Genomic DNA, 144,179 nt, shown 5'->3' on the forward strand with positions numbered 1-144,179 from the left:
ATGGACATTTTCCTCCGAATGCAAGTAGTTGCTCGTCTACAGTGCAATATTCGGATGAGACGTATAAATCCTGGCTTCTTGGAAACTATATGATCAAACAGAGCTTTAATAGGGGCTAAGCGATCTACTTTCTTTCTTTCTTCTCTGGTATTCCGATCGTCAAATCTTAAGCAGTTAGTCAGATACTCATATCGGGCTTGAAGCATGGTATTGTGAAAATAACTTATAGTGTCTTTAATTCGATTATGGTAGTATGTTAAGTAAAAGTGGGTCTTATGGCAGTATTATGTCTCCAGAATCTCTCATTGGAATTTCATTTTGACCATCATTTTCCATTTTATCGATGTATTCCATTTCTTTACCATTTTCGTTTTAAATATCTTTATTTTCATTTATATCAAAAGGTTCTATCACTTCATCTTCTTCACTTTCTAAATAACTTTTTGGCTCTTGGTCACTTTCGTCGACAAATTTCTTTATTATTTCTTCCAACTCATCTGTCCTTGGCTCCTAGTAGTACTGCGCTCTGGAGGATCCATAACTTTATTCTATAACAATACAAAATACGTCTAAGTAAGTATGTAAAACATATGAAATAATCCTAGTTATAATAATCCTGATTATTTCAGAATCCTAGTTATATGTTGAAACTTACCGGAAACACTTATTCAAACGTCTAAATAATAATCACGATTAGTTACACTTTCCCTACCCAGGTACAGTAGTACCCAAACACGTCTATGTAACATAGCGTATCGGGAGCAACTGAAAGAATACGAAACATACACTGTGCCGAGCCTAATAGCATTTTAGAACGGTAGATGGACGGCTGGTGCTGAATCTTTAAAATTCCAAGAATCATAATAAAATCAATTTTGCTTGGGGTACTCCACTACCCCGAGTAGGGTTCAAAGGTTAAAGACGTCAATTGGTTTAAATTTGAGATTAGTTATATGTTCTTTCCACCCCTACAGACCCTTGCAATCTCTGTATCAGCAGATCATATTTGACATTACCGAAAGCACGCAGGTACTTGATGAAATATATAAAACACCCTGTCGCTGATTGTAGTACTTTTGAACCAAGAGTTTTAACACGAACGGATTTTTTCTAGTCCCTAACCTTTAATATTGCCGAATTGTGTGTCACCACTCATATCTGCCCACCTTGTTATTCCAGCGTGAATTATGACATTTGTTCCTTTTCAGTAGCTTTAAATTTCGTTGAATTTGAGACTCCAACAGACCCGCTTCCCTGAATTGACCAGAGAAAATACTGAGTATTATTCTGTTATCATAGAAAATATCTTTAGCAGAAATCTTTCATTCTCTGAAATTTATGATCATCTGAAATAATTTTTCCGTCTTGACTTCATTGTTCCGGTTATATGTTTGAGTTTTATGAAAGCTGATACTATAATATGACTTAAGGATATTTCTCGCATCATCCCATTCAAGCGTAATACAGTTCTATTTGTCCATAGGACGTTCCAAATCATCGCCGTGTTAGGATTGAAATCTTCCCTGTCTAGTTTGTCTTCTGTGGAATGTCGAAGAACCTCTACCCAATTCAGAATTCCTCTACCACATAAAATAAAACCGGTATGGATGAAAAGATCACGTCGTAAGAATTACAACACAAGATAGTCAGATAAGAAAACGTACAGATTAAAAGTGACCTTCTTTATTACGAAAAATAGACAAAGAAACAGAAACGACTATTCTTTTGTAGATATCCAATTTTTTTTGTAGTTTATTATGGTTTGTAGATAATTTTAATTGACTGTGAGGTAACAGAAAAACTCGTGATGCAGTACAAGATTGCATAAATTTGTGCTTACAATTCAGAGGTATATTCTCCTAGTGGAATAAAAATGTTTTCGTTATGTATAGTCCTACATTCGACACTTGTGCAGATTTAAACCTATCTGTGTACCAGGTATAGCCCTACAACCTGGGTTATGTGTTCCTATGCATCCATCTCGTAGACAAATGTCCACCTGGAAATATAGGTACTTTAGGCATGTATTTGTGTGTACTCCTCAAAGTTCCCGTAATTCCAGCTTATTGATTTCTTTTCAGCACCTATGGAGACTACCTTAAGCTGCCTGAGAGCCCTATAGTTGTTTAACTATCGGTACATATATTGATCCGCTTAATTACAAAAACTCTCGATATTAGTTTCTCTTGTACAATACAAGATTGCATAAATCTTTGCCTGAAATTTAAATTAGCCTGGCTAATTCTGAGAGGTAAGTACGATCGAGTAAAACTAAAAAACAGGCCTATCCACACGGACCTCGAAAGAGATTGATCGCTTTAACAAACATGTATTTCAAACTTATACAAATTTATTCTATATAATATACTGATTTCATGTTTGAATGATATCTGTATCACGTTGTAGGTGGATGAATTAAAGAGACGATAAGACAGGCATTTTTGCATGTATTGACATTTGGATCAAAATGCATCAATAATATTAAACGGCTGTGCAGTTTTAAACACGGCGTAATATATGTTTACTTTGCATAATGATATTTTCTATAAAAATAAGTATTTTATATCTTTATTACCGAAGATGTTGTTTTGTTATTTGTTTATCTGTTTTTGTAGTGCACTTTCATAAAAACAGGAATAAAAAAACCAACATAATGATAAAATATAATGAGAAAATTTATTGCTTTTCATCTCCGGTTGTATTAAAAATGGTTGGGACCATCTACGTTTACCGATGAGTAATTAATGCCTGACAGAACACATAACTTGGATTTTTCGTCGTTTATAATTTTGAAATATGCAATGGTTTTCTAGAATAGGGTTTTAGACATCAACTTGAATAATATTTTGACTTATTTTTGACGCTTTAACTGAGAAAGCATCGGTAAATTTAAAACGAATTTAAGAAGGCCAGCAATCAACATCGAATGAATCCAATAAACTGCTCTCTTTAACTCCCAACTGCTTTTATTCAACCTACATTTCTCAAATTTCTGATGCTGAACCTTGGTAAACGTTTTCTTAAAATCTATAAAGTTTTAAGCATAAACAGTGGTTGTTTATATCCAAACGTGTGAAGTATAAGATATTTTATTTTTGGCACATAGTTGTTACTTTTAATAAAACGTAAACAAGAACTTTCAACGTCAAAAACATCTTCTCTAGATAAGAGTATATTTTGGTTACTAATATAACGGTTACGTATAGTATGTTATTTCCCGTTAATTATATTTTGTTTTTTGTATAACATTTTTTGAAATAAAACTTGAAAATTATGATAAATTTCTTGTAAATGAACTTTTATATAATTTTTTATAATCTTGAACTTCATAGATTATAAATTTAATAAAAACTTATTAAAATCCTATTGCACATGTTAACCATTTGAAAAGAGTGTGGCCTACCCTACAGGATCGATCATCTTGGCACATTAGCGGTTTGGTTAGTTCCACCTTTCAGAATAATTAGGTACTGATTTTTATGAAAATCTTAACAAACAGACTATCATTATTCCTAAAATGAATCCAAGTGATTTGGAAATTGATTGTAGATAAAAAATAGTTGTTTCCTTAGATATTTGTAGCGTCCGGACCAGTTTTAATGTTTACTTAGACTTAAACCTTTTTCCTAACTACTTTACAACAGGTACCACCAGAATAACTACCCCAGTAGTAGTAATAGTTACTCTGTGATAGTTACTATTTATCTTAAGTAACAATATCCAGTTCTACAGATTCGAATTGACAGAAGTTGCTTTGTTTGTCCCTGATTCAACGAAAACCTAGTTAATAGGAGACTTGGACATTTGACGATAGAGTCTGGTATGCTAGGTAAAGGCTAATGAAATCTGGATGTAACCTGATATCCACACTTTCCTCACATAATCAGTATGAAGGGCTTGTTCATTACAACAAGGTTTCTCGGTCACTAAAACACATTATTACCTATAAACATTTGTATTTAACGCAAAATTTGTCAAAAATTGTTAAAGAAAAAAATATATTAGAAGCAGTTAATTCTTGTTTCATGTACAATTAAGTTTTATCATTAGAAACAAACAAAATCTGAAGAAAAAGAATACATAAGCCGATTGAACAATGGCCCAAAAGATGATACTACTTATCTGGATAATAGGTTTATCCCACAGACCGAGCAGTCTGTAGAGCGCGACACCATCTTTGTTCTCGTTGTGTATCTTACCACCATCTTACATCAAGTAAGTATAGCAGCGTCTCTTTTTGTTCGGGAGAGAGCGAGCGGGGAGTTTCAAGGCGCTTCAAAGAGATAGATCAAACAACCGCAAAAGATGTTGTCGTCACTGTTCATTGCTGGCATGTTCAGTTGTGTTCAATTTCTCTATATAATAAAATAAAAACAAATATTTGTAATTATGAAATTATATTACATAAAAAATTAATCAACTAAGTAACTATTAAAACAGTGTAGAGCAAGGGTGTTTCATCGCCGCTTTTGAAAGGCGTACCCAGCGATTCTTTAAAAGACTACCTATAAATTCATAATATTAACATATAATCACTAAAAATAAAATTGAATTGTATTATTTGTTTGCTTGTTGCTGCTTTTGTCCCAGGTTCAAATTTTGAGCCTGAAAGGCATCTAGGTTTATATATTTTGTTTTTTTTTAATACAGTACACATATTTGAAGCAAATATATATAAGATAAAAATGGCAGATAAATATTGGAAAAATAAACAACTAAAAATAATCGTACAATTAATGGATAAAGTTAAAATCAGTTTCCGGTTAACTTTAACGAAAGTACAAGCTGAATATAGCTGCAAATGTCAACCATGGAATAAAATATTTCGGTTTGTTATTTTTGGCATGTTTTTATAATGTATATGTTGTATGCTTCAAATATAAAGGGAGAAAGCTTTAGTAAACCTTTGATAGATTAGCGAATAGATTTGGCAATAGTCAAACCACCAGTTGCCAGATTGCAATTAATCTCGAAAGAGACAAATATTTACTATTTATTATTGTTTTATATAAATTAAAAATTGCAGAATTCATAAAAAAATATAATTAAAATGTACTTTTTAAAAGCTTTCTCTCTTTATATTTGAAGCATACAACATATGCATTATAAAAAAAAACATCCAAACACTGCTAAGCCGAAATATTTTGTTCCATGTTTGACATTTGCGGCAATATTCAACTCGTACTTTCGTTAAAGTTAACCCAGTTTCCCCACAAACAAAGCGTTGGGTCCGCCTATATCATATTCTTTTATATTCTGATTACATATATCGAAAGAGCGTTCAAAAAGTTACTGACGAATATACTGACAACATATTAACAATATTCAGCAGAAACTACATAAAATTTTGGTATTTAGTATCAGTTGCTTTTTATTTAAATGAAAAATTACAACAAAACAGTATCATGAAAAATCCTCCCTTTGCAACTGATTCTTTTTAATACTGCGGTTAAACATCCAAAACATCTACATCACGTAGAAAGCATGAGCGTAGAATTTACTGAAATAATTCTGATGTTTTAAAACATAAGGGGGTTTCTGATCATGAATTAAGGGATCAATATTATCACTTGAACGGTCTAGAATTGGGCAGGAATGTAATGGTATAGCTTGTTTATTTTAAACTGGTGGTGACGTCATTTTCTAATAACAGTGTACCAAAGTGATAACCTAATTATATTTTTCAAAGTAAATATATACAGAGTGGAACAGCCAAATAGAATAAATTCGATAATTATAACAAATAGAATAAATTCGATAATGGTCAGGAATTGGGGTGATATTTTCTATATGTCGAACTTAACTTTCGTTATACTTTATGGTACCAATGTGTGAACTTGGTTCACTGTTTTTGGTCGACTGTTTCAAACCTAATTCAGATACAATGCATTAATAATATATGCTCCGTTTTATTTTCGGTTAATCTGCATATTAAAACACCTTTAGCCGCTGTGTGCATTTCTTCCTTGCATTTACTCCAGTGTTCTATGCTTAGGTTTTAATAGACTATTTTCAGATTTTAGCAACTCAACTTAAATTTTTTTGTGCCATGGCCTTTTTTAGAAATATATAAACGGGCTCTGAATTTTGCTCTAACAAGGTAGTATCTAGAGTCTATATTAGCTACTTACTACCTACTCTTACACCCAGTGTGTCTGAAAAATGTCGACTATCAATAAGTATATAGTGAACTACTTGATTTTTCCTTGACAGTCTGCTGGTCACCATACAGCTTTGTGGATGTGTTTATGGAGAAAACTAATTTGATTGCTGACCTTATGGAGACTAGTCAGGCAAATGACCAGAGACCACATGTCATAAAGAAATGCGACTAAAACACTTATAAACTGATATGCGTAACTGACTCTTTAGTGTCATGTACTATGCTTATCATTTGTTGTTACAGAGTTCAGCTGTATACACGTCTACGCTCGTTCAAAAATTGCACTGTGATAATTAATTAATTAATTAAGACGTTTCCGCACCCTTTTTAGCTAGTAACCTGTACTGTAAAGCAATCTCTGTAAACAGTCAGTTTATAATAAACGATGTATACAGTGCGTCCATAAAGTAACGCATAACTTCATTATTAGCTAAATTAACAACATGATTAGAAATAGAATAGAAATAGAAATTCCCGAATCAGGCCGATTTTTGATTTTAATTTACTATTTTTTCAAATTATAATCTAATATACAGGGTGAACCCCCTTCGTATGATGACTTCATAACCATTTTTTAAAATGAAACCCCAATTTTTTTCAATTTATAAATTTTCCTTGCTGAGTTGATTCCAAAAATTCCAAAAACACGTTGCTTCAAATTGGTACAAGGTGGCAAAAATTCAAAAATTCGCACATACCTCCATAAAGTTACGAATAAATTCATTATTAGCTAAATAAACAACATTATTAGAAATTCCCGAAACAGAAGGTCGGTTTTTGATTTTAATTTACTATTTTTTAAAATTATATTCTAATATACGGGGAGAACCACCTTAGTATAATGACGTCATCACCATTTTTTTTAATGGAAACGCAATTTATAGATTTCCCTTGCTGAACTGACTCAAAAAATGCATAACACAAGTTACTTACAAAATAATAAACGTTTTAAACATATTAAATGAAATTTCATATTGTTATACAACTACTTTAATAAACAATTTAAAGCACCTTGCACTATTTGTAAAATTGTATCTAACAGCTTTTATTAGTGATCCAAGCTTCTGAATGATAAAAATATTTTCTAGCAGCTTTTATTAGTGATCCAAGCTCCTAAACCATAAAAATATTTTTAATGTTTTACAGTATTTTTTAATTTTTTTTTATTTGACGTTAAAAACTGTCAGAAATATTAAAGTAAAAATCTGTATTTTTAACGCTTTACAGAAGGCACATTTACATGAAAACTATTCAGACAATTTATCATTTGCAACATTTTTTACAAAATGCCTTTAACCGGAAGTGATATGATTAAAATATTAATGATGATTGGTATTGGCGATAAGATGCGGACTCAATAAGAAGTATGCCGATTTTTTCATGAAAGGCGCCCAGATCGTGAAACTATTTCACAATCTACGGTAAGCAGAATAGAACGACAATACAAAGAATTGGGCCTTGTGAGGTATGCAGCAAAGCAAGGTAAACCAAAAATTAATAAAAATTTTCAACAAGACATAATTTTGGCGGCAATAGAAAATCCACGCTGTACAATGTGAGAATTATCTAGGGATTTTGGTGTTGGAAAGTTTTCAGTATCAAACGTTTTTAAAAAGGTAAAATACCATCCCTATAAAGTACGTTTGATCCGTGAATTGGCTGAAGACGTCTTTGACCGAAAAACTGAATTCTGCGAGTATATTATGATGAACCTCCTAACAATATCATTGATAACGTTTTATTGTCAGATTTATTTATGCTGAACGAGGCAACGTTTCATTTAAACGGTCATTTTAACCGGCCAGACACCCTTTATTGGTCTGATAAAAATCCATATTGGATGCAAGTGTCCCATACGCAAAGATCACAAAAAACGAACGTATTGAAATTTTAAGCAACGTGTTATACATTTTTGAAATCAGCTCAGCAAAGGAAATCTATAAATTGAATAAAAATGGGGGTTCCATTTAAAAAAATGGTGGTCACATCATGATACGAAGGTGGTTTTAATCCTCTATATTAGATTATAATTTGATAAAATTTTAAATTAAAATCAAAAATCTACCTGTTTCGGGAATGTGTAATAAAGTTGTTTATTTAGCTAATATTGAATTTATACGTTACTTTATTGATGCACTGTATATGGGTTTATTGTTACCGCAATTCTATTTTCTAAGAAGGTTTTTCCATACCTAATCAATGCTTGCTCTTTTTTAATAGTTCAAAAAATAGCAACATTATCTGCAAGGTTACGTTTACCACATAGCGAAGAAGTTTAGCCATTGATGGGACAGTTTCTAAATTATTTAAAAATTAACGTTGTATATGGCTGTACTTGAGATAAAGTATTAAATATACAATTTGGCAACACCGATAATTCGCTAGATTATCACCTCACACGGGACGGATATTGGATACTCAGTCATCTTTTATTATTTCTATAATAAACGCTAACAAACTCTATCAAGAAAATCACTGCTTTATGGATAACGAGTTTTGTATTAATAAAACTACATTCGAAGAAGAATGAAGTGATTAAGTAAGCATTTGGGATAATCGGACCTTATTTCATTAAAGACCAGAGTAAGGAGTCAGTTATTGCCAACCAACAACTTTACAAAGAAAATATCGGTATATCTTTGTGACTAATTAAATGGTGCATTAAGCTCCAGTGTTGCCTTCTAATAACTGTTAGTCCAAAATATTTGGACCAATACTTTTCATTTCCTGTTTTTTGTAGCATTTGAACTCACATCACAAATGAATACACTTATCTAAGAAATACTGAAGCAGGTACCTGTTACCCAACACAAAAAATATGTTTCTTTATCTACGGGACTGATCTATAAGATTTTTGTCAAAATTAAGGTTCACAGATTTGCAAATATTGATTAGATGTGAAAAGACCTAGGACTATCACCACTTTGAAATACAAAAGTGACTAACTGTTAACACAACATTAATTATCTAAGAAATATATATGTACAAGGTTCTTCTAATAGCTGAGAAATAACCACATGAAAATCTGCATATACAAGATTAAAAAAAATAAGCTTTGATTTGGATAACTAAATAAATACGGATGTTCATGTAAAATATTGTTCTTAATGATAAGTCTATATTAAATAGAATTTTTGGAATTATTTTTTGCGTATTATTCGAGTAACATCATGCTTCATTGTAATTTACTCCTAAGAAAAACTAAGTATTTGAAAAAAATTGATTTCCATTAAGCGAAATACACGATATTAAAGTTCCACAGATATTTCATTAAAAACAATATTTTGGTGCATGCCATATTTTGTAAATGTAAATAGTGACGAACAAAAATGTGTTATTTAAAAACTATGATTAACACTACTAAGATAGCACTCATAAGGCGTTGTAAAACAATAGTTTGTTTTTAGTATCTTCAATGTTTCTTTTATTGCATCCATGTCCAGTTTGCAGAGAAAATTATTAGTTGTATTTTGATATGTAAATCTACGACACAAATATATAGTCTATCCATTGCTAATTGAACCAGCAAATAAAATTTAGTTGTGAATCTTATTTTCATACAGGGTGATTCGTTAGTGTGATAAAGCTCAGTAGATCTGCTATAATAATAGATAGCAATAAAAGTTAACAACAAAAATTGTAGGCAACTTTGAGGTTCACATTACAAAATTGGTTAGAATTTTACAGGGTGTTCGATAACATAATGACAGGCCAAGCTTATGTTTTTTTTTAATGGCAAGCTTAATATTCGAAATCTTCTTTACTTCCCCATAACAACAACATAAAGTTTTGTTATATTATACAGGGTATTTAATAAAGTTAAAACCGATTTTCTATAAAAATCGTAACAAGTTCAACTCCTTGTATAATTAAAAAGATGCACAATAATAACTGTCTGTTGCTGCCATATTTTTCATTGATTGTCAAAATTATCAAAAATGATTGATATTGCTAATTTTCTTTATATAAAATACAGGGTGAGTCAAAATGCAAGAACATTATTTTCGCAGTAATTTTAAATAGAACACCCTGTATTTTATGTCACTATTGAAAAGTACCATTAAACTACTGAATTGTCATAAAGACTTCACCATAATTGTTTTGTGTATAAACTTATTAAATAGTTAATTATTGATATAAAAACTGTTGATGAAATGGTAGATATGATCTAGATATTGGACGAATGCAATAAAAATGTATTTATCACGATAGATCAATAGAATTTATCATGATAGATTTCCTGAGAGGCGACATCGTACAACAGCAAGCTTTGAAAGCTTGAAGGATCGGTTTAACCGCACTGGTTCAGTTATGTATGAAAAACACGGACGACCAAAAAGTACTGTGTCAGAGGAAAACGAAATAAATGTGTTGCTGGCAGTTGAAAATCCACATAAAAGTAGGTACACAGAGTATTTCCAAAGCAAAAGAACTAACTTACTATTCTGTGAAAAGAATTCTTGCCTTATTCAATTGCACTAAGAGTTAATTCATAAGGATTTTGAAAAGAGAATCGTATTTCATGAATGGGCCTTAGATAAAATCAATCAGAGAGATTATTAGAAGCATTAGAAAAATATAAAATGTATTTCGAATTGTTAGTGTACAAATGCTACGTAATCTAAGTGACTCATTCAATGACCGTTTTAAAGTGTGCATAAATGTTTTAGGACGTTATTTTGAACACCCTATACAATTAAATATTAAAAATACTTTATTAAAAGTAGTTTTTAATTTTTCCACACATGCTGTATTTTGTGTTTTATTTGTAAAATATACTAATAATAAATTATTTTTCTTTCTTTATTTGTTATATTATTACACTAATTACCAGATTAATATTCAGTAATGATGAACTGTCAGTTTTAAACAATTCAAACATGCTTACATACAATTTGTAAAAAAATTAGACACCCATTTAATAATTTGCTTTGAAAAATGCAAATATCTCAAGTAATATTAAATAAAAATTGAAGTATGGTATTGGTACCTACTCTTTGACAGTGACATAAAATACAGGGTGTTCTATTTAAAATTACTGAGAAAATAATGTACGTGCCCTTTCACTCACCCTGTATTCGATATAAGGAAAATTAGCAATATCAATCATGTTTAAAAATTTTGACAATCAATAAAAAATGTGGCAGAAATAGATCATTGTTATTATGCTTCTTTATAATTATACAGGAATATGAAACTTAAGAAAATTGGTTATACCTTTGTAAATAACCTATATAACATAATAAAACTTTATATTGTACTAAAGAAGATTTTGAATATAAAATAAATACAGGGTGTTCCATTAAAAAATATATATAAGTTTGGTCTGCATGTTATCGAACACCCTGTAACACTCTAACTAATTTTTGTAATATGAACCTTAAACTTGCCTATAATGTTTGTTAGTAATTTTTATTGTTATCTATTATTATACTATCCATCATTATCACACTAATCAATCACCCTGTATTATAGTTATTTTTTTAACAGATTTATGTCAAATAATGCCTCACTTTTGAATAGGAAAGAACACCTATTAGTCGTTAATTTATTGAATCATTATTTTTAAATGTCGTGTCTTGCTAGTACAAATGGAAACAGATGTACTATGATACCACTTAAAAAATAATACTGATCGAATGCAATCAGAATAAAGTTCATGTTAATATTAGTACCAAATGCAACTAAACTTAGACATATTTTTAATAAAACTGGAGACAGTATATATATATATTGTCATGAGATTAAATTATTCTTAATTTATAAAGTAAAATAATAGCTTATCTGGTAGAGGCACCAGTAATATTTATATCACTATATCACTTTTATCACATTTCCTATTGGTATGGTACATTACCAGAAAATGTATAGATCAAAAACATTATTTATAAAAGTTATTAACATCGAAATGTTTATAAGGTTGATCTATTATTTAACAAATATCTCTATTTATTTGCCTTGTATATATTACTTGAATTCATTCTTCTTCTCTTACTTATTATATTGGCATATTTTAATATTTTTCTGAATACTTAAATAAGTTAATTTGATCTTCAGTATATGAGAAATACCTCTAAGGGTAAAATAGTATAAGGTAATCTAAAAAACTTATAACTTTTCCATATTCCAAACACTTTCAAAAATTTTCGTAGTACCACGAGACAAATCATAATTTGTACTTGATTCTGTACACTATTACTCTTGAAACTTGAAGACATTTAATTATTCTGGATATTTCTGTTTTAATTTCCATACAAAGTTTGTATTTCTGTTTTTTTATGAAACGTTTTGGAGTATTTATAATGAAAATTATTGTTTTATTAATAAAAACCAACATATTATACTTACTCCAAAGTCAATTAAAAATTGAACTTCTACGAGGACGGTCCTCGATATTATTTAACTGATTTGTTTTACTACACAAAGCGCTGTATGCAACGTAACCAAGCTATGTAAGATACCCTCGTATTATATCTGCACGGATTGAGATGTTCCGTCTCTCCTGTTCAAGTGAAACCAAAACACTGCGTTGCCAGATGTTAAATGAATATTAAATTTCTTCATTTTTCACTTCGAGATCTGAGACAAAGACAAAATTTTCAGTTAGAAGTTTTTTATGTTCGAAAACGTCGCCTATGTAATTACAGGCAGTAGGTAATTTTTAAAATGTTTAGTTACTTCAGAGTCGTGCCTGTGGCAAGTTGATGTATCTATTGTTGATTATAAAATGTCGACACTGTGGCGGCCGTTTGTAAGTGATGAATCGCGCGATCTAGGTAATGGTGTGTTTATAAACAATGAAACAACATTTTTTACCTAGTATTAAAAGCATAAATGTAGAAGCGACTGCAAGTAATAATTGGGAGTTTTACAACCAGGATTTGCATGTTCAAGGTCAGAGGCTTGGTTTAAATATGTATGAATGTTTGAGAACAGAAAACGAAAATTCAACCTCACACGAAATTGTCAATAGAATCTGTAAATTAACAAAATTGTCATACAGTACGGTTTATAGGGTTGTTAAAAGGGGAGATGTTACTGATCACAGCTTAAACGCGAAAATGCGTCGAACAAAAATTTCATAAAATTGATGACGCTTCAAGAGATGTAATTCGAAGAACGGTATACGATATTTATAAAGAAAACAAAGTTTCAACATTAGAATGAGTGCACAGTAAATTACAAAGATACAGTTGTTATTCTTATCAATCCTTAGAAACTCTTCGCGAAATTTTTGTTCAATGGATTTACATACAAAAAGCTTAATATGAGAATATTCATAATGGAATCCACCCGTATTGTGAATCTTCGTCAAATTTATTTAGGAAATATTAAACATTATCGCGAATCAGACAGGAACATTGTATACTTAGACGAGACATGGTTTGATACTCATGACGTAGGTGAAGAAATCGGATATTTTAACATTTATGCCGAATAAAAATCTAGAAATACCTCAAAGCGTTCCAACAAAAAACAAATTATTAGAAATAGTAAAATAACAAAATTTTCAGCCAAAGTATGTAAGTGATAATTGGCAGAAGAACGAGAGCATTCAGTTCTTCTGTTACTTTCTTCCTACTGTATTTTCAATCCAATAGAGTTAATTTGCTCATATATAAAACGTAATTTACGGAAAACTCATTACTCTCCATCATTAAACAAGAACAATAATATTTCGTTCTGCCGCCAATTGATCCTGTAGTAATTCAACCTGATTCAACCTTTCCGAAGAAAATGAGTAAAAAGGTTAAGTCGAATATAAAACTTAAAAAAAAAAGGAACAAAAACCCTGAATACATCAGGACATATGTATGTAATAAAGAAAAACACGACACCGAACTGATTAACAAACTGTAACAGAAAACTGAGCTATGAACATTGCGAACTGAATCGGGAGATAAGAGGCTTCTTCTTTTATCGTTTTCTAGTTCATAAAAAATAGCTATTACTACTAAAAAATTAGAAAATACTTTTCTAATACAAATATTATGGTCTATAAAGGATAAAAAATCATTAAAAGAGCAAAAAACCTGCAAGGCACCAAAAAACTTTAAAAACAAAAAAAAATTAAAATGACTCTAAAACTTTAAGTAAAAAAGTATGAAAGTGTTATTTTTAAACTTTATAGTAAATCGAGTAAATTTCTTCATAATATAAGTTTTTTAACTGGCATCTTGCTATATTGGCATATTTTATACAAAATTAAAATAGGTTCCGTTTAATTGACCTGCAAAATTAGAAAATTAAATTTATAAAGATTGGCATGGCACTTCCATCTAGCTCTATCTGTAAGCGAATATTTGAACTATAAATAATAAAAGTCCAGACACTTTGTTCTTTATTTACGTTAAAGGCATTGACACATAAATCACTTTTTCGGTCTTAACAAATTCTCTTAATTTTTGGCACTTACATCCTTTTTTACTTCAAATATTCAATTATTGACTTCTTCACTGTTCCGTAATAGCAGTTTTGTTAATTTATGGTAGATCTACAGGATCTATATGGTAGGCCTACAGGAGATACCACATAAAAAATGTGCCAGAAAATCTCTCATGTTGGTGCAGAAATGAGTTTGTTATTTTTGTTTTATTTCATTTACGCGAAATCATTTCATGTTACAAACCAAATGTAAAGACAAGTTAACTTATATTCATCAAATTAAGTATTCTAGAAAAAACTAAATTTGGTATACCTATGAGTTTCTGAGATATCACTGATAAGCTTGAGACTTCTGTTTTCAGTTGACTTTGGCTAGAGAGTACCTCTTTTTAGATAAAGTGTTTAATTCCAAAAAATGTATAAAACAGGGTTGAATAGCAGGCAAACCATCAAGTCTATGTTTTAATGCTCCAGAAGTACTAATCTAACTAGAAACATGTACCGCTTACTCGTAAATAGTAAATATCTTCAAATATTTTATCTGATAAACAACTTTTGTGAAAATTTATAAAAAATAGTTTTTTATGTTAAGGTTTTAAAACTATCGTTTTCGTCATATTCACATAATCATATGAGACCATAATATTGCACAAACTTGTATTTTTGATCAAAAATTAAAATACTTTACTGGTGCCCATACTCATTTCCAAAATAAAGTGTACTAATAAATGTAATAAGTACTTAAATTAATAAAAATCTGAAATGTCAAGACACTGACAAACAAAATATATAGATATATACCAACCATCCTATAGTTATTCCTTTGCTAATTTATCACAGCCTCCTTTCACACAAACCTTTCACGTCATCTAAAAACAAACAGTTCAGATCACAGTTTTTCACTATTAGCCAAACTGTAGATGTCTTAAACAAGAATACATTATAACACAGGATTATTCATATACAAATGTTAGCTGATTAACTACAATTTTTTTTAATATTTCTTGAAATGGTTAAAGATAACCAGGAATATAAACTTGGAAAATTAAAGTTTCATCTTGGATGTCATAAATTATTTCTATATACAAGTATATACTTGTTTTTTAAAAATGATTATGACATCAAAATCATTACTGAATTCCATCTTTAAACCTGTTAAAAATGGTCAATGAAGCCTAAATATTTGGTGCTTGTAATATAACATTAAAAATTGTTACCAATGTATTCCTATTTAAATGACTTTTGTTCTAGTTCACAGTTTGGCATATTTTTGATGCAAAGGCACTGGCCATCAATTGGTCTCATAAGTAGTGAGCAGGGCAGCATCCACAGGCTCCAAACAACTAGGACAAGTAAGACTTCTCATAAGCCAATCATCAATGCAAGTCATGTGATAAGTGTGCATGCATGGAAGATATCGGAGTGCGTCCCCCACTAAAAATTCACCCATGCAAATAACACATTCTCTAGCCTTTTTGCATCCATCATAGATTCCTGTAGGAAGATGTTGGATTAAACCAATTCTTTTGGCTATTTTCACCTGTTCTTCTTCTGTTAGTTGGGTAACTGAACGAGTTACACTTGGAGATGGATGATATACAGGGGAAGCTGCCTGAATTGGGAGTACCTCCTATATAAACAATATAAACTTTAAATATTTCAACCAAATTTATAACACATGTCATTTTTAAATAGTAGTGTTGGCAAGCAATTTATTAAGGGCAAGTTAAATAGTTTTTGGTTTGGATGGAAAATATAAAGTAAAACTAAGATGAGCATCTAAAAGGTCAAAACTTTTGGTAGATAATAAATTGTGTAACAAAGAATACAATTATACTATATATCACCAAAAACAACTCCTACTGCATTGTTGGAAGTCCTGCTGAATCTACCACCACTTCATATCTTTATACAGGGCGAAGCCAGATCAGTGATGCACAGATTAATCCATAGTCAGTGACATACAAGCCAGATGCATGCTAGTGACAACAGGAAGCTAATCGAGGAGCTAAAAGCTGATATTGTGATGGGGAAACCTATCTATGCAATAGCTACGAGATATAGCTTTAACAATAAGTTCACAATTAAGATACCATGCAGGGAAGACTGGAATAAAGGTGTACTCATACAAGCTGTTGCTATATGGTACATGGATGGCTCAAAAACATCGGATGGTGTGGGAGTCGGCATAGTAGGGACAAATCAAGGGATACATTTCCTAAGGATGTGACAGTTTTCCAGGCAGAAATAACGGCAATAATTCATCACTGCGTGGAAGAAATAGAAAGACAGGAAAGAACATTCTGTTCAGTTGCCATCTTCACAGGCAGCGTTTAAGCCACTCAATTCTGTAGAGGTCAATTCTAAGCTAGTATGGGATTGCATGTGTGCCCTAAATAAACTAGGAAACCGTAGCAAGGTTACAGTAGCCTGGGTACTGGGGCATGTAGGTCATAAGGGCAATGAGAAAGCAGATGAAATGGCCAAACAAGGCTCATCAATGCCATTCATTTGACCGGAACCCTTCTGTGGCAAAGTCAGTAACAAGAACTGCTACAAGAACAAACTCGCAAATCTCTGGAATGGTGGAGGAATTCACCAGGATAAAGACAGGTGAAACCATTCATTACAGAACATTTGCCAAAATTTACTGCAGACCTAATAAGCAAAGACAGGAAAACAGTCAAAGCCATAGTAGGTCTTCCAACAGGACACTGTAAGCTGAATAGGCACTTGAAGCTGATGGGATTATCAGATGATGACCTGTGCAGATTCTGTCACCTCAAAGAAGAAACAGCAGAGCACATTTTATGTCAGTGTGACAGTCTGGCAAATGTGTGGTTCTTTGCATTAGGAGAAGAAAATCCACCGGCAAATAGCTACATGGAAGGTACAGTCTCGAAGCTACTAGACTTTATAAAAAGGGTCAGGTTAGAGAATATTGATGACAAAAACAAAGATTACACACAATATTATACCTCTACTGAATTCAGTTTTCAGAAAAATATATTCATGGTCAGAATAAAAATGAATTTGGACTATTAGATCGTTTGTTGTTTTTAAAATTACCAAAACATACTGTTATTGATCAACACATTTATAGCAAACAGCTGATTGTCACTTACCTGATAAGCTGGGGGACCCAACTGATCAGAAGAGGATTCTCTTACACTATCACTACCCCTTAACAAGGAAATATCATCTGTGGTAGATCTCTTAAAGCAGTTACAATTACCCATGGTAAATACTTGTCATACAATTAAGTCGTATTTATAATAAACATTAATGTCATATTTACCAAAAATTCTACCAAACCATACTTTTCTATACATGTGTAATAGCTAATTTAGAACTAATTATTGCAAACTTATGTTTGTACTGTTTTACCTAAACATAAAATCACAGAAATTGCAAAAAAACACTTTAGTGTTAAAACAATGGAGTATGTATGAGATACTAAAAAGGTGTAGTGTAAAAAGTAATGTAGCATGAGTTCACAATACAATGTCTTTTCTCTTTTTCTTGGAAATGTCACTGTCAAAGTCAAAACATAAACAAATATGACATATGACATTTGTCTAAAATTCCTATTTGTTAATACGTTTTGCTATTCCATTAATTTTTGCAATTATTTACTATTATTTATAATATAGTGATAAATAAAACAGCACAAGATGTCCTAAAAACCAAATATTTTCTAAAGGGATAAAATATAAATAGATAAAGAAACAAATACCGCCCCGACAGCTGCCTGAATGCCTATTAGGAGAAGGGCTACTTTATTTCATAACATGACATAACCTCAAATTAGTGAAATGTCGGAGCTATAAAAATTTTTTATTTTAAACAACTGAAGATACTAGAAATGTAAGTTAAATGTGAAAATATCTATATCATTTTAGTAGTAAATTTATCGAAATATTTTTTAGTTCCTATATTAAATTGGTTTTTAATTTATTTGTACATTTACCAGCAATGGGAACGTTAACAATCTATGTCTACTATTCTGGTTTTAGATCAATGTTTTAAGTATAGTTTGGGCTACCCATTACTAAATTCTGAACTTAGAAAAACTTTTATATCAATTGTGTATAAAATATCCATTCTAGCATTACTAAAACAGGTCTTTATTATTAGTATGTTTACTTAATTCTTTATCATTTATTATTGCAGCATGGGAACTTGGACACTAGAAGTTGCCAAAATGGCACTTTATATAGTTTTTCCTGTGGCTCTTTTTCATTACTTTAACCAACCACAATATTTTGAAGATTGGGTTGTAGAAAAGAAGCGTGAATTGTTTCCCCCAGAAACTGAAGCAAAAAGAGAATTTCAAAGGACACTAGAAGAAATTAAATCTAAGCAAAATCTAAAAGTACTAGAAAACTTAGAAAGTGCAAAAAAATAAAATAGTGTTTTTAAACTTATCTGTATTTTTTACTGTTTTGTGTAATTTTATTTTAATTAAGAAACCTGTTTATCTTAAATGTATATATTTTATTAATATACAAGATATCCCATGATATAGCACTAAAGTTTACATGCCAATATAATGGGAACTGCTTAAAATTAGAAATGTATACTTGAATATTTATATTAATATTAGTTTTTACTTGAATGATATAAATATAAACCAACCTGTGCATATTCCTGTTTAAATTCCTTTCGTTTCTATTTTTCTAGCTCCCTATATTGTTTTTTTGTTGCTTGACTTACAGGGTCATTGGCATAGTACAATTTAAAGTTAGTAAATGTACAATATTTAGTACATTTATGGAATATACCTAAGGTGACAAATTTTTCATATCAGTTCCATCTAGGTCAAGCCTGGCATGTGTTGTAAAAATATTCCTAAAAGTCTGAATTTACGTAGTGGTTAACAGGATTCATAGGATTTGCCTGTATTGTAAGTGCAAGTTGTTTTCTTCATAATTCCAGGAGGAATTTTCCTCACACTGTAAACTTTCAGTAGGTCTAGTATAAAAGGCACCTAGTATGGTTCACCGAGTAGTATTTTGTATTCAATATGGTTTTAGTGAATTGTAAATAATACAAGCGTAAGCGAGTTTGGACCGGATTAATGACATGTACATAAAAGCCAAAGGTTTACTATTTTCTCTCCATGTGTTGTGTGCAACAGTTTTTATAATGTTATGTGCAGATTGACAAGTACTTTGTAGGTATTGAATGTAGTGATTCCAGGACAATCTGTTATCAAATGCATAAATATTTAAATTTTCTCAACATATTTTATTTCTTTATTAAATAGTTTTAATTCTTGAATGATATAACTTCTTTTTTTTTTAATATCAAAACCTTTGATTTTGTTGTTGATAATTGAAACCAGTAGAATTTCTCCATGATTCGAGATTTTCTAGTACTTTCTGTAGATGAACCTGTAGAGTTTTATCATTTATCCCCTTAACAAAAATAATTAAATCATCATCAAAGAGTCTAGCTTTTACTGGTAAGTCAGTAAGTCACAAGTGGAGATATTATTTATTGTAATAAGAAGTAGGGAAACACTTAATTTAGACCCATGGGAATTCTGTTTTTTTTAATTTCTTGTATTAGATAAAGTACCGTTAATTCAAACATTAAAAATTTGATCAGGTAGGAAATTTTTTATAAATTGTGCTATATTACCTTTCATTTCCCATCTAATAAGTGTTTAAATAATGCAATGTCGCCAAACTGTATCATATGCTCAAATTATGTCAAAAAATACTGCGATCAATTTTTGTCCACATGTCATTGCTTCATGAATTTCAGTCTCTAACTAATAAGTTTATCTAGCGTTGAAAATTTTTTCTGAAATCCTCTTTTATCCAGGGCAAGTAATTTTTTATTTTATAAAAACCACATTAATCTGTTGGATATGATTTTTTCGAGGACTTTACACATAATACAATTTAGAGAAATAGGTATATATGAATGTGACACGAGATTTTGGTTGATTTTGTTTATAAATAGGGATGCCAATATATAAACTCTAGATTTTTGGGAATTTGCCATGTCTCCATGTATTATTTTAGATATCCAGCAAGTGTTTCTTTACAAATGAAGGAAGTTTTTGAAGAAATATTGCAGGGATGTTATTATTATATATTATTGGGTGAGTATAGTTCATCCATGGTTATGGGATAATTTAAAGGAGAAAGGTCATCAGGCGGTATATCAATACCTTTGGATTCAGTCATTTCTTTTTTAGTCACGAAATCTGGGGGAAGAACATTAACGCTTGAGAATCTTTCAAAACTATTAGCTATTTCTAGAAGGAAAAAGTATATTTTTTGATTTGAAGTTAATGAGGTTTGGGGTATTTTTCCTGCATGTCTTTTGTAGAAAGCCATACATTTGCCACACTTTATTAGTTGGTGTAGATGAATTTAATTCTAAAATAAATTTTTTCCATGATTCACGTTTCCTTCTTTGAATGATGAATGTAGCTTGAGTCTTTAGTCATTGGAATTCTAATTTATTTTCAAGTGTATTATATTTTCTGAATCGATTTATTGCTGTTTTTGAAAGTTTAATAGCTTCTTAACATTCAGAATTCACCCAACTAACTGACTGATGAATTTAATTGTTTGGGATTCATTTTACCAATAGCTTTTTCAGAGTCATTTAATAATACATTGGAAAACTCTTGAATTTGACTATCAATATTATTTGAAACTAGATTATAATATTGTTGCCAATTTGCATTTTTGATATTCCAGTTTACAACATTGTATTCTGTCAGGGTTTGTTATTACAATCGGAAAGTGTTCACTATCATCAGAAAGTCACTTTGCAAGATAAGGTAGCTGATAATGCTGGATCACATATTGAAAAATCTATAGCAGAGGATTTACCAGTTGTAATGTCAAAATGAGTATTTTTTCATCATTTAGTAGGTTTAAGTGTAAATTGTCCAACACTATTTCGATTCTACGACCTAATAGAGTAATTTTTTATCCCCATACATAATTATGTACATTAAAATCTCCAAATATTAGACGAGGTGAAATATGTTTTATCAAATCTAAGATTTCATTATTGCTTGGGTTTTGTGTAGGTGAAATGTATATATTACATTTTTATAGGCCCTTTAGGTATAGTAATTGCGACCGATTTAAGTTGTGTATTGATTTGAAGTGTTTCTGCATCGATAGATGGATGAGTGTATATCGCTACGCCGCCAGTAGCATTAATCTACATTTTCTCTATTGTATCTTTCATCTGCACATACAATGTGCAGGTGAAATTTTTTAAATTTATGAACTTTACTATTTTTAAAATAAGTCTCCTGTAGACATAGGACTGGAAAGGATTTATTTACTGGGGTATCATTTATTGGAGAGGTTATAATTTCAGAACGATTTCATTTGTTTGAAGGAGGATGGTGTGACATTTGTTGGGAATCAGTGCTTTATGTAACATGAGTAGATGGTAAATTATGGATATCCGGTTTAGTCGATAGAGTAGGAGCAGAGGAAGATACGGTTAGAGTTAGGGGAATTGTATTCATCGTTTATTGGATCAGTTGAAGTAGTTGGAGCAGCATTTCGTGTTCGAGTTCGGACATAGTTCGGAAATTTTCAACCGAATGTCCCGATTGCCTGCAATTAGTATATAGATCCTTGTCCATTACAAGAAATATTATCATTTCATAATTTACAATTATTGAGTCTGGTATTGATAAAACTGGGGTAGAAATAAAAGTTTGCCTTCTGAAACTGAAAATGTGTTTGTAATTAGGATTTGATATACCAATTCTTAAAAAATTAATTAGAGTTACCAAATTTAATCCCAAATTAGAAAGTGCATTTTCAATAATTAAATATGGGATTGAAGGACAAACATTTGATTTTAATGATCTCTAATCATTTGGTGACATTAATTTACGAGCCTGAATTTTTGGTGGTTTAGTTATTATTCCTTAGTTAATTTGTAGAAAATTGTTAATTAAAGCTTCACTTGTTAGGTAAATGCAAATTCGACCATTTCACATTCTAGAGAAAGAATATTTTTAGGATGCATAAATCACCAACTGAAAACAAATAATTTTCCAGCGCAGGAAAACTATTGCTTGTGATTTGGATGGAAATTTAAGTACATTTTGATTTGTGATAGTTGCAAAAGATTGTTTCATATTTGGATTTGGTGAAAGTAGCTCCAGTTCTTGTTCAGGTGTTCCAAAAGGCGGAAAATATCCATTTTTAATTATTACCATCGATAAATTTTAAAAACTTAGTCCGGTCTTGTCCTTTTAATACCAGAACTGACAAACGATAGTAGTAAAAAGCTGTTGCTTTATAACCATAAATTGATTCTTGTTTACGTGGATTTAACTTAAATGTTGATGATCTGGATTAAATAAATATTTGTAAGGAGTTTATACTTGCGGTGACAAAAATCACTTTATACGGTTAGATAGATACGGTTTATAAGTAATACTAATTATTTTGTTACTTTTTAACACCCAAAAACTGGTTTTATGAGGAGCTTGTTTTAAAACCTACATCTTCGTCATTAGCTTGAAGTATATGCTTACGCTTTGAATACTGAATAAATAATAAACTTACACCAAGTATCTAATTTAAAATTATTTTAAAGCATTAATTAAAAAAAAAAGCTTTTTTTAACACAGCAATATAGACAACCAACATTTCATTCGTATGTATTTGTGACTGCTTATCCAATGTCACTTTTAGCCAAGAAAAAAGCAAGACTGTAAAAATAGCACACAGAATATCAGTCATTATAAAGAAACTAAAAATAAGGAAAAATGCAAAACCATTCTTAAAATGTCTTTAAAATAGTTTAAATAATAAAGCATTCAGCATTGAATAAATATGCCATTCACATACTTTATTGTTACTGCAATCTATGCAACCATTATTTCAATTTCGTGTATCTCTAGTTTTATACTATGTCAATAATAATTCAGAAAGGGGTAAATAATAAATGTCATCGACTGCTAATCTAAAAAATAAATAGGAACTTTTATATTACAAAACAACTTTTATTCAATAAAAACAAAAATAAATATTTCCGATATATGGTGATAGTGATTGAGACGGTGTGGTAAATAATATCCGACAATATGTATGAGCGCAAAAATGTACAAATCAAATAACATTTACTGATATACAGTATACACGTGCACAAATATATGTAACATAACAGGGCTGCCACCCTTAAAAACCATTAAACACTACTCTTTAGGAATATAAGTACAGCATAATATCGCAGTAAAACGTGTATACCTAAAAATACTTTTCGCAGTTTAGAGAGGATCGTAGCTGGTTGGAACCGTGCAGATTTTAGTACTTTTAGGATGATTAGTGTTGCATTTCTGCTTTTGTTGTCTTGGCCTGAACAGAAACCTTTGGAAATCGGTTTTTGAATTGAATTTATGCAAAACAGCCCATACATATTTTTAATAAATGAAGCATTTCTCCGACATGTTCTTCCGTGATCGATCGCAAATAAATATTTTCCAGAGAGAAAAAATATATTAAAAGGCTGAAAATCTTCGTTCTATGGTAAAAAATGCAAAATATGTACCAACCAGTCGCGATCTTCTCTATCTTGTTTAATTAAAAGTCCTTCAAGGTATGTATATACGAAAAAAATGTTAACATTTAGAAGTATACTTTCTGGTATTCATTATTACAATAGAAATTGTACAAAAATACGTTTCTTAATAGTATAGAAGAGATCTTAACATAACTTATAGTATTCTTATACAAAATTGTCAATTAGTAATGGGAAATAGACTACTATGTAATTCCTATATAAATTTAATAGTCTAACGTATCTGAAACCAATTTATTGATTTTAAGAACATTATTCTTAGTGGGAGAGTATTTTGTGCAATTAGAAATGGTAAGTAGAGATTTTTTTTTTGCATATCCATTAAAACATAGCAAATATGTTGATAATACATTTTTTTATATATAAATTATATACTCTATTCATTTTAATAAAACTTTATACAATTGATGAAATGATAAAAGTAACTTTAGTTAAGGAATACGTAGCTGCTATATCTCTTTACTAAAAGACTACTGTGTATGACCAGTCGGTAGTTTAACAGACTTTTTTTAATAGTTCATTTATTCAAATATTATCAATTAGTGTCTTTTTAAAATCCTAAATTATTTCTCCAAATAGTTTACTTCTTTATTATATTTCCCAGTCGCGCTTTAGTAACTATACCAGTATTATAGTACATTTGAAAATTATTCATAGCACAAATTTTATTGCACGTGAGATAAAACCCAATATAACATCATAAAACACTGACGAAGATTTTCTAAAATAAAATATTCAACAATTTTCTGAAAATGTTTGTTTTACCTAAAATTTTAAGGATCAATTTATAAGCAGCAGAACGTGTGTTGCAGATTGTGAATCATTTTAGTTAAAATTAACAGTGTTTGTAATGGCTCGTAATTATAACACGCAGAATTGTTAGTTCTCTAATAAAAAGCGACATTAATAAGTGAACTTGTGTAGTAAAAATGCCAGAACAGTGTAATTTTACTCCTGTGAAATTAAAGTGTCAACTAACAGGGCCAATGAAAACTTTAGTGTTAAATGTACATGATGCTCTTGTGCATGAACATTTTACTGTAAAGTTTATAAGTGTTTAGATATGACACGAGTTGGGGAAGCAACTGTTTATAGACTTTTTAAACAACGGAAAAGTGGAAGTATTACAGAAGCACCAAAAACGTCAACAGGGAGAAAACCCATTCATATAGACGATACTGTAAAATAATGGATTCGAAGAAAAATGAAGAGGAATCTTTGCCAAACATTAAAAGAGACAAATTGTGGAAAACTTTACGTGATTTAGGATACCTGAGAATAAAATAGAAAATCTGTGCTCATACAGAAATTATTTGTTGAAGGCAAGTTAAAGGAAAATTGGAAAATTGAGGGGAGAGGCAAAACTATTTTTTATTTAAATGAAACATGGATCAATAAAGGGCATTTTAAAAAAAAAAAGTTTGGCAAGATAAACTGGTTACAAGTGCTCGTCAGGCTTTTATAGAAGGTTTGTCTACGGGCTTAAAATTTCCAAATGGTAAAGGTCGCCGTTTAATTATCACTCATATTGTAGGATTTGATGATGGAATCATATTTCAGTCAAATGATAGATTTATTACCGAGCAATTCTGTAATAGTCATGGACAATGCCAGTTACCATTCAAGATTAAACGAACCGTTACCTAACACTAAATGGAGAAAGCAAGAACTCTCGAATTGGCTGATAACCATAGAAATAGTAGTGCCAGCAGAAGGTTTACTCAAAAAAGGGTTATTGCAGCTTTGCAAACAATATTCATCAAAATTTAAGAAGTATAATGTAGACGAAATAGCAAAATAACATGGAGTTAAGTGTTGCGGTTACCATTTTATCACTGTGAACTTAAACCCAAAGACCTAATTTGGGCTCTAATGAAAGGCTATGCCGCGAGAAATAATACAACAATTAAACTTCAAGATGTTCGTCAACTATTATCTAACTTCATATAAAAAATTTCATCTCACAATTGACAAAAAGCTATAAGATGTGCCATAGCAGAGAAAAAACATTCTGGAAATACCATATGTTATTAGAGGAAACAATAGAACCAATTATTATTTCTGTGGGAAATGAAGAAACTGTTGATGATGCCTCTTTATCGGAAGAAGACATGTATTTAGGTATGTAAGTATATATTTATATTACTAATTATAAGTTTATATGACCCGAAATATACTAATTATTAAATTGTATGGAAAATGTCCTAAACCAATATTTAGTTTTTTTATAAATATTATTGTGTGTACGTAATATTGACATTTTAGTTTTTTTATATTAAAGTAATTTTATGCTCTTTGTCATTGAGGTTATTGTCATCAGTTATTGTTTAATCCCTAAGGTTTGCTCATTGCATTTTATGATGTATTGTATTTGAGGTTTGCCGGGGTGGTCATATTAAAGTCGAGTGAAAATTCAGATAAGAAGGTATCAATTATTACGTTTTTTCTGCATTGACCAACCCTGTATTTAGACCTTCGCTATAAAAACTGTGCTACCAATCATTTTCAAATGTACTATGATAAAATATATTTTTTTGAAATAAATGTATATACACAACAATATAATAAGAATTATAAAACGATTATAACAAGATAAATAAGTTGAAAATAACAATATACAGTAAGGTCTCTTTTTATGCGCATTATCTTTATGCGATTTTAAAGTTGTGCGGTTTGTATTTCATCCAAAAATTTTATTATTAACTATTATAATTAAATATTAAATATTCACATCCAGATGTCAGTAAAATGAGCTTTTGCAATTCGGGGATTCCCTTGTTACATGATGTCCCTATTACATCATTGTGAGTTTAGCATTGATAAATCTATTAGACTGCGTGCTTTAAAAGGCAAAAATTTACTCTACAAGTAAAACAAAAAAAAAACAGTTGATGTTAGAAAATTTATAGAAAAACATTATGATTTAAACTGGAAAAGTATTCAATAATTAAACTATTTTAAACAAGTTTTAGAACGAGACAACGTGTCAATAGTCACAAAAACGAATAGAAATATGGACCAGTTTTTTTTTAGTTTTTGTATGAATTTTTTTCAGATATTCGAAGTAATTTATCATGCAGCCTATTTCTTTTAATTTCTGGAAACTTTTTTGTTTTGACTTGGTTTTATGTAATTTTAGAAGGCTATGAGAGGGATCCCTACTTTTTCAAGGCAAGTAATGTCTTTTTTATGCAATTTTTTTATATGCGCTTTTCTGTGGAACGTATCCACCGTATAAAACGACACCTTACTGTACTCTTCTAGTTGGTGCATTTTAAGTAAAAAAAATTTAGAATACAACTTAAAAATTGTTTTTTCTTTACATGCTGACAAATTTCAAGGAACCTTTTGTGTACATACGTTTTGACATTAAAATCGGGGATGTAGAATAATTTTTAAGTTGTATAATCGCATAAGGAAAACTAATAAAGCTGAAATACTTCTCATGCACTTCTCTTCCAGCGGACATTATTTAAAAATTAATGCTACAATTATGTCTTACTTAAGCCTAGTGGACCTCTGGACCTTCATTATATTGTATATAGCAAGTAAAATATCACGATTGATGACATTCTCACTAACAATACCTTGCAATACATTTCCCATGTTTCTACACAGATATAGTAAAAGTTTTTTTTTACAGAATATTAAAAGGAAACGATAAAACAAATATTAGGATAGATTGCTCATCATATGCCACTGTCAAGTGCAAGAATTTTTTAAGATTTTGCAGCTTATCCATAAGTAACTTTTAAGTAATACTAGTTTAAAAGTACAATGAGAATATTCAGTTTTTAATTAACGAATTAAGAAATTTTCAGTCGCCAATAATGAACCTGTAAATAAAAAACTTCTACTAGATAACAGCTAACTTTACATACATTTAAGGTATATCCTGTATAATACAAATTGGTTATTTAGATTTTTTATGTCTTTAAATTAAGCCTTGCATTTTTTGCATTTTTTTTAGAAATTCAGGTAAATGGCAGCCTTGTTACAAGAATGGCTTAACTTCAACATACCATATTTTCGATAAAGATTATTTCAATAAATAAAAATGCTTATTTGAGGCTAAAAATCGAAAATTGCAATTAACATTGAACATTGTCTTAAGTTTGGCAATATATATATATATATATATATATATATATATATATATATATATATATATATATATATATATATATATATATATATATATATATATATTTCTCAGTTTAATTATAATTATAGTATACATATATATTTGAATCATGGAAACGTTGAAAAGACCTCAAAAGCCTGTCTCACGTATGGTTCAAGTATTAAATTTTATTTAAATTTAACTCAAACTTATGACACTGTTTGGCTATTATATCAAAAATTAGTACACCATAAAGTGTAACAAACGAAAAGAGTATCCGTCATTTCGCAACACGTAGCAAGTAACAAAAATCAAATAAATAATACATAACGAAATCAAATACAATAATAAAAAATGTACATCAGGTATTTGATACAACTGGTATATTGAAGTCTCGCTTGACACATTTAATCTTTGATTCAGGGTTTGACCTCCTGCGCCATACCACCCCAAGTCAGTTTAAATACACGGTTACGCCATTTAATTTCAGGATGACACAGAGCTAGAAGGAACAGGTAAGGACCGGAGAGTTCACGAAACAGCCATCCAATGATGAAGTCGAATCTTTTGAAAGGTAAAGATCCATTCTGAAACAAAAGTATATTTTTATCATAGCCACTCTTATATTGCTTAAGTTTTTTTAAACAAAATTCATCTTTTCCTAAAGAGAAAGTAGTTACTTGATACATTAATTTATTTATAAAATATTGTCACTAAGTGATCCCTGTACAGAAAACGCAATTTCGGCGTAACTCATATGAGTACCATCGACCATGGTGAATACGCCTCCATTTCACTTAACTATTCCAGAACGCCTTATGTGAGTTATAGTACAATGACCGCTAGAATCCAGTATATTCGATCACGCGAATTCAAGTTACCGCATATCACCACCGAATATTCCGGAACCTTGCAACATCAATTGCGACGTACTAGAACAGCAAATTCAGCAAGTATAATTATTATAAATAAAACATTGTAAAACCACCTTTCTCAGTCTGAATATTATATTTTGAATTTTAACTAAAATCTTTGCTAGTGTAAATAAAAGTTTATTTTGAATGTTTGTGCTTTTTAAAAAAGTCTTTTTCAAAAGAACATTCATAATTGACGCAGAGTCAGTAAGGAAGTGGAAGACTCTTGAAAGCTCCTTGTCACTTTTAAGAGTTTGTCCAGCGTTCTCCAGCGTTCAGATCTCAGAACCAGTCAAATCTATGGGCACCAAACCGGGACAATCACACGGACATGGACCGATACCTATGAGTGGAATACCAGGTACCACAAATAAGGGCTGCCAAAATTTCACAGGATTATCCTGACGATGGGAGAGGAAGTGAAGATCAACGACCTGAAAGACAACTCAGGAATAATTTCCCTCAACCTGGGACAAACAAAGATACACAATAGCACACACGACATTATACACTTCTTCGGACTACTACCAATAAAGGAAAAACTAGACAGAATTTAAACCCAGTACAACGCAGTTACTACAGCAATTCAAAATGGACCCAGGTATCCGTATTTCAGTAGTTTACATAACAATTTAACCCATATAGTAGAACAAGAAGAGGGCTAATAAATGGATTAGGAAGCATTATCAAAGCCATTTCTGGCAATTTAATATCTAATAATTCATCTTAACCATCACATTAGCCTAAATAAGAAGATCATAAAAGAGTTTAACGAAACTATTACATTACTAACACACAACGAAGAAATAATAACTGAAGAAGTAAATAATATCAACGTGAACCTCAATAAATTTATTTTTGACTTACCATTATTTACAAGCAAAGAATGTTCTGGACCAATTAAATTTAACTCTTCAAATTATCCTTTAGCAAATAAATGACCTAGCTATTACATTTTCTCGTGTAAGTACTCTCCACAACAGTGTGATCAAGAAACAAGAAATAAAATGGGTCATCAATAAAATTTTATAAAACCATAAGGCAGAGCAGATTATGTACATCGAAGACATCCTAAAATACTCCGTATCCATACTCCTTGATTTTTTAACTATTTACCTGAACAATCTCGAACCTATTACTTACCTTTCTAAAAACCGAATATTGTGATGGAGAATTTAGTTCTCTACCATAGTTTAGGTTTTGTAAAGTTACGATTTATATTATGATGAAAAATTGTCCAAAAAATTGTTCATCATTGTTGTTACTTTCAACATCGAAAAGATGTTATCAACAACAATACATAGGCTGACAGGGCCATTATTACACTAGAGATCCTGGCCTGTACAAAAATATATAAACGAATAAAAAGTAGTATTACTCTTTAAATTAAAACTGAATTAAAACCATCTATAAAGACATGGAGGAAGCAAAACACAAGTAGGGCCAACCAGGCTAGAATTGGTCTATTACGTTTAGGTCATACATAAATAACACATGCATATTTAAGATAGAAAGAATAAAAAAAAAATATGAGAAATGTAATTCTCAAAACAATTGTATTACCCTGTGTGTTGAAGAGCCACAATAAAAATTTAAAATTTACCTTTAATTTATTTTAATATTAATTAGCCGAATGGCCCATTAAACATTTCGCTTTGAATAATAGATGATAAAAACAATATCAGTATAAAACCTTATCAATGTATTTGGTGGGCGATAAAATTTCCATTAATAGTTCAGTTTTATGTATAAAAAATTAATAATATTATTATATACGTAGTATTAAACACCATAAATATCATATATAAACATAATATAATAAATATTATTGAAGTCACGTAGTGATTTGCACCTCTGTATTCTTTTTTGAGCAATGATTCTTGAAAAAAGTACTAGAGTCTTTAAACTTGGTACATAGGTTCTTCTAGGTCTAAGAAAGAACCTAATTTAGGGTTCATAAGTCCAAGGTCAACAATAAAATTGGTACATAGTTCCTATAAGATTTAAATACCGTCCTAAATCTTCGAAATGCACCAGATCTACACATATATAAATTGCTAGTATTCTTCTCGTTAAAACAAGTTAGCTTGTACTCAATTGAATCAATTTCGAAGTTCAAGATTTCTATTACGCCCTTCAATACTTCGTTGCGTCAGTTTACTAAACTATAAACTAAATACTAAAGAGAGTACGTTACGTTAATACTTTTGCTTGTAGATTCTTCGGAAACAGCGACACTCTAATATGAGCCTACATATTTATCGTACGATCCTGGTAACTTTGATTTTGTTCCTTTTATTTAAACAACTTTAATAGGTGGTCAAACTAACTATCCATATATTTCAGATATCATTTGATTGTCACCTGCCAAGATATTAGCAATGTTCATTGTACACGCTCTGATAAATATGGTCGCATAATAGATTTCATTATACCCTTATAAGTTCATTAGTAACGGCCTAAATTTAATAAAGCTGGTAGGTATAAAGGGTTTGCAGGTACATTCAAGGTGTCACTCGGTATTGTGGTCCTTTTGAATCATTATTTTAATGTAATATATTACGATCGAGATGGTGCAACCCTTACAATTTAGGCTAACAAAAGGCAAATTAGTTTCCGAGACGTTATATGAGAACAGAAACAAGTGTAGTGTTTTAAAAGAAAATCTTGAAAACTACACTTTAAAAGTTTTATCTATCATTATTAAATTGTATATTTGAATATAAATCAGACATGAGCAAAGTATTGGAACTACATTTTCACGTCTATTAAGGATAAAAAATATGTGCGCCTTATTTGCATTAAAACTGTAGCCGTATTCAAGAAATTCAACTTTTTACGATATGATAGAACATAACCTATAATTGGTTTCAAATGAGTGTAGAGTAATAAATCATGAAGTGTCATAAAATTTGCCTGAATTTCGGTGTCATCATGGGCGTAGGCAAATGGACGGATGTCAACTTCGTCGTCAAAAATTGATGTACCTCAAAATATCATATTTTGGATATTTTGTGATAACCAATTTTATTTAATTTTTCGATTAACTTATTCTTCAAACTCGTATTCCATTATATGGTCATTAAAGCTAATTACATTTTTATTTATAAAAACAAATTCACTTCCTTACTGAATTTGTTTTTATAAATAAAATGCGAATAAAAGCATTAGAAGAAACTGATAAGGGTATGACGCACCTCCTAATATTACTAAGAACTAAAATAAATCAACATGAAGACTAATAACGCGTAATGAGGTTTTACTTACACTTTCATTATAATCCCTCTTTTATTTTATTATTATCATTCGACATTCGACATTCGAGTTAGTAATTGTTACTACACCAATTAAACGTACAGTAATATTGTGATATAGAAATAGTGAAAAAGTTATAAAATGGCGACATTTACTCCAAAGAAAAGAGGTGTAAAAAATTCTCCGCTATCTGTTAGTGAAAAAGTTATAATTTTAAATGTATATGATTGCATAAAACACGATCACCCTAGTTTGTCTGTGCAAGAAAGTGTTGAGCGATGTGCCCGAATGACTGGAATTGGACAGTCCACGATTTTTAAATTATTGCGAGAAAGAAAGATATCAGGCCAGTTAAGTCCATGCAAGAGAAAATCAGGAAGACCAATAAAAATCTTAGGTGAAGACACCAAACGTGACATTCGAAGAAAAGTTCATTCGTTTTATTTTAAAAAGGAAATACCCACCCTTGACAAAATACTAATGGAGATAAGCCAAGATAACGATATTCCTTTGATATCCAGAAAACTTTTATGGAAAACTTTAAAAAGTATGAATTTTTCCTGGGAAAAGCACAATCGAAAGGCACTATTACTGGAAAGTGATGAAATCATTTGCTGGAGACGAAAATATTTGAGAACTATAAAACAGTACCGCAGAGAGCACAAGAAAATTTTTTATCTTGATGAGACGTGGATAAACGAAGGTTATATAGTCCAAAAAATGTGGCAAGATAAAAATGTAACAAGTGCTCGCCAAGCTTTCATAGAAGGCCTTTCGACGGGTATTAAAGTGCCTTCGGGAAAAGGGAAGATGCTTATAATTGCTCACATTGGAAGCGAAGAAGGATTTTTAAAAGAAGGTTTGTTAAGCTTTGAGTCGTGTCGGACGGGAGATTATCATGAGGACATGAATTCGGATGTCTTCGAAGACTACTTCGGGGAAATGTTAAAATTTCTTCCAGCTGATTCGGTCGTGGTTATGGATAATGCAAGCTACCATTCAAGGCGCATAGAGAAGGTACCAACTTCAGCTTAGAGAAAGCAAGAAATTATTAACTGGCTGTGAAATAAAGGTATTCAGTTCGAGACGAATTCAATAAAGAAGGAACTACTAGCCGTAGTAAAACAACATAAATCTCGCTTCATAAAATATGCCGTAGAAGATGTAGCAGAAAAGTATAAAGTAACTGTGCTACGCCTACCGCCATATCATTGCGAATTAAATAGAACTTATATGGGCACAAGTTAAAGGATATGTTGCAAGGCACAATACCACATTTTAAATGAAAGATGTCAAGGTATTGTTTGATCAAGCCATTATGGAAATCACATCAGAAAACTGGCAAAAAGCAATCCAGCATGTTTTAAAAGAGGAAGATAAAATGTGGGAACTGGACAACTTGGTCGATCAGGTGGTTGACCCTATAATTATAACACCAGGGGATGATGACAGTTCTTCGGATGAAGACTATAGTGATGTAGAATTGTAATAACGTATCCAGTAAAGTTTTTGTAGTTTTTGTGAATAAATTGATTTAAACTCCCCACAAGTGTTTCAATATGTAAAGTTCATTCGTGTGTGTTTGTGAGTATTTCCCGATTTCGGTTCGTATATATTTTATTGTTACATTTTATATTTTTTTAATAACACTGTTCTGCTGTATTACATTTTTATTTCCTTTAATATGATTTTTAAGAATGCATATTCTTTTGTCAATTAACCCACTAGCGCGCCTCTGGCTCAGTGTTTATCTGTCGATAACAATGGACTAATCCCTTAAAACAGGGTGATACCTACCTGCTCTTTATGAAACGACAGAATTTTGCAATGCGGACGGAATTTATTGACGGATTATTGACGGATTACCCTGTAGCGCTTTTGAATACTTCATGAGATTTTATTACTCTACACTCATTAGAAATAGATTATAGTCAGATATGGAACTATGACCGAAGAAGAACGGAAAAATAGCAGGATTCTACGTAAAAAACTATCAGGTCAGCAAAACATTTTTAAAAACAACAAAAGTGTTATAAAAAACTACCAGTTTCTTTGTAGCTGACAATATTGCAAAAAGTAACAAATCATTGTCTGATGGTGAATTTGTTAGAACTCCAAGTGTGAAACATTTTGTGTCCTGAAGTTAACATCCGAAAAAAAAGTGGATTTTGAGACAAAGCAGAACGTGCACTGAATCGACAAGGCTCGACTCGACACCGTTCTTCCCGGTTCGATACAGTCGATTAACCGAGCATTAGCTCAATGCTCAATACGTCTACGGCAGTCGAGTAGTGCGGAAACAGTGACGTTTTTAAAAATGCATTCTTCATCAGATTCTGAAGAAAATGTCATAATATCGTTGGTATGTAATAAAATAGCAAAAAGAAAACCAAGGTTATGAATTCATGAAATAAATCTAAAAAGGGAAACATACGGAGAATTTTACATTTTAAAATAATGAGATCAAATGAAACTAATCAAATAAACCACGTCTTAACACAAGATACGTTTCTCACAAGTACTTTTCATTGATTACAAAGCCGCTTACGATACAATAGACAGAAACAAATTAATAGACATGTTAAAAGAGTTCCAAGTGCCAGAAAATATAGTAAGATTGGTAAAAATGACAATTAGAAAAACCATTTGTGCTGTGAAATACAACGATGAAGTCTCAGAATTCGAAGTGAAAATAGGTGTTCGCCAAGGAGACTCGTTGTCTACCTTGGTAATCAATATAGTTCTAGAAAAAATTGTAAGAGTTAGTGGGATAAATAGGCCCGGCACTCTTTTATACAAAGAGCACCAATACTTAGCATAGGCTGATAATGTGGTTCTCGTTGCAAGAAATGAAAAAGAACTGGCAAGTATAGCAAAAAGACTGATTCTGGAAAGCCTAAAATGGGACTGAAAGTTAATGTTAATAAATCCAAGTACATGGAAATCTCGAGCAAAAAAGGAATAAACACCAGGGGCTCCTTTAAATTAGAGGTGGACGATGGATCGTTCAGTTGTAGAATTCGAGAAGGTGGATCAATATATGTACTTAGGTACCCTTATTAATCAGACATGTAAGGAAGAAACTGAGATCAACCTGATACTGACCAAGAGCAGAAGATGTGCTTCTTCTGATCTTTATTAGTGTTTTTCTAAAGAACTCATAATTTGTGGGACTGTAAACCGGATTCGGAGAAATGATGTACTCCTTGATTTTTTGACTATTTACCTGAACAATCTCGAACATATTACTTACCTTTATAAAAACCGAATATTGTGATAGAGAAGAGCAGCAGATGTGCTGGGGCCCCGAACAAAATAATTAAGGTCAAAGTATTATCTCGTAATACAAAAATAAGAGTATACAAAAACTATAATTGGAGCCACAATACTATACGTTGCCGAGACATGGACTATGCACAAAACGATACAGAATAGATTGGAAGCATGGGAGAGAAAGATACTTTGCAGAATGTTTGGTGGAAAAGTAGTAGAGGGAGAATGAAGAAGACGAACTAATGTAGAAGTGTACCAATTGTATGTACCATTAGAATCATCTACATCTAGAAATAATACAAGGTAATAGACAAGTCAAGAATATTGAGAGTACCGGAGGCCAAAAAAAAATGTGGAAGACCAAGAAAGAAATGAAGATATTATCCATCCAGCAATGGGCATAAAAGACCTGTTAACGCTATACATACATATTTCTCAACGTTTTTAAAGTTGAATTCTACAAAGCACTATCACAATCAAGTTTTCCAAATCTGAACTGTCACGCTCAGAAAATAATTATTGCGATGCTTGCATCTTCCTTTAGAAACCGATTAACTGACCACAATTTAGCTTCACTGCTGCTAATTCAGCGCGTCCCGGCTTCTACCAGATTATGAACAACTTTTAGTAGCTCAGTCACAGTTTCATCAATAATAAAAATTGTTTTGTTACTGTTATTATCAATAATAAATAATTTTTTATTTTATCTAACCATCCCCTTAAAAGTTTGCCCATGTCTGTTTTAACTAAATGGTAGCATGACTAAAGATCTTTAGTATATTATGTAATTACAACTTACTTGTATTATTGACAACAACATCCAATCACACAAAAACCATACCAGTATATGAATTAAATAAAAAACTAGGGGCTCCCATCGGAACAACAGGCTGGCCGCCCAAGCTGCACAAGCTCCGATCACCATGCACTCGGAGAGTGGTTCAAGAATTATGACTGTAGGTAACATGGCCACCCGCAATTTGGCCCACCTGTAAAAAAAAACAACCTTGTTAACAAACCATAAAACAACGTAAAATATAAAAACAATCAACTTATTGTTAATTAATAATTTAATTAATTAAAATTAAATTAAATTTTATGTTTATAAAAAAAATTGTCGTATAAAGATATTCATGTATCATGTTTTATAAAATTGTCATACATTATTCTATTTAATTGCACCAAACTATAATAAAAATATACAAATCCAGATGTACATATAAATTTTTCATTCATTTTATATTCGCCGTCCTTTGATGTGGCCGACAATTAAAATTATGTTGGTCACATGCTTGTTATCTACACTCCGTTAGCAGACCTAATCTTTAAAATTTGTGGTAATCCACAACTCTTTCTATAACGCCAAAACCACAGACATTTTTAGAACTAAAAAATAAAACCACATAAAAAGGAAAATGACTACTTTGAAAATTATTTTTTTGGAAATCAGAGGGGATCTATATACGAAAAGTTGTTAATAAAACTAAAATTACCAATCAATATATACGAGACATGGCAACACTAAGTTACGAAACTGTTGGTATAACATAGCAATTTTTTAGAATTTTTCGTTTTCCTCCTTCAATATAGTCTTCCACATCCTTACATCGCTCCATTCAAACCTTTCACTGTGAGAACCTGCGCTGTAAGTCATGTTCCGATATGACTTGCAGCCCAAGGTAAGCCGGTAAGGTGACCCAAGAGTACACACCAGCCCAAGAATGCGCACACCTATTTTTATTAAAATATGTATTTTAGAAGTGATAATGATATCTATTCTATACGTTTTGAACTTTTACCTTGCAGTATACTATAGTTTATGTATAGTTTTGCTATTGTTTAAAATAACGTGCTGTGTGGTAAGTAGGCACATTTATTACACTTGAATATGATTATTCTACGTTTTACTACGTTTTTTGTTAAAACAAAAAACGATTTTATGTATCAGTTGTTATGCTGTCCCAAGAGTACGCAATGCTTACTCGGGGTATTATTAAAGTACATTAAAGAGCGGTGTACCTACTGTTATGAAGAAAAATATGTGTATATTATAATATAAAGAACTCACTCTACTGCGTTAATAGTCAGCATTGTTTTTTTTTAGAAAATGAGTGCTCGCACCTACAAGAGAACGTCCCAGAGGAAGCTGATTTTTACTGAGCAACAGATGGAACAAATACAGACTGATATTGAAAATGGAAAATCGAAAAGGTAAAGAATCTAGAGAACTAAATATTCCTGAGGTCACTATACCCAACCCCTTAAAATGTGGCACGGTACCTACATCTTTAGGTAGATTCAAATGTGTTTTTCTAATGATATGGAAATCCAGCTTGCAGAACACCTAAGGCAACTTGATATAAGATTTTATGGATTGTCAAGAAAATACCTTAAGTAGTTTGCATTTGAATACGCTTTCATGAATGGTATTGAACATCCTTGTGACTATTCGAACCCACACAAGTCACTGACTTCATTCGCTTGATAAAGGCCTTTTATTTCTATTGTTCGGTTATTTTAAAAAATAGAAATTTTCGTATTGTACAACCAGTTTTATTATGTACTTATGTTTGCATTAACATTAATTATTTTGTCTACAATGTTCTAGTAAGTAGTAGTACCCGGTTGTTTCAACAAATTTCTAAAACTAAAACTTTACACTTTCGTGCGTCTTAAAACGTTAGATTTTGCATTTTTCATATGCATTCATAATAAAAAAATAAATCTGCATAGATTATTTTTGGTGTGACAAAACAAAAGCATTTTAGTAGAACATCAAACGTTCTAGAATCTCAATGCGTTAGAATCCCAAGGCGTTAGAATCCCAATGCGTTAGAATCGGGCCAAATTCTAGTTGTAAATAAACCTTTACATAGTAATATTAAATAACTACCTCATCTTGTGGTATCCATTCCATGTAAACTACACCATATATATCGAATAAATCAACATCGCCTTGAATTTGGACTTACTCATCCTCGCTTTGTTGACATATTTCTATTTTATCTACCTACTGAATTTTATAGGAACAAACCACAATTTTAATTGAAAATTAGTAATAATTGATATTTCGATTTCCATCTAGTAGTTTGACTTTTGCGGTTTCAAAACGCCAAATATAACGTATTTTTAATGATAATTATGATTATAGAATACAATCAAAACCTCCGTCTCACCCAGAGTGTTTCGCAATGCTCAGAAATCTGACCAAGCCAAACATTAATTACAGCTTGACATCGCCTTGGAATGCTTAAAATTAAATTATTAATTTCGTTTTGATGCAATAATATCGCTACCCGTGTAAGAAGAACTTGTCTAGTATGAACATTGTGCACATGGAGTAATCCATCTCTGAAGCATATCCCATACATGCTTGATGAGATTAAGATCTGGCGATTGTGCTGGCCACGGTAAAAGTGAAATATCCTTATTACGAAACCAATCTCTTTATTACTGTTGCTGCAGTATGTTGCCTTGTATTATCCTGCATGTAACGCAAATCATGACCTGTAGAAGTTGAAAATGGAAGGACAATAGGTTCTAAGATACGACCAATCTATTGATATTAATTTAAAATGCATTCCACAACGACGCTGGCGTGCGGGCCAGCTTTTTGCCAACAGTGCAATTGATAGATTAATTATCATGGCATAAATTGATTCGCATTCGCAGAGAACAAATTTTCAAATCGTAGGTAAATAGTAAATAGCTAATTAAGTTTTAAAAATCTTACCAAGATTGCTGAGCACGTCTGTTGTCAACAAGGGGCAACGGTCGAGAGAGATCGAAAAGTCACAAGTATTCGGCATGATAAGATCAGTGATAGCGTTCTCTACAGCACCAAATGAGTAAGAGGGGTAAACACAGCGTCTGTTGTCCACGCGACTCAGCAGTCGAGAAAGCGATTTTATTTTTCATTTACTAACATACGTCTGTATTTTTTGAGGGTAGGGTTAGAATTTAGTGTAGGAATTATTATTAATGGTTGGATTAAGTAATTATTTTTAATACTAAGGTTGGGAATATAGGAGTTAATACAGCGAAGAATGTAACATTCGTTTTTCGCATGTGATTCAAAACATTCCCGTAACGCTTTGTCCCCTAGATTACTGTTTTGTCTCTCTATACGCTAATTCCCTAATAAGCAATACAAAAAGTAAAGGGGAGGTTGGTTTTCTGTTGGTTTCTCGATCTCTAGTACAACAATACCTGTCCTAGGTAAGGTGATTTCGACATTTATGTTGCACGCTTTTGCTAAATTTTCTTGTTCATTCCAGGGATAATACATAAATTCCTTGTTCCGACATCAAATCTCTATCACATAATATTTTGAACGATAATTTCTTTAGCACAAACTTGAAGATTTCTTCTAACAATGTCAAATGTTTCATCCAACATGTAAACATCGTTCTACAAGTAATATTACTAATGGAATGCCGCATATTTACATCTAAAATGGCTTTTTCATAGGGACATCAAAACTGAAATGGGTTTTCAAATGGAATTTCACTGTCAAAACGGAAATACCGCGTACAATCTTTAAAAATTCGTAGTTTGCGGTTTGAAGTGACGAAATGGCAAGACGGAGTATGTAATGAATTGTAATTTTACATAACTGATTATAATAAGTTAATAATATACAAGTGATTCACTTAACATTTTTTTAATCAGTTACAGCTTTTAATTATAATATAGTGCACTAAAACAAATAAAAAGTATTAAAGTAACTTGGCAGAAAGAGTATTATTAAATAGCAGCGAATACTTCAAATTTTATATGTCAACAAATGACGTAAGAGTGCAAAACTACAACTCTCTACGAGGATATATTAAAAAGTCGAATACAGACGAAAATAACCAGAGGAACAAATATTAAACAAACAAACAGAAGCACTGGAAGTTGTAAATACTACCAAACGAGAAAACTACAGTATGGACATATTGCATATCGAGAACGAGACGATATCGCTATCGAATAGATCCTTCCTTAGAAATCTGGTAATCTCTCATTATTATCTTCTTAGAAACGAACAGAAAAATACATTTTTTTCTTATGAACCCGAGTTCGGAAATAAGTACATATTACATTTCATGTTTAAAAACAGATACAAAATTAATTTTAAGGTTCTTTTCAACCAACTGGATTAACTTTTTTAAATGAAGTTTTACTATAAACAGGAACATCATTAAACGCTGTGGAAAAGCGAAAAATTTAATTAACAAAATCCATAACCTATGCAACGAAGTTTTCGCATCCTGTTGCTACTTTAAATCGGATTTAATGAAAGCTAACGTAGTTTAGAACTAAAGCAAATTTAGGTCGTTTTCAAAAAATAATTGAATTTCTTTTTATTTATTAAATGGTAGTTTAGTTGTAGAGTGCAAATTAATTTTATAGGACATTAAATTATGTAGTGCAAAACTAATGAATAGTGTTTGTTAAATGTGATGTGTGAACGTGGAATACACAGTGCAAAAAAGACCTGTTTTAGAGTGAATTAAGATACACATTCAGAAACTTTTTTCATCGGAAAAGTTGCAGATCCTAATTTAGCAACATGGGAACTTGTATGAGCTTTCTAACACAGTCCTGCATCCAAGTAAACCCCCTAAAACTGTATTTCTTTGTGCATCCTCGGGAGGAAGCTGCCTTGTTGAAACAATAAAAGTTTGGGTTTTATTGAGGTTTAGAAGCAATTTATTTGCTGCAAACCATTGTTCTGCATTACCTTGTGCTCGTTGTAATGGTTGCATTCAGATCACGATCTCTGCAGGTAATAGTAGTTTTATCAGCAAAAAGAGTAAATGAACTCGTGAGGTTCTCTGCTTTCTATAGAAGACTGACATACTTTGCTTTCTATTGGAGAGATAGATTGAGATGATTGCAATGCTAGTACTCCCAAACTCATATCCCTACAATTTTCTGAGAAGCAGTTCATGTGAAGCACAATCAAATGCTTTACTCAGGTCACAGAATGTAGCAGACAGATAACAGCTCAAAAGCCTCTTGAATCTTCATCACTAGGTCCATGATGTGCTTTATTGTATTCAGATCTCTTCTAATACCAAACTATTTGTAAACAAAGTTTTGAATTCAAAATGCTTAACAATAACTGCTTCCATACATTTCTCAAATACCTTTGATAATATAAGAAGAAGTAATATTGACCTATAATTGGATGGATCATCATTGTCACCCTTCTTATATACTGGTACCACCACTGCTTTTTAAGTAGATCAGAAAAGATGCTTTCTTTAAAACAGTGATTTATAAGTGTTGTTAGAAGACTAGCAATGAGATGTTTCACTCCTTTTATCACATCAACAGAGAATCCGAAGTAGTCCCTACTTTTCTTGTTCACTATATTAGTTAAAATATCTCTGGTTTAAGAAAATGAAAGAAGCACCTTGGAAGTAAAATACTTCCCCGGACAGAGTGAGATCAAAACCTAAGGGATTAAAGAAGGAGGGTTCAATTTGGGTCTGCAAGTTACAAGCAACATTAGTGACATTCATTAGGTGAAATCTTTGTTTCCAACTTGCTTTTAAATTTATTTCGGTGTTCATTGATTGAAGATTATTCTTGTATTTCTTTGTGATTTGATAATACATTTTTCTGAGAAAATGTAAGAGTTTATCATATTACTCATGAGGATTCAACTCAGAAATATATTATCCAGAAAATTCTTGCCCCTTGTGGGTTCAAAGTCCAACTGAGCTAGACCAACAAAAGAAAACAAGCTACATACTCAACACATTCTCGAGTCACAGAAAGAAAATTCAAAAGCAGATGGTTGCCTGTAAATCAAAATTATATATAATTTAAATTTTTTTAAAGAAATACAACAGATTTCTTCAGATTTCACTGTTATGGCATTTACTTCAGTTACTAATTTAAAAGAATACGTGGACCTAAGAAAACTAGCTGAACCTCCCCCTATGTTGTCTCGGCAACTCGCTGCAGCCAATGTATAATCTGTTATGTGTAAGGCATCAATCTCTCAATTTGTGTGCCAATACTCCGTTACACAAATAATGTCACAGTTTTTATGAGCTAAGAACATTTTAAATTCATTTGCTTTATTCCTCATCGCATGTATATTTATGTGAAATAGCTTTAGCTTGTTCTTTTGTTTTGCACTACCCTCAGGCTCTTGACACTTGGATGTAGCGTCTTTTTTAAATCGAGGACCATCTACAGCACATGGTTTCATGACCTTGTCACACTCACTTGCTTTTACGTTTTTAAATGTCCACCTCTATGAATAAAATAGTCTCCATAATGGTTCATGTAAAATCTTTTTGCCGTTACACCAGCCGGCCAGACATCGAGTTGATACATCTCGGCCTTGTGGTTAAAAGGATAAGATACTACAAAACGGTTTAACATATGTTCCTGACTAGGGAATACTAACATGACTATCATATATGTGCCTATGCCCCACTGATAGGGTGTGAAGAACAGGAAAAGGAATAATTTTAGAAGTCCCTTGATTTCGAGATGCTTGAGATTTCTGTAGACGAAAAGTGTTTTATTGGAGGTGATTTGGATATTTTGAATTTTAACTCTGTTTAAGTATAATCATACTTTACTCTCCTCCTAATGATAATATTTTATATTGAACAGATTATGTAGGTAGCAACATTATTGATTTATTAAAATTACTGCAACATTTCATACAAGAAAATGACAAATAGTTTTAAAATTGTCAGAGTCAGAAAAACTGTGTATTCCTCCCCAACAACATACGAACTTGTCTAAAAAATATTTAAGAATTGCTTATAAGGGGAAAAGTTTTGAAGTGAATGGAAGAATTATTACAAAACTCCCTATTTTAAAAAAAGAACCTTAACGAATTTTAGCAATTATTGAGGGATTAGTATTACCTACAACGTTTATTGCAAAACTTTACGGAAAGAGTTCTAAACATCCGAATAGAAAGGGAAGTCACAGAGATTAAAGAACAAAGTGGGTTTCGAACAGAACAATCCTGCGTTGACAATATATTTATCTTATAATATAGCAGTGGAACATAATATGTATAGAGGGTTCACGAATATAGCGCCTATCATCATCTCAACGGCCGCTTAAAAAATGAACTCGCCGTTGAAAATTGTCATTTAGATTTAAAATAAATCAATTAGTATTTATAAAAGGCATCAATCTCCTGGATATATAATACAAATTTACTACAATCAAGTTTCAATTCATAAATATAACATAAATCATTCAAAAATTTGTGGCAAATGGACTAGTTTCCATCCTAAACACACTATCATCGGCTCACTATTATTTTATATAGTTGAGATGTGATTCGACAAGTTTTGTATAGTTATAATATAGAGGTATTGATATTTAATATCAATTTTGTACGTTCATAGGCGTAATATTTTAATAAAAGTTGGTAAGGATTTTATAACTTCAGGTAAATAGAAATATCTCTAAATATCGTTATAAAGTAATTAGAAACTTATGGATAAAGTCAAAGAGAATGATGAAGGGGACCAAACAAATGAAACAAACTAAATTTGTCTACGTAAGAAAAAACTTGTAGTATTATTAGAGTTCCACTCGTATTATTATAGTGTTAATAACTTATACGGTGCAATTCAAAGAAACTTTGAACTGTGAATCATTTTTACTTCATAAAAATTTCATTCAGATTTCTATAAATAAAGTGCTTTCCACGTACTTAGAAATAAGATTAGTCTAAGAAAGTAGATATTATTAATAAAAATAGCACGCCTAAGCAACTAATACGCTTACAACATCTTAATGATATTTCCTATCATTAATAAAACATTAAATTGGAGCTATATTTGGATATTGTATCCTTTTTTTTTAAACTTTGCCGTACGAGGTAAGTATGATAATTCTTGTTAAGGATAATTTAAAAATCGATCAACTCAAGAAAGGTTACGTGCAGGCACACTTATATTTATTTTTATAAACAACTGCATAATTTCGAGAAAATCATAAAGAGCGTTTTACAATAAACGTATTTGTATTACACACTTCAATATTTTTTGAATGATCCGCAGAACGAATGTATCCCCTTTTTAATCACTAAATGGAATTGATAGGAGTTAATTGGCAAATGAAGTTCCCATTAAACTACTCAAAATTGTGGATACTGAATCTATTGTCCTTTTTTTGCATCTATTTAATACCATATCGTCGGCTGTATGCAATAGTGGCTTAACTAAAAATTGACAAAATTGGGTTAACATCACCACAGGGCTTGAAAAAGCCTTATTTATGACCTACAAAACTGGCACAATAATAACAGCAAAAATGTCCGATAGACGCCACTAGTGTCGCTATGACATGTTGTCGGTTGAGATAAATTGTTTCTTGCAGTACTGGCCCTTTTTAGTTGTGCAGTGGAAGTCGAATTGTGTCGATATCAACTTTCTATGCAATACCGACACTTTTGAGTTTAGCTATACCGACACTATAGCAGAAAATTTTATATATATTCAAACTGTATAAGTGAGAATTTTGGAGTTGAACGCTCTTTATGTCATATCCAAAGGGTTATCAGAAAAGAAGTGAATTAATCCTATCTCGAGCAGGAGTAACGTAAGTAATAATATCAGTATTATTTTAATGTAAATTCCAAATAATCGATTTAGAAGAAAACTTCGATATCGAACCGGTTCGCAAAGAGAGGATCGTCTGTTTTAGGGCATTTTAGGTGATAAAGACGTGACGATTAATAAACCTAAAAGTAGGAAAAGGAAGGCTTGTCCGGACCAATGGAAAAGAAGTCAGAAAGTTTCTTAGAAATTTAAGCCAAAAACACACCAATGTTAACGGTAATCTTGTACAGGCTAGCAGTTTAGGTACATCTTGCAATCCATGTAAAGTGAAATGTAATGAAAAATTCACGTTACAAGAAAGAACACAGATCTTTGAAAAATATTGGTCAATGGGAAAGATAAATGAACACCGAAGTCATATTGTGAGATCCATGTCTATAATTTAAACCCACATATCGATATGCAGATAAAGGTAACACATCAAGCCGTGGTTATAATCATGCATGCATAAAACATTTTGCAACGAAACTATGAAAAGGGTTCGTAAACACCTTTCTTCAATTCCGACAATGGAGAGCCACTACTGTCGAAGTACTACCTCAAAAAATATATAGAAGGATGAATTTGTAAAAATTGGTTTATATCTAAACTTTTTAATTATGAATTTAACTATGCATTCTTTTCTCCCAAAAAAGATCAATGTCAGTATTGTGAAAAATACAAAAATTTGAGCAGTGAAGAAAAAATAGCCCTAGAAGATGCTTATAATAACCATCATAGGAAGAAAAACTTAAGCCGGAAGCTAAAATACTTGACAAAGAGAATGTAACTAACTTACAAAAAGTTGCTTGTTTTGACCTACAAGCTGCTCTACCAACACCAAAAGGAGACGTTTCCGCTTTCTATTATAAATCTAAGGTGTCAACATATAATTTCTTTGTGAACTTCAGAACTTCAGAAAAAGGGTCTGGAAAATGTGCACAGCTATGTTTGGCATGAAGGAGAAGGCAGTAAAGGTGCCATAGAAATTGGTTCGTGCCTGCTGATGTATTTGGAACAAACATCTATAAAAACCGATTCTGACGATTTGAAATTCATATTGTACTCAGATAATTTTAGTGGCCAAGGAAAAAACAAGTACCCAATTTCAATGTATCAGTACTCATCGCTATTTAGTTGTCGGTCATACTCAAAAGAGGGTGACAGCTGCCACTCTATAACAGAAAGAAATATCACTAAAGCTTTAAAGGAGGGCCTATTTATCTATCGACTCATTACGCTATGCTGATCCGAACTGCTCGTTGCAAAGAATCATTCGAAGTACACGAATTATGTCATAATGATTCTTTTGATCTGAAAAAGTTAAATACTAAAACAGAGACAATCTGCAATGAAGATGTCCAAGGAAATATTTTTCATTTCAACGATATTTGTGAAATTCATCTAAAAAAAAGCTCTGATGCTCACTACTATTTTAAAACTTTATTTGCACAAGAGGAGTACAGATCAGTTGATACCACGAAGAGAAAAACACAAAAAAGGTTTAGAAAGCATGCTATTATAGAACCAGAAAAGGCTTTACTATTAGCTTACTAGCCTGCCAATAACTGAAAAGAAGAAAAAAGACCTTGTGACAAGACAAGACTAGCCTTGTGAAGACAAGAGTGATCCACCAATTCACGCTGATTTCTACCGACATTTAAAGCATTGTGAATCATAACTTTTCCTATTATTATCAATATACACTTTTTTTATTTCGTTCTTCTTATAGTTGTTATAAACATGTTTTCTCATTCAAGTAACTTGTAGTATTCTTTATTGAACCTTTATTTCAGTTGATAAGAATAACAAAACAAATGCCAGTTTTGTCTTTGCCTTAATTAGTCTTGAAAGACAAAATTTTGATGTGCAATAGTGGCACAACTCAAAATAAGGGTTGAATTTAAAAGTCTGGGTTTCAATTCATTAAAGGCTACCTAATGCTCTTCCAGATACACCAAAATTTTTTTTTCAAACGTCCCAATCCATGTAGTAAAACAAATAAGACAAAATTATTGGCACACAAACTTTAAACCACTGTTTTGGAAAATTACCAGTGTTTGTGTTGTGCCACTATTGCATACAGCCGACGATATATTATAGAACAGGTATATTACCTAAAGAATGGCTCCAATCGACATTTATACTGCTTCCCAAAAAAGCCAATGCAAATAGAATACATAAGAAATTAGATGAAGGCACAAGTAATACACATGTGGGATTTAGGGAACACAGGATGCACTGTTTACAGTGATTGTTCTTTCGCAGAGATGCCTAAATACGAATCAGGAAGTATATGCCTGTTTCATTGATTTTGAGAAGGAATTCGACAGAGTGCAGCATAATCGGCTCAAAGAAATTTTGTTAAATAAAAACATAGACAGTAGAGACATTAGAATTATATGTCACCTATATTGGAATCAAACAGCTAAAGCGAAAGTTGAAAATGAACTGACTAAGGATATCCAGATTCGTCGTGGGGTGCGCCATGGGTGTATTTTATCACTATTCTTATTTAATTTATACAGTGAAGCCCCTCACACTGACATTTGTTTTGTTTTTTTCCCTTATTGTATAAATAAGTTTGAGTTTTATTTCTAGTAAATAAATATCACTGATAATATCTGTACACCATATACAAATTGTTTGCACAGTTGAATCTCATCTTCTTATTCAAAATTTTTAATGTGTCATTAATTAAGTCATATTAGTGTTTGTATTATATTTTTTTCTAGTTTGACCCACATAGCCGTCGCTCAGGGTCTGTAATTGTATATTTAGGATTTATATAAGTACATTTATACTTTCATGGAAAAAATAAAATAAAATTATCTTTTCTTTTTATATATCACCAAGTATTTACTTTAGCTTTTCTTTTGAATTACCTTAAAAACAAATGTCATCTAGCAAAACTTCAAATTGAAATTCATACCTTTACGAATAGAGCTTTATTGTTGAAAAGTTTGATGTATGTTAGCCCTTCTTAACCTAGTTTCCATATGATTTATGTTTAGCGTAAGACATTTTAAACTTTCGAGAATATTTACCTACATTTCTTACATTCTAATTTTGTGAATACCGTAATTCCAGAATCTCAACGACACAAAACAAACAGCGGCACATAACAATGCGAACTGGACATATAAAGGCTTCCAACCAAAACTACATTGCTAAAAACACGGCTTTTTATCTGCATAATCCTTTAAATGGAAACACGTATAAAAATAAATTAAGTTAATGCAACGCAAAATACGACTAAACACAATGTGAGATATTTTAGTGATATTGCAGGTGCAGGGTTGTAATTTAATTAAAATTTAAAATCACCATTACAAATTACGATTTAAGAACACACAACCAGATAAACTATTCAATATTTTTATTATTTAAGTAAGATGTAATCACCTATAATCTTTTATAATAGCACTTTATTAAAAGTTTCATTTATTCATCAACACTTCACAACCTATTAAAAAAAGTTTTGTTTTGTTTGTTGCAGGGAAGAGTTAGTGTGTGTTTAGATAAATGTTCAATAATTTTGTAGTATTACAGTATACTCCAGTCGTCAGAGACGAAAATGCCACCGAACCTCTAAAAATCATACGAACAAATGAATTTTGCCGAAAGTGTCAATTTTAGGACGCTAAATAAGATACAAAAAAGTTTTTACTCCCGAGCTTCCCCCTAAAACCTCCCACACGTAGAGGGGGGAAACGGAATAAAATCGACTTACCAAGAATCTGTAAGCCATCGAAAAAAAGGTTTCAGATAAAAAATGTAGCTAAGATAATTTTGAACAAAAAAGTTTATTAGCATTTTTTGTATTAAATGAACCATCCTCTCAGAAACAACGATTGAAGCGATCAGCGATTTTGAATGTCAGTTACGCGAATTATGAATGTTCTTGGGAAAAACACTTTTTTAAAAACTGAACTTACAATTAAAACTTTTATTTTCGACTTACAAAGATATTGATTGAAAAATATTGACAGACTGAAAAATATTGATTTTTACATCGTGTTTTATAATTTTATAATTGCTGATCTTGCTGTCCAATACGTCGCAATTCAGTCCAGAATGTTCAAGCGGTAGCCCCGTGTTGAAGCCACGTGGTAGAATTCACTGGACGGTAGCGGTCATTGTACTGTAACTCGCGCACAAAATCAATGCTCAATAAAATTTGTATCAGCTTGACGGTAATAATTCAATATCTTTTGATCCGAGTATCCTATCGACAAAGATCAAGATGTGTTTAAAAGGTAAAGAGTGCAGCTTTCGTATGCATTTGCCGCAAATAAACTCAGTTTTTATAAAGACGTGTAATAAATAAACGTGGCGCGATTTTTGCCATTTTTTATGTTTCTCATGAAATCAATACACTGTATCCCTTTCATTGACTGACCACTATAAAGTTTCCATAACTAGAACCTAATCTTTAAAATCTATAGCATGAAATTTTGGTTTTGAGTTTTGCAACAAATGTAAGGCATTTGAAATATGCTTAAAAAAACGCTGAAATTAAACTTTCACATTACAAACGATCTAAAACATTTAAAACCGCTCTTTTTTAATTACACTAGTACTTTATTGACAAGTACTTAACTTCTGCTATAAATTATACCCAAAACCGTCTTCTTGGAGGTATTTCTGTGACGTGCGATCATTTTAATGCAAAAGTTTAAATTCTGCGTTTTTAGTCATATTTAAAATGACTCATATTTGTTGGGAAAAAATCAAAATAGAATTTTCATATTACCTATAGCTTTTAAAGACAAACTGGTCTCCAACAATGGAAATTTCACTAAGACCGATCAATGAAAGTAATAAATTTTATTGATCTCACGAGAATCGTAAAGAGTGGCATAAATCGCGCAATGTTTGTTTATTGAACAGGATTATAGAAACTGACTTTATTTGCGGCAAAATACAAAAATTGCATACGAAAACACTCTTTACCTTTGAACTGACATTCAAAATCACCGGTCGCTTCAAGCGTTGTTTCTGAGAGAACGGTTCATTCTACGCCAAAATGCCAATAGACATTTTTATTTAAAATTATCTCAGCTACATTTTTTATTTGAAACTTTTTTTTATTCGGCGTACAGATTCTTGGTAAATCTATTTTTTGCGTTTTTACCCCCTAGGTACACAGGGGGTTTTACGGAGAAGCCTGGGAGTTAAAGTGGTAACCTTTTTTAGTAAGACTGGACTAGTACTGCATTGGTTAGTGATCAGTGTAGTAGTGTCTGGGGGCTCGGCAGACTGAGACCTCGGAAGCACTGAAGAAGACATCAAAGTGGATGTCGAAAGCTCGGCGCAATGATAATCGACACGTCAACCCGGAAGACTCTTGAGTTCTAGCTTAGCTCTACAAGATTTTAGGTGTAATTGTACCAACCGCGGAAATCTGTCAGAATATAATATATATATATATATATATATATATATATATATATATATATATATATATATATATATATATATATATATATTGTTATGATCCGAAAATTTAGAAAAATTTTTTTGCGGCATTGACTTGCGTCATTCAGCCAGTCTCCAAAGGTTATAATATATTCCTTAAAAAAGTATAGACAGATAAGTACAGATTATTTCTCTCAGACAAATGCACAGCGATATCCCTAAAACGAAATAGACGAATAATTAATAGAAGAACACGTCGAAGGAAAATACAAGGACACTCGCTTCTCGTCTAGGGGTCCGTCAAGACATTTATTTTAACAGACAAACAATACTGACCACGGATAAGGTATTGTTACATATAGGATAAACAAAGGGTACAAGTCTAATCCTATACACGCTCATGAAAATTTTCATGAACGAGTACCAGATTTATAAAGCTATGCATGTGTCTGACAAAAATTCTATAATTAAATTATATATTGTTACAGAACCTATGGCTAACAAAGACTGTATATTATATGGAGCGTATGTATTGCATTTAGTTAATTTTGTATACAGGGAGTTTGAATGCTGAATAAATTTAGGACATTCAAAGAAGATGTGATCGAGGTCACCTAGCTTGCCGCAATGTTTGCAACTATCATCATCAATGACTTTAATTTTAAATAAATGGCATGGGTAGCATGCATGTCCAAAGCGTATTCGATTTATAGTAGTAATATATTTACGAGGAGCTTTGAAATTCTGAAACCAGGTTGTTTGAGGTAGAGTTGGTTGTAAAGAGGTATACCTTTTAGAGTTTGTAGAATTTCAACAGTTAGCTACAAATAGAGAAACGAATTATAATTACATATGGTTTTTGGGTATGTGTTAAAAGTGATATGGACTTATTATAGACTTATATGGTGAATGGTTGAATTTAGAATATTATATAGTATTAGATCTTATATATTATGTAAAATAAACAAATTTGTTTCGTTCGCAAAATTCATGGGAAAACCTTTTACATGTTTCTTCATGATTTGAATAAACAAATATACGCGAATAACGGTTTCTATTGTCTTTTGCATTGGTTGTAAAACCCCTGGGATATTTCGGAGAAAGTTAATTATGCAGGCTCCATTGTTTGATTTGTTTATCGAAAACAAAAATGAGAAATCTGAGGAAGTTTGAGTTTTTTTGAAAGACTAAAAGATAATTGGTTAAAAAGAGAGAGTGTAAGGAAATTTTGGATGTTTTATGGATGTCGAAAGCCGAGAAGAGAGTTATCTGTTGATAATCTTGGAAGGAATAACATCGAATCCTAGGAAGTGATCTAGTGTCGGTAATTTTGAACGGTGTCATTTTTTTGTGAGTAAGAGTTTAAAAAGTTGTAGTAGTCTATGAATGCTGATTGGGAGAAGTTGCAGCAGTTAAGTTTTGCATTAGTTAAGTTTTGCAGTATTTGTAAGTACAAATAATTATTATTCATCGGGAGAATCATAGACAAGTAAGCTGTGTAAGCAGAACAAGAAAGGAGTTTAGCTAGAGAGTTTTTGATAACCGAATATCAGGGACATTTTAGAATTGAAATAATTGAAAGTTAACCGGCTTTTTGAAGACAATATTGCAGAGGCAAAATATTTGAAACTAAACAAAAATTAAAAATAATTGGTAAGGTTTCCTTTTATTAATTTTCTCAGTTAAATTTGTCAAGATAGGGAAACATTGATATTTTTAAGTGATTTGTTTATACGTGTAATAATTTTCCAATCGATTTTAACAGTATATTTAATAATTGTATTGAATAAATTGTATTGAATTTTATTTATTTCCTTTTACTCCTGTTTAGTATTGAACACTAGCTAAAGACAAAGTTATTTCTCAACTCAAATAAAAAAACTGAGATATAATAAAAATCTAATTAATCATTTGGCGTCTGTAATTAAAACTATATAATTAGGTATATTGAAATTCATTCATATAGAAATTTTATTTAATTTTCTAATAGATTTCAAAATCATATCATAATCAAGAAGTATTAAGTATATTAATTTGTTTTTTTTTTGCGGAGCAACGTATTAGACATTATGTTGAATATGTATATGAGTTACGAACACCCAATAACCACCTTGGATGTCAAGGTGGCGTTCTTAAGCCACCTTAACCATTACGTACATTGATTGTTCCCAAAAGTAATTGTCTAATAATTGAAATATGTGACGTGACCCGTGAATCATCTAAGAACTATTTAATAGTATTTATTAAAATGGTAAAGGACCGCGAGCATAGGTGAAGTGTACGAGTAAATTTTTAATTTGTCGACTACGTAACGGCTGTTATTGTTACCCCATATTGCAAAGTAAGTCGATATAATGACTGTAATTATTTAAGAATGCTGTAAATATAGTATTTCTGCAATAATTATGGACACATAGATTTATAAAAAGAATTATTCTAATGTTTGAATGAATTATTCTAATGGTTCATGTTATATATTATTTTATTGGGGTTAATATATAAAATACAACTTTTAGCCAATACTATAGTATATCTCAAAATGATTGATAGCACAAATTTTATTGCACGTAAGATAAAACACAATATAATAACGTAAAACAGTGACGGAGATTTTCTAAAATGAAATATTCAGCATTGTTCTGAAAATGTTTGGGTTTTACCAAAAATTTTTAAACATAACAATTTATTTCAAGTTTTGTCTTAAATTTTGTAATCATTGTAATCAACAAATGATCTAAGTACGTAATCTCTACAGTTACAAAATATCAGATATACAGATTGTGAATCATTTCAGTTAAGATTAACAGGTTGTGTTTGTAAAGTTCTATTAGTTCTATAATAAAAAGCGATATTAATAAGTCAACTTTTGTAGTAAAAATGTCACAAACATCTAATTTTACTGTCCATTGTACTATCATTTCCTGTGAAATTAAAGTGTCATTTAACCGTGCCAATGAAAACTTTAGTGTTAAATGTACATAATGCTCTTGTACACGAACATTTTACAAGTACTGTTCGGAGTATAGTTTCTAAGTGTTAAGATATGAGCGGAGATAGAGAAGCAACTATTTATAGACTTAAAGCAACGAAAGGGTGGAAGTTTTACAGAAGCACCTAAAACGTCAACAGGGAGAAAACTCATTCATATAGACGATACTGTAAAACAATCGATTCGAAAAAAAGTTCATTTCAACTTCATAAAAAAAAGTAAAGGTGAAAAATTTTTCTAAATACACACCATTGTATTGTACCATGGACAATTTTTTCTCACTAAAGGAAGCTATTTTTCATTTAAAAACAACCTACGAGTACTAAATTTCAAGTAAATACGTTTATTGGTTTTAAAGTTATTGTTGTTATTAACTAAAAGAATTTAAATTTTTTTAATTTTAACACCCTGTATCTCGAAAAGTAAATAAGTTTGACCCCTCATTAACTATATCGTTTTGTTCAATTTTTCGAGAAGTATCTACAGTCAAGTACAGAAGTATCTACTGGCCTGCGTAGCGCAAGCGGTAGGATGCTTGACTCGCAAGCCGGTGGTCCGGGGTTCGAATCCCACCACCGGCAAGAACATCTAGACATTTTAAAAATGTCTAGGCCCCAGGTCGACTCAGCCTGAATAAAAATGAGTACCTTGGGTAAAACCAGGGGTAATAATAGACGGTTGAAGCGTAGCACTGGCCATGTTACCTTCCTTGTATACCGTAGGCCCTAGATATAGCAGACTACCCTGCTATACTCCCAAAGCCGCGACAGCGGTATAAAACGGGAGACTATTATAATATCTACAGTCAAACGTTGTAAGTGTCATTTGGAAACACCCTGTATGTATGAAATATTAGATATTTAATAGAAAATATTAGATACTTACAATTTTGCCACAGACTGAACAGTAGATTTTTCCCATATCCATAGACAGCTCTTTATAAGGTTTAATCCAAGTTGAAGCACTGGTTGTTTTAGGCATTATAAAATCACAATCTTCCTTTTTGTTACGCACAACGAGTGTTTACGCTTTGAATATCAAAACAAAAATGATTTACAAATCTGAGCATCAAATTAGAAATGTTTAGGTACCTAATTCAATAAATTGGGAGATTTTGGAAAATCCCTAAATTAGGAACAAAACTATTAGCCGTTTACCTGCTGTTAAGATACAATAAATTGTAGATAGATTTGGGGATTAGATCATCAAATGCAAATGAGCGAACCCTTAGCGATTATCCAATAACTGAATGCCTCAGTGACCGAGACTTTCTAAGAATGTTGAGGGCTACTTAAATTGATCTTCTTTGAAATTGTAAATGTTTTGTACCTGTAGAGATTACGTACTTAGATCATTTCTTGATTAAAATGACTACAAAATTTTATACAAGAATTGAAATAAATTGGTATGTTTAAAAATTTTCAAATACAGTATAAAAATCTGAACTTTTATGCACTTTATGCAAAATTTTATACAAATATGCCAAAATATGAAATATTTGCATAAAATATGCACAATATGCAAAATATGCAATATGCATATTTGCCGAAGTCTAGTCATTACCTATTCCTCGATTTCAAGGCCGCATACGACAGTGTCAATGTATGAGAATAGTTATACGACAAGCTCGTTTCAGGCTTTCCCCTCTTCAAGGTATGGATGCCACCCCTTTTTGTTAATGCTTAGGTGACATTGTGTTGTTTTGTATTTTTTTAGGTTTTTATATTTTTGATTTTGTTGTTTATATACTTACTTTTTATGGAGGATGATCCATAAAAAATATATAATCCATGATATATAACAAATTAATGTATAAATCCATTTTGGATTATTTTTACAAAATTTTAATAATAAAACTTTATACCATTTTACAAAAAAGTTTTTACTTGATTTTAAGTTTATTTATATATTTATATAATTATTAAAAACTACCTACAGGATACTTTTATTTTAAAAGATCCGTTTCTTGTTTAGTTCCTAGTTACAGAAAAGCTTATGCAACACTAGATATTTTCAGTATACTATGTATGTATCATACACTTAAATATTTATTTAACAGAAACATCTAGAAGAATTTTTACAGCTTATTCAAAGCAATTGGGTCAATGTTAAACATCAATTTGGACAATTGAGTAGTGATTGGTTGTCAATGTAGATATTTATTAATTTAGATCTGTACGATACATAGTATTATATCTTTATAAAAATTGTACTCTTAATTGCATTTGTTAACGTATCAACTCAAATATTTAATTTTATTGAACTGCTCATTAGAAGATTAAAACCATTTGTAATGTATAATAATGATTAATATGGTTAATAAAGATTGCTCATTTCCAAGTCGGACAAGATCAAACTGATAAAAAATAAAAACAGTTAGTAAAACTAAGTGAAGAAAACAAAATAACTTCTACTAAAACACCACATTATGTACGATTCACCCTATATATTATGGCAATAGAGCAAAATATCTAGTATTTTGAGGTCATAAGGGTTACACCACGCCCAAAATTGTAAAAGTTCCAATAAACGGTATCAACTCACTCCAACAATTACCTCAGAAATTACCCATACACGGCATTGAAAGATCAGATATTGCCAAAGTTTTAGAAACTAGCGAAGTATATTAAACTAAAAGAAAACAATGGAAATTATGTTGATCAATCAGAACGGAACATTATAATTTTGTTGTTTCTAACACTTTTTTCTGTTTTTGCTCCTGCAGTTGGTTCTATGTAAAAGTAGTGAATAAAATTGGATAAGAAACTAAGACAATTTGATGTTTTCAAATGAATAGATATTTAAAGCATGTCTTTAACTCACAATATACGATTTTTTATTATTAAAACATAAATCAACTAGATGGTACCTCTCCAGTATTGTAAGAATTAAGAATCTCCAAAATTAAGGTGACGTCTTGATTCAAGGAATAATTATCTTATTTACAGTTAAATCGTAAGTCCACTTTTTAGAAGTTATTGACGAACATTGATTGATTTTTCAAGGACCATATATGCCACAGCGGAAGGTAGTTTAAGCAAACCGCGCGGTTTGTCTATGCCAGGTTATTTTAAATAGATTGAATATACCAAAAAACACAAAAGATTTTTGCCACATTCAGTTTGTTTTTTTAATCAAAATTGTTAAAAACTTTTGTTTACTTTAAAGTTTTTTGTTTGTTTACTTGAATTACCTACTTTAATTTGTTATTGTTACACATTTAGACATTTAGGGAATTAAAGTTTTTATTGTAAAATTAAAATTCATTGAACTTTTTAGAAGCAATTAACTCTATAACCAACCGAATTGTTGGTCACCAAAACATGTGCTTTGATTTACTAAACGTAACCAAGTGTAACTAGCGCCCTCTATTAGAAATGCTAAATTAGCAATTCTCATACCAAAAACGTAAAATTGTCAATTTTTAAACAGAAATTGTGAAAACATACAAAATTATTGCGAAAATAAAAATCCATATTTAAGCTTTAAACACGGGAAGAAGACGGTTGCGCCTGTTATAATCCGGTCTCGATAAAGGATCCTTTAAGCTACGGGCAGGATTGCGCCGGCAGCAGATTTAATTCTTACAACACGATACTTTAGGTACTTACTTACAGCTTTCATCTAATTAATTGGGAGTACATAGCACAAACAGTAGTAAAAAATGTTTTGCCGTAAGTGTAAATTCCTGGAGTAAATCCTTATATTTTATTTTCATTTTTAATTATACAACCTAACCTATATCATCTATTAATGCATTACGGTGCGGCGATACAATTGCACAAGGAAGACATTAAAATATTACGTAACCACGGGAGGCGGCGCAATCATACCCAGGGATTAGGGACTATCTGAGTTAGTACAGCGCAATCGTGCCCTCAGTTGAAGGTACCTCAAACAAAATCGGCGAAATCATCGTATATCCTTAAACATCCAATAACTTGGAAAATAGCAATATTTGTATAAGGCATATTGGGCAGAATCATCACATTTGGAAGCCCAGAATCTACAACTCAGCGATTGAACATTCGTAATGAATTACCCTACATATAATGGAAATAAATCATAATTTTAATTAAAAATATGTTATACTTATATTTATTAAAGTAAACTTAATAGGTTTTCAATTATCATCATCACGAAGGCGTTTCATTCCTAATGGAACGTTCGTTGCTCTTACTTAAAGGTCTCTGATTCGCTAATTGCGGTCAATCACTCTGCATTCTTATTGTCTATTGTCAAAACTTGTTGTATGGCTTGGCTTTCGTTACAATTTTGTGCAAAAGTCCCTCCAGTTTCTCACTTTCAGGATTCTGATATCTCTCATGACCTGGTCCTCTTATCTCTGTAGGTCTTCTTCCCTTTGGCCTTTCGGTTGGTGGCTTCTATCTCAATTCGATATAGTACAGGACCAGCAGCCCCTCCTTAAAGAAGCGCAAGGTTATAACGTTCAGATTCGATGGCTTCTATCTGGTGACATTTTTAATCAGTAAGTAAAAAATAGTTTTAGAACCATTTTAAGTTAATTCGGTCTTCTCTAAACGCATTTTAGTGCGTAGGAGGATATTAAACCTGGAAAATAATGGTCGATTTGAGAACACTTTTTGCAATGGATGATTATCCAGTCAAAATCAACACGACCCTGCTATCGTCTCTTACAGATAACACCGTATATAATAAGGGTATAATAAGAGCACCGTATAGGTATATATCTTTATTCGTGTGCCTTAATATTTGATTTCTTTAGAAATCCGTATTAAAAGCAAGAACTCCTGATATAAAACCAGCACACGATATTACCAACATATTGGCTGTTTTATATCCGCAAATCTAAACAAATCGTTTTATAGTACAAATGTTTATTTGTACTTAAAAATTTAATTACATACTAAAATACATATTATCGATTCTCGATAATAAATTTTTTAATAACTATAATCAATTCTAATATATTATGCTATCAATAAAGTGTTTTGCATGTGAAATTTCATAAAAAAATATATGAAGGCGGGATTGATTTACTAATAATTAAAATGTTAGGTAAAATATACAAGTTACACATTGTAAAAAAACTTGAAAAATGCCTACTTTATTCTTATTTCAATGTTACGTAGGTAGACCTCACACAAGTGACACTATGTGGATCAAAGTCGTTGTTAGGGTGTACAGTATATTTTACGAAATTTGATATATTTTGGATTAAGACACAAAATGTTTATCAATGTTCTGAGTCTACTTCCTACTAGTTCGGTTCATTACACTATAGAAGGCTAATTTGTTTTAATATATCCTCGTATACACATATTATGTGTATCACCCTGTTTAGCCATCGCGTTGACTAAAGAGATTATATGGGTTAATGAGAAAATATTGTTTGTTTTATCTTTACGAAGGCGATACAGTCATTACTTTTAGATAGTAATCTTCAAATGGATACATTATACATGTATGTAACTCACGAAAAGTTACGATCATCCAAACGGATGAATTTTTAATATATATATATATATATATATATATATATATATATATATATATATATATATATATATATATATATATATATATATATATATATATATATATATATGTATTTGTTTTATTATTTTCTTGCCTAATGTTCATGTTTATTTTTTTATTTCTTTTTCCATTTTTGTTAACAGATGTTGCTTAGCTTGCTTGCAGTATTTCTTCTGCAGCTTTGTCTCTTTGTGTGTTTTGGTCCCCTTTATTTTTTCTGTCCTCTTTTGCCAAATCCGTCACAGTTGCCTAGAGTCGTTCATTCTAGTTCTTGCTAGTCCCTTATCTCTGTATTTCTTATTTTATCCATTCGTGTGACACCTAACTCGTTGAAGATATTTCATTGAGTATATTGATATATACAGATACCCGTAACCATAGGCCGACATATACGAGGGCGGTCTGATAAGTACTTAGCCTCTCCTTCTAATGGCGCCCCTATCGCAAGAAACATTTACTGTCGCGTAGAACATTCTCGTAAACGACTACTGTCACACCTTTAGCCGAATCAGACTTGTAGTTTTGTTTAGACCGCGTGTGGAAGCGGGTGTGTCCGCGGATTTAAAAAAAATGGAAAAGGCAATATCGGTTGGTGCTTCGATTCTTGTTTTTGGACTTCAAATCAAAGAGCGCTTGGATGCTGTGTACGGTGACTCTTCTCCTTCGATGGCAACCGTTAAAAATTGGTGATTAGAGCTTCAACGTGATCGCACGTCGGTTTGTGATGAGCCACACCTAGGTATCTTAAATACGGCTACCACAGAGGATATTGCGAGAAACATCCATGATCTCGTATTGGCAGACTGCCGATTGAAGATGCGTGGGTTAGCTCAGACAATAGGTATCTCAATAGACCGCATATGTCATATCTTGCATAAAATTTTTGGGCATGAGAAAGCTGTAGACGTGATGGGAGACAGCGTTTGTTCACTTCAAACAATAAACGCAATCGTGGGACTCATTCAGAGCAGTGTTTGACGCTGTTCAAGCGCAATTCGAAGGTGATTTTGGATCATTTCGCGACAGTCGACGAAACATGAATCCACTTGTATCATAGGAAAAGGAACAGTCGAAACACTTCACCCGGTGAACGTGCTCCGAAGAAGGCGAAAACTGTCATATCGGTCTGATCTATATCGACTACCTGAGCCAAAACGATCACAGGAGTCTACTAAGCAAAATTACAAAAAAACGGCATTATTAGCGAGAGAACTAGTGCTCTTCCACCATGTCAACGTACCGGCTCACACCTCAGCCGTCACCACGGCCAAATTGGTCGAATTGGGCTACGAATTACTGCCCTATTCTCCAGATTTGGCTCCGTGCGACTTGTTTTTGTTTCCAAACTTAAAAAAGTCACTCGTCGGGCAGAAATTTAAGTGGAATGAGGAGGACATCGCCGCCACTGAGCCCCACTTTTCAAAATTCGAAAAAACGTATTTTTGTTTTGAGATGGGTTAAAGAAGTTTGAGCATCGCTGGGTCAAGTCTTATCGAGCTAAAAGGAGACTATGTTTGAGAAATAAAACGCTACTTATTCAAAATTTTCATTATTCTTTTGTAAGCTACTGATCGGATCGCCCTTCAACATTTCTGTAAAATTATGACCATAATTTAAACTCTACTATAACATACCAATAAAATTAGCGACTCAAACTGTATTATAACTTTTATCCGTGATCGTTAATCTTAAATATGCATTTTATATAAAAGTTTAATGTTATAATTAAATTAAAATTGCCATATATACTTATAATTTTCTGTAATTATTAATAAACAATGTCATGGCCACTTTTTATCGACTCTTTTATTTCGAATGGGAAAATATTTACTATACGCTGGAAACCAATCAACTAAAAAATAACGTTAGATATAACGGTTTCTTTTACTTCGCGGATGAACGCAATGGATGAACCCCTCTATACTAAACACTGTAATTAACAAACTAGCTTATGAATTCGAAAACTTTAATTTGGGTAAGACCTATAGATCTCAAAGGTGCATACTTGGCTGGAACAACGAACCATAGAATAAACCAGTTTATTCAATCAGACCAGATCAATAGTTCTTAAGGAATAGGATAATAAAAAAAAAAGAAAAATTTAGGCTTTAAGTAATTTTAATAAACTCACTCTCTCTCTCTCTCTCTCTCTCTCTCTCTCTACATCTAATATCAAATGACACATATGTACAGAGTCGAATGACATATTTCTTTACTATCCGAACTAAACGAATATTCCTAAAAGTTCTAACAGGTGAGCTATTGAATTACTTTCCAGAACTAAACTCTCAAACTAACAACAAGCATAAGTATATCTTAAACAATTTTTATGAGTAAGTACAAATGGATAAACTACTAACAAAGATGAAAAAAACTTTTACAGATTTCTAACTGAAGTTGTGTATAAAATTTTATAACTATTGACGAAATGGTCTAACTTCAAACGACTAGTGACCATAGGAATTGGAAACGTTCCTACAATCCATAAGAAATAGAGGAAAAAGTCCTAGAGCTCGAAAACACCATAAAAGAAGCACTAACGAATAGAACTACCGAAGACGAATATGAGATATTAATCAGAAAATAAAAGAAAAGATATGGGAAAACAACAGAGCCAAAAAGAGAGCCAGAAGGACAAGAAATCATGAAGATAAAAATAGGACAAACCGACTGAATCGACAAGTCAAGCAGGCACCAATAGAACATATAAGCCAAAACTGGGACAATTAATAATATAATTTACTAATGTTTGTATTTTGAGAACGATTTCCGAAGTGGAAATTGAAACGTCAATAAACGTATTTTAACCTTTAATTGTGGCTTATTCCCATTTAAATAGTAATTAATTTAAAATGCCACAAGAAAATAGCTTCAGAACAATATTGGGACAATTACGTAAAATAAATGGAGGAAGGGTGCTAAAATATTCAAGAATTATGGAGGCTACAAAGAACTTTAAGAAACGATAGAAAACCCCACTACACGGAGAAAACGGAATCGTCTACTCTGCACAATAGAAAGACGAGGTGATGAGCAGGACTGATATAACTGAGCTAATTAAAAAAAGTTTACCAAACACGGCACTTGGTCCAGACGAAATCACTAACAGAGCTCTGAAGTATCTTCCTTCGAAAACAATTGTATATCTAAAAAACATAACAAACCTAATACTAAGATACAGGCTCTTCTCAAATAGATGGAGGAAGCCCGTGTAATCATGATACCAAAGCCAGGAAAGAACTCCAATCAGAGACAGACAGGCGAGAGTTAATCCCAGAAGCACAATTCGCATTCAGAGCTCAACATTACAGCGAACTACAGCTACTCACACGTACAGAATACGTAACAGCTGGATTCAACGATAGGCAATATACAGGAGCAGCCTTCCTTGATGTAATCAAAGCCTTCGACAGAGTGTGGCATGAAGATGAGAAATTATGGATACAGTGGGGCCATGATGAAACTCATCTCCTCGTACCTAAGCGATCGGAGATTCAGGGTCCAGATAGGAATAGTTCTATCTTAACAAGGAATCCCAATAGCTGGAATACCACAGGGGGTAGTCTTATCAGCACTCCTGTATAGCATATATACAGCAGACGTTCCACGAACACCCAGAACAATAATCAGCCTTTATGCAGACGACACTGCAATCGTGGCAAAACATAGGAACCTGGATACGGATGTAAGAAATCTGCAGACGGCACTGGATACGATAGAAGAATGAAGTATCCAATGAAAAATAGGAATAAATCCAGAAAATATCTAAGCAGTTATCTTCAAAAAGAGAAGAGATAACCCAAAATAACAGCTAACAGTGCAAGACAGACTCATCGAATTGCAAAACGAAGCTAATACCTAGGAGTCACAATGGACTAAGTTCTAACATTCACACCACAATTTAACGCGACAGTCCAGAAAACAGCAATGGCCCGAGCCGCAATAAGATTACTCACAGGAAGATGAAGCAAATTAGCTATCAAAACAAAAGTTAGACTGATAAACAGCATTATACAGTATACTCCCTTTATAACGAACACGGTTATTACGAGGTTTCGCTTATAACGAGGTACATTAGATGTCCCGTGAAATTTCTATTGAACTATAACCCTTTATAGCGAGGTAAATTTGCTTATAACGAGAGAAAATAAGATTGAAAAACGTGTTTTTTACGTTTTGGCCCGGCCGTAGCTATAAATAAATACCCTTTTTAACTGCGGGCCGCCCGCAATAAACTTCTTACAATTTATGATTCTTAGTCGGAAATGTAAAATTTATGATTCACAAGTGTCATTGTATTGGGTTGACCATTCACACCTAATAATATGGGTCCTAATAGACAATAATAGACAAGATGTGGAAAGTGTTTTAAAGGTTGTCAGAAACTTTATCCAAGACAAAACGCAAATGAAGAAGCATAAAACTTTTTCACATCTTTAGAAAATATGATAGATAAAATACTGGACAATTTAAAGCAGTCAAAAATGACAAAATAACTTTATACGCTTTATACATATTTACAGAATACAGATTTTTTGTTTTAACATATATCATTGACAGTAAAAGTAAACAACTCTTTTTTGTTTTAATGCATTTCATTGACAATAAAAGTAAACAACTTTGTTTTAAAAACGCCATTCAAACAATATTTATTAGCATCTTATATTGCTCCGAGTGGCTTCACTATAGAAAGTTAATGTTTTAGAAAACTACATATTCATATGTATGGACAATATTATTGTTGTTGGATATAACGAGATCCGCTTATAACGAGGTAATTAGTCTGCCATTTCAGTTCTCGTTATAGAGGGAGTCTACTGTACTACCAATAATTACGTATGCATCTCTTGCATGGGGACACACAAGTCCCCTATTGACATACTTAAGGGGTGTGCAAGTCTCTCAGGCTGAGTTAATTGCTTGCTTCCTTTATTTTACCTAGCTTGCGCCGGCGATCCCCTGAGCAAGACTTGGGAGGTCACGACTTATACGTTAAAACACTGCAGCAGAAAATTGTGGAGGCGTAATAACGCCTGAATCTAAAGATAAAAAAAAACACTTTTCAATTAGTGCTTTATTCAAAAAGCGAGATTTCAAAAATATGTGTGATAATTATGTTGCCAGATAAATATTAGAAGAGTTTGTACACAAGAAAATGGAAATAAGGTTACAACCAACATCACTTAATGTTTAATGGTATATGAACATGATTGATTACCATAACAAGCTTAGGGTTAACCCGAATTAGTATTAAAATTCTTTACTAAGGATCGAATGTTATAAAAATCGAAACGAAGACTATTTCAGTGTTGGATATTTGAATCCACAACAAAGAAAATATAATTCAAAAATTAGAGACTGTAAAATGAAATTGTCATCTAGAAGATTAACTTTATTAAAGCAGTGATGTTTTGTAATAAACTTAGAACATAATAGAAATTATTAATTAGTTCTATTTTTAGCAGATATGACAAACGCTCGTTCCAAAGAAACTTGGAGAATACATTAATATTTCATTATCTCCTTATTAAGTAAACATTGTTTATCATACAGATTTACGTTAAAAGTTGATCCAATCTATAACATGTAGTGCGATCAATTCATCGGAGATTTTAAATCAAAAGACACGTGCATATCGACACCAACATCCTAACGGTTATAGCCATTTAACTTACCGTGATGCCTATTCAGTAAATAAAAAATGCAATAAGCACATTGAAACAATTTACATCAGGTATATTTTACAGTTTTTGTGGGATTTCTCTAATTGCTTTCGAAGTAGTATACCAACAATACAAGAATAATTAATAACTACTTTTAAATTATTGGAAATAGATTTACCGAACTCGTATAAAAAAGAATTAGATTTTTATCATCCGATTCACTATTTTCACTTTCAGAACTAAAAATAAAATTATCGTCTGAACTATCATTTTCCAGGTGGATAATTTGACGTATAGGCCCATGGGGACATTTTTAAGGGGTCATTTAACCCAGCATAAATCATATATAAATCAATACTACAATAAATAATAAAAACTTTAGAAACTATGCTGTCAATTTTTATCGGTACAGTAGGCTACACTGCTAAGGTAAACTTACCACTTACGGGGAGGGGGGTATTTTGGTCAAACATTTTTGTACGGCATTTATAGCTGAGTCAATAAAATATAAAAATCGCACCACTGATCACAACAACGAACTGATAAATAACTTATTCACCCAACCACTTGCCGAAAGAAGATTGAAGAGGGTATGGCCAGAAGACCTACCGCAATAATACTTGGAGAACCTTCACTGGACGGTACCTAACTCACGTTAATTTACGTACAGACTATTTACTTATTACTCTGTGTACAATGTAACGTAATGTACAATGTAATGTAATGTAACAATAAAAAAAATTATAGCTGAGGTAAATAATACAAAAATAATGACCTGCGACCTAATGCCGTACAAAAATATTGGTACCAGTAGCAAGTACAATCTTTGATTTTCGGAAAATTTTGACCCCATTTTCGGTAATTTGATACAGTACGGCACAGTACGGCATTCACACACATAGTTTCGGATCGTTATTTAGATTACTTTTTTTGCAGTGCCGTACATATCGGCTGGTATGGGGGGTGAGAAATCTAGGGCGCAACTCTTGCTTTTTAAGTAGTACAAATGAGGTCATTTGAGCCAATATGAAACTGACTGATTTTTGTTACTCACTTGTTATATTCTAACCCCTTTCTTCTTCTAGATGGAAAAAGGGGTAGACTGGACTAGCAAAATCCTCTAAGTTATGCGGAATTATTAGTTGATAATTTCTTATTTGAAGATATACCAGATACTGGATGATCAAATTTGCAAACTAAGGAAGAATCTGTTAATGATGAGTTATGATTATGAAAAACATAGCAAAGTTGAAGAAAAGTATAAAGACTTTGGGCTAGGAGCTCGTGTAGTCCTGCACTTACCGAAGAAGAATGGTGAGAGCAAAGAATAATTTTTCTTTGATAATTATTTTACCTCCATACCCTTGTTAGAGAAGTTAAAAGATGAACAAATTCTAGGGTGTGGAACAATTACTATTAGACCTTATAAAAAGTTTCTTCCCAATAACTTAAGAAATGATAAATCTATGAAGCGCGGAGGTTTTGATTATATAGAATTTCGTCGATGGACATTGAAGTGTGAAAATGGAAGGACAATAACAGTTTCAAAACAGAGTTCACTTTGCCAGTAATTACCACTGTTGTGAGGAAATAACTATCCAAAGGACTCAAAAAGATACATCTAAGAGCGATATTGTCGCTCCCATGATTGTAAAAGATTACAACAAATTCATGGGAGGTGTTGACCATAATGATTTTTTGAGAACAGCAGCTTATAGACTAGCCAGACGCTGTAAGAAATGTTGGCATAGACTATTTTGGGGATTGATAGACATATCATTCATTAATGCTTATGTAATATTCTGCGACATACGAGCGAGGCAATCTCTTTTAGATTTCCGAAGAGGAGTTGCTATTGGCCCACAAACTCCATCAAAACAATGAAGACAAAATGGTGATGTCTACTGCGAAAAACGAAGAAGAGGAACCAATCTATATGTAAAATTTTTCTACGTTCGAATGAAAAAAAGAATTGTTTCAATATACATATATCATGGTGTTGAATATTGATGAATTTTTTTTTCAAATAAATCGATGAAAATCTCCATATTTTTCATTAGGTTACTCTACACAGCCTGACTGCACTTTAAAGTACCGCATCAGTTTTTTTGTGTTAAAGGTTTTGAAAAATATTATACTTCTTTTTGAAAGTACTTTTAAAGAGATTTCATCAAAACAATTAAAATTTTTGTATTATTTTTATGATCCGACAACTAAGGGTTAAAGGAGAAAAACTAGAGAAAAACAGTTCTATGACTAATTTCTTAGTACGAGAAAAACATTTAAATCAGCATTAGTCAAAACCGCAACCGATAATGAGAATTACAGACCACAGGCGGGTGTTAATTATGGAAGCTAAAAACCGTTTCTTATCTTATCAGTAGAATATTTCAGTAATCACATGTAGATGTTGGATGGTAAACCCAATAACGGACTTCTAAATTGATGGATATTTATAAATCGAGCATGCACTAATAATTATAAATTTTTAAGACTGTGGCAAAAAAATATAATACATAATAATATAAATACAATAAACTGAGTATGTCTTGTTTTTCTCCAATATTAGATACATTTTTTTAAAGTATCACTCTAACATGGTTTACATCTCCTTCTTATAATCAGGTAAAGTGTTATTGAAAATATTGACACAGATTTGTTGCTTAGTTAATTGTTTTCCATTGATTTTTTATTCAATTACTAATAGCACTGGTACCATGCGTAGTTGCATTACATTCAATAATATACAGTATAGTTTAAAATTTTGGCTACACAATGTAAAAGAACATCCTAAAAATACGTTAAATATATGGAAAGTAAATGTATATGAACGTTCAAATATTTAATGAAAAATGTGGGAATATAAACTTAGTAAAGTACCTAGTAAGTTAATTGAACTGGATAGGCTGAATTTCGTACAAAATATGAGAAAATTATTTATCAAAATATCGAAAAAATCGATTTTGAAATTTTTGTAGCTTTTTCAAATAAAATTGATACTGTTAAACTTGAATCAATCGTGAAGGCACTAAATAACAGCTGGATCGACCTCAAACTCATTTACGATATCTGTAAAACCGTAACCACGACCATACATGCAAATCACACTAGAGAAGCAATCTATTTGTGTCCTGTGGATTTTAAAAAAGAATTTGACAGTGTTAATCATGAACAACTAATAAATATTCAACGAAAGACAGGTATTGACGACAAGGATATTGGGATTGTGGCAAACCTATATTCGGATAAAAAGTAAGGTAATGAAAGCAAGGTAATGAAAGTGTAAAGATCAAAAGAGGTGTCCGCCACGGGTGTATCTTATCCCCACTCCTCTTCAATATTTACTCTGAGGAAATGTTTAAAAAATATGGAAAATGCAACAGACGGTGAGTTAACGAACGACATAAGAGATGCCGATGGCACGGTGATGCTTATCAGTAGCATAAATGAATTACAGTCATTAGCAGTCATTGAGGACTACAGCCTGAGTCGCAACTTCCAGAAGACAAAATGGATGCTGATAATCAAAATGCAACAAGTTGCTCTACAGTTACGGATAGACAACATACTAATTGACCATGTAGAATCGACAATAATAATACCTTGGTACCAACGTACATCCAAATGGAAACAGGCCACAAAAATTAAGGCGAGAATAAAACGAGCTAGAGCAGCACAATATGAAAAAGCTCCTGACAAGCAAGGAATTGTCTCTTCCTCTAAAACTCATCATCATCAACCTATATGCATCCACTGCAGGACATAGACCTCCCTCAGCTCTTTCCATCTGTCTCTGTCTTGTGCGGCTTGCATCTAGTTATTGCTAACAGGCTTCAGGTCGTCAGTCAACACCCAACATCTGGCGCTTCATAGCCCTTTGAGTCGCGCGAATCTTATTCACTAATTTTTTTGTAGGTAAGTGTTAATGTTTCCGCACCATAAGTGAGTACAGGTAACACACATTAATCAAAGATTTTCCTTTTGAGGCATATGGGTAGATCCGATTTAAATTTCATGTAAGTACCTATACGATGCAGTCTGCACAATATTCCGTCCATCAACAGCAATATTTCGATTTAGCACAGATTAGTCATTATTTGCGTTTTGTTCATATTATTCTTTACCTCTAAAACTACAATTAGTTAAATCCTACATTTTCCCGATATTACTATATTCTGCGCAGGCCCACACGCTAACAAAGATTTCTTAATTTATCCTGGACCAAACATGCCACATAGAGGTAATCCATAGAATTGGAACAAAAAAGGAATCGTGAGGATAATTTAACAAAGAAAACTTGAATATGTAGGCCACATATTGGAGCAAGATACGTACCGCCTACTGCAATTGATTATCCAGGGAAACATAGACAGTAGACGAGGGTCGGGAAGGGGAAGACACTCGTAGCTTCAAAATTTGCGAAAATCGTTCGGGCTCACATAGGCTGAACTATTCAGAAGTGCCGTAAGCAAGATCCCATGTGAATAGCCAACGTTCGCAGCAGACATGGCACCTGAAGAAGAAGGAATTTGACGAATATCCTCACGAATCGGATAAATAATATAATAGAACTGAAGATGAGACTTCAAGCGGGATGCTATGATTTCTACCGAAACAACAATATATTCCGAAGTGAAATTTATTCAAGTGGCACACATTAGATTGATGGAGCATCAAGTGATAGATACATGGACAACCTAGAGAAGCAAAATATGTTGGAGTTGTAGAAAAGTTGCCACACAGAGGAAGATTAATTTCGAATCGTCACCATAAGACCAGTTCCCTTCATTTTTAATCATATATTTACATAAACTTTTCCACTGTTCCAATTTTCATTTTCTATACTAATGTCGAGCAAAATTTATCCCAAAACCTTGATTTTTAAATAAGGAACCATAAATTCAAATAAAGTAATTAGCTTATCAATAATAGTCGTCGTCAATAAAACATACCCTATTTAAAAATATAATGTACATTTTTAAGAGTGTTCAATGATTTATTTTAAATATTTTATATTTCAAATATAGTAGTAACATAAAAAATGCTCCTACTTCTGTATAAAAAAACTGGCTTACGAAATAAAGTTTAATCATGAATATGAATCATTTCGTTATCAGTTTTTAATTTTCCATGTTTAATTTTAACGGCAGATAAAGTTATTTCGTTGTATAACTGAGTTGACTTCGTATAGTCACCGGACAATGTAAAGTATTACTTCAGATTTTGATTACTTCTCGGAAATGGATTGGGCTACTCTTTTAAGCACATGAATCCCATGAAGCATAAAACCTGTCGTTTTGGAGATTACCAAAGGACGAAATATTTATATAGTGCCCATCTAAACTAAAGATACGTATAAGATGGTACATAATTCCAGAATTCTGGAATGGATATCATGAGTAAATGTTAAATACGACAATTGGCTGCAGTATGATCGATTTATAACAGACGACTTCCGTAAAAAAGGTTCTTTGCTCTACTGACAGCTAAATTGATATATCTTAATGGAAATATAAACCGATACAAAAATTCAAGCTTTCAGTACAAGTTTTTACCTCTAACTGAGGAGTTTTCGTTGTTCTATATTATTTTTGATGGAGTATTATTTTCCAAGGAAACTAATGTTCTGATAAAAACTTTATATTTCGTCTATATTAACACCACAAATTTTTGTAAAAAAAATCTTTGTATCAAAATATTTTTTCTAAATAAGCGAAGATTATCTTTTTAATTAACAAAGCTCTTTCCGCAATAAGCGAAGGAAGGCACTTACTTTTTCACGTTCCATTGGACTCAAGAAATTTTATTATAAATCACAAGTTCCTAAAGGAATTCGCACCTAATTGGTTTATTACGGATCAACGAAGTTTTACAGAATCATGTCTTAAGATATTTTGCTGGAGTATAGCGAAGCAATAAACTTAGTATCTGAAATAAATCATCAGTGAAATATTCACGAACTGTAATATCAGCAATTAGTCAATTCCTGGGGAAAAAATTATATACAGGGTAGCGAAAAAGTATGGAAACACGGTAACTTCTCTGAAACCAATCAATATACTCGTATATTTATGAAATTCTAGGATCATGAATAAGATGATATTCTGCATTTTCTAGAGAGTATTTATGTGACATCAGTGTTTAGCGTATCGCCGCCATCTTGATTTTTTTTAAATAGCAACCCAGTTCAAGTGATACACTTATCATAGAAAAGATTATTTTCCCCCTTTTCAGCAATACCAAAAAAGTACCATATTACTAATATGGTAATACAAGAAAAATTTCCAAAGACATAATATATGTAATTGTTGAACAATTTATATTAATGTTGAAGAGTAACAATTAAAATGAAAAAAAATGCATTTTGTACAAAAACTGCTCAAAGTGTTGGCCAGCTGATTCTTAGCAATAATACAATCTCTCTTAGAATTTTCGAATAGAATCATTGATCGTTTCTGGAGAAACTGCCTACATTTCAAGACGTATGCTATCCTTTAATTAAACCATTTAAATTATAGTACATTTGAAAATGATTGATCCAAAAATTTCTATTATTAACTATTATAATTAAATATTAACTATTCACATCCAATGTCAGTAACGTGAGCCTTTGCAATTCGGGGATTCCCTTGTTACATGATTGTCCCTATTACATCATTGAGAGTTTCGCATTGAAAGGTATAACCTGTTATTGTTTTAAAATAATTTCTCTTAGCGGTTCTTCGTTTTATAATAAGTTGTTTAAAATTTTGCTGATCCCAAGTTGCAGTATAATAAGCAGCACTGTTTTCGGATTGAAAGATTTCAAGCTCGTAAAGTTTTATTTTTCATTAGAAGGGGTTTTTGCCATCTCAATATCGTAAGTCTAATTTTTTTTTATTTCTTTTTTTAAGATTTTATTTGACCCAATAGAGAAAAAAAACATCAAAGACAATCAATTTCGTTGGAAACTAAAATTACAATTTTAGATCCCTTCGGAAAAGGAGAAGGATCTAAGGCAAATGGAAAACATTTTAATTTAGTCGAATCAACTGTAAGAGCAACAAAGAAGAATGAAGTTGCTAAAGAAAATCTATAATTTCTGGTACAAAATTTAGCGCCAAATTTTTATCTTACTCAAGGGATGTATTATTATAAAGAACAGAAAGAGCCATCGCAATTTGGAGTTAGGAACTAATTCAAAGAAGAATTCCTGTAAGTGGTTATTTAATCCAAGAAAAAGCTTTTCAGTTTTATGAGTTAATGAAACAGTCTCCCACTGGCCAAGCTGGTAAAAAATTTTCAGCTAGTAAAGGATGGCTAATCGGGTTTATAAAAAGAAATGCATTTCATAATATCACGATCACAGAAGAGAGTGCTACAGCAGATAAAGCAGCAGCAAAAATATTTCCACGGGAGTTAGCGAAAATTATTGAAGATAGGGACTATTGTGCCGATCACGTATTTAACGCTGATGAAACGGGACTGTATTGGAAAAAAATGCCTAACCGTACTTACATCGCAAAAGATGAAAAAACTGCAAGTGGACATAAAGCAAGTAAAGACGGAGTAACATTATTGCATACTTTGTAGCAATACATCAGGAAATAGGATGTTGAAACCGCTCTTAATAAATAAATCTTTTAGACCACGTGCTTTAAAAGACAAAGATTTACTTTAAAAGTAAAACAATAAAAAGTAGCTGATGTTAGAAAATTGATAGAAAAACATTATAATTTAAACTGGAAGAGTATTGAAGAATTAAGCTATTTTAAACACGTTTTAGAACGAGACAACTTCGGAAAACATCCACCTGCAGACGAAGTTCATAAATAATTAGTTTACTTTTAACAACAATACTAGTAAAATAAACAGGTTCCCCTGTTTTGCTGTTTATCGACACGATATGAATAAAAATAAGTAGTCACAAAAACGAATAAAAATATGGACCAGTTATTTTTAAGCTTTTGTATGAATTTCTTTCAGATATTCGAAGTAATTTATCATGCAGCCTATTTCTTTTAATTTCTGGAAACTTTTTTGTTTTTGTCTTGGTTTTATGTAATTTTCTTATATGCGCTTTTTTGTAGAACGTATCCACCGCATAATACAAGACCTTACTCTATATATATATATATATATATATATATATATATATATATATATATATATATATATATATATATAAAGATATGACGCATTTACGGTGAATGACCAAGTCAGTGATCACAGATCAGGTAATATCAGTTTTTCGAATTGATCAAATTTTTCCCTCATAGTAATTAAAATTAAATTCCATTTTAATTCGCTTATCATTAAATCACGTTAGTGTTTAAAATAGTTAGTACGGTCATTAATAATTAATAGTTTTTAGTTGCAACTTGTTATTAAGAAAGTTATAATTCAGCAAATTATACATCTAGTAAAAAATAATCACTGATATCGACGGAATAGAAAACATGAATCAATTTTCATGTCTAATTCAAACTGAAAGCCAGTTGTTGAGATGCTGCATATAGTGGGGAATTATACTAGATGTATGTTACATTGCTGAACAGAGGCCTTCATCTCAAATATCCCCAGTGCCTCAAGATTAATTATAGCTAATTATCCAAACATTTAAGTCTATATGCTGAAGTTCTTGAAATTCTATAATTCTTTCTTCTAATGACATCGTCGTGATGTTCATTCTCAATCAGCCCTAATTTGTCCATTGTTGAATAGGCCTCCTCCAGGCATTTCCATCTATTTCTGTTGTGTTCCTCTGCGTACAAGGTTTTTGCAATTATCTTTGTGTATTTTTTATGTATTTTAATTTATAAACTAGCAAATTAAAGAACATTTTAAGTAACGTAAGAAACGTTTTATAGGCAAAAAATGACTTTTTCACTTTTTAAGGTTGTTTAAAACAAGGACAAAGCAAAATCAACTATACGTCTTTACGGGTTTTTCATCAGCTACCCCTCATATTCCTTTTAGAACCATCAATCATCTGTATAAGATTTTTACGTGAAATCAATCGACTGCGAAACCCCGGACTTAGAGCCTTACTTCTGGAACTGGCTTCGTTTCAAACACATAATTAGTTTTATACTATTCAAATAAAATCAGAAATTCCTCTTAGAAAAGTATTAACACACCCAAAATACACAAAAAGAGGAAGAATTTATACAGAGTACAAGGTCGATCAAAAATTACTAACCGATCGTTGCAAAATAACCAAAAAAATCTAAAAGTGAAAAAGAATTCCACAAAGGCAAGAAAGAGTTTACAAACGAAACAGAATGAGTATGAAAGGGAAAATAAGAATGAAAAACAACAAAAGAAAAAAAAAGATACTTCTAATCTTGTCTAAAATGCTGAAAAAATGTCTAAAAAATAACTGAAAACATATATACAGAGTCAACTATTTAAAATAAATCTACGTTATTATGGAATATTAGTTAACTGGTATTCTTCTGCTTCACCTAAATACATAATTTGATCTAGTCGAAAAATTGTTTATTGAAAAGTTTCTTTGTAAACATATCAATAAGTTTCATAACTTTTTATACACACTATACCCATTTTTTATTACTATTTCTGATTAATACTAATCACCGGCATGTTTTTTGTAGACATACACGCTTACACATTAATGTATATTAGCAGCCAAACCACAATTACGCCATACATATATTTATGTTGAATGGTGCGTTTTCAACATCGATTTTCCTCGGTGTTCTTTCCGACAAATCAATTCTTGTGAAAACACTATCTCCGTTTGTAATTATTATCGGTTTCATTAATATTGGAATAATGAATGGAAACCTTCGGTGTTATGATTTAATTGACCATTGCAACTACTTCCGGTAATAGGAATGTGCAATGTAAGTCGTGGTTTTAATGGTGACGGATTATCTAATATGAACTCAACAAATAAAAAAAAGATAATCTATTATGCTACATTGCACTGTAACGTGTTAAAAGATAATATTGCAATTGCGGAATTGTTTCCACTCCTGCTAATGCATTTTTATAATGAAAACTAGCTCTGGGCTAAATTACAAGTGTGGTATCAATCTTATTCAAGCAATTCCTTACCACATTCGATACATATGGACGAAAAGATTAAGGCTGAGGCAAAAGAGAGTACATATAATACAAAATGATCTACTAAACAGTCAAAACATATCTTTTAAAAAATTAAAAATTATAAAAAAAATTAAAAAAGAATTAAAAAAACTTACATCTTAAAAAAATGTCTTTTTGGTTAACCCTTATCCGAAAAAGGTGGGTGGGTCCAACTGACCCAAGACTGAATTTCACTGAATTTGTTTAGAAGTATGTTTCCTTCAACATAGTCATGAGTTATTCAAAATATTCATTGTCATTTGTGAAATTATTGCGTCGAAAGAATTTTGTCACGTAAAGGGGCAACACGGGCCCGTCGGACCCTATTTGTATTTATGCCTAAAGTCTAAATCTTTGTTACAGAAGTTAATCTGGAAGTCAGGTAATGTTTTTGTGGATTATCTAAACGACTTTTATGATTCCAGAAATCCAATAATAAAGTCTAAACGTGTAACAAACAATGTAAACATCTATTTGATGTGAACATCAAAGTGATGCTTACAATAGGTGTTATATCTGTTCTAAATGAATTGTAAAAACTGATAATCATTGTTGGAATGCAATAATAGTGTTAGGTAGGTACCTATACATATTTTAAAATAAATAATGCATTTGCTATCAGTCGTTTGATATCGATGTTAGTGTCGATAACTAAGCTCCTAAAATTATATTGAATTACAGTGAAAGTAGATAGTGCGAATAAAATTATTCGCACATTATCAGCTGCAGAACTGCAAGATATTGATAATAATTTATGAGATTCCGATGATGAAGAATCTCCTGAAATAGATGGCATTGAAAGTGACTCTAAAATTGAAGATCATCTTTCGTAAGCAAGTGAAGAGGATGATCAGCAAGTAGTATTGAGTGATAATGAAGAAGAATGTGTAGCTACAAGTTCCCAGATTTCAGAGTGTGTAATTTTTGAAACTAAGGATGGAATTAACTGGAAGAGTCAACCACAACCGACAACCGTAATGTTAGCCCCTGGTCAAAGTGTAGATGATTCTGTTGATTCCTTTTGTTTGTTTGTGGACGAAAAAATTGTGAGCAAAATAGTGAAGTGTATAAATAAAGAAGCCGAAAAAGTTCTCGGGATAGAGAACTGGAAATATTGCGACTCTACAGAGCTATATGCCTTTATTTTACTACTACTAACTGCAGGGCACCTGAGTGCCAACATCCATAATGTAGATATACTTTGAAGTAAGTTTTATGGACCTACTATATTTAAAGCTACCATGGGGCTAAAACGATTCAAAAATTTGTTAAGATTTGTTCGATTTGACGATAAGGAGCATGAGGTCTGAACGAAGAAGGAACGACAAATTAGCAGCAATATGCGATGTGTGGAATCAAGTCGAGCAAAACTTTCAGAAATACTATTTACCAGGAAAAAACATAACGGTAGATGAGCAACTTGTTCCGTATCGAAGTAGGTGACCTTTCAAGCAGTATATGCCTTCAAAGCCAAATAAGTATGGCATGAAAATATGGTGGGCCTGTGACTCGGAAACATATTACCCTTTAGGTGGAATATCATATACAGGAAAAAACGGAAATACAGTAGCCAAAGGTCTTGCATCTGTTGTAAAGCAACTCGTTGAGCCTTATTTTAATTCCAAGAACAGTGGTGGGCCCAACGGACCTAAGTTGCCCGGTTACGTAAGTAAAATGTGTTGCCCCAATAAGGGTTAATAAATTGGTAACCAAACAGTTATTATTTTGTCCCAAATTTGACAGCTATCAAACCAAAGAACAAGCTGTATTTGAACAACTTTATTAAAAGGTTGACGAACTCCAAATGCTGTCTTAAAATTGCCATTAAACATACAAATCAATGAAACACCATCTTGAAACATTGCCAAAAATAGCAAAATTTAGAAAATTTTACAGGTATACAAATTAATCGTTTGGGAAAAATGTACGATGTCCTATAAGGTCATCGGAGACACTGGACAGAACTTCGTGGAAGATATTCCAGAAAACCAATACATTTTTCGTAGAGCCATGAGGCATCAGGTGATTTTCGTCGGACTTTTTTAAAAATTCGTAAACGTAACCAGGCTTCAATTGACAACTAACATACGAATGTTTTTACAACAAGATCAAAGTGCAATTGTGTTTTCAAAGCAATGTTAAACATTGGAAATGGAAAAGTCGCTTTTGACAACTCGACCGGATCGGATTGATCACATTACCACCAGAATTCTGTGACTTCACAAACTCAAAAGAGCAGCTTATTCAGTGTGTTTTTCCAGACATAATACAACAGTTAAATGATCATTATTGGCTGAGTGAACGAGCAATATGGCGGCAAAAAATACAGATGTCGATGAGATTAATACGACCATTCAGAATTTTCTTCCAGGAAAGTTGTTTTCGTTAAAATCAGAGTGTTTGAATTCATTGAAATTTCCTGGACTGCCACCTCATAATTTACAATTAAAAATAGGATCAGTTGTCAGTATGCTGCGTAACATTAATCAACCTTGCCTGTGCAATAGAACGAAATTGACTGTAAACAGGCTAATGAATAATTTCATTGAGGCAACGATCATCAAGGAAAAGTACTAAACTAAAATTCCAACGGACTAACTATTTGATTTTAAGCGTCTACAATCTCCCGTGAGTTGGGCTTTTGCAATGACGATAAACAAATCGCAAGACATTAGAGTTTCCATGTTTCGTGCGTCGAAAAACTGCCATCATTGTATATATAAAAAATATTGTGTACCAGAAAGGAATCGATTACTTTTTCATACATAATATTTTTAGTATTTTTTGGTTTTCTTTTAATTTTTAATTATTAAACTTTAACACTGATTTTAATATATATTATATATATATATATATATATATATATATATATATATATATATATATATATATATATATATATATATATATATATATAAAGACCATCTAATTCTTTCAACGAGACCGGAGGAATGGTGTAACAGATAGACCAAAAAGCCAGAAAAAGTGGAATATATCCAACATTTACTGATAGATCATTGGTGCTACGCCAGCAGTTTGGAGCCCGTTACAGCTTTTCCTGATGGTAAATGGTTCTTGGCAGTCTAATGCAAATAGTTTTTGCAGAAATAGCTCTACAACTTTAGAAACTAATAATAAATTTAATTTAAATTTAATTCCATTCTGTTATATTCGTAAAACTTCTATAGTGTATAAATGATCCTGCTATTGTAAGTATATTAAATACGTGATTAAGTCACATGCTTTTGTTTTCATTTCTTCTCCTTTTTTTTTTTCTCCTTCGTATGTTATGAAGCCTGGCTATTCTTGTTCTTGCTGGACTTTTTTTCTATGCACAATACCTTGAAATATGGTCTGAAGTAGATCGTATGTTGTCACATAGTTCGTCACGGTTGTTTTCATTTCTTCAATAACATCTATAGGATTTCTTTGAGGGTCTGTTAAGTGACCCGGCCTTTTTGATTTATAGAGGCCTGTTGTTTCTTTGACCTTTTTGTGGAGGTTCAATCAATCGTTTTTCTGATTTAATATCTAATAGCAATTAATCCAGAAGCCAAGCGATTATCTTTAAAAAGAGAATAGATAGACTACAAGAACAGCTAACAGCGCTAGACAGACCCAAAGAATAGCAAAACGAAGTTAAATACTTACGAGTCACAATGGACCAAGGTCTAACATTTACATTACATGTTAACGCGACAATCCAGAAAACAACAATGGTCAGAGCCGCAATAAGAAGACTTACAGCAAGAATAAGCAAATTAGCTATGAAAACAAAAGTAAGACTGATAAACAGCACCATACTACCAATAATTACATAAGCATATCTTGCATGGGGACACACAAGTCATAGCAACAAAAAGAAGATTCAAACAGCACATAACTGGCCTAGAGAAACTGCAAACGTGCCTAGATACGTCGCTGATTTCTAGTAATACATTTATTAGTGATCAGTGTAGTCGTGTCTGGGGCTCAGGAGACTGAGACCTCGGAAGCCGTGAAGACAACATCGAAGAGGATGTCGAAAGCTCGGCGCAATGATAATCGACGCGGTTCAACACGGAAGACTGTTGAGTTTAATATTAAGTCCTGTAATAGTATTAATCTTAGCTTTAAGTTTAATATATAATAATATAATTTAATATAATTTAATATATATATATATATATATATATATATATATATATATATATATATATATTACATATTGTTTTGTTAATCACTGTATTGGGTGAACAAATTACGAAAAATATTGCTGTTTAAAATCAAAAGCAGATTATTTATTTTATTAATTTACCACTAGACGACAATCCAAAATTATTTACAAAGTATTTAACACTACATAGTTTTGAACAAAAATAGGTTTCTATAAACTTGTGTTGACTCAATGTAAATGTCACATTTTAAGATAAGATTAAAATTGTTGAAAAAGGTGAAACTGTTTACATATTTGATAACGTTTTCTTTGTCACTTGAACTAACCGCCATCAGTGTTTTTTGTTTACTATTAATCACCTAGCATTACCAAAGTTCTTAGAAAGAAAGATGGAAAATAATCATTAGGACTATCATCACTTTTGAATGTATCTCTTCTATACCCCAGCTTTTTCGGATTTTTTAAGATTTCAATAATTTTATTGAACGATAGAATTTTTGTTTAATGTATTGCATACTGATAATTATTTACAATGCTATGTTTGCTCGTTCAATATATTATTGCAAGGCCAATACCAATTAGCAGTCTTGATCTTATATAAATAACGCCTTTAATTTACAGTAAATATATATATATATATATATATATATATATATATATATATATATATATATATATATATATATATATATATATATCTAGGCTGGCCTAGATATTAACCTCGCGAAAACAGAGTACCTATCTACAAGTGAAGAAGACATAGAAGATCTACAGATTGATGACAACGTAACAATCAAAGGAAAGGATAAATTCAAATACCTAGGGTTCATAATCACGAAAAAGGCAACAACAGAGGAAGAAATTACACAAAGATTAGGACAAACAAGAACAGCAATCCGACAACTTAACTCAGTATGGTGGGATAGACACCTAAATATGAAGACAAAAACGCAGATTTATAAAACATTAGTGCGAAGTATTATGACATATGGGGCCGAAAATTGGATCATAAACAAGAAAAACAGCAGTAAGATAATAGCAACAGAGATGGAATGCCTGCGAAGATGATGCCTGCGAAGATGCTGCAGAGTAACAAGAATGGATAGGAGAAGTAATGACGAAATAAAGCCAAGAACATCAATAGAAACAGACATACTAACATATATAGAACAAAAAAGACTAAAGTGGTATGGACATGTAAGAAGAGCTAGCGACAGCAGATGGATAAAAAGAATAACCGAATGGAGCCCCATAGGAAGGAGGAAAAGAGGACGACCCCGAAAATCCTGGAGGAACGAAGTAGACGACGCCATGAGTAAGAGAGGACTAAACGATGGAGAATGGAACAACAGAGAGAGATGGAAACGGTTGAGCGAGGGAAGGCAGTGAATACTGTAGAATCCCTAAATATATATATATATATATATATATATATATATATATATATATATACGAGTATATTTGGTGGATATCTTTCGGGAAAGCGTCAGGTAAAGGATTGGCTAAAGATGGTATAAGCCAGTTTGGTGAAGAACTTTATTCTAAATGTGAAATTTTCGGTGATGGCTGTCACCTTCATCAGCACCTAAATGGAAAACTGGAGTACAAATGGTGGAAGTTAGCATTTAAAACTTACATTGAAAATGTTCAGTTAGTCCTTGTAGTGAACATTGACATGAAATATGTTAAAAATCATTTAAAATTTTAAATAAAAACATTTCAACATAAAAGGGTCTTTTTACAAATACAACACAAAAACATCTAAAAAACAACAAAAACTGCAACTTCATGTCAAAGGCACGTTAAAGGAAAGAAGTAGAAGTGGAAGTAGAAGAATTCTTATATTCTACTTCTTCCCTTTGAGGTGCCTTTGACAACAACTTGTAGTTTTTGATGATATATATATATATATATATATATATATATATATATATATATATATACATATATATATATATATATATATACATATATATATATATATATATATATATACATATATATATATATATATATATATATATATATATATATATAAAGTAAATAATCCTATAAAGGGGACAGTAAGAACTCACTTAATATCGCATACAATAAACATTTGAGAAAAAACCTCAGTGCGAAATTTAAGAAGGGAGACGTCGGTAGAAGAACAGTTTGGGTTTATGCTGATGCGTCTGTAGCATCACATTTCGAAGGCCTCAAGCTTTTTTAAAGAAACTTCTGAAAGTGTTCAAGTCTCCACTCCATTTAATAACGAAGAAAATACATAGCACCCGATGATAGAGATTGGTGCCAAGTGGTAAATCGTGACTTCTGAAAAAACACTTCAGAAAAATCATAGTATGTGATTGGTCTGCAAGAAGACAACCAAATACAATGATGCTAGTAAAATTCTCCTGTTAGTGGTCCCTTTATAAATCTTGAGGAAAACCCAGGAAAAAAGTCATGACACTATCCCGACCCGGTCAGTATTAGGTCTTATAGTTAGTTTACCCTCAATAGTAATATCAAACTCTAATTGTATATATATATATATATATATATATATATATATATATATATATATATATATGTATGTAAAAGATGACACAACGTTATAACAGATAATGAACGCATTTGAATTTTGTTGTTATCGAATAATGCGCAAAATACAAAAATGGAAACAACTAATCAACTTCGTTAAAGAGAGTATTTTGTTCATATTATAAAAAATCAAAAATATAATCTCGTACAATTATCATCGGAGGGAAGATGAATGGTAGAAAGCTATCGAGAAGACGACAAATCATTGATAAAGTTTTTTTCTACTTCACATTTAACCCTTTACAAGTGGTTGCTTTTACCCTGAGGTGGATGTCACCCCTTCTAGTGCTTTAAAAACCTTTATTTTTGTTTTGTGATTAATGAATTATGACGAAAATACTAATGGCCCCTATTTTTTTCGATGACAAACAATCTGAAAATCATTCCATAATTACAGCCCCAATTTAAAATATTCCTTATTACTGTAATTCACTTTATTTGTGTATTGTAATATGTCTAGAAGTTTAAAGTTTTTGTAATTTTACAAAATATGGCCTTTTCTTCAAAACAACTAAATAAAAAAAAACTGTTAATGATACGCATAATTTTGGTTTTTTTTTAGGATAAAAATTGAGTAAGATATGACCGTTTAAAATCTGAATATTACGTCAAAAGCCCTTTCAGCACAAACCCTCTTAAAAATAAAAAAAAATATTTATTTCAACTTAAAACTCTTTAAAAATCCACATAACGGTTTTTCGAAGAACTTGATAGTTTATGGGTAAAAAAAATGCATGGAAAAGCATGGAAAATTTTTTGTAGCTGTAACAAAGGGTGGGATTCAGCGTGCGGTTGCAGGAGAGTAGGGAGAGTATAATATGCAGCGGTGACAGTTGCCAAAACACGGCTCTGAGAAAGACGAGGATGAGGCGGACGTGGAAAACAATCTTCAATCAAGGACAAATGGGAAACGGATGGATAGGATTTTTGATTAATTATGTTTTTTTAATCTGCAATTTAAATAAAAAAACTAAAACCCACGTAAAAATAAAATTTTAATTTTCTATATTTTTAGTTAAAAATTGGTTTTAAGGAATTGATAAAATAAATATATTAAATTTTTTTAAAAGGTTTTTATAAGGGTTGAAACTTATAAATAAATGATAAAATTTAAAACAGTAAATAAATCTTAATTTAAAATGACTGCATATTAAATCATTCCAAATTGGTGAATAACATTTTTCGACATTATTTTTTTAATGATTACTGTCATAGTGATCATGTGGTATTTAGGGATCTATAACTTTATAACAAGTTTTAAATTGGCCTTATTTATTCCTCACAATGTCAATTGATGTCTAATTTAAAGAAAATTTAGGTTCCAAGCTTGAATCTACAATTTATAGTTTTTTCCCCAAAAAAATAATTAATAATAATTCCCCATTATAAGTAATATCTAAATACAAATCGTCATGCAAATCGGTAACGTATAATTATTGCAGGTTGCTAAAGAACATTTTGAAGATTTTCTAATTATAACTGGGTCGCTTTTAGGGGTGACATTGTTCAATAAATCATAAGTTATATCCCTTGAATCTATAATCATAAAATTAGGTATTTCCGAATAGGGGTAAGTTTCACATCTAAAAAATAAAAAGCAACCCCTGGCCAGGTAAGTAGAAAATATATCCAAATATTTGTGCAAATCGGTGCTGTTTAGCAAGATTATAGGATAATTGATATACGACTGTGTCCTGCATCCATAAAATAGAAAACGTTTTAAAAAAATTGCATACTTCTATAGTACATTTGAAAATGATTGATAGGACAAATTTTATTGCACGTGAGATAAAACAAAATATAACATCATAAAACAGTGACGGAGATTTTGTAAAATAAAATATTCAGCATTGTTCTGAAAATTATTTGATTTTACCTAAAATTTATTTCAATTCTTGTCTTCAATTTTGTAGTCATATTAATCAACCAAATTATATAAGTCAGTAATCTCTACAGGTACAAAATATTTACAATTTCCAAGCAGCAGAACGTGTTTTGAAAATTGTGGATCATTTTAATTAAGATTAACAGGTTGTGTTTGTAATGTCTCGTGATTATAACACGCAGAATTATTAGTTCTATAATAAAAAACGATATTAATAAGTGAACTTGTTTAGTAAAAATGTCAGAAAAGTGTAATTTTACTCCTGTGAAATTAAAGTATCATCTAACAGTACATGATGCTCTTTTTACTGTTCGGAGTAAAGTTTATAAGTATTTAGATATGACCGGAGTTGGAGAAGCAACTATTTATAGACTTTTAAAGCAACGAAAGGGTGGAAGTATTACAGAAGCACCTAAAACGTCGTTAGTAAAATGTTCGTCAACTATTATCTGACTCTATATCAAAAATTTCATCTGACAATTGGCAAAAAGCTGTAAGACGTGTCATAGCAGAGGAAGAAACATTCTGGAAACTCGATATGTTAATAAAGGAAACAATAGAACCAATTATTATTTCTGTGGAAAATGAAGAAACTGATTATGATGAGTGCCTCGTTATCGGAAGAAGACAACTTATGTATTTAGGTTTGTAATTATATATTTATATTACTAATTATAAGTTTATATGACGCTAGTACCCGAAATATATTTACTATTAAATTGTACGGAAATGTCCTAAACCAATATTTAGTATTTTTATAAATATTATTGTGTGTACGTAATATTGACATTTTAGTATTTTTATATTAAAGTAATTTCATGTTTTCCGTCATTGTGGCGTTCAGGTATTGCTTAACCCCTTAGGGTTTGCTCATTTGCATTTTATGAGGTATTATATTTGAGGTTTGTCGGGGTGATCTCGAGTGAAAATTCAGACAAGAAGGTATCGATTATTACGTTTTTTCTGTATTGACCAACTCTGTATTTAGACTTTTCCTATAAAATGTATGCTACTAATCATTTTCAAATGTACTCTAATACTTTTCAAAATACCCTCACGTTTTTATCTTCTTTTAAAGACTTTCCTCTCCCTCTCTCTACATCTCTTTTTTTATCATTAGTACGACACATATAACTTGCTTTTTTAACTTAATAAGATTTGATTAAATTATGCGCGTTAATTCAACAACCAAATCGTAGTTTTATTACGGTATTTCGCGTTTTATGAATCGGCCATAAACATAAAACATTATTCAACTATATATAACATTTAATAACATGCATTAATATTATTATCCCATTATTTCTTTGGTTATGACTTTATTTTATTTTATTAAAGTAATTAAACTTATAAACAGTAAATAAAAATTATTTAATCAACTAATTTAATTAGTTAACACATTGGCAACAAATAACCCCCGCATATTTAAATTCAGAGGACCTTCATAGATAAATTCGACATAATTTGCCATAATTCTTTAGTTTCTTACTAAATTATATATTAATTGCTTTAGAATTGCTTCTATCTAACCTAATTAACAAGGTAGTTTGCGTGCATTCGTCGTCCATGTCTCTAGCGTTTATTTGCTTTTTATATTTCATTTTTTACAATCGATATAATTTCAAGATTTTATCGCAAATTATTAGATCACAATGAAGGCAACTATGTTTACAAAAGAAATAATGTGAGTAAAATTAAAATTATAAGATTAGTTTAAAGTTTTATTAGAAGATGTTTTAGATATTTGAAAACTGTTTCTTAAGAACAAATTCAAAATCACGAATTATACTGGTCTGTGTTATCCTGATAGACCTATTTTGTTTTAGATATTTAGCGTCCCTGCGTACACGACCTCTAAGATTTTCCCTCGATCCTTAATCTGAGAAAACCAGCTCCAAATCTGAGTCCTATAGTACATTTGAAACGATTAATAGCACAAATTTAATATCTTCTTATTTGAATTTTTATTCTAATTTAATATGACCCCGAAAAATCTCAAATACAATACATCATAAAATGCAAATGAGCAAACCCTAAAGGCGGGGTCCCACCAGTCGCGTTATTCTGCGCTGCGCCGCTCTGCTTCGAGCAGCGCGGAGCAGAACTATACAGAGCCGCGCAACTTTGCGCATGTGATTCTAGAGGAGCAAATAAGTTCCAGTTTTTATTTACGCGCGCACGATGGAAACAAAATTAGCAATAGCAAGTGCTGCTGTTATAGTAATTAACCATTTTTTACAAGAAAAACGAAAGACCCGGAGGAAACGTCGTTATTGGGTTACACCAGTATTTAAAAGTAGACAAGTTTATAATGGAAATAATCTTTTAAGTGATTTAGTTGCAGGACAGTTTCAAAATTTTTGTCGTATGTCGTTACACGATTTCGAGTACCTGTTAACAATGATTGAACCAGTAATGAGAAAGAGATGAAACAAAGCATTTATCAATGTCTATGAAATTAAAATGTAAAATTAGCTTTGCCTGTGCCCATTGACTTTTTCATTTTCACCTTTTCTCTTCTATATGAAGACAACAAAGACGTCATCTTTGTTTTAGCTTCAGCGACGGAACAACCGATATTGTCTGCAATAAATACCCATGCATCATATTTCTTACTTTTTATATGATAATTATTGCTTTTCGGATTCCACAATTCCGGTTTGTCTCTGTATGCCTAAATAAGTTTTTCAGCTTCTTCATGATTCCACTCAAAACTCATCGCGAAGATAGTACAGAAACACAATAATCTGTAAAAATGGTCTTCAATCACAAACACCGTTCCAACTAAACGCGCACTTTCCTTTGATCTACACTACTTTACCGACAACCAACGGATAATGTTCGTTCTTGTTTGAACTTGCACGGCGCAGCGCTACTTGTCGTTCCCACTAGTCGCTCAAGCTCGCTCCGCGCACAAATGAACCAAAACAAACAGCGCGGCGCAGCGCAGCGCGACTGGTGGGACCCCGCCTTAAGGGATTAAGCAATAACTGAACGCCTCAGTGACGGAGAACAATAAATTACTTTAATATAAATAAACTAAAATGTCAATATTACGTACCCACATTAGTTTTTATAAAAATACTAAATATTGATTTAGGACATATCCTTACAATTTAATAATAAATATATTTCGGGTACTAGCGTCATATATACTTATAATTAGTAATATAAATTGTAGTAGTAGTAAAAAGTATAATAAATTTTTGTCAACAAAAAACAAAATTTGTTTAATTTATTAATGTTTGTACTTTGAGAGCGATTTCCGAAGTGGAAATTGAAAAGTCAATAAACTTATTTTAACCTTCATTTATGGGTTATTCCCGTTAAAATAGTAATTACTATAAATTGGTATGTTTACAAGTTTTAGGTAAAACCCAAACATTTTCACAACAATGCTCAATATTTTATTTTAGAAAATCTCCGTTACTCTTTTTAAATATACTATATCTAAAAATTTTCAGAAGAAATCGAGCGAAAGGCACAAAATACCTTCATAAACTCCGTTACCAAGAAAATACCGTAAATAAAAACGAATAAATACTCCAAATAGTTTGATTTTTGCAGTATGTTTTATAGAAAATAAGCCACTAACAAATAATATTCCAAGAGTTTGCAATCAGCCCACGAGAGGGATGACCAGAGCAAACACAAATCCCATATTGCAAGGTTATCTAAATGTTCAAAATGGTCATGAGTAGGAATATTTTATTCCACTCTGTATATACCTCTGAATTACAGGCAGGGATTTATGCAATCTTGCATTGTGCAAGAGAAATTAACATAAAAAATGCACAAACTGTAACGAATCAGATTTCTAAGCGGCCATGAAGGTTCTTAGAAGCCCTAAAGTAGACTCTAGGCTAATGTGAGAATGCCGAGAACATAACAGTGCCCCACTCGTATGTATAAAAGAGCTGATGAACGTGCCAGAAGAAAATTTGCTACTCCAGAAAAAAATCTGGATCCGAAGACAACACTGAAAAAATATATCCAATCAAGCCCACAGTAAAATGTTTAGAATAAAATAGAATAAACTGCGAGTCAAAAAGTGTTCACTGCCTGCTAAATCGCAGGCAGTGAACACTTTTTGAAGATTACCAAGTGACTTAAAACAACAGTGGCATACTGTTGCCATTCACTAAACATGTATAAGCTGGTACACGTTTCAGAAATCTGGAATGGGTATCATGAATAAATGGAAGATGAACAATAACACAACTGGCTGCAGACAACCAGTATAATGGTTTCTGAGAAAAAAAATCAGCGCTGGGAAATGACATCAGACATTGAATTGAAAAGAAACGAAAGATTACGAAAAATGAAAAACAACAAAGCTGTAGAAAAGGTAGCACACATGAAATGAAACTTGGCCGGACAGGTGAGCCTGAGTGATGCACTAAACGCCTAGTGAAGTGTCGTCCTAAATTTGATGCGTATAAAGATATTTATAGATGAATTATACAGTGCTAGTCAAAAGTATGGTTATACTTATGCTGTAACGTCATCTGTCACTATTATGTCACCTGTTACGACTAGTTGAAAAGCGTACGTCTATTTATTACCTCCCTTCAAATTTCACTATTATAACAATAACCGTTCAAAAGATACGAGGGGGGAACGGACTTTTGACTAGCACGGTATAACGAGAGTTACAACAAACTGGATTTTAACGACACAAAATTAGAAGCACTGGAGACAAATGAAGGAGACTTATGCTCAACAGTTGACGCTGCAGGCTCTGATCATGATGAATTTAGTTTTTTTATAATCGGATTCCAAGAGAAGAAGAGGAATCAAGCAATCTCAAAGTTATAAGAACACGACGTCACCTCGGCCAAAAAATTGTTGAAATAGTATCATATTTCCACTGAAATATTTTGTATATTTTCGTGTGTACTGCCTGAGACAAAACATAATACACGATTACTTCTTGTGTCAGTGATTGTATTATCAAAGAATATTCGATCGCGTATTTTATCAAAAATCCAAGTGTGCTTGAACTTGTTTCAAGGAAACACCTGATAACGTGCTTGTAGAGACATAAGTGTTGACGAAAATATTTCTGAAAACTTTCAAACCACGTCTGTTTTACCTAACGCAAACAATTAACGACCAGAATTAATAAATATTTATAACGCTTTTGCTATAAATCGATTAACGTAGAAATTGAAAAGGTATATAGTACATTTGAAAATGATTGATAGGAGAAATTTTATTGCACGAGAGGTAAAACCGAATATATATATATATATATATATATATATATATATATATATATATATATATATATATATATATATATAACATCATAAAACGGAGATTGATGACGAAGATTTCTTTATAAAACTTTCTAGTTGTTTTCAGAATATCCTGTTTATCTGTTGTTGCCTTTTCATCTTTGTCTCCCAGCGTGAATATATATCTGTTTTACTTCGTGTGAGTTCTCTTTTCATTATCTTCAAACCTTTGTTCTCTTCTACCGTTTGAATAATTACATTTATATTATATCTTCTGAGATCTTTTCTAATTTCTGCTGAAATTCTTTTATTAATTTTCTATATTCTTCTTTGTTTCCCTTTTCTTTCTTTCTCGCTTAGTTGTTGTCGTATTTACATTAGAGCCTTTGTATCTTTGCTAATATTTTCGCTTTTGGTGTCCTTTTTTTGCAAAATTTGAGTTGTGCCTTTTTAAACGAGTCTGTTAATTTATTGTGATCGTCGATACTGAGATTTGGTATTATTACTCTGTAAAGTTTCGACTATATATTTTATGTATGATTCTGGCTGTTTTGGTGGATTCCAAACTATGCGTTCGCAACTGCTGCTCTTTCATCATTGCTCTTTCTTTTTATAGGATTATCGTTACTCAGGCTCTTACTGGTCTGTCATCGACTCCTACTGATATTTTATTGAGTATAGTTACGTACATCTTGAACTATTTGTTTTTTGTCTGTTATATAATCATATTCACTTTTAGTTCTTTCGTCTGGACTAACCCTCGTTTATTTTTTACTCTGTGTCTTCTTTAAAAAAGTGTTCAGTGTTCTTTAAAATCTCCCGATTACCACTTCTTGTTCGACCTTTTTCTTTCCAATTTGACTTCGGAGAACGAAAAAATTCTTATTGAAAGTGAAACTTACGTGTCCAATAAGTTAGATTTGCTAAAACCAAAAATTAAGTACGCTTTGGCATTACTATTTCCTTCCCTGTATCATTGAAGTTGCACCAATTGACAAAACTTATAATTACAATGCATCAGGCGAATTAATAAGTATCACGCGAATAGGAAAAGTATTTTAGTCCAATGTTAAATCTATAAAGAAATCTAACTAGGTGAACTAAATATGGGAACGAACCTGGAAAACTTTGGTTGTGGGTAATTTAAATGAAACTATCGTTTCTCATGCAAGTAAATAAAAAATCACAAAATTTTACCAAATGCGACAATTAGAAAATTGAAAATTAGTACAAACTGAAATAATTATTTTATTACCTATCAATGTCTCGACTTTTTCATTTTATGTAGAAAATAATGTAAATTTCATAAAAATTTTCATATGTCACTTTATTGTAATTGAACGAGTCGGTTATACCTAATAAATGTTATATTTTAAAGCCGGCTTCCTTTATGAAAGCCGAAATAACAAATAAATAATTTTATTAATATTTGTAGACTATCACGATCGGAGTTTTGGAATGATTACTTTATTTTCCGGATTTATCGACGATAGTTTGGAATTATTTCTTGTAAGGTACCGTCTCTGCGGTTGCAGCAAATATTGTCAAAGGCGAACAGACAGCTGTCGTTAAATCGGTGAATCAAAAAAATTATAAAGGTTGTTCACACCACCTCTGATGATATATGCTGGAGATGCGGATGAAATAATTCTAGACAACTGCATATAAACCCGTGAAACAACGTAGTACTAAATCAAATTAATTCATATCTCAAAAATTTCAAAGCAGTATTATAAAAGCAGAGGTGAGAAAAAGTTAAAAAAACTTACCTTGTAAGTCTGGCTTGAAAACTATTTACATCACAGATACCAGAATTTTGTAGAGCAGGCTGACTACTAATGGCAGTTTTCCATCCGTTGTCGAGGAATGACTTAGCTATAAAAAAATCTTCAGCTAAATAACAGCCAAATTTTTTCAAACCACCCTGGTCCTCCAAAACAGTCTTCCTCATTAGTGTTGACATGCCCGTGTGACAGTTGACTCCTAACAAATCTGCCCCTAAGTACATCCTTGATTGTGCGGTACCAAAATAGATCTACAAAACAATATGTGTAAGTTTGAGTCTTAGCAAAATCGTGCAAGGTACCTTCTCTAAGGTGGCAGCAAATCCAGGTCTAAAATCAGATGTGAAAGGCATCTGGTGTACAATGCCAGTTTTTTCAGTCAGATGTTCTACCATATCAAGTAAAGTATCTTCTTTCACTAAAATAACAAAGTTGCATACCGAAACGCATTCTATATCTAATATCAGATGGTCAGAACTTAATTTATAGTATTTTTTCTACTTTTTACTAAAATCTGTTATTTATCAACAATCTAACAATCAATACTTAACTATAAATAATTTTTTTAGGAAATAATATTGAAAGAAATCTCAAAAGAAACATTAAATTAATGAATATTTATATATATTAAGGTCTCAAAAATAATTTCGTAAACAAAATATTTTTTTTTTTGACTATGTATTAGTTCTTTATGTCTCTCAGTGTCAATAAAATTATCAGCAAGCGGGGGAGAAGCTTTAATTCTCCAATATTTGTTTGTAAGATTCTGGACTGCTATATTTGATATTTTCTTGACCATAAATGTACTAAAAGTCCTGTACTTTATTAACTGTTTATTGACTAAATACTGTCTTCGAAAGCATAAAGGTGGTTCTTGTGCTTCAGCGAGAACTGCACAATTAGGTGACGACACCATAGTTCCTAGACTTATTTTAATTGCCTTATATTGAATTCTGTCTGGGATTAATAGGTTTGATTTGCTAGTTGATACATAAAGAGTACATAATCCATAATCCTTATTGAGCGGATGTAAAAATTATAAAAAATAAGGGATAATTTAACATCTACATCTCATTTATAGTTGAAAAGTACACGCAGAATATTGAGCCCTTTCTCACCTGTACGTTGTAACGTAAAATTTTGCCAACCACATAGGGTATTATTATAGGGGGTTTGAAAACTGGGGACAGAAACTACTGGGGGTGGAGATACCGCAAGCAAAATAAACGAAACTGTGCGAACGACGCTCGAGTTTTTTTGGAAAACTGGGTCTTGGATAAGTTGAATGGCAATGGGGTTGGATTTGGGCAACTACAAAAATGAAACAAAGGGGTACTGACATGAATCTCCTGGAACAAATGGACAAACAAAACAAACAACAGGAAGGTCCGCTAGCAATTTAAAATGGACGCCGCATCAAGGTGCCAAATTATAACGATTACAACAACTAGTTGTAACTATTGAAATATATATTAGAAATACAAAAATGGTTAGGAGAGTTTTCTAAAATAAAAAGACAAAATGGGCCAGCTGATTCAAAACATCCTCAATTAAAACTTCGCGGAATGCAGATTTCTTTTGTTGATGATATTTGTTTCTTATGGCTTTTACACAATTCCAAATGTTTGAAAGGGGTGTAGATCTATTGAGTTGATTAAGAAAAGTTATCCAACTATTTTTTATTTTAACTTTATTGTACAATTGATCTAAAAAATGGATTTACTATGGAGTAATGAAAGTACAGTTTGGTACTGAACGAGTATATTTATTTATAGAAGTATTTATGAAAATATTGAGTTGTCGAAAAGTCAAAAATGATATAAAATGTCGAGACAAACGCGTTTAGAAGTTTTTGCCTGCTTAAACTAAACCGCTGAGGTCGTCTAAACGCACCTATAGATTATAGTATATTTCACGCTTTTTCAAAAAGCTATAATCCTTTTCGTTACCGAGATATAGATATGGCTATTATATTAAATGGTTTCTAGACGTAAAACTTCTGCAATAAATTAGCAATTAATATCTTGAGGTTCGCTTTTTGGCCGATATTACGGTTTTTCCAGGGGTGAGTTTTGAGCTAAGGGATGATGGGGTAGTTTTTGGGGAGTCGTTAATATACCAATCAACAGCAATTAATTAGCAATAAAATATGCCGCCAAGATGGGCCCTGTACCCCTTTTTCTAGCGGAGATATAGCTATAGCTATGCTAGCTCTACTGTAAAGTTACCATAGCCACTGTTTCTCGGACAAGGCTACAGCAATAAATTTTTTCTTTCTGTAATTAATCATCAATAAATTATAGTGTTGGTTTGAATTCGACCTTATAAAACGGATTTGCTAACTTTACAGACATGATTGGCAAAAAAATAAATGAAAACCCAAAATTGTTCAAATCTTTGAGTATAACACAATTTTTAAAAAATCTATATATACTTACAGTGTTAGTCAAAAGTCCATTTCCCCTCCCCTATCTTTTGAACGGTTATACTAAAATAGTGAAATTTGTAGAGAGGTAATAAACAGACGTAGGCTTCTTAACTAGTCACAACACGTGACGTAATAGTGACAGATGACGATACAGCGCTACTGTGACAGATAATTTTAAATAGGACCTCATGGCAAGTAATACTTTGTTTGAAAGGTATTGAAAATACCTATTTAACCATATTAATTTTATTTGAGTTTAAGCTCATTTTGATGAATAAATTAAATAAATACTAAAATTGTAGTTTCGCATTTAATTAATAAATATTAAAACCTCCGCCTCTGGTTACTTGTCAAAAAGTTGACGTTTTCAATTCTCTAATTGTTTTTACGTTAGAATACTTATTAATTAAATGCGAAACTACAATTATTTTAATATACCTATTCAACCAGTAAGACGTTACCTAGATGAGGAATATCGTGGTAGATGGATTGGACATATATATGGATATATATATATATATATATATATATATATATATATATATATATATAGAGAGAGAGAGAGAGAGAGAGAGAAAGGGAGAGAGAGAGAGAGGGAGATAAGAGAGAGATAAGAGAGAGATAGAGAGAGAGATCGCGTCTTTTATTTTTATAGAAAAACTTCAACGCTAATCTGTTAAGATAAATTAAACTACTACGTGTAAACTACCGACATCAGGAAGACAAAAAGACTGCATGTAATATGTACTTAATTATGAGTGATATGTTCGTTGATAATACTCACTTCGCGGACATGATTTTACGCATGGTTGTCTACTATTACAAAATGACCTCTACCTAACACATAAGAATGTATAAGAAGCAGTTTTTTGTACTTTTTAATAAAATTATATTTGATACGATAGTGTAGTGCAAGGTTGTGTGTCTGGTTTTTCCAGGCATTTTATGATTTCATTGCAAAATAATCTACTATATTTATCATGGAATTTGATTTGCGGGTATTTTAATGTCTAACCATAGACAATTCAAGTAATTGTTATGATAAATACAAAATTCTATTTACTTAATACAAATATTTCGGTAATTTAATTAACTAGTAAACGGCTGTAAAAATATAATGGATATAGATATATATATATATATATATATATAGTAAAACCTCCCTTAACCGAAACCTTTTTAACCGAAACATCGTTTAACCGAAACGGCTGAAGGTTTCAATAATTTCACCAATAAAAAGTAAATGTTTGTCGCAAAACGTAAACAATTCCGTTAATTTCACTCACCAATTGATGTCTATGTGTGTTGGGAAATCACAAAAACTAAGAGCTCTAAAAGATATTTCCGAAAAGACATTTTAAGGTATAGAAGCCAAAAAAGTTCATGGATGTAGACCACTTTATTTTTAGAATGGTTTGAAAATGTATTCGTCTCAAGTGTAAAATCCTTTTTAAAATCAAAAAACCTTCTCATCAAAGCATTGTTGCTTGTTGACAATGCGCCCTCACCCTCAAAATCTACAAAATGGTGACAATTGTCAGATTTTTGCCACCGAATGTCACAAGCTTAATCCAGCCGTTAGACCAGGGAGTCATAGAGAAATTATAGAGAAGCGTTCTTAAGACATCTGTTATTCTTCTTCTTTCTTCTTCGTCTAGCCATTCACGTCCACATCTGAACATAAGCCTCTTCGAGTCTTCCTTTCCATTGTTTTTTATTGTACGCTACTTGTAGCCAATTTTCCCGGCAGTCCTTTTCAGATCATCTGTCCATCTCATAGGAGGTCTGCCTCTGGGTCTTTTGTGTTGGTATGGTCTCCAGGTTAAAATTGATCTGTGCCATTTGTTTAGATCGCTCCTAGCTACATGTCCAGCGTATTCCCATTTCAACTTTAATGATTTTTGCACCACATCGGTGACTTTGGTTTTCTGTCTTATCCATGTGTTTGTTTTCTTGTCCTTAAGTGATATACCTAGCATTGCTCTTTCCATCGCGTGTTGAGTGACTCTAAGTATATTCATATTCTTGTTTGTGATTGTCCATGTTTGTGCCGCATAAGTTAATATTGGAATAATGCATGCATCAAAAACTTTAGATCTAAGATGTAATTGAATTTGTTGATTTCTGAGTATATAGTTCAGTTTACCGAATGCTGCCCAAGCTAACTTTCTTCTTCTTTTTATTTCTTCAGTTTGAATTTCCCTATTTAGTATTATTTTTTGTCCTAAGTATATTATATTCTTCAACTTTTTCTATAACTTTATCGTTTATTATTGTCACGGTGTCATCTGTTAGACATCTGTTATTACAGGAGACGAATTAATCCAAAAGTGTTCCCGAAATTCTCAAATCTTTAACAGTAAAACATTTTTATTGAAGACAGAAGAAATTAAACCTTTCATTAAAAATTTCCCGGGACATGACGAAATTAACTAAGAAGAGATATGTGACTGGTTAGCAGCTGATGACTCAGAACGTGAATTCATCGACCAGGACATCATTGATATGGTTTTTTATCGAGACAACCTGAGAATATCAGATGACGAAGATGACGACCCAAGAGGCAACAGGCAGCACAAGACCGTCGACGAGATTTTCAATGCTTTAGAGGAAAGAATTTTATACAGTAGGCCTAATTAGTTAGGGACACGACTAGATTCTTAATTTTTGTTGTCATTACATAAAATTTTGTCCTTTTCAGGTTACTTTACGTTTCGTCGAACAATAGAATGAGGCAAACTTATGACGATCTGCAAATTAATGATGGAGGGAGAGAAACATCGTTGTCAAACGAAAACGCAAAAAAAAAAATAGCAGATTTCTTTAAAAAAGTATGTTAAACTTGTTCATTTTCCTTAATTTAATTACTTTATTTTGGATTTACTTATTACGAAATTACACGAATACATTACGAAATCAACTCATAGTATTTTTTAATACCAATACTTTGATCAAGAATATTATAAAAAACAATGTTATTTTTAACCGAAATTCTTGTTATCCGAAACGGCTTCCCCCCCAATTATTTCGGTTAACGAAGGTTTTACTGTATATAATATATTTTATACTAGATACAAGTTTGTCACAACAGTTATAGGATAAAAATATTGTCCAAAAATTACTGTGTTGTTTTTGCTATACTTCGTTTGAGAACTATTGATAGAGCCGTTTTGTGACACACTTTATAACCACAAACGTAATGTTATATATCAGTGATGAAGAATTTCAAAATTATTTAATATTTTCTTTCTTAAATGTTGCCGTAATTTTAATAAACCAAAAGTTTCTTAGAAGAAATTAAAATTTTCAATCTATGTAAAATGTCTCAATGTTAATAATTATGTCAGTTAAGATTTACATTTCTGTATATATATAGACCAGCGGTTCCCAAACTTTTTTAGCTTGAGGCACACAACTCGTTCAGCCACGGCACACTTAAGTAAATATGAGTATAATCATAATGCATTGTTGTGTGATTTTGTTACTTTCTTTAAAAAATATAATTTAAAACATAATTCATTGAGTTAATCCTGTGCTCATTATGGAAACTAATTAGAAAAATTAAGCAAACAAAATTTTAATGCACTTACAAACATATATTTTGTGTTAAATGAGAGAGTTGATAATAAAAAATAATGGAGTATAAAACACCTAATTAAAAATAGTGACACCATGCGATATTTGTGCTTGGTGACCCTTCATAATTAAATCCTTTCTGAAGTATTAAAGAGTTTTATAAAATAAGTTTTATTTAACGAAAAATAGTCGGTAAAAGTTATTATCACGACGGATTAAAAAAGTAAATAAGAACTAGTAAAAAAGACGGTAAAATTTCGCGGCACAACTACAGGGACTTCAGAGCACACCAGTGTGCCACGGCCCACTGGCTAGGAACCTCTGGTATAGACCTTTAACCATAAGGAATAAAATTGTTAGGCGAGTTTCCAAATCGTGTATAACAGTACTTTAAAATTAAATTCTGACCATCCAGGCTACAGAATAGACTTACTTCTTATACCACTATCCGATATGAGAATTAAATCATAACTAGAGGCTTCGTATGCTTGGTTCATGTTATTAATTTTTGGATTAACACCAACATTTGAGCCGCCAATGAAAACTTCAGCTTGAACGTTGGGGTATTTTTTTAATAATGCGTTAACTACTTCTATTGCTGGGTCTTTTGCATCTTCGACACAAAAAAGGATTTCGTACTGTAAAAAAATTTAAACTAGAAGAAAATATTTCTTCAAATACACACAATAAATTTCAGTTGCCTATCTTGTAAAGAGTTAATGTTGCCCTTATAATTTATAATTATGTACATTAAAAAAAATTACATTTCATGTAATATAAAATATTTACAACAAAAAACCTGCAATATAAATACTGCAGAGAAATTAACTTCCAGGTGACATAAAAAAAAATATTTTGTGGATATAAAATTGTCTGTGCAAAAGGCACAAGTCCGTAGGAAATATAGAAGAAAAGTTTTAGATTATTTGGAATAATGTTTTTTGACAATGTAGACTGAAAAGTGAGTTAGTTAAATTATACTGCTAATTTTATCCAAAACATTTTTCTAATCCTATTGGAAATACATACAATCAATGTTAAGTTAGGATACTTTTTGTACACATTGTATAACATTTTAACTAAATTCTTATAATTTACCTATCTTATCTTTTTAGCAAGGGCACTTTTAAAGACAATACAAATTAGTGCTGATAATATTCCTAGGATATATACCTACATCAGTTATTATCTTTATTGTATGTACATATATTTATACAAATTTTGGATATTTATTATACCAAAAACTAGAAAAGCAACTGATGTATAACAGATTTTTAACCACAAAAATGATTTATGACAGTAGATGACCACTTCTTATCCTAATCTTTTATTATTATGTCTTTACCTAATGTGTCTATTTTCAATGTCTGCAATAAGCATAAAAAGTGGGATAATTGATAAAGCTTTTCAACTTTTATTGTTAAATTCTAAAATATTTAGATGGATGAAGGATGAATAATAAAAGGTCTTAAAAAGAAGGCATTTAAAAACTCAAAAATAAAGTTAATATTTTTTTAGAATATAAGTACTATTACTTTTTTATTACCTTTAGCAAGTATAAATATTTTTATTCTATGGTTTTTACTTTAAAATATACCTCAACCCATAAAAAGCAATTGAACACAACTATGAATGGTTTATATGCCAAAAGAATTAATAGATTATACAAATGTCAGATTAAATGAATATCTACATTTTAAAACAATTGTTTTACCTACTTTTTGTATATAATTGTAGTAAGTGTGATGCAGATAATTAAAGTACAAAATCATTGAAATATAGAAGAGGTCTATTGCTCAGAAGATATTTTATAAGTAAAATACATGTATATTTTTTTTAATTTAGGAAGATTTGAAAATAATAAATAAGTACCTACCATTGGATAATTCATGGTAAAAAAGGTCTCCAAGTTTGAGACCAAATGGGCATCAGTCCCCATTAAGGGCTTTAAAATGGAGACACCGGGGTAGGGTTCATCTGTAGATAAGGGTTTAACCTTTCTATGCAGTCTGTATTTACTAAAACACACAAAAGCACTCAATTTAATAAACCAATTTCACAAAAAACAACACTAATGCCCCTGTTTGAGGTTATGTGTAAAGGTCCCTTACCCATAAAATATTGCTAACAAATGAATTATCCATAGTGCACACCAAAACACCAAAAAAAATATTGCGAATCCATATAAAGTGTAAATCATTGGGTCTTGTAACCTTAAAACTAAGGAACTCAGCATTCAACATCCCTATCTAAATACGTTCATGTCTAGTTACTGACTTTACTGACGCTGTACACCCTTCTTCCACAACTGTCACAGTATACTAAACAAGAGAGAAGGAGGGAAGATTTGTCGTAGTTCTTTGAATTTCTGATTCCACTAAAGCCATTGGTTCAACTAACTTGTTACCATTTTATTACACAGAACCGTTGGCTCCTAACTTGGTCGACTATATTAAAATAGTTCTCTGAAAATCAACTCGGTGCTGGAAAAAGTTAGCCGATTGCAGATGTCAACGTTGCCAAATCCTCCAATTGTGAAACAAGTTTCATTTACTATTTACTGGTAGACGCACTGGAAATTTTTATAATTTAAATTAATCTTTTATATGTTATTAACAAAAATCTCAAACGAAAAACCCAATTCTTATTTTATATTGTTAAAAGAAGAGATTTGATATTTAAAAAGAAAAAAGCTTTAATATTTAATGTTTCTTAAATAAAGTTTTAAAATCTTTAACTGTCTAATTTGTTTTTCATTTGTATCCAAAGCATTATAATATCTTTTCTGTCACACATCCAATACATGTAAACTAATTTGGTTTTTTATATGGCATAGTTCGTTTACTTTGCAAAATAGTACATTTTTCTGGAAGTTTTAAATGAAGGTAATACACCTATCCGTTTCTTTCTCACGTCTCCAAAGTTCGATGGTTCGATACTATAGGTCTCTCTCGCCCTTTTTATTTTATTTGCGATATTTCCGTAATTATTTTTCGGTGAACCAACATATTACCATCATTCAAATATTCATACATTCAGAAACCATATTATAAACATTATAAACAATAGTATATACATTCAGTAACCATAGAAAGAAAGCCAAAAACAATAAAGCACCAGAACCAGGGAACATAAACATGGAACTTCTGAAATATGGAGGTGCAAGGATCGTATCATTCATACGAATGTTATTCAATCAAATCGAAGCAGGAGAGGAGATTCCGGAGGAGGGGAATCTATCATACATATCCTTCATTTTCAAAAAAGGTGACAACAGGTCGCCAAAAAACTATAAAGGGATCAAAGTAATGCCTTCAATAGCAAGAATCTTCCACTTTGAGCTCAAGACCTGCTACAAGATGAAAAACACACATAAAAAATACTATGATACACAAAGACCTCAGAGAAGGTGACTGTGAAAATAGAGTGCTATGGAGATCAAAACGCTGGTCCTGCTTCAGCCAATTGGTTTAATCTATGTCTTGCATTCCTGTAACCTCCTAGTCGGGACCGACGTCTTTACGTGCCCTCCGAAGCATGGTGGCAGCTTACTTAATTTAGAAGTTGAACAATTTCAGGTATTTGAGCTATCGACTCCACTTTCTCTGGTCTTACTACTTCTTTTTCAGTATTTCTCTCTGCAGTCAGCCGTATCCTGCGTGTTTAGTATTTTTTAGTTTCTACTTCTTGTACCTCTTCTGCTGTTGGCACTTTTATTTTTTTGGTTTTATCTTTTTTATGTTCCTTTTCATTATTCTTTATTTTATGGTGTTTCTTATATAATCTTTAAAATAATTTCAAAAAACCCACTTTACAACCAAAAATTAGATTGTTGATATGTTCAACTGTTTTACTGTATCGATTGAAAACATAAACCATGATAGAACAACTACTGAAAAAGCTAAGTATAAGTATATCTTTGGAATGTAGATATATCAACGAATTCTTTAATCTACAAACAATAAGAAATTGCGTTTACAGTAAATTTGATGCAAAACCTACGCAGGTGGTTTGGTCTGACAACTGTAGAGCTTTCTGGACTATGTAAACATTTCATATATTTTTTTGAATAAGCATATTTTTAAATTATCCTATTTTTCGTCTAGTTAAAATTAAGTATACATAACATTGTGTATTTACCAAAAAAAGTAACTTTTTCTTTGGTAAAATATAGCATTGTATCTTCAGTTGCCTGTAATGTAGAAAAGCTGGCAATAGCGATAACAGAGAGGTGACGCATAATGGGAGTCTAAAATAATAGAATGGAAATACAAATTATATCAGAAATGATAAAAAATGATAACTTTCTGTAAATTAAAACAATTTCGTTTCTGTTGAAATACCTAGAATGCCCTTGTTCAAAGCCATATTAATAATACTTAAATTTAAGAAATACGTAACTTACAAAAACAGGAAAATACCATTGTTTTGTAAATTCATTTACATGTATGAATAAAATGTAAAATATATTTCAACAAAATCGTCAGTTGAATACAATGAACGACTTTTCGATGAACATAAGAATTTCTTTCTTAGACATCATTAAAAGCTTTTTATTTTAGATTCAGATCCATACCGTAATAATTTTGCTTTAAGATACTTTTTATGTTTGGCGGCAAGTTCTGAGATGACATAGACAGATCAAACTGTACGTCAAAGACGTCACCAATAGTATTCATAGAACGTTATTATTCTTAGTGTTAGAAAAAATTCCAATAGGTTGCGCCACAAGGTCACTTTATATAATTTATCATCATCAATGTCCGGCAAATATGCAAAAGTGCATATCGTCGGCGTCATGTGAAAATTGCGTAAGTCCACTTTTTAAGAAAATCCGTATTTTAATGCCATCCTGTTAGGCAGTTCGAACTTCATAACACTACAAAATATTTAAGCGATTACTTACTAGATGGTGCCACAAGATATGGATTTGAATGTTGCCCAAATCCGACATTATCTGAAGCAACGTGAATTTTGCGTAAGTCCGCACATTCTTCACTATGAACGTGGTTTAACCCTTAAATGCCCGTGATATGAAAATAACCATAAATGCCCATGTGGGGTCTCCTAGGGACCCCACTAAAATTTTCAATTTAGTAACGTCATTTAGCACTGACTAAAAGGAAAACACGGTTAAAAATAATTTTAAGCATATTTGAATAATTTTTATTTATTTTTCATACAAAATTAACGGCTTTTCTAGAAACAAATTATTTTCAATTCGAACAAAATTAAAATTAAATAATAATATAAGCATATAACTTTTAGTTGCAATTTTTACATACAATAGTTTTTTCTTCTTTTCTGTGCACCTGGCATATAAATTTTTTGCAAAAAGAGCAAACGGTATTCACTTTTCTGTCACAGTTTCGCGGACACTGGTAACAACGAGCACGTTTCTTAGCTGAATGGACGGATTGAGTTGCAACTTCGGTAGTTGGGTTTACCATTGGTATGCCACAATCTTTTAGAGCAGATTTTACATAGGCTTTATGTTTTATATATTTCGCTCTTTTTTCCATGATGTTTCGAGCAAGCTCAGCCCCTAATTGTAACAGGAAAATACGTCTTCGTGAAAAATTATTTTTCTTCCAATCAGGATTTTTTTCAATGTATAAAATATAGGCATTTAGTGCACATATGTCTATAATATTCATAAAGAGCCTGAATGGCCAACGAGCAGTTCTTCTTTTACAGGAATATTCCCTAATCAGTTTGTCGGCATTATCAACACCACCCTTGGTATTATTATAGTCTAAAATCATCAAGGGTTTGTTTTGAGAGTCTTGACAAATTATATCACTATCGTGTTGACTTGAAAGAAGATGTACCATCCTGTGTATTTTAGGTATGTACGAAACCATAGCTAATTCTTTAGTAAAAGCAAATATTGACGACTCCGCAGGTCTTTTTGTCAAACTTAGTTGTGGTGGTGTATCAGGTTTATTTTTGCGGACGGTCCCAAGTAAAGTAAGGTTTTTAGATAAAAGATATTGAGCAAGAGGAACACTGGTAAAAAAGTTGTCAGTTGTAATTCCTCTTCAACTGCCATGATATGGTTCCACCAGATCTTTCACAACACGAAATCCCTGATTTTTCTCTATTCTACCACCTGGTAGTTTTCCAAGGTACACCTGAAGTTTTGATAAATAAGATGTTTTAACATCCGCGGCAGCCCAAATTTTTATCCCATAGCGGCAAGGTTTTGATTTTATATATTGTCTAAAAGGACACTTTCCTCTAAAACTCACTAACTGTTCGTCAACGGTTATATGTTCGTATGGTTCAAAGGCTTTGTCACAGTTAGAGACGAACATGTCCCAAATTACTCGTATCGCCGCTAACTTATCCTGTTCCTTCCGCTCCACCCTGGTCACTTTGTCATCAAACCTCAAGAAACTCGATAATTCTTCAAATCGGTTCCTAGCGAATGCGGCTGTAAAAAATGACCGGCGTATTGAGGTGTCTGTAGACCATATCTCTCGTGTCGATTCTTTCCCACACCTTAAAGCACCAGCTTTGATAAGTGCTCCTAAAAAGCTATCCAGTTCATTGTTGGTAAGTACCGTCCACTCTTTTTTGTTATTCGGATGTTTTTCGTTCCACTCTTGATAACGCCTAACAGCTTCTTCATTAGTATGAAGGCATATGACATTCTTCATCTCTTCGGTCAAAAATAAATTGAAATAGTCTAAAAACGTGTTGGAATTTTTACTATAGTTTGTTAAGCCTGGATGTACATTTATAATATTTTTTTGTTGCCTCTTGGATCTCACGAAAGGTAGGCTATTCCACTGCATTCCAGATTTGGATGTATATGTTGGACCACTAACCTCACTAATATTATCGTCCACTTCGGTAGGTTCTGCATCTGATTCCTCGTCACTGTTGACTTCTAAATTGTCCTCAGTTTCCGAAACATTTTCCTCAAAAACATCTTGCTCTTCGCTATCTGATTCGTCCGTAATCTCATAGTCGAAATCGGAGTCTGATATCCCTTCTTCTATATTTCGGATAATTTTTTCATGTTCTTGGTCGCTTATTGTCATTTTCATTCTCTTACGGTCCATTTTTCAATGTAAACTGACGAAAAATGTTAAAAATAATAAAAATATTCTGGTGCCTCTAAATGCCCAATCGGGGTCACAGCGAGACCCCACTTATCTAAATCTCTCTTACAGACCACTGCACCTCACGAATGTTCGTGTTATACTAACAGAAAACGTAGGAGACACGTCCACACAAATACCTGATTGCGCGGTTGCCAAATGTTTCAAATAAAGATATAGCCAAAAATGTATGTCTGGGGTCCCATAGTGACCCCGATTGGGCATTTAAGGGTTAATAACGTGCATCCAGAATTATTGCATTTATACGTTTAAAAACAAGATTTTTTATTGAAACAGTAATTGGAATTAGCTATCAAATAATTCAGGTAAATAAGTTTTGAAAAAAAAAGTCCATACGGGTGTGTTTTTTTTTGTTAAATTCTCTTAAAATTAGGAATGGGACTTAAAAAGCGCAAAAGGAAGAAAAACAGATTAAGCGACAGTCAAGACTGGGAGTACAATACCAACAAGAAGAAGAGACAAGAAGGGAAGAAAGGATAATAAATTTGGGTGCAGAAACATGAAAGGAAATTAAAAATTAGGTGTTCGTGTGAACAAAGAACGTCGAAAAAATCACTTTCAAATGTTATATTTTAGGCGAAGAAGAAAGACAGCAGATATTTCAAAAATTCTGGAGCTTTACATGGGAAGAAAAAAAAGTATTTGTCAGTGGAAGAGCGATTGCCTCAAGTATCAAAAGAGCCAGAAACCGAAAATCTGAAGGGGAGAGTCGAAGAACATGTTCTTTTTCTTTCTTTCTAGACAAGAAAAAGGAAAGAGTAAGGGTGTGCAAAACCATCTTTTGCAACACGCTTGGTGTGTCAATGAGAACTATTACTCATTGGTTAAGTGGAAGCCTCAATTCACCAGAAACCAAAAAAAGTGATCGAGTAGAAACTACAACAAGTAATGATTTCGACAATAAGAAGCAGTTAAAAAATTATGAGAAAAAAGAAACAGTAAGAGATTGTTTTAACAGCTTGTCAAAGCTAGAGTCTCATTATTGTCGGAAATCTTCTACTAAACTATATCTAGAGCCACGCTGGAAAACCAAAGCTGAATTGTATGACTTTTACAAAAATGTCTGGTTAACAGATAGAAAAACAGAACCGGCTGGATTGACCCTATTTAAATATATTTTTGAGGAGTCAAATTTGTCTTTATTCAGTCCCAAAAAAGACGAATGTGATATCTATGTAGGATATCGAACACAAAACGTTTCAGAGTTAGTTTATCAAGAACACAGAATTAAAAAAGATGAGGCGCGTAATTAAAAAGAAAAAGACAAGGAGTCACTAAATCAAGTTTTTACTATGGATCTTCAATCTGTTCTATTGTGCCCACAGTCAAACGTGTCTGCGCTGTATTATAAAACTAAATTGATTCTTCACAATTTTACTATTTTTGATATTCATACAAAGGATGGTTACTGTTTTTTATGGCTCGAGGGAGAAGGAGAGTTAAAGGCGAACTGTTTTGCCTCGATTATTTGCACTTTTTTATGTACCAAAGTCTTACCAAACATGGATCCAAACAACAAATTTATTATCCTTTACAATGGCGGTTGTGGTGCACAGAATCGCAATTCCACTTTATCGAATACCCTTTTAAAATTTTCAATGGAAAATAATGTTTGTATTATTCAAAAATACTTAGAGAAAGGGCATACACAAATGGAATGCATTCGACAATTGAAAGGTAGATTTCAGGAAGGGTAATAAATGTACTAGCCGACTATGTTAATTTGATAAAAAATTCGAGAAAACCCAAGACCTTATGATGTACAATATTTAAACAGTGCTTATTTTAAAGATTTTTCTAAAAATCAACTTGGTCAAGTCAATTCGTCCTGGACGTAAAACTGGTGACGCTACCGTGCAAAATATTAGAGCACTAAGATACAATTCAGACAGATCCATAGAATATAAGATTAAGCATTCTGATGAGTTTCAGATCCTTCCCGTTAGATTCAATAAGAAATGCTCAATTGTTCCCATGGAAAAACTGCCAAAACTTTACCAAGGCAAATTAAAAATTAAACGGGTGAAATTTGAACATCTTCAATCCCTAAAAAGTACCATGGAACCAGATTACCATCCTTTCTATGATAGTCTTGAACATGATTAAGCTTAATTTTTGTGCGTAATTTTTATTTTTAGTTAATAAAGGTTTATAATGTCTAGCGTTTTGTTCTTTTTTTAGCGACTAATAAAATTTTTTTAATAAAATAATAGTTTTCTTTTTAAATGAAATTTGCGTAAGTCCAAATATGTAACGAATTTTTGTGTGATTTTTGCCTAAGTCCATTAAATTATTCAAATTAAAAGTAAACGATGTTTCTTTTAACATTCCTGAAATTATTTTTCAAAACTAACATGATTCCAAAAAAAAACTACAAGTATTATAATTACTCTAAGATAAAAACTGTTTTTTTCACTTCCTATAAAATTTACATTTTGGTACTTAGGCAATTTTCATATGATGCCGACGATATGCATACGCATTTGCATATTTTTGTATTTTCTTCAGGAAACTTCGTACAGGATACAAGTTTATCTTTAATTGAAGCATTTAAACTAATAAAAAAATTTGAACTACCTTGCAAAATTTTTAAGGGTTAAATTGGCGAAGACATTAAAAAATAATAATAATTGTCATTGATAAAAATACTGGTTTTATATTTGTGTCTAATGTTGCAAATGTTTGGGCAAAAGTCGGGTGTTTGATGAAACACTACATATAGAGGCTGAAGTTTTAAACAAGTTTAAATAAGCTCCGATAATTTAGTTGAGTGTAGAATGGAGCTTTTCTATAATACAAATAAATGTTAGATAGGGGGTGTTTAAGTATGACGTAACGCAATTTTTGAAGATTTTTGACCCCTCCTCCCCCAATCTAACGCACCGTAACGTTTTTCTGTACCCCTCCCGCTACCTATGTTTCGTCCAAGTGACCATTTTTACCTAAAAGCCTTCAGAATCCAGCTCTCGGTACTATGTAACAATACTGACCAAATATAGCATTTGATCATTCTTTGAAGTAATTTAAAGAATATTTGTGAAATATCTTTAAGCCAAATATCCTTAAGTTAATCGCGGAATTTTTGTAGAAGCCAAGAAGTGTCTCACAGGTATGCAGCGCATTCCTAAATCCAAACTGGGCTTATTTTAGGTCTCTTTCACAATGCAATCGGTATTATGTAACGTTTAGGCAGGGGGAGAGTCGTAGAAGTAATGGATTTTGACAAGAGCTATGAGTCATGCCGATGCAGTACACAGGTTTACCTGTTATTTACAAGGTCACAGCTCTTGTCAAAATCCATTACCTATACAGAAAAACATTACGGTACGTTACACTGAGGAGGGGGGCACAAATTGCCTTACGTAATACTTGAACGCCCCTTAAAATTTTCAATGTGTGGCCCATCAGACTAATTAACCTGTATTCGTCGCATCTTGCTATTTCTTCGGAATTGCTATAAAAATAAACTTCAGCCATTCCTTAGGTATTTCACCGGTAGTATACACATCATTAAAAAGCTTAACTATAACACTGATGTGGTCCTCTTATAGGTATCATTTTTAAGAGTTCAGCTGGGATGTTTTCTGATCAAGTTGCTTTCTTGGTTTTGACTAATTTTGATATTCGTTCATCAATGATAACTATTCCTGCATTATCTACAAGAGTATTGGTAATTTTATTATTATAAAATAAGTTTTAGTATTATACAAGACCTTTCTTGGACTGCAATCTCCATATGTGATGCTTCTTTTCTAATTCTTCCAGTTCTCAACATCTATTTGCCATCCACTTTTCTTTAGCCGCTCATATTTACTGTTTTAAATTCTCTTTGTTTTCTTCTGTATTCATCTGCCTTGTCATTGTATTGCCTTCCTTGTTACATCTTCTTCTTCCTATGCCGTCCCCATTAACGGAGGTTGGCGACCACATTTTTAAAGGCTTCTCTATCTTTTGCAACGTGGAATAATTCGTCTACAGTCATGTTTGTCCAGTCTCGAATATTTCGCAGCCATGACTTCCTCTTTCTACCTATTCCCTTTTTGCCATCGACTCTACCCTGCATGATGACCTGCAGAAGACTATATTTATTATTTCTTAGTATGTGTCCAAGGTATGCAGTCTTGCGTACTTTTATCGTTCTCAACAATTTTTTGTCTCGACCCATTCTTCTCAGCACTTCCTCATTGGTGACCCTGGCAGTCCATGGGATTCTCAACATTTTCCGGTATATCCAAAGTTCAAAGGCTTCAATCTTTTTAACTATTTGCGCTTTTAGTGTCCATGTTTCTACCCCGTACAATAGTTGCGACCAGACGTAACATTCAACAAACCTCAGTCTCAGCGCAATATTCAGATTTTTGTCACAGAACAATTGTTTGAATTTTAAGAACGCTGCCCTTGCCATTTCTATTCGTACCCGGATCTCTTGGTCTGGATCTAATTCTGTGTTGATGTAAGCTCCCAGATATTTATATTTTGTCACTCTCTCTCCTTGTTACATAAAGTCTAGTATTTCCTCCGTCATCTATTGAATCTATTATTTTTCAGTATCTCCTTCTATATCTTGGTCATATGTTTACGAAATAATTTCGTAACTCTACTGATGGAGTCACTAAATCTTTTGTCGATAAGAATGGAAGAAAGAGGCAAAGTATTTAAAAAACAATTTAATTTGAGTTACTACTTATCTGGGGGTTTGTCAGCCACTGGGATTGGCATCCGGAGAGCAGACGAAGAGGGTTTCAGAATTATTAAACCACTTGCATCAACTTCATCTCTGTCCAGTCAATCGGCATCCATAGACGATATTTCACAGTAGCGCAATGCAGAAAATTACTTGCTTTTGGCAGCAAGTCGCTGTAGGATGCACTATTGTGGAATGTTAAATAGATCCTAATGGTTGCAAATATTCTGTTCTTGAGATATTGTAGTGATGGACCAACCAATGAAATCATAAGCACCTCTGCTTAAATCCTTTCAGAAAAGGCGACATACCAAGGACAACCTCACAAGAAGTGATGAAAAGTTGCAAATGTAATGTACTGTAATGTTAAACAAGACCCTCCTCCCCCCAAATTACGTTACATAATACTTTTAAGATCCCTAAGTGACATAACTTTTTGTTCTGAAAATTTTTAAAAACGTCATCACTTACTGTTTTTAATTATTATATTAGTATTATAATGCTTACCATATACAAAATTCATTAATCGTTTCAGATTTCGTCATTGTTATTTTCTACAATTTTCATGCCTTTTGGGTAACTGTAACTTTATAATATAATGTATTTGGACATCAGCCAAAGCGCCATAATTTCTGCAACACTAATTACAGATACATGCACTATACACTACTAGAATACAGCAGAACATGAGCTATTGGAAGAGGCAGAAAATGAAGAGAATGAAATAACAAAACTGCCAACGATACAAGAGGTTGAAAGCAGAAAGCAGGTCAAACTACAGAAAAATGACAAGGCCCCTGAATGTGATGGAATACCAGACAGTTGAGAAATTACAAAAAGGAGATAGTTTTATATATTTAGGAGTCAACATCATAAAAGACAACATTGACGATGCAGAGCTTAACAGAAGAATTATCCTAGCCAATACGGCATACTCTGCTAAGAGCCCGATATTTAAATCACGAGACGACGTACATCAAATAACTAAGATACCAATCTACAAGACCATAATTCGACCGATAGTGAGCTGTTGATGCGAAAATTTTGGTGTTGACTCAAATATCTGTAAACCACATAGACATCTTACAAAAAAAGGTACTGAGACGAACATCACAGAACATATATACATCTCAAAGGCATCTATTCTTTTTTCTATTTCAGAGTCCATTGTCCAACTTTCACAGCCATAAAGCAAGACAGAAAAAACGTAACATCTGATCATTCGGATTCTAAGCTGCAGGCTAAGGTCTTTTCTTGTAAAACATGTTTTCATGCTCATGAATGTTTTCCTTGCTTGTTCGATTCTTGATGTGATTTCTTTTTTTGTATTACACTGACTATTGATATTTACTCCCAAATATTTTATGGAATTTACCTGTTCTATTATTTGACACTTGGCATACACATGTACGTTTATTGGTGTCTTTGAAAATACTAAAGTTTTAGTTTTGGAAACGTTTAGATGTGAACCGCAGATTTCGCTGTGGTGAACTACAGCATTTATTATATTTTGTAGCTCTTGTGCGTTGCTTGCTATTAAGACGGTATCACCAGCACATCTGATGTTGTCTATGCTGATTCCGTTAATCTCAATTCCGCCTTGGACCTCGTCTAATGCTTCTCTGAATAAAGACTCCGAAAACAAATTAAAGAGTAGCGGTGATAAGACACAACCCTGTCTCACTCCTCGTCAGATTTGTATATCTTCGGATGTTGTGTACTCTTTCAATTGTTGCCGTTTGGTGCCAGTATAGTTCTAAGATAATTCGCAAGTCTTGTTCGTCAACGCCAGTTGTTCTCAGAATTTCGATCATCTTTTGATGGTTAACGCAGTCAAATGCTTTTCGGTAGTCGATAAAACATGCATATACATCTGCATTCATGTCTCTGCATCGTTGCGTTAACACATTTAAAGCAAAAAGAGCCTCTCGTGTTCCCAATCCGTTTCGAAATCCGAATTGAGTGTCACTCATCTCTAACTCGCAATTCTTGTATGGATAATTCTGAGAAAAGTTTTAAGGACATGACACATCAAGCTTAATACTCGATAATCATCGCATTGTGAGGAATTCGATTTTTTGCTAATGCTACGAATGTTGATTTTAGACAGTCTGTTGGGATTTTACCTATGTCATACATCTTATTAAATAGTGCTGTTATTAAGTCTAGGATTTTACTTTCGTTATCTGCAATTAGTTTTAGTATTTCGACATTGATATTGTCTGGACTGTTGGCTTTTCCATCTTTCTGAGATTTTACTGCGTGAATCACTTATTCTGTTATTTCTGGGCCTTTTTCATTTATTCGATTATCTGTGGAGAACAAGGTCTATCGTCGTCAAAAAAAGTTTTTATGTATTCTTTCCATCTCTCCAGTTTGTCTTCTGTATCCATAATTATTTCGTTGATCATTTTTTAATATCGTTTCTTGTCTACCTGTCATTTATGAATATTAAAGGTGTCGTATTTTTCCTGAAGCTGTTCGATTTCTAGGCATTTTGTTGACATCCAGTTTTCTTTCACCTCCCTGCACTTTCCTTCTAATGATTTTATTGATCCGCTTGTATTGGTCTTCTTCTTGTATCTTTGTTATTTTTGTTTTTAGAGCAATTCATGTTACTTCAATCTCTGTCTGTACCAAGTTTTCAATCGTTTTTATTTCTCCCTCAAGCTTGATACTTATTTCTTTTTTTTTGTTCAGGGTTCTTCAGTTGTGAGATCTCTATTTTTCTTGTCACTGTTTTCTTTTTGACTTTGGAAAACCTTTTTAATCTAAAATCCATTATAACTGGATTGTGATCGCTATATCAGCTCCAGGGTATGTTTTCGTAGATTGTATGTACTTCTTAAAGGTGTTATTGAGCAAAATGAAGTCAATTTGATTTCTAACAATTCTGTCTGCAAGTGATTTCCATGTGCATAGCCTTCTAGGATGTTGTTTGAAGAAGGTATTGGCTATTAACATATTGTTTTCTATGCAGAATTGTATCTCCTCTATTATTCCTGGTACCTAGACCGTATGCTCCTATGTGGTCTCCTTCAGCACCACGACCAATTTTAGCGTTAAAGTCACCCATGATCATCGTTATCTGACCTCTTTTTGTCAGTCACATTATTTCATCTGTTGTTGCAAAAAATTTCGATTTCTTCGTCTGACTTGTCACTTGTTGGAGCATAGATCTGAATAATATTTAGTTTTCTGCGAGTTGTTTGTAATTTCAATATTGCTACTCTATCATTTAGAGGGATGAAGACTGTGACTGATTAAGCAATTTTGTACGACACTGTGATATAGCAGTTCCATATTGATGTTCTGGGTCGGTTCCACCTGAATAATATGTTTCCATGTTTTGTTTTTGTACTCCTGAACCAGGCCATCTTACTTCACTCATTCCCAAGATGTCTATTTTCAGTCTTTGCCAGTTTCCCGGACATAAAGAAGCTGCGTTCTTTCCAGGGGGCAATTCGTACTTACAATTCATATCGAGTCTCTGAAATCTGCAACACGAGTCCGTACCAAGTTGGAACTCGAAAACAGTCCCTGGCAAATAACAACAAATTAACTTTCGTATGTACCAAAGGCATTTCTGGATCCAGATTGTTGATTTCCCTCAATTAGAATTTAACATTAATAAAAAAAAATGGAAAGGAATACATAATGGTATTAATTAATCTTTACAAAGCTTACGATAGGGCATCTTGAGAAGTTCTGTGGTCGCCATCAATAAAAAACGAACTTCTGGTGAGTATGTGAAGATGGTGAAAGATATATGTATGATGTAGTAACAACTAGTGTTAGGACAGGTATGGGAGAGACTGGTAAATTTAATGTGGTGCGAGTACATAATTACAACATTAATATTTTATTCAAAACTGTCAAAACGTGTTAATTTTAATGTACAGAAAAAAAAATCTACATTTATTGTTATATAATTATCAAAGGCGCAACAAGCGCTATCACTTTCGTATTATTATTCAAACATTAAACTACGCCATTCTATTCATGATCGATGCATGAAGTGTATTCAGTTGATTGGCCCATCTATCTAACGCACTGTAACGAGCTTGGTTTACCGTTTCTCTTTCCAAAAACAGCACTTGGTTAACTTGATCTATTCGTCCTTGAATGGTACTAAAACATGATGGAAGCTGTTACAGATTTATTCTTATACATAGTGTAGTTCACAAATTTATTTAGATGGTAAAATTTACACTCTTTTCATTTGGGATTGGGCACTTAAAACTACCTATCGCACAAATGTGTTTTTTCTAAAAAAAATACCTGAGCTATCCTTTGCTTTAAAAACTCTGAAAAAATTTTATGAACGTACATTTTAACGCCCAAAAACCCTCATGATTTTTTTTCAGATTTTTTGGATCAAAATTGAGAAATTAAATATAATTATTTTATTAATTTAATCAATAAACAAATTCCCCCAGTGGGGGACAAAAATCGTTATTTGTCACATTTAAATGAGGGTATATGCTTAAAATATTAACATATAATATTTTTTACATATACAATATGAAAAAAATCACGAAAAATGCAGTTGTCTCGAAGTCACAGTACCTTCTTCATTGTGGAAATGGCCACCATGACCCTGCTATTAAAAAAAAAACGGAAAAAATAGACGAAAAATCGTTTTTCATTCACATACAGTTGGAGGTTATGTGATAAAAACATGGAAACACATCAAAAAATAGAATTTTTATATTTTGAACATGTTCTTGTCTGAAAATGGCAAACCTGATCGATCTTGAAAAAAAAAACAAAAAACATCAAAAATAGTTATTTATTGACATACAGTTGAGATAATGTGCTAAAACCATGGGAAAATCACCAAAAAAAGGGTTTTTTTTCGAATTTTGAGGATTTCCAGAGCGAAAATAGCAAATAAAACCCCATCATTCAAAAGATTGGAAAAAATGTATGTATGTATGTAAATTATACTTACTTATCTAATATACATGATACTAATAAACTCTCTACTTCAGAAACATCAATATTCAGTTCTGTAGAAATAAAAGGTATTCGTATTCTGGTATAGGGTTTGATAAGTTTGATCAAAACTTGAGTTCGTATATTACGTAGTAAGTCTAAAGCAAAAAAAAAAACAATTTATTAAAGCTATATGTGTAATCTACATATATATATATATATATATATATATATATATATATATATATATATATATATATATATATATATATATAACAATTACCTTCAATATGTTCTCTAATAAAGGGATCATCCATAATATTTTGCCTATTTTGCCTTAAAATAGATTCAAATTCGCTGATATCATTATTCTGATACGCAGTAACCAAATTCGTCATTGCTAATATTTCTGGATCATTTTTATATGGTTTTGCTTCTTGACAATCAAAAGGATTAATACCAGATTTCATCAACCTAGAATTATGTTATATATTATCTACCACTGTTATTCTACATTACTTATTGTTTTTAGTGTTTGTGCATAAATTATAGCCAAAAAACTTACATGTTTGCAAGAACTAGATATTTTAAACATGTAGTACGCCTCGGACTTCCTGACTCATCATAATTTTTAAAGGCTTCAAAAAAATCTGTGTGAGCCTTCTCAAATTGACCTTCCCTCAGATGCATTTTGCCACCGCATTCTAAAAAATAATTTGAAATTGGTACAATTTAAATTTAAAATTAATATTTTAAAATTTAAAATATCCAAATATGACTTTGTTAAAACATAGTTCATTTACAACTCACATGCTATATTTGTTTGACGGTTATTCTTAAGTTAAAGTTGATATTATGTAATTGATTGAAATATCTTCCAATAAAGTCGCCCCAGGAACGCTACTCAAAAATATTGGTAATATCATTTTAAAGTCATCTACTTTAAAATGAAATAAGTCTGAATTGTCAATATGAATGAGTCAAATGAAATTAATTTGAAGAATTTTTTCTATTACCAAGTAAAAAAAAACAGTATTTGTTTAATTTACATTATGAGAACGATATTTGAAGTGGAAAATTGTGGTTAGTTCCCAGTAAAACTTGTAGATTGTATTAATATGCCATAAGAAAATAGCTTCATAATTTCGAGGTTTTCTGGAAGATTTTTCATGACGAATTATGAGATTTTTTTAGGTCAACAGGAAAAGAGATTTGATTGATAATGGATTTTGTTGTTTTCTCTAGATATGTTGTCGGATTATTGGGAATTGGTCTGTAGTCTGGAGTATTAATGAGATTTGATAGTTTACTAATGTAGGAAGAAGTGTTTAGGATCAGTGTTATTTCAGTTATCGACAGGAATAATGCTAGTTTCAGAACATTTAAAAATGTCAACTATACTGGGTCTTCTTCCTGACCAAATCTATAATGTAAACGAGAGTAGTCTGTTGTCCAACAAAACATTTGAATCCTTTAAAGAAACGAGCTTACCAGGTTGTAAGGTGAGTAAAGGTAAAACCACATTTTTGCTGTGTTCACAGTAACAAAAAATGTGTAGAACCTGAACATAAATGCATACATTGAACTAGTATCTTTGTGAAATGCTTTATTTTATTTATTATGCATTTTCTCATACAATCCAATAATTTGAGTATTCCAATAATCTTTCTGTTTTTTAATAGTGTTGGATTAGTAAGATTCTAATATAGTAATATTTACGAGAAAATAAACCAAATATAAATTACTGAAATATATTTTATAAAGAAAATTATATGCCCATCAGAAAAATATTGGTATCTAAAATCTTAAGGACCTGGTTTGTAACATTTATCACAGAATTATTTATATACATAGCATACTAATTAAAAACATAAGTCATTACCTCGTATAACCCCCATAATCAAAGGATGAGGTATTGCAGATTTAATATGCAAAGACTGCTCATATAGCATCTTAAGTTTCTTATTATTTTTCTGAGCTGTATACATCTGGATTTCTAGTGCATAAATTTCCAGTAATTGTGTGCCTTTCTTAAGATCATCTTCTCCATCATCAGTTTGACATGACTGATGTAACTGTTTTAGTATTTTTGCCAATTTAATAAAATCCTCACGATCATAATATAACTTGCCCAATTTTGTATTTGTTTTAAACCACAGTCTGTCATTTTTGGCATCTTTTAGAGCTTCTAAGGTTGTCTCATAAAAATTTTGTAGGAGTTCCATCTGTAAACAAATCTTTCTAAAAACATATACTATAACAAAAATTTCATAAAATAATAAACATTTAACTAAACCTAATTGAGCGTGTCATTTCAACATGAACACAAGTCCATTAATTAAAATTTCTGTTCCTTTTCAAGAGAAGTCCTATTTCCTAGAAGTCCTAGAAGTTCAAGAGTGTTCCTATTTTCAAACGGACTCTAATTTTTGGTTGAATTTTATGTTGATTTGTTGTATATAAAGATGTGCCCTTTTCACAGAAAACATGTAGAACACTTTAAGAAACAAAATGGCACTAAAAAGTGATATTTAAAAACAGTTGACATGCCCTTACCGAAATGACAGCTTTAATATAATAAAATTTACTGTTTTATTTCTGATATATTACATTGGAAAGTCTAGGTGCATTTCAAGACAATCAAATATGACTAACATATTTTATTTTTGACCACCTTAGTTCTGTATGCACATGATAATGGTATTCATAACTTTTCTAGACTTCTAAATGAAACAGACCTGAAATGAAAGATGAAAATGAAAAGAATAAAACTTTGTTTTATTCTTTACAAGATTTCTTTTGTTCTTTTTGTAAAAAATATTAAGTGACTATTAATAATTAATAATTGTTATTATAAATAAGACAGTAAACTTGTAATTATTAATTAAAAATAAGGTTTAATTAATGTTACTTAAAGTAATGTAATCAGTAAAATATAAATACATACACTTACATTGCGAGATGTGGAAATGTAATCTAAAATAGAGTTAATAGATTTTTCACTATGATTTCTGGTTACAGCACTTTTAATGTATGTAAGCAACTGCTTGTATCTTGTCATCATCTCTTCAAAGTTACCCTACAAACATCACAGATTGTAAAATGGTTAGAAATAAACTATTAGTAAAAATAGAAAAAAAAACGGGTGTGGCAGTCCAGTGGGACTGCCGGTAGAAGTCATATTTCTATACACGCGTTCGCCGTTACAAATTTATATGTGAGTCAATCTGCACAATCATTACATATGTAATGCTATAGGTAAGAGAGAGAGAGCAGAAAGAGAAACAGAATTAGGTTAGGTATATGGTGCATCGTTTGCTGTATATAAACAACATTTGACCTGTAATAGGAGTATAGTAAATGAAGAATTGAATCAATATTTTGATGAAGATGTATATTTTTATTTTTATATATGTATGAAAAGAGTTGAATGCAAAAAAATTTTTTTACATATACTCTGCAGTAAAATTCATTGTTTATTTTGTTATTAATATAAAAATACAATACACTGCAACATAATTCAATATAATAATACAATACAAATTAAAATGCAACATTCATAAGTATTTAAAAATGACAATATGCATAACTTACTTAAGCATATGTTTAATTTACCATGATAATATTAATAAAAAAATAATAATATTAATAAATATTAAATATATTTACAAAAAGAACATTTTTATTCTCGAGAGAAAATATATCTTCTGTCTCTCTCTTACCTATATCTTACATATTTAATGATTTTGTCAATTCACTCCCATACAAATTTCTAACGTCGAACGCGCGTATATATAGAAGTATGACATCAAAAACGAAATAAGTCCCACCCGAACAACTCTTTTCTGAACCTTAAAACTTGAATTACTAAATTTTTAGATAACTGAACTAAGCCTCAGTTTTATTAATAGCGTCTTGGCGCCATTTTGTAAGATACTTTTAAATGGGACCATGGAGAAATGAATATATTATTTGAAAGCACTTGTATGAATCATTAGGTCCCTGAATTTTTTGATTCTTTGTGGCATCATTTGAAAATCCCCACTAAATTGTAAAAATTTTATTAAATTAACTCTCGGTGATAGAATAAGTCTGTCTTCCCAGATGGATAACGTCACTAGTATCATATATATGCCAAAAATCATAATTTAAAAATAAAATCCACCTTTTTTGAAATTTATGTCATGCATATAAACATATACATAAAAGAAATTTAACATAAAATAACAATCATTATATTTGTCCCTTTCATCTCTAAGCCCATGACTACTATATGTACTAAATATTCAATGAAAAATAAAATAGTTTGGAAAATTAAATAATGTATAAAATTAGCGAAACAATATTAAAAAATATATTATAATATCTAATATAACATCTAATATAATATATAATATAACATAATAATTAAAAAAAATATATTCCCTTGTTGGGATCGAACTGGAGACTTCTGCTTCTAAATACCCCGCCTCAACTCATTCGACCAAAAGCCTAAAGTAATAAGGTGGCTAATCAATGTCATTATTTGTCAAGAACATTATGTCAGTTTTTTGGTTGTATTTTGTGTTTGTGTTTGTTTATTTATTGTATTCCAAAAATGGAAAGGTTATTACGAATTATAGAAGTTATTATATAATAATATTTATTTGCAAAAGACTTTGTGCAAATGTGTATATCTACCAAATTAATATAAAATAATATTAATATTAATAAATATTAAATATATTTACAAAAGGAACATTTTTATTCTCGAGAGAGAAAATATATCTTCTGTCTCTCTCTTACCTACATCTTACATATGTAATGGTTTTGCCAATTCATTCCCGTACAAATTTTCAACATTGAACACCCATATAGAAGTATAACTTCAAAAACAGTGAAAACCAAAATAAGATACAGGGCACTCTTATTTTCAAAAACACCTGCAAATACATAGTTTGAAGAAGTTCACACTTAAAAAGGTATAATTCCCAGGAGAGTTGGCATTTATAACATTCCTACAGTTTGGATGTAGAAAACTCTTTTTAGTAGGGACTTATGTTCCCTGTAGGCAATCTAAGTCCATAGGCATACTGTCAGATAATTTAAGAATTTCAAATATTGTTTAATCCATTTAAACCCAACCACTGTTTGGTTTTGAGGTTATATTGCAAGTACTACAAAATATACTGAAGATGGACGGATTAGTCCAAAAAGGTTTTGAAGTTAATCATTTTGGATTTTTAAATTCCTACTTTACTAGGGTGCCATGTCTGAATTCAGACATTGGCTATCATCATATTTATAATTGAAATAAGGTTGAATGCTCGAATAAATAAACTTTGATCAAATGAAAGGCAGATATCGAGCACGGTTTATTAATTAAATTATTGTCATTCTCTCTCCTGATGCTGAACATAATGTAGTTTTGCCTATTTTAAAAATTTTAAACTGTTTGTCCTTGTGTAGTGTAGTGTAATGTACACATTTATGTTTATGACATTCTTTGATTGTTAGATAGGCCAAAATTGACAAAATGCGCCTGAAGATGCTCTAGGGAGCAAAAGTACTTGGGCAAGATTGAATTAATAAACTGTGGTCAATATCTGACTTTTATTTGATCAGAGTATATTTATAATTTCCTGAACCTGTTCTCTATTGACTGTTATAAGAAATAATTCATATAGCATATAATTTAATTATCAAACATTATTATAAAAAGTAAATAATACAGCATACCAATTTAAAGTTAATTTTGATCATCTGTTTTAAGGCTTTAAAACCCCATTCTCCTTTTTCTCCACTCTCTAAATCCAGTACTTTTTGAAAGGAGGCTAAAGCTGCTGATGGTTCATCTTCTTTGAGGGCCTTGCTGTTGTAGTATTGATTTTCTAAATCCACATCTGGTTCTGAATTACTATCTTCAGAATATTCCTACAAAATGATTTGATAAATATTTTCTATTTATGACTAAAAATTTATTTTGACTGTTAATAAGCTCTAATATATTATGATATCTTCTCTAGAAGTTACAAAAATACTTGTCCTATTCATTCCCTATAGTACAAATTAACATAAGCATTTAATCCTTTGTGTTAATGGCATTACAGTATTTTAAGAACAAAAGCAAGTGTCTAATTATCTTCTAAACATATATTTTTGTAGTTAACTATATCCATAATGTTTGACAAAGTACCCATGTCTAGTATCCAAATTAAAACCTAAATTCTTTATAATATTGATATATTAGCTCTAATCTTTTTGCTATTGTACTATTGCAAGTTACTGCTCAGAATCCTATTATTATTATGAAACTACATAACAAAAACAAAATGTTTCCCAAAAATTTAAATAAGGAAGTCAAATCAAATTTATAAATAAACGGCTAAAATTAAATTAACACTAGTTAAAATATCTTCTAAAGGTAATTAAAGTATACAATTTAGTTTTAAAACCAGGTACTACTGAAATAAGCAATGTTGAAATATTGAGGTTTTTTATTATTTAAATGTTATCTATAAAAAATCTACGTGTAAGGTAGATGAGAACTTTTAAAATTAGCTTAATATGTTGTATTAACTAAATATAAACTTACCGGTATCTAATTAAGAACATAAATATTCGGCAATTATACAAATACAATTTATTAGAGAAACAGGTTATGTGTCAAAAATTACTTACCAAACCATAATCTTCTTCATCATCACACATAAAATCATCTTCATTATCCGACATTTTTAACAAATATATAATGAACCTTTCACAACCTAAGGTATAATCCAACTTTTTATAACACTATTACCTTATTATTTATTTGAATTAAGTTATACCAATTTTATTCCCTTGTCGTTTGTCCCTAATACGCCATTTTCCAAACTAAACATTGACACTACTGACACTGACATGAACGTTCAGACAGAGCAGCGGTAAATTTAAAACAATTAAATTTGATCAAAAAAACTATTATTTAATGAATTATTATTTAAATCCTATGATGGAAAGTATTTCCTTTCACGATCTTTTACTAAAAATAGTTTTTAACTATACTGTAAGTTGCCTACAATACTTATTAGTGATATAATTTTTATTTAGTATTAGCATGAATTATCTTAGTGTATTATTTTTTAATTGATCCTTTTTTTGGCAATTGAGCTGAAGTGCTCATCCAGTCAACAGCAAATGTGTAATAACGTTCACCTAACTTAACATGTTCTAACTAAACTAACTATAATTAATCCTTAACTTCTATAATCCTTAACAAAGTACGTGACCCTTCTATGGCGGGATACGGGCGTGTGGGATAATATTGTACTTTTGTTGTGGTATGTTGGCTAAATGCTGCAGGATATTATACTGATAGAAAAGGTATTAATGCATCAAACATCCGAAAATCTTTTCAGACAATAATAATGAAAGGGCCTTGTCCAATGTAATAAAATGTATATCTACTGAAAATTAGAAATGATGGAATCTCCTGAGGTAAAATGTTTAGGAAGCAAACTGAGCTTTTGTTCGGACTTCCCGATGAGGACTACTTCAGGGGAAACACCTTTATACACGTATACACCATAGGGTCTTGGAACCTTGGACGTGTGGTAACAGTGTTTCTCCATTTTCCCAAACTCCCCCGCACATTAAACATTTGTTAATCCCATTCGTATCTATGTCCTTATATTCATTATCATGGTCTTTATCTTCTGAAGTTATATCCCTATAAGTTTTCTCATTATGCCGTCAGAGAAAACTTTTCTTTTATAGCCCTGTTGCGCTTTTCTTTGCTGGGATAATAATTTTTGATCAGCTTTTTTTTGAAGGACATTTTTGTATGGAGTGGTGGTAATTATTTGCGAATACTGTTTTGTGGTTCTTCTTGCTCTCACCAGCTTTGGATGTCGATGGTCCTGGCAGCAGTAAAATTTCATGGATTGACTTTTCAATATCTGAATGTCGATGGGCTTTCAATGGCTCTATTATTTCTGAGTAGTTTTATTATTTATTTATTATTTATATTTTAAACAAATTCTATATTGTACCAAACCGTACCCTCTATGACGGTGACGCTTATGGAGATATGAGGGATGAAATATCTATTAGCATCTAACAGATGTCAAGTGGTCTAATGTGTTTATGTGATCCAAGAAGTGTTTTGTTACCTGATAAAAAACTTAGATAATGAATTAGATTTTAAGATAGTTGAGTTTTAACCTTCAATAAAGAAACGCACTTATTTATCCATGGTTATAAATTTCTTGTAGCAAAAACCCTACAAATCCCTAAGAAAAAGCGTTGATTAAAATATTATAGGGGATTGAAATATTTCAATCAACAGAAAAAGTAAATTCATGCTATATATTTGACGAACAACTCGAGGCATAGAAGCAGCTTGTTAAAGAAATTTCATCATCATCATCATCATCATCATCATCCAGCCTTCATTTATCACGTCCACTGTTGGACATAGGCCTCCCTTAAACTCCTCCATTCTTTGCGATTTTGTGCTCTTGCCAATTTTTCGTGATACGCCTGATTTCGTCAGCCCAATGTGTAGGTGGTCTTCCTCTACTACGTTTGTCTGTTCTTGGCCTCCAACATGTAATTTTGCTCGTCCATCGTGAGGCATGCATTCGTCCTTCTTCGCAGATCTTCGTTTCTTATTCGGTCCCCCAATGTAACTCCCAGCATAGATCGTTCAATTCGTCTTTGTGCCACTCTCAATTTCGAAGCCGTAGTCTTGGTTAGAGTCATAGTTTCCGTCCCATAGGTCATGACCGGTCATACGCATTGGTCAAATACTTTTCTTTTGAGGCTTATTGGTATGTTGGCCCTAAGTGTGTCTCGCAGTTTTCCAAAGGCTGCCCACGCTAAAGTAAATCGTCTTTGGATTTCGCATGTTTGGTTATCCGTGCTGATTCTTATTTTGTAACCCAAGTTAGACATGGATAAATCAAAGTTTAGTGTGTTTTAAGGGTTAATTAACGACAAAATTCGCCGGTTATAACAGTGACCTATTCTGTTCGCGACATTTTTCGCGAAGGTTCACGTATTAGTAAAAAGTGCTTCGCTCTTTCGGACACTTTGACTGGAAAACAGCCTAAACGTTCTAAACGTTTAGGCTGTTTTCCGCATTGAAAATAGTAACGTCAAAAACATTTTTAAATGTATCTGTTATTACAATGAATTGAGGTTTAATAACATATAAATTAATATTTAACTTAAACATGCCATATTAAAACAGTTTCAAAACTATTTAAAATTTTGTAGTCTCAAACAAGATTGAGAATAACATTCTCAATAAGTCAACTAGATTTTTAAACATAATTACTCTAGACACTGCAGTAATAAAGTTAAAATAAAAAAAACCTTATCACTATATAGTCTATCAGAACTTCCATGGATGATTAAATTAAAATATTATTGTTATATCAAAAAGTCAAATAAAACAAAATTTTTTAGCACTTCACCATTAATGTGGTTTAGACAAGGATAAAAAATGCGAATAAAAACTAATATGCAGTTGGTAATATTTGCGTTTTAAAACTGTATCGATTAATTAGGAACAGGGAGTGGAACTATTTGTAAGTGGTACCAGTTCAGTAGCTAACGTATTACCAGTTCAATAGTGTATCTCTTCTTGCAGTGAAAACATATTAAGTGGTGCAATGTATCGTCTCAAAGAGTTTTCCTCAAGAGTGGTGCGAAATATTAGAGGCACCCTCACTAAAGGTGCACTTCACAAAAGTGATTTACAATTGGTTATGATGCAAGAACAAGAAAGTGCAACCTACGATGGCCCTTTATTGGTACGTACTAGAATGTTATCTGATACTGAAATATCCAATCCTTCTGGATTTTGTGATGCAGCTACAGATCCAATCGATGACGATGAGGAAGTTACGTTGTTTCAAGTTCCTTTGTCAAAAAATCGAGAAGAAAATGTGCGCTATGAAATTGCTGATCAACCATCAACATCTGGTCAACCAAAGTCAGATTACGTTGCAATGACTGTGCTATCTGACTGTTCAGATTCAGACAACACACAAACGAATATGAAGCAAGTAGCTGCTAGTGGTGGTTCAGCTCCAGACATTACAGAAGAACGTAAGGAACAAGCTAATATTCTACTTTGTTGTTCAATACAATTCAGAATAATACGCGTTCCTCAACATCATCCACCTCGCAGAAGTCGTATTAGAGCTTTCTTCGCGAATATCTTCATTTCTAGATGTATGCGATCATTGTGTGGGAGATATAAATAAAAATTACATTTTATACCTATTCTTTAATATTATAAAAAAATGTTTTCTTTATAAATTAAACCTGTAGGTTGAAATATTTATATTTTGGTGCTTTAAAATGGGTTAACAAAAAAATATATAGTTATCCTATTTTTTAATATTATAAAAAATGTTTTCTTTACGCAAAAATATAATTGTCGTAAATATTTGTATTTGGCTTGGATTAATAAAGTTTATTCGTTAATACAATTTTCAATTGCGTTGTTGTTTCAGCTTATTTTTTTATTTAACCAATTTTCTTCTTCATTTTATTTTATGGGTAGATAATTCGAAATTTCTTAGTTCTAATTAATTCTCATAACTTTTGTCATTTATTTTGAAATATTTTTGTTGTTTAGTCAGAAATGATTTTTTTTTTAATTTAATATTAAGTTGGTGTTCAACCTTAAAAAAAAAGGATTCTTTCGTAAGTATCTACAAATATAACTTTTCCAATAATGGTTATTTTATTTTATGTCTTTGTTCTCGTAGTAGTTTCATGATTCAAATATGTATTTAGATTATGATAAAGCAAAAAGAATGTACCTGTGTATATATAGCTCCGATGAATAATTGACTACTATATCATCTGCATACCAATGATTCATTCCGGGTTACTTTTACAATCACAAACATAATAGACCCAACAAATTAAAAAAAGGTAAACAAATATTATGTCTTAAGTTTCAGGATAAAAAGTGGTAGCTGAGGTTATAATGCACAAAACAAATATAAATTAAACAGCCTGACAAGTTCCGGTGGTGATTTGGAAAAGGTTAAAACAGGATAAAAAAAAGTTTTTTTAATATCAGAATTCAATTTTTTTTTAGAAAAAAGATTTAAAAGTTTTCGAGATATTTGAGTTTTTCGAAACCACACTCCTTTTTACAAAGAAAAATTCCATAGTGTATTTTTTACTTCTGCTAGGGCTCGTTTTCTTTGTTGAATATTATACTTTTTAATGAAATTAAGAAACAATGAAAAAACATTACATAAAAATTGTAAATAGAATAATAATCCGAACTTACGCGATAGATGGGTCCGATCGTCGATCGACAACCCCGCAAGTCGAATGATTTGCTTTTCTTGCTTACAATATGATTAAGCTGACTTTATTAATTAACTTACTTAATTAATTACTTTAATTATTAATTATACAGCAAATCAAGAAAAAAAAAATTAGGTAATAATTCAAAATTATCAGGGCTCATTTCTCGTATCAATTACCTTTATTTCGTGGCTTCTAGTATTTCTCAGTTGCTTGCTTTATCCAGGATAAACAAGGAAAATAAATATAGTAAACAAAAATTATAAACTTTCAAATGCCATTTATTTATTATACTATAAAACATATAAAAAAGATCAAATGTTCTTCCAACTTTTATCATGTACAAACTTTCAAATCAAATTGCCAAGAAACAGAATCTCTAATTTTGGTTTGAACCAAATTTATTTAATTTAATGTAAAATTTGATCTAATTATTGCTTCTTAAAGAAAAGCAAATTTTAGTTCTGTAGAAACATCCTGATGTTAATTTTAAGCAACCTGACTTGAAAACAAGCAAGTCAGACTTAAATTTATTTTTTAATGCACTTGTATTTTCTGAGCGGTAAATTAAGAGAGGTTTCGATTTATAATCACCAGCAGAATTCGCGTCAACCATCTCTGTCAATAGATCTTTCGCGGCCTTAAAAAATTGAAAAGGTTCGCCCTCAACATTCGATAAAAGTTCTTTTAGACATCTTCCTCCAGAATGGCCCAGTCTTATCTAAATTAAATATGGTTTGGTTGGTGTAGGCGCCTTCATCTATCATAACTTTTAATTTCTCTGAATATGGTAGATCGTACGGTGGAGTTGGTATATTTATTGTGCTAACAACTACCAAGAAAGTGTAATAATCCAGAATCCCCAAGAAAGAAAGTGCCCCAAAAGGGACATTGAAGTATGTGCAGTATTTATTCTAGATATAAATTTTTCTTTCGTTTCACTATACAAACCTTCAAACATAAAACCCACAATAAAGATTGGTTAAATTTATTGAAACAGTTTGAAATTCCTCGTAAAATTTTTTGTGGCGATTTCAATGTACACCATTACAGGTGGGGTCCTATTCCGGAGGATCACAGGGGAAAGGTTTTAGCAGAAGCTTTAGATTTTTTGGAACTAATTACTTAAATGATGGATCGCCCACTAGAGCCGATCCCAATAATAATCACTCTGCAGTTGATTTAACTCTTATCTCCTCTTTTTTGCAAGATTTGGTAAACTGGTTCATATATCAAGACACTTTAGGTTCTGATCACTACCCTATTCAAATTCAACTCCAAATTACTTCCATATCTTTCGAAATCAATCCGACAACCAAGTGGAATGACGCTCGTGTTGATTGGTCAGCATTTCAAGTATTTATTGAAAATGAAATCAGTACCAATTTATCTCTAATTAATTCAGATAATTATCAACTAACAAAAACAATTTGAAGTTATATCTTCAGCAGCATCTCTATCCATGACTGTTTAAAAAACTTTCATTCCTTCTATCCAAGGCCCTATTGGTGGGAAGAAGAAAGTTCTGATATAGAAAGTCGCTCCCAAGCACTTTAATTATTTAGAAGACAAGGAAATATTATAAATTATCTGTATTACCAAAATATTGGAGCAAAGACTAAACTCATCTTTAAGTTAAAAAAAATAGTTGGATAACTTTTCTTAATCAACTCAATATATTTACACCCCGTTCAAACATTTGAAATTGTGTAAAAGCTATAAGAAATAAATATCGTCGATGTGGACAACCTAAATAATTTTCATTTTTATTCTACTTCAGACACCATGTCTAAAACTTTTACAGGTTCAGAGTTAATTTTGGCATTAAAACAAACCAGAAGCACGGCTCACGGTTTGGATGGTTTTTACACAATAAAATTTTTCACATTCTTCCAGATTCAGCTACACAAATAATTTAAAAAAAAATTTAACAACTGGTTGTTAAAACAAGATTATGCTGAGAATCTTTAAAACGCTGTTATATATTTAATAAAAAAACCATATAAAGATCCAAAATTACCATCAGCATATCGACCTATATCGTTAATGTCGCCTCACCAAGACTGTTGAACGAATATAATGGGCATCAGCAAATGGGTATTAAATAATTTAATAAATTTATTTTTAAACAGAAAATTTTATATTCGTGATCACAAAAATGTACTCCACGGACCAAGAACAGTATATAACGGTTTGACGCAGGGATCAATATTGAGTCCACTTTTATTTAATATATTCACAGCAGAACTGCATAGTTTTATGGATGGCGCTATAAAATTTATTTAGTATGCGAATGATATTTGTTTCTACACTATACATAGTTTATATGAACGATGTATTACAGATTAAAAGTATATTTTTTGCTGCATGCGTGATTGGTTAAATATTATGGGTTTTAGTTTTTCACACCAAAAGACAGCGGCTATGTGTCTTACTAGGCACAGACTTAAAACCCCTGATTCCTATACCATGGGTAATTTTACTATAAACATAGTAAAAGAATATAAATATCTTGGCATCCATATTGATAATAAACTCTTGGCTAGCCACATAAGACGTACAGCAAAAATGTGAGAATGTGAAAAATCAAACCTATTAATCTTAGACAAAATTCAATATAAGGCGATTAAAATAGGTCTAGGAAATATGGTGTCGTCACTACTATTCGAGATAGTTATATCTAGCTAATTGACACGCCGTGCATGTCAAAAGAATTTTCAACTCGCGCATTCTTGGATCATTTTCAAAAATATATAAGAGCGTTAAAAAATCTTGTTGAACTCATCGACTCGTAAATTGTAAATTATTTTAATTTAGTAAAATAATATTTTATAGCAAATATATCTCACGGTAAACTCTGTGGCTGGAAGGTAAAAGGGGATAAGTCGACTTTTTGCAAAATAGTGTTATGTATACCATTCGACAGCATTTTTGATTCTGCACAATCTTGGTAAAGAGAGTTAAGTGAAAGTTTACTAATTAAAATATTATTATTGATCAAAAAGGGATAATTTCGCTACAATTTAATCGTTACGACTGTTTTAAGGATATAACTCAAGAGATCTTCTGGAGAGTAAAATAGTAATTACTAGTAAAATGGTATATGCGCACATATTTTCTAATATTATGAAAATAACTGAGAAGCAAAACGATTTAAGTCATGCTAACTTGAGAATTATTCGAAATGTGTGCTAGTAAAAGGCATTAGTCAAGATATCCCCTTTTGCCGGAATATGATAGAAGAAATATATATGAAAGTATTGCTAGGATATACAAAGTTATCCCTTTTTGCAAGAATGTGGTGTCCTCGCAAATTATATTCGTATCAGTTTCTTGTCAGTACTTGTCTAAATTGTGAAGAGAGCACACGCAAACTTTATCAAGGAACGTTCACTACGATGGCAACTCGAAATAACAATTATTATTCCTCCATTCGCGAAAGAACTAAAGGGCTTGTATCAAGGTGTTTAAACGGCAATAACGATTACAAGCAATCAAATACAAGTTAATTGCCAATATATTTAAATTTTTTAAATAATATTTTGTGATTTTGTTTCGCAGGGAATTATCTAGATGAAAACAAAGAAAATCGTGGTCGTGAGACTGAAATGTCAGTAAATTACGTTCATACCTACCCAGCTTTTGATTCGGATAAAGAAAAATCCTACACTGTTTTAACCAATGGTAAATAGTTTTGTATGTATCTACTCTTTTTGTAACTCTTCTACTTTGACGTACTAATGATCGATGTTTTATTGAAAAAATAGGTTTTATTTTATAGTACATTATAATAGTAGTGATTTATCATATTTCCAGATTTTTATCCGAATGTTCAGAACGAGACTGAAACTTCAGTAAATTATGTTCATACGTTCCCAGCCTTTGATTTGGATGAAGAAAAAACTTACACTATTTTACCCCTGGTAAATATTTTTGTTTCTATTAATTTAACTTAACCAATCAACATGAAGTCTTCTAAACAAGCAGATTTAAACTTCCTCGAAAATACCACTGCATTATCACAAATGTCTCAGCGATGTTTTAGTTAAGTTACGTTAACATTATTTTTCCGTCCATTTGGTCCTGAAAATACCACTTGACCAAACATCGCTTCGCTGTCGGCGTATTTTCGAAGATATTTGATCTCGTGAATTTAAGACAATATTGAGAAAAAAAAAATGTTCAATTATACTCACCAAAATATCTACCACGTGTGGTATAATTGTTGATTATTGATCACTACATTCCATTTTTTTTTAGTAAAAGAAAATGTACAGCAAGATTTTGACTTAAGACGACAGCGTAAAAGACCCGGCCTATGATCACATTCAAGAAGACCAGCATAGTGATTCTGACACCGAACAGGAGAAAAATGGCTCAGATGAACCTAATTTTGAAAACAATGAAGAACATGGCCAACCAATGTACAACATATTGAAACGAAAAGTAGGAAAAAGAAAAAATAGACAGGTTTTACGAAATACGGGTAAAGGATATGAAACAAACAAAGGAAACGCAGTAAAAGCTAGGTAGTCATGGTCACTGCGAGATTGTAGAAGTGTAAAGAAAAAATATTTGATGAACATAGATTATCTCTGTTTCAAAGTTACTGGGGAATGAACAACTACGATAGAAGGGTAAGTTATATTGCCTCATTAATTAAATTTTCTGAGAAGATTACTACTAACAGAAGTGATACTGATAAACCTTCAAAAAATAGGGAAAAGAGTTTTACATATTTTATAGAAATCCAAGGAGAAAGAATCCAATGCTGTAAGGTATGTTTTTCTTCTATTTTTGACGAAAGTAATAAAACTGTTACAAAAAAGAAAATGTCATCCAACTGTGGTATTCCTATGGCTGATGGCAGAGGCAGGCATGAACCAAAAAACAAAATTTCCGAATCTAGAATGGAACTCGTGTATAGCCACATATCAAAATTTCCTGCCTATGTCTCACTACTCACGAAAACATACATAAGTATCTAGTAGCAGAATTAATAAAAGCTAAGATGTATCAATTGTATACCCAGGACATAACATCTGAACCGGTTTCTTATAAAGTTTACTGTCAAACAATCGATAAATTAGGCTTGAAGTTTAAAAAACCAAGCAGCGATACCTGTAACAATTGTGATATTTTTCACAATCATATTAATATCAGTAAGACAGCTGATGCAAGGAAAAAGTATGAAAATTTATTAGCAGATCATCATACAGAAGCTGAAACTGTTTACGAGTCAAAGAGATTAGACAAATTAAAATGTATAAACAGCAAAAGTCAAAAAATATTTGTATTTGACTTACAACAGGTCCTTCCTACACCTTACTTACAAACTAATACCGTGTTTTACAAACGACAATTAAATACGTATAACTTAACAATTAATGATTGTTCTGCAAAGGTCTCCATTCATTATATGTGGCATGAAGGTATCGCGGGACGAGGTGCCAACGAAATTGCTTCCTGTTTATTTAAGGGTTTTGCTAATTTACCTTCTGAAATAGAGCACGTCATTTTATACAGTGATACTTGTGGCGGACAAAATAAAAACTCATTTGTGGCAGAAATGTTTAAGCTTTTATTAAGTCAAAATAATAACTTAAAGGTAATTGATCATAAATTTTTAGTGCCTGGCCATACTCACATGGAGTGTGACGTAGATCACGCAACAATAGAAAGATTTAAAAAAAAAAATGCCCATTTCCTATCCATGTACCTAGAGATTGGTATAACTTAGTAAGATCTGCAGGAACAAAACGTACTACTACCGCTAAACAAAAACAAAAAACAGAGGAAACAAACTAAACAGAAAAAAATAAGTTTACGGTAGTTGAAATGACCCCAAATCTTTTTTTTAATTTTAAAAATTTATTCAAAGGAATGTTAATAAAGAGAAAGAAGACAGATAATAAGACTGAAATTTACTGGAGAAATATGAAATGGCTAAGATGCACCAAGGAATTCGGTATTATTAGGTAATTTTAAAACATCGCTTCAGGAATATGATCCATTTCAAAAAATAAATTTTAGAAGACAAAAAAAACACTTATCGATATCAAGAACATTTCTTTAGATAATTTGTATGATAAGCCAAGACAAATAAGTGAAAAAAAAAGTAAGCGATCTTTTAGACCTTATTGAGTTAGTTGATGAGAGTACAAAAGAATTTTATCGTGGACTTGCCCAAATCCCACGAAATTCACAGGATCTGGATAATACTGCTGTCACAGATCCAGACATAATTATTTTAGTGATGACGATTTTTAATAAAATATTCTAAAACAAATATTTGTGTAATTTATTATTTTAAAGAAACAGCTTCCGAAAAATATTTGTGTTCATCAAATTTTTTTTTCTTCCTGCGAAAGCTATTCTGTTCGTATTATATAGAATATATGTTTTTATTTTGTGTTTAGAATGCTCCTTTAATTCTCTTTCTAAGTATCATCTGGATCAATTGTTAATTTGTAAACGTATCATCAGATTGCTGTAGAAACCTCCATGTTTAATAAACTTTTTAAAAAAATTTACGTTTTATTTCTTGTTCTGTCAATTAGTGTCAATGCTATATCCAGAACAAAATATTTTCTTTGCTTTATTGTGGTTGCCCGTTGTAAGTAGAAATAACTGCAGTTAACACTACAGTGCACATAATAATGTTAGCCGAGTTACTACCGAGTATAAGGGTATAAATCTACATTAACCCCTTTACCAAGATGATTTTATGTCCATTTTAACTATAACTTGACTTATCTTCTTATGCTTTCTTGAAATAATTAAAAATAATAAATATCCTAAAATATATTTTTTTAATTTATCACATATTGGACACATAGATATTAATTTAAGAAAAAAGACTTAAATATATCTAACAGAATGTAAGTCGGATCTAGAAATAATACAAACGTTACTAATATTACGTCTATAAGGTAGCAAAAAGACCATATGAACTAAAAATGTCTGTACTGAAAAACTTCCAAATGAGAGTTATCCACTTTTGCCCTCTAGCCACAGAACTAATCGTGGGTCAAGACAGTACTTATACATTTATAATATCTTTTAATGAACAAACAGTACCCATATATCTTTGTTGTTAGGTTGATTTAAATGTTCAAATTACTATTATTATACATTAGGGACATCCCACCAACAAATTAATAACCCATATACTTTGAATAGAACACTACACATTTTACATCGCTTTTTAAAACAATTCAAAGAATTTAAAGTTCTTCTTTACACAGTATTGCGCCAGTCCATGCCTAACTTATTTCATTGGTGAGAATGTCCCCTTTCAGCGCAGTAAATCAACTGCGCCGGCACCTTCACTTTGACGGCCAATCGCCTAGTGCTGTGCACCTTACCACCAGGGCGGAGCAAAGCTAATAACAAAGAATATAGACGCTTATAATATCGTCGGTATACTGTGAAAACCAGGTAAATGACAAATTTAAAAATATTGAATATACCAAAATTATCAGCTTTTTCCGCTTTACATACAGGTAAAACCCAATAAATGATACGACTTATCATTCAGCAGATAATTTGTGTAATAAACAAATAAGTTACACCTAACCAACTTTTCATTTTCAAATAAAACAATATATGGCTACTTACTTCCATAAAAAAAGTTCTGCTGCATGTAAAACAAAGTAAGCCCACATTATATTATTATACCGGACAACAATATATTTCTTCTACTGCATACCACACTCAGTAAAAAGGTGATAAGTGTCAAAAATAGATTTTAGGTGTATGGTTTATTAAAATTTCTCATTCATATCGACTAGTAAAAACATTTAGGTAAGTACACTTACTTCGTTCTACCTGAAAACGAGTTGAGTTAAAATTTAGAAATGATTACTAAGCTAAAACCATAAATGATATTAATGGCGTTTATGATCTAATTTATCTGCTGTGCAGATTTATTTTCTTCTTCTTCTTGTAGTTCTTCCTCCTATCGGAGGTTGGCTATCATCACGGCTATCCGTACCTTATTGGTTAACTCTCTAGGAAGTCTATATGAATTACAAATAGCTGACCTTGATAGCGTAAATGATGAGAAAGAAAATACTGAAATAGGTGCACCCACGAGCAATTTAGTGTCAACTGAAATAGCTAGTTAGATATTAAATCTACTTCTTGGCAAAGTATGGAAAGACGTACGTCCACTAAAACGTTGGAGAAAAGCACCAAAGATTGGGTAATAAATGTTGCAAAAAGGAGGCGTGCTGAGGGTTTGCCTTATGAGATAAAAAAAAGAATAGTTCAGCAAAATTGCCAAAACCAGTTAATTGTTCAGAGTGCTTTTACAAATGTGCCAGTTATTTCAGACTATGTCGTGATTATTGGAACTTAGAATATACAGCCCAGAAAATTTTTCTTATTGCACGTATTAAAAAGGAGCCACCAAAGAGAGTCGTTGCAGTTCGTCGAAGTTTGAAAAAACCACGTGCATTTTTCAAAAAGTGTTATTTTTCTTTAAATGGCCAAGACATACAGGTATGTGAGAAATTTTTTTGTAAGACACTTTGTATATCAGCGTCTTTAATACAAGATGTTGTAAGAAAAACTGATATTCTAGGCTATTTTGCAGATACGGATAAAAGAGGCAAGCATACATCGTCAAATAAAACAAGAAGTGAAACCCGAAAAATCGTGAAAGCTCATATTGAGTCTTTTCCAATCATGGGCCCATATTATAATTGCCAAAGTTCATAGCGTAGATATTTGGATAAAAATTTAAGTATAAGAAAAATATATTTAGGTTGTAATAAATATGATAGGGCTAATCCAACTGACAAATCGGATTTAGAAGACAGAAGAAAAGATCTAATGAACAACGGAATTTTGTTTCAATTACTTTCGATCTACAGACCGTACTACAGATTCCAAATGGATTGACTGGACAACTATATTATTCTCGAAAATTATGCGTCTATAATTTGTGTGTATATGAAGCCGCATTACCAAATGCAGCTTACTGTCTTGTCTGGTCAGAAATTAACGGCAGACGAGGAAGTTCTGAAATAGAAAGCATTATACTCCGCTACTTATCAAAATGTGTTTCAAAAATGTAAGTGAAATAAGTTTATTTTCTGATACCTGCGGAGGACAGAATCGTAATCAGCATATTGCAGCCTTACTATTATGTGCTGTGTAAAACATAGACCATTTAACTCTTTCACTGCTCTTGACGAGTATACTCGCTTATAGGCTGACTGCTCTAGACAAGTTAACTCGCATAAGGTACTATACAAAATATTTGCTTGGTTGCAATTTGAACTCGAATCAGTATTGTTTTACCAGTCGCGTAAATGAGTCGGAAATATCTTACTGATGCAGATCTCGCGCGTATGCTAGAAGAAAGTGATTTTGAAGATGATTTTTTGAACGATTATGAGAGTGACGATGGATGGCCAAAAAGCGATGAAGAAGATGCAGATATATATTTATTAGGCTTTTTGTACTGCACGTTGATCTCGAAACGTGTGTTGTGTATTTTTGTGTTTGTGTTGATTTTATATAAGCATTTCTTTCATTCTAGCATCAACGCTCGTGGACAAATCACAAAATGTTGCTGAAAACGAGGCTGAAGATGATGCAGAAAATAAAACTGGAGATGAATTGAACAATACACCAGCCGAATAGTTAACAACAACTATGGAAGCTGCGGCATTTGTTTGGAAAGATGAAACGTTTTTACCGGTTTTACCTTTTTGCTAATACTAATTCTGGGTGTAAAATTGATAGTTTATCAGATACGCCATATGCTGTAGATTTTTTTGAAAGCTTTTTTTACGCCCCAAATAATGAAGAAAATTGTAGATGAGACAAACCGATACTATGAACAGGAAAGTAGACAACAGGTTGATGCGAATTCACGTTCTCCGCTCGTTCTTCTGCCATACTCAGAATTTTCCTACATCTAACGGTTCGTGAGAAAAATTTCCACTTGGATGTATGTATTCGCTGAAAATTTCGAAAAAATTAAAAGTGTATATTTTGTTTAAAATTTGAATTATTTCGATTAAGGGCGACTTGCTGATTAAAAAAATCCATACATGTGGCTACTAAACTGTAGACCATTGGATTTTTATCAAATTTCGTTAATCGGCTATATTGGCGTCAATTTTGGTCCGAGAGTCAAGCGAAAACACATTTCCTACATAAAATTGGCCGCTCGTTCTTCTGCCATACTCAGAATTTTCCTACATCTAACGGTTTGTGAGAAACATTTCCACTTGGATGTCTGTATTTGCTGAAAATTTCGTGAAAATTAAAAGTGAATATTTTGTTTGAAATTTGAATTATTTTGATTAAGGGTGACTTGCTGTTTAAAAATATATTAACATGTGGCTAGAAATTATGAACCGTTTTGCCGGAAAATCGAAAAAACTGTAGACCATTGGATTTTTATCAAATTTCGTTAATCGGCTATATTGGCGTCAATTTTGGTCCGAGAGTCAAGCGAAAACACATTTCCTACATAAAATTGGCCGCTCGTTCTTCTGCCATACTCAATATTTTCCTACATCTAACGGTTCGTGAGAAAAATTTCCACTTGGATGTATGTATTCGCTGAAAATTTCGAAAAAATTAAAAGTGTATATTTTGTTTGAAATTTGAGTTATTTCGATTAAGGGCGACTTGCTGATTAAAAAAATCCATACATGTGGCTAAAAATTATGCACCGTTTTGCCGAAAAATCGAAAAAACTGTAGATTTTTTAATCCGATTTTTCTTCTTTTCCGGCAAACTGGGGGTAAGGGATCAGAAAAAACCACATGTTTGGAATAAGCTGGACCAAGTGCATGTACCAAAACATTAAACAAAATTTTTTTTTTTGAAAAATTTGGAAAAAATTTTCGAAGGGGGGTACCCTTGGATTTTTATCAAATTTAGTTAATCGGCTATATTGGCGTCAATTTTGGTCCGAGAGTCAAACGAAAACACATTTCCTACATAAAATTGGCCGCTCGTTCTTCTGCCATACTCAGAATTCTCCTACATCTAACGGTTCGTGAGAAAAATTTCCACTTGGATGTATGTATTCGCTGAAAATTTCGAAAAAATTAAAAGTGTATATTTTGTTTAAAATTTGAATTATTTCGATTAAGGGTGACTTACTGATTAAAAAAATCCATACATGTGGCTAAAAATTATGCACCGTTTTGCCGGAAAATCGAAAAAACTGTAGACCATTGGATTTTTATCAAATTTCGTTAATCGGCTATATTGGCGTCAATTTTGGTCCGAGAGTCAAGCGAAAACACATTTCCTACATAAAATTGGCCGCTCGTTCTTCTGCCATACTCAGAATTTTCCTACATCTAACGGTTTGTGAGAAACATTTTCACTTGGATTTATGTATTCGCTGAAAATTTCGAAAAAATTAAAAGTGTATATTTTGTTTGAAATTTGAATTATTTCGATTAAGGGTGACATGCTGATTAAAAAAATCCATACATGTGGCTAAAAATTATGCACCGTTTTGCCGAAAAATCGAAAAAACTGTAGATTTTTTAATCCGATTTTTCCTCTTTTCCGGCAAACTGGGGGTAAGGGATCAGAAAAAACCACATGTTTGGAATAAGCTGGACCAAGTGCATGTACCAAAACATTAAACAAAATTTTTTTTTTTTGGAAAATTTGGAAAATTTTTTCCAAGGGGGTACCCTTGGATTTTTATCAAATTTAGTTAATCGGCTATATTGGCGTCAATTTTGGTCCGAGAGTCAAGCGAAAACACATTTCCTACATAAAATTGGCCGCTCGTTCTTCTGCCATACTCAGAATTTTCCTACATCTAACGGTTCGTGAGAAAAATTTCCACTTGGATGTATGTATTCGCTGAAAATTTCGAAAAAATTAAAAGTGTATATTTTGTTTAAAATTTGAATTATTTCGATTAAGGGTGACTTGCTGATTAAAAAAATCCATACATGTGGCTAAAAATAATGCCCCGTTTTGCCGGAAAATCGAAAAAACTGTAGACCATTGGATTTTTATCAAATTTCGTTAATCGGCTATATTGGCGTCAATTTTGGTCCAAGAGTCAAGCGAAAACACATTTCCTACATAAAATTGTCCGCTCGTTCTTCTGCCATACTCAGAATTTTCCTACATCTAACGGTTTGTAAGAAACATTTCCACTTGGATGTCTGTATTTGCTGAAAATTTCGTGAAAATTAAAAGTGAATATTTTGTTTGAAATTTGAATTATTTTGATTAAGGGTGACTTGCTGTTTAAAAATATTTTAACATGTGGCTAGAAATTATGAACCGTTTTGCCGGAAAATCGAAAAAACTGTAGACCATTGGATTTTTATCAAATTTCGTTAATCGGCTATATTGCCGTCAATTTTGGTCCGAGAGTCAAGCGAAAACACATTTCCTACATAAAATTGGCCGCTCGTTCTTCTGCCATACTCAGAATTTTCCTACATCTAACGGTTTGTGAGAAACATTTCCACTTGGATTTGTATTCGCTGAAAATTTCGAAAAAATTAAAAGTGTATATTTTATTTGAAATTTGAATTATTTCGATTAAGGGTGACTTGCTGATTAAAAAAATCCATACATGTGGCTAAAAATTATGCACCGTTTTGCCGGAAAATCGAAAAAACTGTAGATTTTTTAATCCGATTTTTCCTCTTTTCCGGCAAACTGGGGGTAAGGGATCAGAAAAAAACACATGTTTGGAATAAGCTGGACCAAGTGCATGTACCAAAACATTAAACAAAATTTTTTTTTTTTGGAAAATTTGGAAAATTTTTTCCAAGGGGGTACCCTTGGATTTTTATCAAATTTAGTTAATCGGCTATATTGGCGTCAATTTTGGTCCGAGAGTCAAGCGAAAACACATTTCCTACATAAAATTGGCCTCTCGTTCTTCTGCCATACTCAGAATTTTCCTACATCTAACGGTTCGTGAGAAAAATTTCCACTTGGATGTATGTATTCGCTGAAAATTTCGAAAAAATTAAAAGTGTATATTTTGTTTAAAATTTGAATTATTTCGATTAAGGGTGACTTGCTGATTAAAAAAATCCATACATGTGGCTAAAAATTATGCTGCGTTTTGCCGGAAAATCGAAAAAACTGTAGACCATTGGATTTTTATCAAATTTCGTTAATCGGCTATATTGGCGTCAATTTTGGTCCGAGAGTCAAGCGAAAACACATTTCCTACATAAAATTCGACGCTCGTTCTTCTGCCATACTCAGAATTTTCCTACATCTAACGGTTTGTGAGAAACATTTTCACTTGGATGTATGTATTCGCTGAAAATTTCGAAAAAATTAAAAGTGTATATTTTGTTTGAAATTTGAATTATTTCGATTAAGGGTGACATGCTGATTAAAAAAATCCATACATGTGGCTAAAAATTATGCACCGTTTTGCCGGAAAATCGAAAAAACTGTAGACCATTGGATTTTTATCAAATTTCGTTAATCGGCTATATTGTCGTCAATTTTGGTCCGAGAGTCAAGCGAAAACACATTTCCTACATAAAATTGGCCGCTCGTTCTTCTGCCATACTCAGAATTTTCCTACATCTAACGGTTTGTGAGAAACATTTTCACTTGGATGTATGTATTCGCTGAAAATTTCGAAAAAATTAAAAGTGTATATTTTGTTTGAAATTTGAATTATTTCGATTAAGGGTGACATGCTGATTAAAAAAATCCATACATGTGGCTAAAAATTATGCACCGTTTTGCCGAAAAATCGAAAAAACTGTAGATTTTTTAATCCGATTTTTCCTCTTTTCCGGCAAACTGGGGGTAAGGGATCAGAAAAAACCACATGTTTGGAATAAGCTGGACCAAGTGCATGTACCAAAACATTAAACAAAATTTTTTTTTTTGAAAAATTTGGAAAAAATTTTCCAAGGGGGTACCCTTGGATTTTTATCAAATTTAGTTAATCGGCTATATTGGCGTCAATTTTGGTCCGAGAGTCAAGCGAAAACACATTTCCTACATAAAATTGGCCGCTCGTTCTTCTGCCATACTCAGAATTTTCCTACATCTAACGGTTCGTGAGAAAAATTTCCACTTGGATGTATGTATTCGCTGAAAATTTCGAAAAAATTAAAAGTGTATATTTTGTTTAAAATTTGAATTATTTCGATTAAGGGTGACTTGCTGATTAAAAAAATCCATACATGTGGCTAAAAATTATGCACCGTTTTGCCGGAAAATCGAAAAAACTGTAGACCATTGGATTTTTATCAAATTTCGTCAATCGGCTATATTGGTGTCAATTTTGGTCCGAGAGTCAAGCGAAAACACATTTCCTACATAAAATTGACCGCTCGTTCTTCTGCCATACTCAGAATTTTCCTACATCTAACGGTTTGTGAGAAACATTTCCACTTGGATTTGTATTCGCTGAAAATTTCGAAAAAATTAAAAGTGTATATTTTATTTGAAATTTGAATTATTTCGATTAAGGGTGACTTGCTGATTAAAAAAATCCATACATGTGGCTAAAAATTATGCACCGTTTTGCCGGAAAATCGAAAAAACTGTAGATTTTTTAATCCGATTTTTCCTCTTTTCCGGCAAACTGGGGGTAAGGGATCAGAAAAAAACACATGTTTGGAATAAGCTGGACCAAGTGCATGTACCAAAACATTAAACAAAATTTTTTTTTTTTGGAAAATTTGGAAAATTTTTTCCAAGGGGGTACCCTTGGATTTTTATCAAATTTAGTTAATCGGCTATATTGGCGTCAATTTTGGTCCGAGAGTCAAGCGAAAACACATTTCCTACATAAAATTGGCCTCTCGTTCTTCTGCCATACTCAGAATTTTCCTACATCTAACGGTTCGTGAGAAAAATTTCCACTTGGATGTATGTATTCGCTGAAAATTTCGAAAAAATTAAAAGTGTATATTTTGTTTAAAATTTGAATTATTTCGATTAAGGGTGACTTGCTGATTAAAAAAATCCATACATGTGGCTAAAAATTATGCTGCGTTTTGCCGGAAAATCGAAAAAACTGTAGACCATTGGATTTTTATCAAATTTCGTTAATCGGCTATATTGGCGTCAATTTTGGTCCGAGAGTCAAGCGAAAACACATTTCCTACATAAAATTCGACGCTCGTTCTTCTGCCATACTCAGAATTTTCCTACATCTAACGGTTCGTGAGAAAAATTTCCACTTGGATGTAGGTATTCGCTGAAAATTTCGAAAAAATTAAAAGTGTATATTTTGTTTAAAATTTGAATTATTTCGATTAAGGGTGACTTGCTGATTAAAAAAATCCATACATGTGGCTAAAAATTATGCACCGTTTTGCCGAAAAATCGAAAAAACTGTAGATTTTTTAATCCGATTTTTCCTCTTTTCCGGCAAACTGGGGGTAAGGGATCAGAAAAAACCACATGTTTGGAATAAGCTGGACCAAGTGCATGTACCAAAACATTAAACAAAATTTTTTTTTTTGAAAAATTTGGAAAAAATTTTCCAAGGGGGTACCCTTGGATTTTTATCAAATTTAGTTAATCGGCTATATTGGCGTCAATTTTGGTCCGAGAGTCAAGCGAAAACACATTTCCTACATAAAATTCGACGCTCGTTCTTCTGCCATACTCAGAATTTTCCTACATCTAACGGTTCGTGAGAAAAATTTCCACTTGGATGTAGGTATTCGCTGAAAATTTCGAAAAAATTAAAAGTGTATATTTTGTTTAAAATTTGAATTATTTCGATTAAGGGTGACTTGCTGATTAAAAAAATCCATACATGTGGCTAAAAATTATGCACCGTTTTGCCGGAAAATCGAAAAAACTGTAGACCATTGGATTTTTATCAAATTTCGTCAATCGGCTATATTGGTGTCAATTTTGGTCCGAGAGTCAAGCGAAAACACATTTCCTACATAAAATTGGCCGCTCGTTCTTCTGCCATACTCAGAATTTTCCTACATCTAACGGTTTGTGAGAAACATTTCCACTTGGATTTGTATTCGCTGAAAATTTCGAAAAAATTAAAAGTGTATATTTTATTTGAAATTTGAATTATTTCGATTAAGGGTGACTTGCTGATTAAAAAAATCCATACATGTGGCTAAAAATTATGCACCGTTTTGCCGGAAAATCGAAAAAACTGTAGATTTTTTAATCCGATTTTTCCTCTTTTCCGGCAAACTGGGGGTAAGGGATCAGAAAAAAACACATGTTTGGAATAAGCTGGACCAAGTGCATGTACCAAAACATTAAACAAAATTTTTTTTTTTTGGAAAATTTGGAAAATTTTTTCCAAGGGAGTACCCTTGGATTTTTATCAAATTTAGTTAATCGGCTATATTGGCGTCAATTTTGGTCCGAGAGTCAAGCGAAAACACATTTCCTACATAAAATTGGCCTCTCGTTCTTCTGCCATACTCAGAATTTTCCTACATCTAACGGTTCGTGAGAAAAATTTCCACTTGGATGTATGTATTCGCTGAAAATTTCGAAAAAATTAAAAGTGTATATTTTGTTTAAAATTTGAATTATTTCGATTAAGGGTGACTTGCTGATTAAAAAAATCCATACATGTGGCTAAAAATTATGCTGCGTTTTGCCGGAAAATCGAAAAAACTGTAGACCATTGGATTTTTATCAAATTTCGTTAATCGGCTATATTGGCGTCAATTTTGGTCCGAGAGTCAAGCGAAAACACATTTCCTACATAAAATTCGACGCTCGTTCTTCTGCCATACTCAGAATTTTCCTACATCTAACGGTTTGTGAGAAACATTTCCACTTGGATGTATGTATTCGCTGAAAATTTCGAAAAAATTGAAAGTGCATATTTTATTTGAAATTTGAATTATTTCGATTAAGGGTGACATGCTGATTAAAAAAATCCATAGATGTGGCTAAAAATTATGCACCGTTTTGCCGGAAAATCGAAAAAACTGTAGATTTTTTAATCCGATTTTTCCTCTTTTCCGGCAAACTGGGGGTAAAGGATCAGAAAAAAACACATGTTTGGAATAAGCTGGACCAAGTGCATGTACCAAAACATTAAACAAAATTTTTTTTTTTGGAAAATTTGGAAAAATTTTTGAAAGGGGGTACCCTTGGATTTTTATCAAATTTAGTTAATCGGCTATATTGGCGTCAATTTTGGTCCGAGAGTCAAGCGAAAACACATTTCCTACATAAAATTGGCCGCTCGGTCTTCTGCCATACTCAGAATTTTCCTACATCTAACGGTTCGTGAGAAAAATTTCCACTTGGATGTATGTATTCGCTGAAAATTTCGAAAAAATTAAAAGTGTATATTTTGTTTAAAATTTGAATTAATTCGATTAAGGGTGACTTGCTGATTAAAAAAATCCATACATGTGGCTAAAAATTATGCACCGTTTTGCTGGAAAATCGAAAAAACTGTAGACCATTGGATTTTTATCAAATTTCGTTAATCGGCTATATTGGCGTCAATTTTGGTCCGAGAGTCAAGCGAAAACACATTTCCTACATAAAATTGGCCGCTCGTTCTTCTGCCATACTCAGAATTTTCCTACATCTAACGGTTTGTGAGAAACATTTCCACTTGGATGTCTGTATTTGCTGAAAATTTCGTGAAAATTAAAAGTAAATATTTTGTTTGAAATTTGAATTATTTTGATTAAGGGTGACTTGCTGTTTAAAAATATATTAACATGTGGCTAGAAATTATGAACCGTTTTGCCGGAAAATCGAAAAAACTGTAGACCATTGGATTTTTATCAAATTTCGTTAATCGGCTATATTGGCGTCAATATTGGTCCGAGAGTCAAGCGAAAACACATTTCCCACATAAAATTGGCCGCTCGTTCTTCTGCCATACTCAGAATTTTCCTACATCTAACGGTTTGTGAGAAACATTTCCACTTGGATGTATGTATTCGCTGAAAATTTCGAAAAAATTAAAAGTGTATATTTTGTTTAAAATTTGAATTATTTCGATTAAGGGTGACTTGCTGATTAAAAAAATCCATACATGTGGCTAAAAATTATGCACCGTTTTGCCGAAAAATCGAAAAAACTGTAGATTTTTTAATCCGATTTTTCCTCTTTTCCGGCAAACTGGGGGTAAGGGATCAGAAAAAACCACATGTTTGGAATAAGCTGGACCAAGTGCATGTACCAAAACATTAAACAAAATTTTTTTTTTTGAAAAATTTGGAAAAAATTTTCCAAGGGGGTACCCTTGGATTTTTATCAAATTTAGTTAATCGGCTATATTGGCGTCAATTTTGGTCCGAGAGTCAAGCGAAAACACATTTCCTACATAAAATTGGCCGCTCGTTCTTCTGCCATACTCAGAATTTTCCTACATCTAACGGTTCGTGAGAAAAATTTCCACTTGGATGTAGGTATTCGCTGAAAATTTCGAAAAAATTAAAAGTGTATATTTTGTTTAAAATTTGAATTATTTCGATTAAGGGTGACTTGCTGATTAAAAAAATCCATACATGTGGCTAAAAATTATGCACCGTTTTGCCGGAAAATCGAAAAAACTGTAGACCATTGGATTTTTATCAAATTTCGTCAATCGGCTATATTGGTGTCAATTTTGGTCCGAGAGTCAAGCGAAAACACATTTCCTACATAAAATTGGCCGCTCGTTCTTCTGCCATACTCAGAATTTTCCTACATCTAACGGTTTGTGAGAAACATTTCCACTTGGATTTGTATTCGCTGAAAATTTCGAAAAAATTAAAAGTGTATATTTTATTTGAAATTTGAATTATTTCGATTAAGGGTGACTTGCTGATTAAAAAAATCCATACATGTGGCTAAAAATTATGCACCGTTTTGCCGGAAAATCGAAAAAACTGTAGATTTTTTAATCCGATTTTTCCTCTTTTCCGGCAAACTGGGGGTAAGGGATCAGAAAAAAACACATGTTTGGAATAAGCTGGACCAAGTGCATGTACCAAAACATTAAACAAAATTTTTTTTTTTTGGAAAATTTGGAAAATTTTTTCCAAGGGGGTACCCTTGGATTTTTATCAAATTTAGTTAATCGGCTATATTGGCGTCAATTTTGGTCCGAGAGTCAAGCGAAAACACATTTCCTACATAAAATTGGCCTCTCGTTCTTCTGCCATACTCAGAATTTTCCTACATCTAACGGTTCGTGAGAAAAATTTCCACTTGGATGTATGTATTCGCTGAAAATTTCGAAAAAATTAAAAGTGTATATTTTGTTTAAAATTTGAATTATTTCGATTAAGGGTGACTTGCTGATTAAAAAAATCCATACATGTGGCTAAAAATTATGCTGCGTTTTGCCGGAAAATCGAAAAAACTGTAGACCATTGGATTTTTATCAAATTTCGTTAATCGGCTATATTGGCGTCAATTTTGGTCCGAGAGTCAAGCGAAAACACATTTCCTACATAAAATTCGACGCTCGTTCTTCTGCCATACTCAGAATTTTCCTACATCTAACGGTTCGTGAGAAAAATTTCCACTTGGATGTAGGTATTCGCTGAAAATTTCGAAAAAA

At 31.8% G+C, this 144,179-nt stretch overlaps 4 protein-coding genes across 5 annotated transcripts; 1 reads left to right on the top strand and 3 right to left on the bottom strand.

Annotated features, from left to right (window-relative positions):
• Positions 1-4,380: 4,380 nt before the first annotated feature.
• Positions 4,381-18,062, bottom strand: Rnf11 (Ring finger protein 11). Its single transcript, XM_072546754.1, has 2 exons — positions 17,674-18,062; positions 4,381-16,178 (listed from the first exon to the last, which is right to left on the bottom strand). Exons 1-2 carry the CDS (start codon positions 17,785-17,787, stop codon positions 15,840-15,842), a joined length of 453 nt encoding a protein of 150 aa, XP_072402855.1. The 5' UTR covers positions 17,788-18,062; the 3' UTR covers positions 4,381-15,839.
• An 80-nt stretch (positions 18,063-18,142) lies between these two features.
• Positions 18,143-19,195, top strand: LOC140452135 (protein PET100 homolog, mitochondrial). Its single transcript, XM_072546221.1, has 2 exons — positions 18,143-18,415; positions 18,722-19,195. Exon 2 carries the CDS (start codon positions 18,723-18,725, stop codon positions 18,954-18,956), a length of 234 nt encoding a protein of 77 aa, XP_072402322.1. The 5' UTR covers positions 18,143-18,415; position 18,722; the 3' UTR covers positions 18,957-19,195.
• Positions 19,196-25,545: 6,350 nt separating this feature from the next.
• GlcT (ceramide glucosyltransferase) lies at positions 25,546-98,941 on the bottom strand. The gene is made up of 7 exons (XM_072546769.1): positions 98,728-98,941; positions 98,493-98,634; positions 97,050-97,254; positions 90,915-91,030; positions 90,598-90,863; positions 36,498-36,687; positions 25,546-28,843 (listed from the first exon to the last, which is right to left on the bottom strand). The coding sequence occupies exons 1-7, from the start codon at positions 98,850-98,852 to the stop codon at positions 28,676-28,678; spliced, it is 1,212 nt and encodes a 403-aa protein (XP_072402870.1). The 5' UTR covers positions 98,853-98,941; the 3' UTR covers positions 25,546-28,675.
• A 13,332-nt stretch (positions 98,942-112,273) lies between these two features.
• alien (COP9 signalosome complex subunit 2 alien) lies at positions 112,274-120,235 on the bottom strand. Of its 2 annotated transcripts, none has more exons than XM_072545844.1 (8): positions 120,029-120,235; positions 119,087-119,281; positions 116,322-116,447; positions 115,251-115,593; positions 113,934-114,072; positions 113,652-113,842; positions 113,385-113,526; positions 112,274-112,561 (listed from the first exon to the last, which is right to left on the bottom strand). In XM_072545844.1, exons 1-8 carry the CDS (start codon positions 120,080-120,082, stop codon positions 112,417-112,419), a joined length of 1,335 nt encoding a protein of 444 aa, XP_072401945.1. In that variant the 5' UTR covers positions 120,083-120,235; the 3' UTR covers positions 112,274-112,416. The 2 variants fall into 2 exon arrangements, with proteins under 2 accessions (XP_072401945.1, XP_072401944.1); XM_072545843.1 differs by having other exon boundaries at positions 116,316-116,447.
• Between the last annotated feature and the right edge of the window lie 23,944 nt (positions 120,236-144,179).

Source organism: Diabrotica undecimpunctata, chromosome 10 (genome assembly GCF_040954645.1).
Source record: "Diabrotica undecimpunctata isolate CICGRU chromosome 10, icDiaUnde3, whole genome shotgun sequence".
NCBI lineage: Eukaryota > Metazoa > Arthropoda > Insecta > Coleoptera > Chrysomelidae > Diabrotica > Diabrotica undecimpunctata.

Bases quoted from the DNA above. Each gene is read 5' to 3' on its own strand.
- Rnf11 (XM_072546754.1), bottom strand. From the start codon at position 17,787: ATGGGTAATTGTAACTGCTTTAAGAGATCTACCACAGATGATATTTCC. The intron at 16,179-17,673 runs GTAAGTGACAAT...TTGTTTATATAG, and splicing joins TGGGTCCCCCAGCTTATCAG to GAGGTACTCCCAATTCAGGC.
- alien (XM_072545843.1), bottom strand. From the start codon at position 120,082: ATGTCGGATAATGAAGATGATTTTATGTGTGATGATGAAGAAGATTAT. The intron at 115,594-116,315 runs GTATGTATTTAT...ATTTGTTTACAG, and splicing joins CCACATCTCGCAATGTAAGT to ATGGAACTCCTACAAAATTT. The intron at 112,562-113,384 runs GTAAGTATAATT...ATCATGTTTTAG, and splicing joins GTATCATGTATATTAGATAA to TACCATTCAAGGACGAATAG.
- LOC140452135 (XM_072546221.1), top strand. From the start codon at position 18,723: ATGGGAACTTGGACACTAGAAGTTGCCAAAATGGCACTTTATATAGTT.
- GlcT (XM_072546769.1), bottom strand. From the start codon at position 98,852: ATGCTGAGTTCCTTAGTTTTAAGGTTACAAGACCCAATGATTTACACT. The intron at 98,635-98,727 runs GTAAGGGACCTT...TGTGTGTTTTAG, and splicing joins TTGTTAGCAATATTTTATGG to TAAATACAGACTGCATAGAA. The intron at 91,031-97,049 runs GTAAGTCTATTC...TTGTTATTTTAG, and splicing joins ATCGGATAGTGGTATAAGAA to TGAAAGAAGATACTTTACTT.